This window comes from Lynx canadensis, chromosome A3 (assembly GCF_007474595.2).
Source record: "Lynx canadensis isolate LIC74 chromosome A3, mLynCan4.pri.v2, whole genome shotgun sequence".
NCBI classification, from domain to species: Eukaryota; Metazoa; Chordata; class Mammalia; order Carnivora; family Felidae; genus Lynx; species Lynx canadensis.
This window is the reverse complement of record NC_044305.1, coordinates 54,715,281-54,859,459: the sequence shown is the minus strand read 5'-3', so window position 1 is coordinate 54,859,459 and position 144,179 is coordinate 54,715,281. Positions and strand designations below refer to the sequence as shown.

At 42.3% G+C, this 144,179-nt stretch overlaps 1 protein-coding gene across 1 annotated transcript; it reads left to right on the top strand.

The window, feature by feature from the left end:
• Window positions 1-63,379: 63,379 nt before the first annotated feature.
• MRPS9 (mitochondrial ribosomal protein S9) lies at window positions 63,380-128,925 on the top strand. The gene is made up of 11 exons (XM_030310314.1): window positions 63,380-63,529; window positions 75,322-75,501; window positions 96,436-96,498; window positions 96,584-96,614; window positions 108,691-108,770; window positions 117,691-117,776; window positions 118,835-118,910; window positions 121,381-121,549; window positions 122,566-122,674; window positions 126,471-126,640; window positions 128,656-128,925. The coding sequence occupies exons 1-11, from the start codon at window positions 63,413-63,415 to the stop codon at window positions 128,745-128,747; spliced, it is 1,173 nt and encodes a 390-aa protein (XP_030166174.1). The 5' UTR covers window positions 63,380-63,412; the 3' UTR covers window positions 128,748-128,925.
• Window positions 128,926-144,179: the final 15,254 nt, after the last annotated feature.

The following is a 144,179-nucleotide window of genomic DNA, read 5'->3' as shown; positions in this document are numbered from 1 at the left end:
GCATGAAGCTTTCAAAGAAAATTAAAGCGGAAAAAAAAAAAAAAAGATCTGGTATTGGTTATTAACTCCACCTCAGGGTGACTTCTCTTCAGGGGCAATTAAATAGCAGCGCTGGGCTGTTAAGTTTAGTGGCTTTACTTGTCGATGGCACCTTTTCTTCAAGGACAACTTCAGTTCCGATCTGCTTTGATTGTGCGTGATAAAGCCAGGGCTGCCTCTGCAAAACCAGATTTTATTTGAAGTCGTAGGTGTGACCGCATGTATGTGCGCTGACCTTTCTTCTTTAAGAAACCGGTTTTGCATGACCAGGTAAATGCCCTTTCAAGGGGATTTTCATGGAACACTGGTGACATCCTGTGGTCAGCTCGGTTTAAGACAGCGACTGTCTCCAGGAATAGAGAAGCAAACGTCGTCCCACATAAATCCTACTGTGTTTTGCGAAATCAAACAGAAAAGACAAGAGACATTCGTAGCCTTCGTCATCTTTTGAGCAACCCGATTTCCCAGTGAACGGGGACCGGGCACGTCCCGGTAATCGGTATTTGGGGGAAGGATCGATAATCCACGGAAACACAACACAGCTTCATCCGAACAGAAGACGAGGGCCATGATGTGCGGCAGAGTTCTGCGATCGTACCTGGTTCTGGCCATCTGCTACTATAAGTCCTCCGTACCTTGGCTCAACTTCTAGTCCTTGCAGGGGACAGCCTTCTGCAAAAGAGCACCCAGCGTGGCTTAAAGGGAAAACAGTGGGTATTTTGGCATTTTTACACCAGTGACGATAAATGGAAGCCATTTAGTTGTAAATGTGATATTACACTTGACGGTTTCCCCTGGCAAAGCACCGAGCGGCCCATGCTGGAGAGAGAAGCAGAACGAGGGAACGGGGGAGCAAAGCCAGTCGCCAGAGTAGCCTCCCGAAGGGACTCGTAAAAGCATTTGTCAGTCGTTTTAGAATCATAACTCAGCTCAACACTCATGGACCGGGGGCAACCGGCTTGGTCTAAGCTGTGGCGAGCAGGCAGTGGAGTTTATGTTGTTCTTCTGTTTATTAAAAACGGATGGGAGCACTTGACAGAAAAATCAAACTTCTGGCCATGGCTCATTAATCCCTGTTGTATCTGTCAGGGGTGTGTGTGTGGACTTCCAACAAGCCTCCAGGAGTAAAATCGTGGCTGAGCATGGGTTGCTGTCTCTGATTTTGAATGGAAAAGGAGATGCCAATCACCTCGAAGGGGAGAAAAGCGGAGCTTATTTTGAACCCACCTGCTTTGGTGAACATTAAGTATAAGCGAGTTGGTTAAGGAGAAAAATGATCACGGTGGATAATTTTACTGCCAATATTTGTCACCGAGCTGTCTCCAGGGAAAGCAGAAATGTAGAAGTGAACGTGGGATGAAGGTCTAACATTACGGCTCTTTTATAAAAAGAGCAGGTTGTGGAGAGAGATTGTCGGGGGAACTTTGCAGACTCCTACATGCATATGGTCATGGAAATACAGTCTTCTAAGAACTTACCTCCAGGCATCAGCCTCCCTGCTGGACATGGACATTAGATGGGTCAGTCCAGACTGTTTACAGCAACCCGGAAGAAAAAACCAGCAGCCCTTCTGTTGAGAACAATGATCATTTGTAAGGAAATGTGTGTTTCACAGCCTTCTCTCTGTGCCTGGTGTATCCTTAGCAGAGAAAGGCCACGGGCGCAGGAGAAATGCTGCTTTTCCCGCTGATTTGGGGCTTGGGCTCTGAATCTCCCAAAGCCTGAGATCCCTTGTGTGTGAAAGGCATATAAGGGCAATAATTGGGCATCCACCCCAGAGGCTTTCAAAAAGGAAAAATTAAATGAGATCGTGAGTGTAGGCCTTTTAACGCCAACACCCGGCTCATAGGAAGCACTCGGTGAAAGTTTTCTTGAAATTAACAACGGTGACACCATCATCACCAGCATGGACCCCACTGCGCTTTCCCCACCCCACATTCCCAAGCAACCTGTCAAGAGTAGGGGACAGGAGAGAAGGGTGAGGTCGGAGAAAGGTCCCACTAGGTCAACGCACTCTACCGGCGGGGGCGATTACGAAACTAATCATTTTGAACTCTGCTCTGACTTAGGTGCTGCGAACTGTACAGAGAAGTTTTAAATATAGTTTCTGCATTCAATAAACTTAAATCTAATCCATGTTCGTGGATACAGGAAGTTTTCTGTGCAGGCGATCTTAAGTCAATAGCTTGAAAGCAAAGTAAGATGAAGCCCCTGAAGGGAGCCCAGTGCTAAGCGGGGCAAGAATTCCGGAGGGAGCAGGGGGTCAAACCTAGCACCTGCTACTCATTTGGGTTCACCCCCTAGGAGCTAAGGACAAGCTGGAATCACGCACTCAAGGGTTTCCAGTAGGGCCCAGCACCTCCTTGTGTGTTCCTGGTTCTTTGTAAATTTGGCTTTTGTTTAGAAATGTACACGGTGGGTCCCCCTCTTCGGCTCATATTCTCTGCCAATAGCGAATTGAAACCAAATCGTCTGAGCAAGGAGCAAGTCTGACCTAGAAGTTAGAAGCTCTCATCACCCATTTCACTGTGGTGCTTCCTTCATCTATCGCCCAAATACCAAATAGATCCTTCCAAAAACAGTTACTGAACACCCAGGATGGTGAGTAAAAACTATGGTGCCCCATCTGGCGGGAGACACCCAGAGAGTATGGCTCCTCCACTGGGGAACCTGCATTCCAGGCAGAAAGGAGCCTCCTATACACAGAAGGGTACATCGTGAAACAGCAAATGTCCGTGGACTCACGTGAGCCAGCAAAACAGGACAGAGCAGAGAGGGAGCCTGTCTCGAAGTCGCGAAAACGTTCTGAATCGAGAGGTTTTGTTTTAGCTGGGCCTTGGGAGGGACGATTAGGATTGGACAGTGTAATACAGGCGTCTGTAAGAGGGCGTTCCAAGAAGAGGGACTGGCAGAGCAGAAGCCTGGGGCCAAGACGTGAGGGTGTTTATACAGGAACGACATTAGGAAGCCTGCAGAATGTCTTCTGGAACTCTTCCTTCCTGAGGACAAAGACATTTCAAGCAATGCTTCGCATGGGAAGCTTTATCCTGCGAATCTGGTCGGAACCAGTTTATTCCACCCAAAGAGGTGAATCAAGATTCGGAAACTGAATGCACCCTGTGGTTCTTATTTATTGTTATAACTCAAACCTGTTTGCCCCTCCGTTTCCCTCGTGGCCAGAGCCTGGGCATCGAAGGACCATGGGCAGCTGGGCCATAAAGGAGCATCGCGGCTATGAGCCACATTTTCAATGTTTATTAGCATTTCTTATTTGCCCACAGCCTGATTTCTTTTAGGCTGGACATAATTTGCATGATTGAGTTAATCCAAGTGTGAAATGCACTAGGGGCCCCATTCAATGGGTGGCCGGAAAGGCAGCATTATAAGGACATAAACGCCTGAGCGGGGGCCCTGCCTCCCCAACTCCAGGTGCAAACAGACTACAATAGAACACTCAGACTGATCTGCGGGACGGAGAATGCTCCAGAAGAATGAACTGTGTGCGCTCGGCATCCGAAACGCATTGTTCAGCGCGCTTCTTCTCAAAATATTTTTCGGGTGAGGCGCTGTTATTGGAGCTGGGAAAGCAGACACTCTCCCTGCGGCGTCAGAAGCTCTGTCCTCTTGCGCTCTCGTCAGAGGGATCTTTTCAGGACTATACTTATTTTTTTAACCTTATATTTTTACATGGTTTTACATTTACAGGAAAGTACCGCAGAGAACCTCCACGTACCCTTCACCAACTTCCCCTAATGTTAACACGTTACATGTTAAACTTAGTACAGTTCCTGTCACCCAAACGGTAGACTTCATTCAGACCTCCCAGTGTTTCTGGTAATGTTGCTTGATGCATTTGGAAAAAGATGGGCCACCCCTAACTGATTTGGGTAAATTTTCACCACCAGTGAATGTCATCCGTGATTCCAGTTTGCAAACTGATGGCCCTGCTTCACCTCTGGGTTGATCGGGGTGCAAAGTGTGCTCCCCATAAAGCTGAGCAAACCTGTTTGCTCAGGCAAACACGTGCACCCTACATCCTTCCTGGAACGTCTGAGGAGGACAGGTTTCTGCTCAGCCATTCTTAGAGCGCTGAGAGGGCCAGAAAGGTGGCTCCAAGGAGCAGCTCTTAATTCACTAGCAATCAATCAATTCTGGCTCCGAAGTACCAGAGGGGTCTTCAGACTCCCAGGGAAAATCTCGAAGGGTAGTAACACAATGATATTAAAAGAGGGGGCGTTTGGTGGGGTTCTTACCAAGCAGGGGTTCTTGCCTTTTGCCTTTTTCCTGCACACTCCTTTAACAGTAACATATAATCCCTTATATCCTGGAATTATCCTTCCAAATAATTCCACTGTTGTGTGATTTTTCCGTTAAAGATATTTTAGATCAGTGTTATCTTAGGGTTCATATTTTATAATCTTTACATCTTATTACCTATGAAATAGATCACATTTTGATTTTTTTCAAGAGGTGAATGACGTAGTTTGTTTCACTATAAATAAGAACCGACTGATGAATTCATTTTGTTGATGAATTAATTTTTTAATTTTTTTAACGTTTATTTATTTCTGAGAGACAGAGGCAGACAGAGCATGAGGCGGGGAGGGGCAGAGATGAGGGAGACACAGAATCCGAAGTAAGCTCCAAGTTCTGAGCTGTCAGCACAGAGCCCAACGCAGGGCTCGAACCCACGAACTATGAGATCATGACCTGAGCTGAAGTTGGTCACTTAACCGACTGAACCACCCAGGCGTCCCAAGTTAATTTTTAAATGATGCATTTTCCCATCCTTGGAGACTGAATGTATATTAAAATGCAGGTTGAAATTTAACAACACGTTATTGTGTCAAAAGGACTAAGAATCTAGTCCATGGTCTGATATTTCGAAATCTTGCATATTGCTCTTAAAACATTAACTGGCTTGGGGCACCTGGATGGCTCAGTCGGTTGGGCGTCCAGCTTCGGCTCAGGTCATGATCTTGAGGTTCATGAGTTCGAGCCCCGCATTGGGCTCTGTGCTGACAGCTCGGAGCCTGGATCCTGCTTCAGATTCTGTGTCTCCCTCTCTCTGCTCCTCCTCCGCTCGCACTCCTCTCTCTCTCTCTCTCTCTCTCAAAAATAAATAAAGCTTAAAAAATTTTAAAAAAATAACTGGCTTGTGTTTATGATTTTCACTTTTTTTCCTATCCATGATAAGATAAGGGAGAACATCTCACACTAACATTTGTAAAAACTTTGTAAACCACACATTGATTATATAAATAATTTTACATTTTTAATTCCCAGTAAGTTAAAAGCCCAATTGGATATATTTTATCTTTTTAACATTGAATTTTGAAACTCTAGTGACATAATTGTGTGCAATATAAGACATTCTGTGGGTAATATTAAGAGAATTTGCGGACTCATTGCCATTTTATGCTTCTTATTAGTAACCATTTTGCAATGTCAATGTCTATTAAGTTTCTCTTTCTCATCAAACAGCCAAATACAAGTTTAAACAACATACTGTGCGACTAAGAATAAAAATTAAATCTGCGCAGTGGTCAAAACCATCCTGGAATAGGATGTGTTCAGGTGGGTGACGAAATCAGTTCGTCATTAGCAAGCTCATGAGATCCCAAGTCATCCCCAGGCAGGCTCTCTAGAGACCTATCAGAGGGCTCCAGTGTTACAACAGAAAACCCCTCCGAGCGTTATGTCATCTATTTAATCCACTGAACAACCCGATGTTCTGGGACAACTGCCTGTACAGCTGAGGCCTCACATTGCAGAAGGGCTCATGAATGGGGACCACAGGCTTTGGACACTTGGGGACAGGGAAGAGAGGAATGTGGGAAGAAGGGAAACAAGATGGATGTTTGATCTTTTGCTGCTGATGAGCTCCCTCCAATTTCATCACCGTTGACCCCCTTCTCTCCTGTGGTTTCTGAAGATCCTTATACCCCAAATTCACAAGAATTCCTTACTGAAACTTTTTTTTTAAGTTTATTTATTTTGAGAGAGAGAAGGAAAGAGAAAATCTCAAGCAGATTCCATGTTGTCTGTGCAGAGCCCAATGCAGGCTCAATCCCATGAACAAAGAAATCATGACCTGAGCTGAAATCAAGAGTCAGATGCTTAACTGACTGAGCTACTCAGTTGCCCCTCCTACCAAAACTTTCTGAGAGATCATTCCACATGGGAAGCAACAAGTGGCCAGGTGGGGAGAAAAAGAACAGAGAGAAACTTATGTAGTCAACAAAAAAACGAGTCCCTAGCCTAAAGATAGATATATAGATAAATGAATCTGGTGGCAAAGACTTGAATACATGTGTAACACAAGACATGGAACATTAACGAAATGATCCATTGTTGTAAACAATGCTACTATAATAAATTTTTTTTTCAACGTTTATTTATTTTTGGGACAGAGAGAGACAGAGCAACAGAACGGGGGAGGGGCAAAGAGAGAGGGAGACACAGAATCGGAAACAGGCTCCAGGCTCCGAGCCATCAGCCCAGAGCCTGACGCAGGGCTCGAACTCCCGGACCGCGAGATCGTGACCTGGCTGAAGTCGGACGCTTAACCGACTGCGCCACCCAGGCGCCCCTCAATGCTACTATAATAAGCGAGGTTATAGAGTTTGGTGTTTTGATTTTGTTTGTAGTTTAATTTTATCAAAAGAACATCCCAGACTTCAGTTCTGTTATCCTCCCTCCACAAAATACGAGCCAGTAATTGAATTTCCGGGTCTTACTCTGATCAAATTGTTAAAACCTCCTGGCACATTAGCATGTGATACAACTTTTAGCAAAATATACAACTTTTCTTATGTTATAGGAGTTAACCTACAGCCTCTGGTGAGGGATTATAAATGGGAAAACATCTGGACCATTTGTAAAAGGACATTTTTATATCATCTACTCTCTAATCCTCAATAGATGCATGATTTCAGCAAACTCAGGTCTGGTCGTCAATTCCCATCTGGTATTTGAGTTGAGATCGGGCTATGCGTAGGAAGACAAATCAGGGGCCTGTTTCAGGAGACTGGTGAAATACAAACTTCCCAGCACTACACTGGGCCCTGCTATGTCCTTCTCACCCACCCACTGCTTCAGGATTGGGACTGTAGATTTTAAGAGGGCTCACTCTTGCATATTTACCTCACTACTGTATGCCCAGTGATTAGTTTTTAACTGGAACAGAGGAGAGACTCAGTAAATATTTATTTCATAAGTGAACGTAAGTCTACAAATGAACGGAGGGGTAAAAATGATGAAATCTACATGTCAATCAAGTAAGTCACACAAAGAAAAACACTATTAGAAGGGCTATACCCTGGGGTGCCTGGGTGGCTCAGTCAGTTAAGCATCTGACTGCAGGTCAGGTCATGATCTCACACTCCGTGAGTTCGAGCCCCGCGTTGCGCTCTGTGCTGACAGCTCGGAGCCTGGAGCCTGTTTCGGATTCTGTGTCTCCCTCTCTCTCTGCCCCTCCCCTGCTCATGCTCTGTCTCTCTCTCTGTCTCAAAAATAAATAAAAACATCCAAAAATTTTTTAGAATAAAAGAAGGGCCGTACCCTTTCTAGGCCAGTCAATTCATAAATTCAGATCTGCAAATGCCATTAACAGAGAAACAAACTTGCAGTAAACCTGCCTTGTTGACAGTGGGTAGAAGAATATTTGCAGGAGAATGTTTCTTTTCTTTTTATAAGTCTACTTTTTATTATGAGAATATCTAAATATATACAAAAGTAGAAAAAATAGCCCCCAACGTGCACATCACCCAGGCCCGATGGTTATTTACACAAAGCCAAACATCTGCTTCCCACTCATTCACCACTCCTCAACCTGCACTGGATTATTTGAAAGCAAATTCCAGACATTGTATAATTGTATCCATAAATATTTCAGAATATGACCCTATTATTATTATTATATGCAACTAAATTAACAAAAACTCCTTTATACTATCAAATTCTCAATCACCATTACGGTTTCCCACATGGTCTCATAATTTTTATTAACATTTTGTGTATGTAATGTTATAAAATGTATAGAATTATTGAATCCCTATATTGTACACCTGACACTAATATAACCCTGATAGTTAGTAATTTAAAAAGGAAAACGATAAATAAAACATTTAACTTAAAAAAAAAAACCCTCTGTTTAAGATTGAAACACGATCCAATCTGCATTTAGCTGATGCGTCTCCTAAATTTCTTTTAATACACTGTATCTCTTGAAGAAAACATGTTGGTTGTTTCGTAGAGTTGCCTGCATTTTGGGTTTTTGTTGCATTCCAATGGGATCTTCAATGTAGTCTTCTGTCTCCTGTATCTCCCATTAACCGGTGAGTAGAATTGGAGGCTTGGTGAGACTCAGGTTCATGCTGTGTACTTCCTATTACGTCACATCAGGAGGCGATGATATCTGGCTGTCTCTCTTTTTTTTTTGTGATATTAAGAGCTATTAATAGGTTCAGGCATCGTCAAACTGATCTGTCCACTGGAATGTTTGTCACCAGCTATTGACCTAGTGATTTAGCCACCATTAGCAATCAATTAGCTAGATCCATTCTATTATCTGGGGTTTTAAAATAGTGATATTTTGTTTCTGCCATTTCTTGTGAAAAGACATTTAAAAAAAATTTTTTTTAATGATTACTTATTTTTGAGACAGAGACAGAGCGTGAGCAGGGGAGGGGCAGGGAGATCGAGAGGGAGACACAGAATCCGAAGCAGGCTCCAGGCTCTGAGCTGTCAGCACAGAGCCCAACGCGGGGCTTGAACCCACGGACCGCGAGATCATGACCTGAGCAGAAGTCAGATGCCCAACCCACTGATACATCCAGGCGCCCCAGAAAAGACGTTTTTTAAAAACAAGTTACTATTCTATGAGCATCTATATATATGTAAAGTGAGGACAATAATACCCGCTTTACCTACCTCACAGAGATGCTATCGGGTAGATACATGAAGCATGAGGTAAACAGAAGTCACTATACAAGTGTGTGGTAGGCATCATGGCTGATCCCCCCAAGAGCCATTCCACTTTAGAGGAAGCATAAACAATAGTCATGCTGGTCACTGACTTGGGAAGGGGCTTGTGACTCCACCCTATGGATGAGTCGTGAGGAGAAGCGTCCCAAGAAGCTCTGGGGAAAGGTCCTTTCTTCTCAGATGGAGCCACAGGCAGAGACAGTAGCTCTTTTTCTCCCCTAAACAACATCATATCTGGAACATCACCTGGAATGGGTGCCGTTACTTGCTACCCCCCTGAGGAGAGATGGTGAGCGCCTGGATCCTTGGCGACACTATTAATTTGCTGAGTCAGTCAACCCTGCCAGCCATCTGCAGAATCTCCTGAGGAGACATAGCATATGCATTGTTGATGGCCAGTTTGAGGTGGAGTTTCTGTTGCAACGAAAAATCATCCTAGCTAGTAAAGAAGGTCAGGAATGACCATGGCGGTGATGGTGGTGAATATAGCAGTGTAAGAAAAGCACCGAGCAGACGTGACTATTAGAGGTGTGGAGTAGAATTTAAGCGTGTAAACACTCAATGTTAGTCAACACTGACTGTATATGGATTCTGTATGAAGCCCTGTACAAAATGCTAGTATAATTTTAAGCAGAGAGACTTCCAGAAATGACATACGCATAATTCCTAGGTAAAAGATGTCAGGACTGATTTCCACACCGGGAAATGGTATCAGCGAATGACTTCGTGGTCCTTCTTGGATTGGGTATCCTCTCTAATCTTTAAATCTTGAAGTCTCTTTGAAGGGTAATAACTTTACCCGAAGCATTAACTTCAGCTGCACCTTAGGAAACCGCTAGATGACTTCCCCATATTGTGACTTCCCACCCACAGCTCATAAGACATTGCCAAAGGTACTTTAGAATGTACAATGCCTTTCTCATTTGAAAAAAAATTTCTTATTAGAACACAAAATACCGTATCTTCTAGAAGATGTCTTTAAGTCCCAGAAATACCCTGTCTACACAAAAGCTTGCATCTAACGTATACACGACATCCCCTCATCTTAGATTGCGATGTAAAATTGTGTACTTGGGAGGGTGGAAGAGAATGACACTAAAAGCTCTTCAGGAAATACTTAGACCTCCAAAATACTATTACGGGGCCTCAGTCTTAGAGGCCAGCCTGGATGGAGTGGTGTACCGGAAACTGCCACCTAGCAGAAAACGTTATAATTTGTCTCCGTACTGGGAGGGACCTCATCCACCTGAAGAGAAAGGGTCAAACCAGGATAGAGTTGTGGACGTGAATGTAAAAAAAATGGAGGGAAAAATGTGGGGGTAGGAACCAGGCCTTGGCTCTGTAGATGAAGCACAAAAGCCGACCCCAGCATCCCCGGAACAAATCAAATCAAAGACCGAAGGTAGGACCCATCATCCAAGATGTCTTGAAAAAGAGGAAAGGGTTCATGTTTGGTCCCGGGAGATACGGTGAATGGGGTTAACAGACGGAGGCCCAGAAAAGATGAGGAAGCGGCTCTAAGATTGAAATCGATTTTACCTGACCCCAGTGTGATTATCTTGGACACCCAAGAAAACGGCCTTGCTTTCCAGGATCCGGGCCCAGCATGACCTACAAAAGGCGGTCAGTGTAGGAACGGGTGAGGCCTGGGATGAGTCAAGGCTCCCCGAGCATGAAGTCTATAGATAGAAAGTTCCTGTCTCCCTGTTTAGTAGAGTCAAGCCATTTAGGGGGGTAGACATGAGAGTGCCCATGTCAGACACCAGGAGAGCAAGACAGCAGCCAAAGTTCAGTGACAGAAGGGATGCAGGAAGGGGCTAACGACTCAAATGACCAACTAGAGGGAGCCAAATCCTTACAAGAATAATCTTAAGACAAGGTCCAGGGGAAAGGTAAGATCAAGGTCATTGGGCCCTAGCAAGAAAAGGGCAAGGATCAGTATTACCTCCGTCAGAACAGGTAAATGCAACGGAGGCCTATTTGCCAGAGGACCACCCGTGAAGGCACCGACACTTACAAGTGCCTCTCTCTCAGCCTTAAAGTCCTGGACGTTGACTACAGCAGATAGCTTTTCACCCTGAAATCCTTATGGCGAGAACACGTATGGGATTGGTCTGTGACATTCCTGGCAAATGTGATAAAGCGTTTGGCTAGGTCTGGGCTGGGAAATCTTCCACGTGCCCCTCCAAATTCGCTGCTCCTCCTTCTTCAACCTGCCCCACAGCCAGGGAGGTTCACCTGTATGGACTGTACCCACGGGCCCCATTGGCTTCTGGCTTCTGGTTGGTTCAGCCACGAGAGGATGCTGGTAGGTCAGAGGGAAGGCAGAGCATGGAAGAAAGACATTTATTCCCTCAATAGCTTCCCTAAGTCCCTGTCTTCTGAGAAAGGCCACAACTTCTCCCAGCACACTCCATTCAGCCAACTCACACCCATACTTCCTATGCGCCCCCATCACACACACACACACACACACACACACACACACACACATATGGACGCATGCATACACACACATCTGACGATCATTCCTTCCCCTTGCCCCTGGTCAAGTTCAGGTGTGGTGAAGCTCCTGCTGTTCGTACCCACAGATACTGCACCGGCCCTTATTGCTTTTCCTAAACTTTGCCCGCGCGGTGGTAAAGAATCCTTTTATTAAGCTCCGCTCCATTTCTCGATTCTGGATGTGCCATTACATGGGATTCTTACTGCTCCGTGCCAACCACTGTCAATAAACTTTGGTTTTTTTGTTTCTTTGCTTGCAGGATGAAGTCTTAGAGGAGTTGGTAAGGCAATCTCCTGACTTGTGATGTAAAAGAAAGGGCAAGATGACTCCCCCTGTGGGAGTCCGTGGGTGGCAGTGATTGTAGGCTGAGCAGAGGGGCCACCTGACCCCTGCCTCTGCACCGTGCCACGGTGCTAACAAGAAAAATCAGTCTGGACATGCGTCACCAGGAGGTGTGCGAACACACTGCCGTGGCCAGGCCGGTCCATTCCTGCCTCAAAGCTGTTTCAGTGGGACAGCAACAGCGAGGTCATGGGGAGGGGGGGGCCCAGTTTTGCAGGAAGTGCGGAGAACAGCAACAACTTAAGAGTGAGCAGAACCACGATCTGTTGCTGCTTTTGCATGACCTGTTCGAGCCCTCTTTGGCAAAACTCTTTCTCCCTCTTCCTGGGAGGGTGGGTTCCCGGCCACCAGCAATCACCTGCATGCGGGAAGTCAGCTCAGTGGAAAGGATCTGCAGGCCAGGGAAGGACAACCTCTTCCGGCATCCTTCTGCATCTTTACATTCTAGAATCTGGATCTCTGCTGGAGGTTGGCACATCATTGACTGCCTCACGTTCAACAGGACTCACCAGTGCCTCTGCGCAGACTCCTACAAGACACCTTAGAGCTCTTACGTGAGGTCAATGACTCAGCGGTGAGCATTCATCAACAGATGAATGAGCTTTCTCTCAGTACGTTCTTTCTAACCTACATTAGGCAATCTCTTCAAGTAGCCCAGAGCCACCAGGTGATTGCAGATATTGTTTTAAAGTACACTACGTAGACCATTCTTCCACTCGTTTACTCACTTGACAAATATTTGTGGCTAGCTAGGTACTGGAACGGTACTTATTTATAAGAATTAAGAAAGCCACAGTATGTGCCCCAAAGAGCTCCAACTCTCTTCAAGAAACGGAAAAGTCGACAATTGCCTGGAGCACAGTGTTCTTAGCACCCAGAGAGCCCAGGAACAATGAGCAGTGGGGGGACAGGAAAGAGAGCAACCAATTCTGCCATGGTGGGGCTGGGGATAGGGAGTCAGAAAAGGCTCTCAGAGGTGGTGACATTTTAATTGGGTCTTGAAAGGTACTCGGGATTTTACTAGGCAAAGAAAGGAGACAAGGGCGTTCCGGATCAAGGGAACAGTATGAACAAAGACAAAGATTTGCCTCAGCCAACCTACCCCTGGTCCTTATCTTTTATAACCTCCAAACATTGGAGGCTCTTGGACCTTGGGCCTGGGTCTTGAGTTTTCTTCTCTCCTCTATCACATATTCTCATCAGTAAGCTCATCTGATTTTGTGCATTTATTTATTTTTTTTATAATTTTTTTAACGTTTATTTATTTTTGAGACAGAGACAGCACATGAACGGGGGAGGGGCAGAGAGAGAGGGAGACACAGAATCGGAAGCAGTCTCCAGGCTCTGAGCCATCAGCCCAGAGCCTGACGCGGGGCTCGAATTCACAGACCGCGAGATTGTGACCTGAGCTGAAGTCGGACGCTTAACCGACTGAGCCATCCAGGCGCCCCTGATTTTGTGCATTTAAACCTCTGTGTTGGTATCTCCAGAACTCACTTCTGTGCTCCAGGCTTATTATCTAACCATTGCCTGGACATTTCTTTTTAAAAAAATTTTTTTTTAAGTTTTATTCATTTCTTTTTGAGAGAGAGACAATCACAAGCTGGGGAGGGACAGAGAGAGAGAGGGGAGACTCAGAATCCGAAGCAGGCTCCAGGCTATGAGCTGCCAGCACAGAGCCTGACCTGGGACTTGAACCCATGAACCGTGAGATCATGACCTGAGCTTAAATCGGATGCTCAACTGACCTAACCACCCAGGTCCCCCTGCCTAGACATTTCCATATGGATTTTAAGATGATCCCACCCAAACTGGCTCTCAAGAAAGGGCCACACAGTTCTGAAGTCCTTAAATCCATTCATTTCTCTCCATCCCTATTGTCACACTTGTGACTAAGCCACCTTCGTATCCTGTCTGGACCATTGGAATCGTCTGACAACTGGCCTCTCCAAGTCTATTCATATGGCATCCAGGCTGATGTTATTAAAACATAATTATTTTACTCCCCAGCTTACAATCCTATGATGATTACTTATTGCATTTAAAAATAAACCCCAAGGGCGCCTGGGTGGCTCAGTCGGTTAAGCGTCCGACTCCAGCTCAGGTCATGATCTCACAGTCTGTGAGTTCGAGCCCCGTGTCAGGCTCTGGGCTGACGGCTCGGAGCCTGGAGCCTGCTTCAGATCCTGTGTCTCCCTCTCTCTCTGCCCCTCCCCTGCTCATGCTCTGTCTCTCTCTGTCTCAAAAGTAAGTAAAAACATTTAAAAAAAATAAAAATAAAAATAAAAATAAACCCCACACTCTCTAGCCTGGCTTATGAGGGCAGCAGGATCTGGCCCTGCCCACCTCTGTCAGTTCCTAGAACCCACAGGACTCTTTCTAGCTTCAGGGTCTCCTTCTCCCAGAGCTGTGTATGGCGGATTGCTTCTTGCCCCTCATATGTTAACTGAAATGTTTCCTCTTCAGAAGGATCTCTCTCGACTCTCTTGCCTAAAATACCACCCTCTCCGCTTACTGTCCAGAATATCCCCTTGTTGATTTCCTTTACGGAACTCACCACAACACAAGCAGTGCTTGGATTTTTCACTTAACCCTTATCGTGTGTCTCCCTCACTGGAGCTCAAGCTCTTCAATGCTGGAAACCCTGACTGTCTTGGCCTCTATCTTATTCCTAGAGCCTGGCTCGGTGCCTGGCACAGAGTAGGGCTGCACAACGATACTTGTTTGTGACAAAATGAATGAATGAATAATGGCTCCCTCCTGGCTATCTCCTTGCCCTCATCACTGAACCCTTATCCCCTTCCAGGGTCCTCCTGGAAACTCAATCCTGCACCAGGTTCTGCATTGACTGGTTAAGAAATTCCAGAATGCAGATGTGGGGCGGACATCACAACATTTGGAGAGCAAAACTTCTCCCTGAGTCCCCTTTGCTACTCATTTAGAGAAGACCCATTGCCAATGGGGACATCCTCCTGGGTTAGGTTTGGTTTGACTTTTTTTAATCTAAATCAAAGCTTCTCCCCCAACCCCACTTCTACTCCCTCATTCCTTTCCTGCCCCTTGTCCACAATGGCTCAGAGCCAGGACTGACCTGCTGACTTCAGTGTACTTCTGATATGTTAGATCGAAGTGCTTTTGATGGGAGAGGTTGAAGGAGCTGGTGAATTACCTGCCTACTGAGTAAAGTCACACCAGGTGGTTGGACCGTTCTGACTCTTGCCCTTTCCTTGACCTTGCTCAGTAGGAGAGGAAGGCAAAAATAAAGATAAAGCATGAGCAGTAAGAACACGATGGTGAATATTAAGATAATTATTCATTCCCCTAGCAAGGCTTACGAACAGCCTTCTGTAGCTTCGTTTACACTCCCCAAGTTTTTCAAATTTACTTTTCCTTTTCAAGATGATCATAACGAGTTGAAAAGAAGGAGATACCTGTTTGGGAAATATGTAATTAAATGCAGGACTTAATCTAACCATTAGCTGATATTCTCCTTTCTCAATTTATGTTGATTACAATCCACTTACTGTATGTGTGGGCAAGTAATTTATGGTGGTTCAACCTTTACCGGATATAGATTATATGCTGGGTAATAAGCATAGCGGCCACAAGGGATCCAGAGATGAATTAGACACGTTATCTGCCTTGAAGAAAGTTCGGAGGGCAGGCGAACACGTAAACCACTAATTAAAAGCTTGCGACGAGGGTAGGGTGTGTGCAAAAGAGAGAAGGGGGAAAGTATTTTGGGCACAAGAGAAACAGAAATAACTTGCGGCCACGGGTCAGACTGTGGCAGTCTGTAAATGTGGCCCTGAATCCTGAGACTTCTTTCAGTGAGAGCAGATGTCTGTGTCCCCTGCCCTTAAAAATGGGCTCCGGGACTCCTTGATTGATAGAGACTGTGGTGAAAGTGACACGGCCAGTTCCCAAGCCTTAAGGAACTGGTAGCTTCCATTGCTTGCCTCTGATGTCGCTTGCTGTTCGAAGCTGATACCGTGCCTGGAGGAAGCCCAAAGTAGCCCTCCTAGAGAAAGCACGTGAATTGGGAGGCCTTCAGACTTGAGAGGAGAGGAAGAGCGAGATATGCTGGCCAGTGCCCCCACCTCTCTGTCCCTCACGCTTCCATCTGCAACCACTCCTTACTCTGCTTGTCTTGCTGGAATTTCTCTATACTTGCAGTCGGTAGGTAGCTGGCGCTGGAGTCATCCGAAGGCTTGACAGAAACACGGGGGGTGGCTGGCCTCTCTCCGTCTCCTTGCAAATATCAGGGCCTTCCCACGCAGCTACGCTTGCCTTCCTCATAGGACGGTGGCATCAGGGGAGTTGGAGTTTTTCCACGGCAGCTATCTTCCCCCAGAGTGGGTGTCCCAAAAGGAGAAGATAGAAGCTTCAAGCCTTTCTTATGACCTCGCCTTAAAAGGCTTGCTGGCAACCCAGATTCAGCACCAAAGGGCCCATAAAAGGGCATGGCTACCAGGAGACATGGCCAACGTGGGCGACATCTCGGAAGATCAGATGGTAGCCTAGATATTACCTTACAGGTAATGTGGCATCATGGGAGGCTTTTAAACAGGAGCGGGATTTCATTTGAGCTTTGTTTAAAACACTGATTCTGGGACGAGTGGACGAGATCAGGAGGGATCAGTGGACGAGATCAGAAGCCTGTCTCTCTTCTGGGTGACACCGTGGTTATATGGGGAGGCTTGGAGATCTCTGAAATGCCTAGAGAAGGCTCAGGGCTGGAAACCCCGTGGCCCCCAAAGCAGAAAGTCTCGGCCCATATAAATGGGGCAGTCAGCGCTGCTGAGATGGAGAGGCTTCAGTATGATTACATTCTCTCTACCACATTGCAGTGTAACTTCCTAATGTCCCAGAGGAAGCCAAGAAATGGAGAACAGTTGGAAACAAAGTGGAATGTGAAACCAACTACGCAAAATGTAAACCACAAGTGGGGGAGAGGCAGACACAGAATCGGAAGCAGGCTCCAGGCTCTGCGCTGTCAGCACAGAGCCTGACGTGGGGCTCGAACTCACAAACGATGAGATCATGACCTGAGCTGAAATCAAGAGTCAGCCGCTTAACCGACTGAGCCACCCAGGTGTCCCTATATGGGTTTTTTATAAGCTCCTCTTTAGCGTCCTGTTGCCAGAGTGTTTATAAATGAAGAAGGAAAGGACCTTACAGCTGACCACAGTTCCCTGAATTCCAGATGCAACTCTGGCCACAAGAAGTATAGTAATGGCTTCTAAAAGCTAATCTGGGGCTTTGAGCTGCAGTCACTCAAACCCAGAGCTAAAAATTCTTTTCTATCATCAGAGAATTTAAGAATCCTCAGCAGTGCCCAGCTGGAAAAAAAAAAAAAAAATCAGCAAATGCCACCTCTGTGGCTCCCATCTCTATTATTCCTACAGGGCTCGTATTGCACGGACTTTTTCAACCTGTTCGATATAAAGCAAGGTTTGGGGGGAACAGAGTTTCTCAGCCAGCAGCAACCACACCAGGCTGCAGTGTCTCTATCTTCACAGATCCGCACAGGTCACATCTCAGCGACACCAAGTCCTGGTCCGTGTCGTCTCGGGCATCAGAAGGAGACTGAAATCTCAAAGCCCCACGCGAGGTAGTCATCTTTGTGACTTTACGGCACCATACGTATGCATCCCTCGGTGTCCAGCCGGGAGAGGGAAACCACATCAGAGGTCATTTCACATTCACAGAGATAATCGAACATAAAGAACCGTTGGCTAGATAGCGAGAGTTGCAAGGGCAAAGGGGAAACAGTAAGATACGACAGGGGTAGCAGATGCAGGAAGCAGCCCCCTCCCCCAGCTAGAAGCCGGAAGAAGAGGCTGGGCAGAGCTGGGCCCTGATGGTCTGAGAAGGTGCGGGCACCGCCCACTGCAGGGGACAAAGCTGGTCCTGGGAGCCTCCGCACAGCCACTGACTGGGTTCAACGCCACCATTTGAATGAACACTGCTTGTGTGAGCGGAGAGGTGAGCCTGGCAAGGCTACAGGAGCGGGAGGCAACTGCAAAAGGACCAGTAACTCCCTCCACCTCCAAAGCGCACCTCCCCCGACTAGCACCCCCAACTGGCAGAGTGTGATTTGCTGATTCCCAGCCCCGGTATCGTAAATATTATGCAAGTGGGTTCTAGAGAATGGATCAAGAAACAATAGCTTAATAACTGGCACATTTGGTGAGACTTCGAAAATACAGTTGACCCCAGAATGCCATCCCTTACCCCCCCCCACCCCCCACCCCCAAAAATCACAACACTAACAGACACTCATTTGGGAAAATGTTTTGAATTTAATCACTTGCTTTTTATATTAAGCCATTGCCTTGGTACGGGAAGAGGGGGGGAAAAAGTGTTACATTATTATTGGAAACCCTGCATTGAAGTAATGCAAATCTGTCTTCAAGTTCATTTAACAAAGTGACATTTAAATTACTAAGAAGAATGGAATAAACTCTATGTTATTTGCACTCTCCCAATACACTGGGATGAAATTGTCCTGGGATCAGCAACTGATTAAGCTGATTATATACCTCATACATGTAGGATGTGGTTTTCAACCGGCCACAATCAAAATACAATTTACTTCTGTTAGTATAATAATGTAGATACTATAAAAGCCATCTTTTGGTAAGTGTTTTTCATTTACATTTCTCCTACTATTAGCAGGGTATTTTCACAGCCTCACTCTGACTTCTCCCTGCCTTCAATTCCAAATTCTTAGAGTGGAATCTTTTTGACCTCCCTGGGTCAATACCGAAAGGGAAACTCGAGGCGCGGTGGGAGCGGAAGGGGGCCGAGCCTTGGGAACCACACACACGCCTATGCCAGCCTGGAAGGTGGGGCTAGAATGTGGGTGGTTCCTGGAAAGGTGTTGAGGGAGACGGTGTAGGCCAGCAGAGTGGCTCAAAAGTGCCAAGTTGAAATGGATCTACCCATCACAGTCATTCTCCGGGTGCTTCTGTTCTAAAAGAACATGGGGACAATGATCTCCATGAACACGGGCTCATCAAAAAGGAAGACAGCTGTATTGACTCACTCACCACTCGGATGACTGGACTCCTGTCTGCAGTCTCTCCTCTGATCAGCACGTCGGTGGTGGGACGTGCCTCCTCAGATCATACGAGATCTGCAGGGCGTTATCAAGGTGTGGGCGGCTCTTCTCATTTGCTTCTAGTCGGTTATGCAGGAACACGTGCACCCCTAAGCCATCTGTCTGCGTCCACTGCCACAACCCAGTCCAGGTGTAATTACTTTTGCCTATTACTACATCATCGGCCTGTTCTTGTCCCCTTCCAATTATTCTCCATTAAAGCAGTCAGAGCGAGCTTTGGATCACCCCCTTCTCTTATTTAAAAGCTTTCAGAAGGGGCGGGCGCCTGGGTGGCTCAGTCCGTTAAGCGACCGACTCTTGATTTCCACTCAGGTCATGATCTCCACTCAGGTCCCGATCTCACGGTTCATAAGCTCGAGCCCCTCGTCGGGCTCAGAGCCTGGAGCCTGCTTCTGATTCAGTGTTTCCTTCTCTCTCTGTCTCTCCCCCACTCATGCTCTGTCTGTCTCTCTCTCTCAAAAATAAACATTTAAAAAATTTTAAACACATAAAAATAAAAGCTTTCAGAAGTTTCGGGGCACCTTGGTGACTCAGTTCAGCGACCAACTCTTGATTTCGGCTCAGGTCATGATCTCATGGTCGGTGAGTGTGAACACCAGTGTGGAGCCTGCTTGAGATCCTTTGTCTCCCTCTCCCTCTGCCCCTCCCCTGCTCTCTCTCTCTCTCTCTCTCTCTCTCCCAAAATAAAGTTAAAAAAAAAAAAAAAAAGCTTTCAGAAGTTTCCATTTCACTTTGGCTGAAATAAAAAATTTTTAGCAGAACTTCCAAAGCCCTGCATGGTCTTATCCCCGTTCAACCTGATGACCTCATTCAGTGCTATTCTCCTTGCTTAGTCTGTTCTAGCTTTGTGCCTGTTGCCCCGCCCCCTTCCCAGCTTTCTAGAATGTTCTTTGTTCCGTGTCTTGTGCATATGACTTTTATGCATTCTTCATCCTTGAGCTCAGATGTCACTTACTCAGAAAAGCCTCCCTTGTTTCTTTCACCTTTTACCCAATTTAGAGAAGATCCCCCTCATCTTAATTATAACTCACCATCCAAATGAATTTATCTAGTTAGTATCCTGCTTCCCACCAGAAGGTAAGTCCCAGGAAGGTAAAGACCTTGTCTTTTTTTTTTTTTTAATTGATTATTGTATTCCAGGTACCTAACCCAGGGCCCCACAGGCAAGGGTGTTCAATAAATACCTAATTCACTAAGTGAATTATTGGTACACTACCATACAGCCTGACTTAGCTGTCCTCGAAAGTTTTGTCATCCACTGACATAGAAAAGGCCAAATTTATCCCTTTGGGCCCATCATGTTGGTATCTTCTCAAACCACTTTCCCACTCAGGCATTCCTGACGTCTTGCCTCTCCTCACTGGCTGCCGTCTGCTAACATCCGAAGTCATACTAATTTATTCTCTGCCTCAGATAAGGTTTGCGAGGAACCGAAGCTGACCCAAAGCGCCAGATGGGCCTTTCCACGTTCCTAAGTTGATGGAGGTGATTGCCAAGTTAACAACTTACTCTCCTGGCCTCAACCCCTTACCAGCGCTGGGAACCTCCCCACTGACAGTTTGTCCTTTTCCCCAAGGCCCCTCTAACACTGTTTCTGTAAGTAAAGGGGAAATCGGTGGTGGTGGTAGTTGTTTTTAGTGTTTATTTTTGAGAGAGAGAGAGAAAGCACAAGCGAGGGAGGGGCAGAGAGAGAGAGAGAATGCAAAGAAAGCTCTAGGGTCCGAGCTGTCAGCACAGAGCCCAACGTGGGGCTCCAACTCACAGACCGCGAGATCATGACCTGAGCCAAAGTCGGACGCTCAATCAAATGAGCCACCAGGCACCCCTGTTTTTTGTTTTTTTTAAAAAAAAGACCTTTTCCTTTTTCAATCTCCAGAGCAACCTCCTAAAATCATGAAAAAATGTTACTTCCCATTACACGCGTGGTCTGTGGGTGGTGTCTAAACTCAGACCACTAGGTTATGGTCAGAGGACAGGAATTTTGTCTCTGAACTGAGAAAAGCCTAGCCATTTGAAGGCGGGGTCTGGGCTCACTCAGATGCCAGGCACAATGCTGATAAAGCAAACAGACCTGGCCGCTGTCACATGCCATGTGTTCTAGTGGGTGATGGAACCAGAAGAGAAACCTGCCCTTCCCCGGGGACCTGACGAAAATAGAAATACTCGTTTTCAGCAAGGAATTGACCTCATTGTTAATATTCCCTAAAACATGCCAAAATATTTAAAAATTAAGGGCCCTATGCTTTATGTCATGAATATTTTACTTCTTATTTTCAAATATTCTGGCTCATACAGAGGCGGTGAAGAATATTTTACACTAGATAGGGAGATTTGCATTTTCAGACATACACGTAAAGGAAAAATACCGAAAACACCCAAGAGGCCCTTTATTACCTTAACAACCATAGCAACATCCCTGATTCTGTAGGTGGGTAGCAGTACGAATATACTTCCAGAAGGAAGAGCTGGAGGTCATTGAGCTTAAGGTTTTATAAGTTAGTAGCCGAGGCAGAATTATAATCTCAGTATTAACTAACACTAAACTAGTAATAATCACTTCGGCGAGAATCAGATGTGTTTTCCTCCGCTGACCACCATCACGTTGCACCGTCTCAAACGGAATGCAGTCTTGTGCTAGCAGTGGTATGAGTACGTCCCTCCGTGAGACATCTTCCAGCATGACTGCTGTGGTCCCGGATCCTAAGAACAGCAAAGACAGCGACGGAATTGGTCATACCTAAAAACAGAGAAAGGATGTGCCATAATTAAACCTCTATAAAATAGGAACGTTTGGTGAAGCAGCATAAAAAAAAAAAAAAAAAGGCAGGGAGTTTTCACTCCTACCAATTGTAAGCAGTTTGACTTTTTTTTTTTTTAAGTTCAAATACTTAAAACAGAGACCTATGATCCGAATGGATAATCATAGTCGGAACGTCCATAAAAGCGCCTTTTTTTCCAAGGCTTCTTTGCTCTCTTAATGCTATGCTGAGCTCTATGTGGGAAAGATGAGCGGAGAAAAAAACAGTGGTCTTTCCTGGGTCATTGGGGACAGACTGAACCCCCAGCTTTTCATCTTTAAACAAACACATCGGCACTTATACACTGAACCTGCATTCCCCAATTCTGTGGCATTCTGGGAGAAAAAAGGGAGCCTTTGGGAACGGAGCCCGGAAGAGGCCGGAGCGGTACGCGGAGGCTGGTTAATTTCACTTTCTGCAACTTAAAAGCATGTTTTAAAGATTTTTTTTTATATCAGGAGGATTCTTGATCTAAAGAGGTACTTCAGGAAGTAATCAACTGTTTTACTGCCAGATTGAGATAATAGCTACTTCTCAGCCTATATAAACTTAAATAATATCCTTATCTTGGCCCATGCACTGGAGAATGAAGCACTTCAGAACAGACTGATGGGGAAGGCTTTTGACAGCTAAAACCCCACAAGGCACACTGAGCAGGGGAGAATATTCACTGATCAAGCGGATGAGATAAGAGGCAAATTTTATCGACATCAGTTTATTCCTTATCACTCAGTATATGAGACAGAGAAGAGGAGAGTAAGTAAAAGGAAATGAGAGAGAAAAAGAATGAATGGGGATGTAAAAAAAAAAAAAAAAAATCAGGGGCTCCTGGGTGGTTCAGTTGGTTAAGCGTCCAACTTGGGCTCGGGTCATGATCTTGCGGTCAATGACTTGGAGCCCTGCCTCCGGCTCTGTGTTGACAGGCACAGCCTGGGGCCTGCTTCGGATTCCGTGTCTCCTCCTCTCTCTGCCCCTCCCACGCTCATGCTCTCTCTCTTTCTCTCAATAATAAATAAACGTGAAAAAAAAAAAAATCAGCCTACTTGTGTCAAATATAAAGCATGTCTTCATCACTCAGAAACTTCCAGTTAGTTTAGTGAGTTTACTCAGTTTTTAAAAAATCATTTAAAAATGCTTTTGTCTGTGTGCTTCCTTTCCTGATGATTTAATTCCCTACCCATTTCTAAAATACGTAAAAATCTGGAGACCTGGAAGCTGGGTCTTACGATATGTACTCATTCATTTATTTTTTTTTTAATTTTTTTTTTCAACGTTTATTTATTTTTTTTGGGACAGAGAGAGACAGAGCATGAACGGGGGAGGGGCAGAGAGAGAGGGAGACACAGAATCGGAAACAGGCTCCAGGCTCCGAGCCATCAGCCCAGAGCCCGACGCGGGGCTCGAACTCATGGACCGGGAGATCGTGACCTGGCTGAAGTCGGACGCTTAACCGACTGCGCCACCCAGGCGCCCCGGTACTCATTCATTTAAAGCTGGGCCTTTAGCGGGGAGCCAGACTGCCTCAGTGAACCGGTAGAGGTTAGATCTGGACGGCAGTGTGGACAGGGTGGCACATTACGGAGATGTTCCCTGCAGAAGTGCATGCACGCTGTTAGTCCCAAAGACTACTCTTCCATTCGCGTGCTGAACACATAAGACAGGTTGAGTACACTTTACACAAAACTGTAAACTTCTTTCTTAGATTTTAAAGTATTTTTACCTGCCTTAACATGCATTTATAAAAATGGCAACCTTCTTATAAAAGAGCAGTAATTTTTCTTCTTCCTGGTTTGCAGCCCGAAAACTTAAGAGTGATGGGAGTTCCTTGAAATTTCAGAGCCCGTTATTGACAAAGGCCGAAGGGGATAAGACCAACACAAACAAAAATTCCTTTCCACCAGAACACCTTGCCTTCAACACTAATAGCATCATTGAAATTCCATTCTGAACTCAACTTAACATAAAATTAAGAATTCTATGCTCAGGGAGAGCTTTGAAAAATTAAGACACATCTTCCTAACCTTAAAAACTTCCTTTAAGGAATTGTGTAAAAAAAAAAAAAAAATGTTTCCACTCATTTTTCATTCACTAAGTAATAAAAGTAGAAGGAAGACAAATTGATATAATCAAGCCATAAACTCAAAAATAAGACTTAGTTTGACTTTCAGTTTCTACCGACATATTGCACGTGGCTCTTTAATTACCCTTCAACACCTAGGTGAGCAAGGGTTTAGGGCAAATCACTACTTTTCTTTCTGATGAAATAATGTTTACATTTTGAGCAGTAGCATGATATGCCCGTGATATTTACAGCAACAGCAACGATCCTTCTAAAAATTTTAGCATTGGAAACATTTTCAAGAGCAACTATGTGCTTATCTGTCATTCGCACCAGGAGGGGCTAACACTTCAAAGGAAACATAGGCTTTCATTCACTAATCCGTTCATTCATGTATTAGTTGAGTGTCTACTACGGGTTTCAGGCACTAAGGCTATAGCAGTGGGGAAAATATCATGTACATTCACGGTCTAGTGCCCTACATCCTAGATGAGGAGACAGGCAAGAAACAAAGCAAACAAGGATATAATAAGGAGATGATGATGAGTGTTTTGGAGAAACATGAAGAGGAGAAGGAGAATAAGGGCTGCAATTTAAACAAGGTGGTCAAGGGTGTGTCACTGGAAAGGGGACATTTGCAAATATTCTTGGGGGGTGTCATATGAGTAACTGTGGTGAGGGGTGAATGTCTGGGGTGTGCAGCACCCAGGACGTGGGAGGAGCAAGGGCAAGGTCCTACATGGGAGCATACTTGGCATATTTGAGAAAAAGCAAAAAAGAGCCAGTGATACTGGAGAAGCTGAGCAAGGGGACCCAGTAGGAGCTGAGGTTAGAGAGCAAAGGGAGGGTTGGTAAGCGGGCAGATCCTGTGGCGCTTTTGTAGACATTGCAAAGACCTTCCTTCTACCCCGAGTGAGATGGGAGCCACTGGAAGATTTTGAGTAGAGGAATGACAGGACCCGACTGACATTTCTAGACAGCAGAAGTGGAAGCAGGGAGGTGACTCAGGAAGTTATTGAAACGATCCAGATGAGGTAAGACAGTCGCTTGAGCCAGGCTGGGAGCATGGAGGTGATGAGTCATGAGTCTATTCTAGGTATTCTACACATATTTTCAAAGTTTATTTATCAATTTGGGGTGGGAGTGGGTTGCTGGGCAGAGAGAGAGAGAATCCCAAGTAGGCTCTGCTCTGCCACGGCTAGATCCCATGAACCATGAGATCATGACCTGAGCCAAGGTTAAGAGTGGGTCACTTCACCGACTGAGCCACCCAGGGGGCCCCTATTCTAGGTACATTTTTAAGGTAGACTCCACAGGATTTCCACTTGGGTTGGATATGGGCTACGACAAGAAGTCAAGAGCGCCTGAAGGTTTCTGGTCTGAATGCCGGAAAGGCAGGAAAGGGTGGCAGTGCAGCGGGACTGGGGGAAGGGCTGAGGTCATCGGTTCACTCTGGGGAATGGTAAGTAAGAGATGAATACTGGACACCCGAATGGAGGGGTCAGGCAGGCAGTGGGATTTACCAGGCTATCATTCAAGGGCGTTCAGAACTGAGGATTCCAATTTGAAACGCGAAGCCCTAAAACTGCATGAGATTTTCAAGGGAGGTGAGCGCAGTCTGAAAGGCATGGAGGTCCCAGGACTACGCTCCGAGCACGCCACCCTAAAGAAGCAGAGAGATGAAGAAGAATGGGCAAAAGTAGGAGGAAGATCGGGAACTTGTGGCAAGCCAGGAGCCCAACGAAGGACGTGTTTCAGGGATGGACCAATCAGCCGTGACAGACGGCTATGTGTAACCACTGAGAATCAGTGCTGCATTTAGCCAAGCGGAAATCCTCATTGGCCTTGTCAGCAGACTGGGTTTAAGACAGGATAGGAGGAGAGCATTTGGCAAATTGCCCAGTGAAAGAGAGCAGGAAAATGGCACCATGGCTCAAAGGGAAGTGGAACCAAGGCAGGGGATTGTACAAAATAATATGTGACACTGACTTCAGTAAGATACTCTGACATGGGTGGAGCCAAGGAATTGATGTCCTAATAACATTTTTAATTTCTTTTCATGTTTTTGATGTTTTTATTTTATTTTAATATTTTTATTATATTTTTATATTTATATTTATATTATATTTTATTTATTTATTTTATTTATCTCAAAAATAGAGACAGAGAGAGACAGAGCATGAGCAGGGGAGGGGCAGAGAGAGAGGGAGACACAGAATCCGAAGCAGGCTCCAGGCTCCGAGGCATCAGCACAGAGCCCGACGCGGGGCTCACACTCACGGAGCCGGAGATCATGACCTGAGCTGAAGTCGGACGCTTAACCGACGGAGCCACGCAGGGGCCCCTAACATTTTTTAAATACGGACTTTAGGGGCTCCTGGGTGGCTCAGATGGTTAAGCCTGTGACTCTTGGTTTCAGCTCGGGTCATGACGCCATGGCTCATGGGTTTGAGCCTCGAACTGGGCTCTGCCCTGACGATACAGAGCCCACTTGGGATTCTGTCTCTCTGCCCCGCCCCCACCCCCACATGCATGGGTGCTCTCTGTCAGTCTCAACACATGCATGGGTGCTCTCTGTCAGTCTCAACACATGCTTGGGGGCTCTCTGTCAGTCTCAAAATAAATCAATATGCTTAAAAACATAATAAATAAATACAGACTTTATTCTTCAGTGCAGTTTTAGGTTCACAACAAAATTAGGCAGAAAGTACAGAGTTTCCACATACTTCCACCCCCACATAATGCATGGCCTCTCCACTATTAACACCCCACACCCTATGGCCCATTTGTTACAATCAAGGCACCTACCCCGATGCATTATCACCCCAAATCCCTAGTTGACATCAGGGTTCGCTCTTGGTGTTGTACATCCGACGGGTTTTTCACCAGTGTACTAATATTTTACATAATTTAGAATAAATTTGTGTGACAATGACTTTTTTACCATGGTAAGAACACTTAACGTGAGATGTAGCTTCTTAAATATTTTTTTAAAAATTTAATGTCTATTTATTTTGAGAGAGAGAGAGAGAGAGAGCATGAGCAGGGGAGGGGCAGAGAGAGAGAGAGAGGGAGAGAGAGAATCCCAAGCAGGCTGTGTGCAAGCAGCCCCACACCGGGCTCCATCTAATGAGTAAGATGATGATCTGAGCTGAAATCAACAGTTGGACCCTTAACCCAAGGAGCCGCCCTGGCGCCCCCACCCTCTTAAATTTTTTTTAAATTTTTGTTAACGTTTTATTTATTTTTGAGACAGAGAGAGACAGAGCATGAACAGGGGAGGAGCAGAGAGAGAGGGAGACACAGAATCTGAAACAGGCTCCAGGCTCTGAGCTGTCAGCACAGAGCCCGACGCGGGGCTCGAACTCATGGACCTGAGCCGAAGTCGGATGCTTAACCGACCAAGCCACCTAGGCGCCCCATAAATTTTTAAGTGCACAGTACAGTATGTGCAATATTGTAGGGCAGAGAGCTAGAACTTATTCATCTTGCATAACTCAAACTTTTCACCATTATGCGACAACTCCCCATTCCCTCTTCCCCCCAGCCATGACAACCACCATTCCACTCTGTTTCTAGGAGTTTGACTATTACCAAAATATAAAAGATGGCAAATATTGGCAAGGATTTGGAGAGACTGGAACCTTCGTATACAGTTGGCGGGAATGTACAAGGGTGCAGCCTCCGTGGAAAACGGTACGAAGGTTTTCTAAAAAAATTGAAGGGGCACCTGGGTGGCTCAGGTGGTGTAGCATCCGACTCTTGATCTCAGCTCAGGTCATGATCTCATCGTTCCTGGGATCAAGCCCCACGTTGGGTTTTGCACTGGCCCTGTGGGGGCTGCTTGGGATTCTGTCTCTCCCTCTCTCTCTCTCTATGCCCCTCCTCTGCTCATGCTCTCTCTTTCTCTCTCTCAAACTAAATAAATAAACTGTAGAAATAAATTAAAAATAGAACTTCCAGGCTCAGTCAGTTGAGCATCCGACTTCGGCTCATGTCATGAACTCACGGTCCGTGAGTTCGAGCCCCACATCGGGCTCACTGCTGTCAGTCTGTCAGCGCAGAGCCCACTTCTGATCCTCTGTCCCTCTCTCTCTGTCCCCCTCTCTCTGCCCCTCCCCTGCTTGTGCTCTCCCCCCCAAAAAAAAGATTTTAAAAAATAGAACTTTCATATGATCCAGCAATCCCACTTCCGGGTATATATATTCCCCCAAATTGAAATCAAGATCCCTAAGTGGTGATCCATTGCAGCACAAAGGCCAAGATGTGGAAAAAGCCTAATGTCCACCGATTGAATGAATGGATAAAGAAAAGCTGGTATATACATACAATGGAATACCTATTAGCCTTAAAAAGAAGGAAATCTTGCCCTACGTCACCGTCACCGTGTAGATGAACCCTAAGGACGCGATGCTGAGTGAAATAAGCCAGTTCCAAAAAGACAAATACTGTATAATTCCACCGACAAGAGGTTTCTGAAGTAATAATATTCAAAGCCTTGTTTTTCAGTAATTAAAAACATTTTTAAATAAGTTAAGGTGGCACTCAAAATAACAACATTTTAAAAAGTGGTCGTATTTTATCTTCCACTGTTCTGTGGGCTAATCGGGATACATATTATCCACGAGAGTTTATAATTTCAAAAACAAAAGTACACAGGTCCTGCCTCCAAGGGCAGTGCTTCCCCTCCCCCCGCCCCCACACCATCCCGTGAGTACGCAACACTGTTAACCGTGCTCTGTCCCCACAGAATGCACTTAGGTGTCAAACTGCTGTAAAGTGCTGCTGGCTAAGTAGCTATCAGGAATACTAACAAGCCTAACAGAATGTGGGAACCAGTTCAACCAGCAAACAAAATGCTTTATGTAGTAGATGAACATTTCAAAGGACACAACGAAAAGAAGAACACACAAACACAGACACGCTCTGCGCGAAGTACAATTGTAACAATATCTACTATGTGGAACACGCCTTCTCTCTGCTAAGGTTTCAGCATTCCTTGTTGCTCCCACCCCCCACCCCCATTGTTGGGGCTATTGTCCCAAGGTAGAGGTACTGGGGGGGGGGGGGTTGTAACTGAAAAGCTAGAAAGTGGTTGTAACTGAAAAGCTAGAAAGTGGCCGTGGTGGATTCTGAACTGAATCGTTGGTACCACGTTGTTTTCACTGGCACCGGGACACCTTGCCGGAAAAAGAAACAAACAAACAAACAAACAAAAAACACAGGAGTCAGCAACGTTCTCTCCACGACTCACAAAAATCTTCCTGGGAAAAATAGGAATTGCACATTTAAGAATAAAATGCTGGGGCGCCTGGGTGGCTCAGTCGGGTGAGTGTCCGACTTGGGCTCAGGTCATGATCTCGTGGTTCACGAGTTCGAGCCCCGCACTGGGCTCTGTGCTGCCAGCTCGGAGCTTGGAGCCTGCTTCGGATTGTGTGTCTCCCTCTCTCTCTCTCTGCCCCTCCCCTGCTCACGCTCTGTCTCTCTCTCTCTCTCTCAAAAATAAACATTAAAAGGAAAAGAATAAACTGCTACCCTAAAGGAAAATGGACAAGGGTAATTCAGCAGTCTGTAGTGTTGAATGCATTCTGTTCTTGCTGGAGAATATAAAACGGCTTAAAGGAGGTCCCAGAGATAGTGGTTGACCAGAGAAGTTCAAATACTTTATGAACTCAGCTGATAAGATTATAGGTATCCGAACAGTTTCATCCTACAATTACCACAACGTGTGACTGTAGCCAAAGGAGTGAAGTGTGCCTTTGCCATATTTTTTTTAACACTTTGCATGATTCTGTCATCCACCCAGAGAAACAAGCATCGATAATATTCAGCAGCGTGCCAAAAATCTAGACAGATTGGGTCAAGTTTCCATCATCATATTGCACCACATTATATTGCCATTTCAGCAATAATGTCAGTAATTAGATATTGGCTAAGTGCCTAAATCCTGGTTCACAGCTACGATTTAAATACATATCATACTAAATAGTGTCATTGTGCAAAGCCAAGAGGTATTCCGTGGTTGGTATTTTCCCCCTTCCTGAGACACAAAGAAGCTTATTCTGTTCTCCAGAATGCAGGTGTAACATTGGAAAATGCCTTGAAAATTCCACATGTGCATTTGCCTGGGAAAATAACTGATTTTTTTAAGTTATAAAAATATACTGGCTTTTCCACCTCAGTGGGCGGATGGAAATGGATAGAAATGTATCATTCCCAGCTGATATGTTTATGTTATTGAAACCTTGAAAACAGTTCAAAATAAACAGCCCTAAATAGTTAGGCTAATAGGCCGAAAGGTTTCTCATACTTACTATTTTGCATTGAACCTTCGCTTGTACACAGGAAAATGAGATTAAGGTCATTTCAGTATATTTGGCACGTGTCTTTTCAAAAAGTTACTTGCTGTGGATGCCAGGTCAGGAAAAAAGCAAGTATCTTCTTAAACTCAAGCCCAATACATTTGTGGCAACCGCAGAATTTCCAAAAAAACACGGGTGGAAGATGGGGACCGTGCTCTGTACACCTTCTCTACCCACACGGAGCGTCAGACAAATGGGAAGTAGGATATACATCGGCGTACCATATCACTAGTTGACCCTGAATTTCATTGCAGAATGGCTTTGTTCCCAGCGGGCGCTATTTACAGAAAGCCTATTTCAGTCCTCCTGAGCCCAAATTAACCAGTCTTCGAATGTGATACTTACAAAAGGAAACGAAGGGCCTATTTGTCTGACAGTGTGGACCGAAAAGAGAAGAGATACGTGGCATGAACCTGCTATCTTTCTGTTCTAACTCCCCTGGTCCCAAGCCGCACTGTCTTCATGGTCTGGGCACTCTTGCTCAGGATGGTTGTAAGTGGTCAAAGAAGTGATGTTAATGACCTGTCCTGGACATTGGCTTGGCTACTGCTGGCCCCCTATTTTCTGGTCCTTGGCTGATTCTCTTGGGCGCGTTGAGAAGGAGGCATATAGGTTAAAGCATTATGGTAGATCGCTAAATGCAGCCGTAATTTGTAACTCCACTCATCCAGACCTACCGTCTCTTTCTCCAGAGACTTTTTGTGTCTGGAGACCTTGGAGACCTTCTCTGAAGAGCAGAAAGCAGTGGAAGTGAGGTTGGCTGTGCTCCGAGCCCAGGCGTCCAGAAGCCTTGCTGCTGCTGCTTCTGGGAATCCTTTCGGCACAATGTGGACAAGCCCGGCCTGGCCTGCTGGACAAAGAAACACCACACGGAGCTGGCATCACGGCTGTTCCCAGTCGAGGCCCGAGACAGGTGAGGAAGGCTTGCCAAGAAAAGTCAGGCTGGGAACAGACCACAGAGGCAGCCAAGTGAGCTCAGCCCAAGTCGGCTGAGTTTGGGGTTCCTTATTACACAGCTATAGGTGACTGTTACAAGCCCTATAGGCCATAACAGCCCTCTTAACAGTGATTCCCTTTGCTCAGTCCTTTCCCCTGAAGGGAGGTTAGATTGTTTCTAACAGATCTTTATCTGCCAAAGGTGATTATATCAACAACTGCCTTATGTGACTTCAAAAGACAAGCTTCATTGTGAAAATCAAAAGGTTTCTCTGGATAAGGTAGGTGGGCTGGCCAACAAAGAAATTAACTCTAGTCTATCGTACAAATCAAGCCAAAAGGAAAGCATTGCCCTAGGTTGAAAGAACTATAAATCGAAGGTCCCCAATGACACGAATATCCAAAGAATCGACAGAAATGCCACCAACATAAAGATTAACTTTGACAACTCTACCAGGCTCAGGGGGCACAATACCATCTTAGGAAAGTGCCAGTAAGACATTTCTCCTCACTTACCACTCTCCTGCTCTCTGGCGCTCTCTGCTCTGATGGGCAAATGGGGAGCCAAGCCCAGGGAAGAGAGAAAGGGCCATGCTCCGTTTCCTTGGCCTTCCTACAGAAGACACCAGCTGGGCGGGGACGCGGTTTTCACCCAAGTCAAGTTTAAAGCCTTGATTATTGTAGATAGGGTGGTACATCAGAGGGATCTAATCCTCAGCTTGAAGCTACAAGCTTCCCTGTAGAAGGCCATAATTCGAGTAGGTGATAACCAGGTACGACTGTGGTCTTGCATTCAGAAAGAGAAAACTGGCGTGCTAACCACTTTGACTTAACTTTTGCTTTTGGCGTCCTAAAAAAATGTAATTTAAAATGAATCATGGGGAGCCTGGGGCCCTCAGTCGGTTAAGCGTCCGACTTCGGCTCAGGTCACCATCTCGTGGTTTGTGAGGTGGAGCCTTGCATCGGGCTCTGTGCTGACAGCTCAGAGCTTGGAGCCTGCTTCAGATTCTGTGTCTCCCTCTCTCTCTTTGCCCCTCTCCTGCTCATGCTCTCTCTCTCTCTCTCTCTCTCTCTCAAAAATAAACAAACATTAAAAAAAGAAGAAGAAGAATCAGAAAATCACCTGGCTCATAGATGGCAAATTATTTCTGAGCTTAGTAGTCTGTAAAATGTTCCTAGGGGCTATATATCACATCATATCACATCATATCACATATATCACATCATATCACATACATGTCAGAGAACCAGGCAGTAAGAGGAAGAGGACATTGTGGATGCCCAGTATGTTCTACTAGCAGTAATAGTCATGAGCTGGTGTTCGTGACATAACTGACAAGACAGAACAGGCATCACTAAGCACCAGATTCAGTTCTTTACGAAAGATACAAATGGATCACAAACCTGAAATTAAATATAACACTTCGAGGGAAAAAAACAACACAAGTTTTTACGCTGGACAACAAAAGTATGATCTACAAAAGGAAAATTTTGTAGATTAGAGCTCGACAAAATTAAATACATTTGTTCTATGGGGCACCTGAGTGGCTCAGTCCATTAAGCCTCCGACTTCGGCTCAGGTCATGATCTCGCAGTTTGTGAGTTCAAGCCCTGCGTCGGGCTCTGTGCTGACAGCTCAGAGCCTGGAGTCTGCTTCAGATTCTGTGTCTCCCTCTCTCTGCCCCCCCCCCCCGCTCATGCTCTGTCTTTCTCTGTCTCTCAATAATAAATAAACGTCAAAAAAATTTTTTTAAACATTTGTTCTGTGAAAAACCCCATTAAGAGTATAAAAAGATGAACACCAAGCAGGAGAAAATATTTGAAAACCACATACCCAACAAAGAACTTCTATCTGGAATATGTAGGGAAGTCTCAAAACTCATTGTTAAAAAAAATTCCTGGGGCGCCCGAGTGGTTCAGTCAGTTGAGCGTCTGACTTTGGCTCAGGTCATGATCTCTTGGCTCGTGAGTTCAAGCCCTGCATCGGGCTCACTGTTGTCAGCGCAGAGCCTGCTTTGGATCTTCTGTCCCCCTCTCTCTCTGCCCCTTCCCCACTTGTGCACTCTCTCTCTCTCAAAAATAAATAAATCTTTTAAAAAAATTCTTGTTAGCAAATAGACAAAAACATGAACATTTTCCTGAAGAGGATACAGAGATGGCAAAGAAACAGGTGGAAAACTGTTCAATTTCATTAGTCATCAGGGGAATGCAAATTGAAATCACCACGAAATACCATTGCACACCTATTAGAATGGCTAAAATAATTAAAAAAAAAAACAGAGCTAACATGAAACACTGGTGAGGATGTAGAGAAACTGGGTCACTCATACATTGCTGGTGGTCATGAAAAATGGTACGACTGCTCTGGAAAACAGTTTGGCAGTTTTTAATAAAACGAAATCGGTAACTATCATACAACCAGCATCGATCCCAGAGAGAGAAAAATGTATGTCTGCGCAAAAACCCATACAAAAATACTCTTTTTTTTAAATTTTTTTAACCTTTATTTATTTTTGAGAGACAGAGACAGAGCGCAAGTGGGGGAGGGGCAAAGAGAGAGACAGAATCGGAAGCGGACTCCAGGCTCTGATGCGAGGCTCGAACCCACAAGCCGTGAGATCATGACCTGAGCTGAAGTCGAACACTTATCTGACTGAGCCACCCCGGCGCCCCTATTAGTTGTTTTATTCATAATAGCTGAAAACTGGAAACAAACCAGAGGACCTTCAACAAACAAATGGTAAACAACCTGTGGTACATCCACGCCATGGGGTGCTACTCAGCAGTGACAAGGAACAAACTTTTGACCCATACATCCTCCTGCATAAACCTCCAGGGAATCATGCTGAGTAAAAAGAAAAACAAAACTCAAGATGTTTGTGTCATTACATTTATATTAACATTCTTAAAATAATGTAATCACAGAGACAGACCAGATTGGAAGTTGCCAGAGGTTAGGGGCTTGGTAGCTGTGAGAAGAGGCTATAAAGAGATAGCATGAGGGGTGCCTGGGTGGCTCAGTCGGTTAAGCGTCCACCTCTTGACTTTGGCTCAGGTCATGATCTCGAGATTCTTGAGTTCCAGTTCTGCATCTTGGCTCTGCGCTGACAGCATGGAGCTTGCTTGGGATTCTCTCTCTTCCTGCTCCTCCCTGACTTACTTGTGCTTTCTCTTAAAGTAAATAAGCTTAAAAGAGAGAGAGAGAGAGCGCGCATGAGAGAGCCTTTATAATTATGGAACTCTTGGGTATCTTGACCATGGTGGTGAGTACATGAATCTACATGGGAGATAAATCTGGACACACTCTCTCTCTCTCTTTCTCTCTCTCTGTCAGTCTCTGTCTCTGTCTCTCTTCCTCCCCACGATCCCCCCCCAACAAAGCGCCGTAGAACTTTACAGCAGAACTTTACCAGAGAACTGGTAAAAGCTGATAAGCTCTGTGGATTGTCGATTTCCCCGTGTCACATTGCTCTGTAATTATGCAAGATGTTACCATTGAGGGGAACTGGTTGAGGGGTACATGAAACCTGCAAGAATGTTTTTAATTTTGCAACTGCGACTTCAGCCTGCAACTCTTTATAACTATTCTGAATCTTGTAATTTTTAATCTGTAATTATATCTTATTTGGGGGCTACTCTTTATAAGGATTTCAAAATAGAAATGTTAAACGAAACTAACAAAGAAGGATGCGGCTCGGACAATACGGCACACGCGTTAACAGCAAAGATGAGTCTCATGACCCGGTACAGGTTCCCAGACACCGGTCATTCATTCAGGATGGGTCATCTGAGATGGGGCTGAGTGGGTGTGGCTCCCGGCCACGTTCAGCTGGTTAGGCGCGTGCCTCTCATTCTCCATTTCATCAATACCGGTCACTCATTACTCAACAGCGCGGCCGGGGTGCTAGCCCAGGCACGTAGACCTAGGCTGAAATCTATTTGCCTTGCATCTCATCTAAGCCTCCTCCTAACGGATTCCTATGTGAGTGTTGGAAAGGGTGTGCAATCCACACCTCTGGCGTCCCTAGGGGAAGCTAGAGGAAAGGCCACCCGACCAGCTGCTCCCCAGCCTTCAGCCATCGCAATACCACACAGTGACATTTACAGATAGCCGCCACACACTCGGAGCAGGGCTGTGCCGTGAATTCAATCTGAACTCTGAAGTACAAATGAGAATGAGATTCTAGCAAAATAAAAATGACCAATGCCTGGAGCCTGGGGAAATCTACACACCCTGCTAACTGGTGGAAATCAAGTCTTAGATGGATTCTGCCTCATTCTAGTTTAGTGTGTGTGTGTGTGTGTGTGTGTGTGTGTGTGTGTGTGTGTGTGTCTATATATACTTCTTTATGGCTCATCAGGGGATATAGAGCATCATTGTCAAAGTATAGAAGAAAAACCCATTTCTGGAAATGTCTATAGAAATCAGAAGAAAGTTTAACGTTTATGCATCTGATTAGACTGAGAAAAGACAATCATGTTCTCAATGACATAAGAAAAAGAAAGTCCTAATAAAATGCTATTAAGAAGTCTCAGAGAGATAAATAATTGTTTAAGGAACTTACATAGCCACTAGCTCATTTATGACTTCAAGTTTTTTAATAATTTTTAAAGTTTATTTTGAGAGAGACAGAGAGAGAATGATCAGGGGAAGGACAGAGAGACAGAGAGACAGAGAGAATTTCAAGCAGCTTCTATAGGGTCAGCATAGAGCCCCACATGGGGCTGAAATTCACGAAACTGTGAGATCATGACCTGAGCTGAAATTGAGTTCGACGTTTAACTGACTGAGCCACCCAGGCGCCCCGATGACCTCAAGTTTTTAAATGGTGGGGTAAAGAGGATTGCCCTTTCCCCTTCTCAAAAATCATGCTGGAGTACTAAGAGAATAAGTACCTATAAGAGTATTAAAAGAAGAAACAGAAGCAAAATCCATTTCTACTGAAATGAGGAGACATCTGTAACCGTGCACCTGTGAGGAAGGGTTGGCAAGAGTGGAGAAGGTCAAACAGAAGTGTGAAGCTGCCCAGTAGAGGTGTCCGCAGGTAGACTCTGGTGACCCAAGCCCATCATGAATCTGCTCTCAGCCTGCTTCTCAGCCACACTTCCCTTAGCTGGTAGTCTGCAAACCACATTTCTCCTGCTGGAGTCTGCGAGTAGGGGGTGCTAGAGAAGGACCAGAAGGAAGAAGGAATGGTGACGGCTGGTGCCACAGTTAATTCCAGTTTCCAGTTGTTGGTTTCTTCTACAGTCCCAGAGCATCATCTTATCCCCTCTGAAATAGCTGACAACTGCTTCTCCACGGAGGTCTGTGTCTCCCACCCACCAAGCCTCTAGGTTATAATGACCTTAGGCTCTCCTCCGATTTCCTCCAGAGCTAAGAGTGGTGGGGGCCTCCTGCAGTTCCTATCGTTCTGTTAAGTTAGCGTCCCTTTCCCCATTTTCCATCTGCCCAGGATCTGTTTAATCCAGCTCTTATATGAAACTCACTGCTAAAATAACTTGTGGCGTTCTGTTTTCCTGACTGGACCCTGACAGATATAAAATCACTATCCTCAGAAGTAAGTGACCCACTGAGAGGGGAAAAATTAATCATTCTTGAGTTGATCTAATGTCCCTGGCCTTGGTTTGATGGGGGATCTTCCAGAAGCAGAGAGGGTGATGCTGCATAAACCATCACATAGAGCACCATTGCAGAAAGAGGTGTCTTGGTAAAGCGGGAGGGGAGGACAGTGTGCTGAGCCTCACGAACTGACTGCAGGGCTTATATTTCTTGTCTAGGGAGAAGTCACAGCCGAGAGAACAGTCATACAGGGTTCTGTCACAGGAATCCTTGCCAGCCTGGGGCGTGATCCTGCCTGACGTCTGACCTGCACCTCCCATAGACAACTCGTCCAGGAAGAACTCATCTCATTCGAAGATGAGCAACAATCCAAAATGAATTTGCCGTAAATTATATGCAGACACATACCATGTTCTACGTGAGAAAGCAATAGCATAAGAATAAATAACCAAAATTCTAAGAAAGATATTAAGTATATACAGTCAAGCAGTACATTTTATAATGATATAAAATAGATAGGATTTATATTTGGATTGATAAGATGCTTCAGCATTAAAATATTTAAATGTTATATTAATAAATCAAAAATAAAAGCCACGGGTGTCTGGGTGGCTCAGTTGGTTAAGCGTCTGACTGTATTTGGGCTCAGGTCAGGATCCCAGAGTCGTGGGATTGAGCCCTGAATCTGGCTCCGCATTGAGTGTGGAGCCTGCTTAAGATTCTATCTCCCTCTGCCCCTCTTCCCTGCTCGTGCCCTCTCTCTCTGTAAATAAAATAAAAATAAATAAATAAATGAATAAATGAATAAATAAATAAATAAATAAATAAATAAATAAATAAATAAATGCCAAATAACTGGTGGTGATTTTTTATAGGTACAAAATATGAACAAAATTCTATACCTGTTACCAAAATGTTTAATAAAAGTAAAGAATTTTTCTCAAATATTTTGAACAGTATTCATCAGAAATCAATAGTAAACAATTCTGAAAATTTACAGGTATTCTGACTGTCAGGAACAAGACAAGTATGTTTACTATCTGTATTATTCACTGCTACGGTACTTTGGACAGTCTATTTAATGGAATAAATCTAGAAAACAAAATGAGAGGAAAAAGTGAGGTGGCAATATTTACATACAATATGGTTGTATACATAGAGAAAAACCACCTGAAACAAATATAGTGTTACACATCAATTGTATCTCAATAAAAAAATAAAGATTTACAAATTAATATCTTTGTTTCTAACTAGCCATAACTAGTTAGAAATGAATTGAAAATAAAATTCCATTTGCAAAAATGACAACTCAAAATTCAACAAGAAAAAAAGTATATATACATATATATATATATGTATATATACATGTAAAAAAAAAAAACTATGCAGCATTAATGACAAACGTGAAATAAAGCCCCAACTGAATGGGAAAACATACCATTCTCCTAGACAGGAAGATTCAAATAACATAAAAATGTCAGTCCTCCCAAAGTCATATATAAACATTGTGCTTTTTCAGTCAGAATATCAAAGGGATTTTGAAGGAACGTAATAAATTGATTCTAAATTTCATCTGGAACAATAATTCCATCAGAATTGCCAAGAAATATTTGAAAAACAGAATAATGAGTAGAGGCATGTCTTATCAGATATGAAAATGTCCTTGAAAACTATTATAATTAAAGTGCCATATTATTATACCAGGAATAGACAAATAGCTTGTTATAACAGAATATAATCCAGAAATATGTATCTATTTAATACATGAAAAATGTGACATTTTAAATCAGTAGGTAAAGAATGAATTATTCAGTATTTGGATAATGGAACAACTGAATATCCATTTTGAGTAAATCAAACTTAACTTCCTGCATTATGAGATATATATATGTATATGTACATGTATATGTATGTATATGCATATATACAATTATTTATCAGTGATGGTTTACAAAACCAGTAGAGAAAAATTTTAAGAAAGTTTAAAAAAATCTTTATTGGAGAATGACCTTCTACATAAAGTGCAGAAACCAGACAAAATTGGACATAATTCCTAGATTTTCCTACTAAAATCTAAATTTGCTCTATGTTGAAAAAAATACCATAGACAAAGTAAAAAGATGAAATGGATTAAGAGAGAATGTTTGCAACTCAGAAAACACAGAGGGGCCAGCAGGGAGCTTCAGTCTGCTTTCAACTTGAGAGTTTTGGTGACCTGGTGAGCCTCATCATCAATTTTCAACAGCTTGGGAGAACAGGGGTAGAAGAAAAGGCCCAAAATGCGAGTAAGTAGGACCCTGTTCGCCACCCCATAAACCTGGAACATCAAAGGACTACACTCTCACAGTAAAGTTAAACTAGAAAAGACACTTCCCCTACTCCATTGGTCTAGAAAGACATGACCAATCTCAAACCGGTTGTTGAGTAGCAAAACTATAACCCGGCAATGAAATACCCTGAATTCAATTTAACTAGGGGTTTCAAAAAACCTCAAGGCAAGAATTTAACCTAGAATGCTCTGGGAGTGTTCCCAAACATTTGGCAAGAGCAAACATAAATCCTTTCTTCAGAAATGCACCTTTATCCAAGGTCCCAAGTATTTCCCTCCCTCTCCAAAAGAAAGAAAGAAAGAAAGAAAGAAAGAAAGAAAGAAAGAAAGAAAGAAAGAAAAGAAAGAGGAAAGGAAAGGGAAGGAAGGGAAGGAAGGGAAGGGAAGGGAAGGGAAGGGAAGGGAAGGGAAAGGAAAGGAAGGGAAGGGAAGGGAAAGGAAGGGAAGGGAAGGAAAATCCAAAGAAAATGAATGTTTTCAATCAAAACAAAACAAACCACAAAAACGCAAGCACGATGAGTGAGCATAGCACCAACAATAGCTGAAAAATCTGACCTACAAATACTTTAGATGAGTTATTCTCAAAACATAGTCCCTAAACTAAGCAACATCAGCATCACCAGGGAAGTTGTTGGAACTACACATTCCTAGGCTCTGCCCTGACCTGCTAATCACAGGTCCTAGGTGTGACGCCCAGACATGTGTGTTTTAACAAGTTCTCAGGTAATTCTGATGCACACTCAAGTTTGGGAACCTTTGCTTAAATATTAAATTTAAAAACCCAACGTATGGTGCAAATATATTTGATGTGTTTCTCAAGAGAGGCTTGGAAACATGACAAAAGAGCAAACAATTTTGAATAAAGCCGAGCAGGGCTTTCAGAAATGAAAAATACAGTAACTGGAATTTAAAATTCAATTGATCCATTTAGCAGTAGACCCGATGGACATAGCCAAGGAAAGAATGAGTTACCTGAAAGACAGAACCAAAGAATAGCATGGAACGAAGCACGGAGACATAAAGGAGACGAGGATGAAAGGCAGATTTAAAGACTTCGTGATGCACTGAGTGAATATGCATGTATTGCATATTTCATGATGTAAAGGAAACATTTTAAATTTTTTTTAACGTTTATTTATTTTTTGGGGGGACAGAGAGAGACAGAGCATGAACGGGGGAGGGGCAGAGAGAGAGGAGACACAGAATCAGAAACAGGCTCCAGGCTCTGAGCCATCAGCCCAGAGCCTGACTCGGGGCTCGAACTCACGGACCGCGAGATTGTGACCTGGCTGAAGTCGGACGCTTAACCGACTGCGCCACCCAGGTGCCCCGTAAAGGAAACATTTTTAAATGCTTGAATGACACCTATAATTAATACAACCCAATTAATGTATACGCATTGAGCGCTGCACCCCACAGAGAAGTCCAAAATCATAAAGGAGAAATGTGGCCTTCAGGCCATGGTCACCCAACAAAGGATAGAAGCCACAGCAAAGGGTGAAGGTAAAAAGGTGGGTATGGTGAGCCTACAGCAGCATTCCTAGAAAGGAACACAGGGCCAGAGAGACCAGAAGCTTCTCTCCACACCAGAGGAGCAGAGGGTCTGAATAGGCTGTTAACAATATTGGATTCGGCCGTGGTCCCTAGGGTGGGAGTAATCTTATATTTGCGTTGCTTTTAAGATATGAATATGACAACTTTCAAGTTTCAATCAGGCTTCAAGAGAAAAGGCAGACTAAGTTAAGGGTCTTTGCACTTTCCTACAAGAGAATTCAGGACATTTATTTCCTAGCAAATTGAGTGTGAACTAAAAGTTGCTCATGGCAAGCAATCAGGACCAACGGTACTTGCAAACTGCATTATATGTGGGTTTTATATGCTTTAGACAGTATATGGTTGACACTAACATCTAAATATAGTGGAAAAATAAAAACTCTTGCAAAACTAAACAAAATGCTCTCTCCTGCACATGATGAAGAATATCCAACATAAGGCATACCTGGCTGGCTCTGTTGGAAGAGCGTGTGACTCTTGATCTCAGGGTCGTGAGTTCAAGCCCCATGTTGGGTACTGAGATTACTAAAAAAGAATAAAATAAAACTTTTTACAATAAAGAATATCTAAGTTAAAACAATAGCCAACACCATACTTTCACAAATCACCCAAGAGATTATCATTAAGTAAAGAAGAGGTCAAAAATGGCTGCTATCTACAAATTACTCCCATTGAAAGTAAAACCAAGAAGATTCATTGAATAACTCTATCAAATTAATTTATGGGCTATGAGAATTTAAAATAAGTATGGTAGAATTGATACATAAACTTTCTCCTTGTCTTTGAGATTCTTCAATTTTATGGTACTGTACTCAGAGGAAGGATTCATTTTATTACCCAGCCTGTGAACTTTTCCAACCTGAGGTCTTTCATTATTTCTTTCCTTCTAGAACATGGAATATTAAATTCTATTTAATAACAGGCAATTATTTTTAACAAGAAACCAAGTGGAAATAATAATTCAGAACTGTAATTGCTGAAACAACTGAATGGAAGGGGTGAATGTCAGCATGGATTCCACCGGAAGCAGATTTTATGAGCTGAAGACCAGGTCGAGAAATCCTCTCATCAGCAAGTAGTAAAGGATCATTGTGCTGGTAACAGGAGCACCAAAAGAACAGGGGAAAACAGAGCGGAGGAAGCATTTGACAAAGAAATGATAGGGGTGCCTGGGTGGCTCAGTAGATTAAGTGTACGACTCTTGATTTCAGCTCAGGTCATGATCTCACAAGTTCATGAGTTCAAGTCCTGAGTTGGGCTCTGCACAAACATTGCAGAGCCTGCTTGGGATTCTTTCCCTCTCCCTCTTTCTGCCCCCTCTCCTGCTTGCACTCCAAATACACACACACACACACACACACACACACACACACACACACACATATATATAAATTATAATTAGTGGAAATTCTCAGAACTTTACAGAGAAAAACCAAATCACATACAAAGGACCAAAATAAATCAGGCTTTCAACAATACCACTGGCATCAAGAAGGCGGTGTGGTAAGACATTGAAGACCCCCAAAGAGATTGGCTACATGGGATTGCATCCTCGCCTCTGAGAGGCAGGAAGGGGAGAGAGGAAAGATGTGTAAAGACAAGTTAATGGGGGAGAGTGAGCTGGTCTGAGGCTGGACAGGATGCCACCACATGCAATCACAAGAAATGTCCCAGTTGGTGAAATAGCCAAAGAGTATTTTTAAGGACAACAATTTTGAAGAACTATATGAGCCATGGCTCAGAGATTTATAGTAGAATATTTTCTTCTGATGAATGCTTTCTATGAGTGTGTGTGTGTGTGTGTGTGTGTGTGTGTGTGTGCACGCACATGAAACATTCACAGAAGGGGTTGAATGTACCATCTGGATTGATGTGTAATAAATAAGACAGCTTCTCTGAAATGAGGAGCTTGGAGACAAAGGTGATCAAAAGGGTGTAAGCTCCTAGGAATTTTTAGAAATCTTCAAAGGCAAGGAGGGTAGGACATGCGCAAAGGTTTGAGTCAAGCCCACCTGGACAGCCAGGGTCTGGGGGACTTCATTCCAGCTGACATCTGGGCGACAGAGCACTTCTACTTCCAGAACAAAACTGTGCTCTCCATGGTGGTTCCTTCACCTGGGTTCTTTTTTTTTTTTTAATGTTTATTTGAGAGAGAGAGAGAGTGTGTGTGAGCATGTGCACACTAGCGGCAGAGAGGCAGAGAGAGAGAGAGCAAGCAAGAGAGAGAATCCCAAGCAGGCTCAGTGCTATCAGTGTGGAGCCCACTGCAGGGCTCGAACCCAGAAACCTGTGAAATCATGACCTGAGATGACATCAAGAGGCAGAAACTTAACCAACTGAGCCACCCAGAAGCCCCAGCCTTGGGATCTTTCTGTATGAATTTCCTGATAAATGTCCTCGCTATCTCTGGGCTCATACAACTTCCTCAGTTTGCTCCCTCGTACTCCACCTGTCTTCCTCATTAGCTTGCTTTTCCTTCCTTCCTTTTGTGGAAACGGCATTTTCCAAGGGTTCCCAAGCACCCCCCTTCTGCTTTCCCGAGCTCGCTGATCCAGGAGGTGAGCCCGGAAGCCGTGGCTGGCAGAGTTCCATCTCAGGTACACGTGAATCACCTTGAACTCAAGGGGCCCGAATGGCTGCAGATTCACCATGCGTTTGGAAAGAAGGGGGACTTTGTTGTAATATTCACTTCATTTCAAACTTTTCCAACTTCTTCTGTAAAGTTTCGTAACTATTTTCGATTTCGCAGGCCATATGGCCTCCGTAGCAACCATGTAGTTCTGCCATTTTGCACGAAAGCAGCCATAGATGATATGTAAACAAATAGTTGTGGCTGTGTTCCAGTAACATTTTATTGACAAAAACAGGCAGTGGAAAGGAGTTGGCCCACATGCCTTCTTTTGATGTAAGCAAGCACTTGCCAAGATGAACACCCCCCCTCCTCCAGGATGTTAAGTATAGCAAAGGCCTGGGGAATATTGGCCCGATCTCCCTGTCGGTGTCCAATCCCTCCCCCAAGGTTTTTGCAGATTTCAAGATTTCTCAAGGTGAATTTTAGCTCTAGACTTTGGCTTTTGTGTGAGTTGCCTCTGTCGTGTACCTGATCTGCCCTGATTTATGTATATAAGCCATTCACTGACTTCCTGAACCATCCACACGATATTTTGATGACTGTTATCATTTTACTAGGGCTGCTGTAACAAAGTACCACAGACCGGTAGCTTAAACAACAGACATTTATCTTCTCAAAATTCTGGAGGCTGGAAGTCCAAGATCAAGGGGCCGGCGGGGTTTGATTCTTCTGAGGCCTCTCTCTTTGGCTTGCAACTGGTCGTCATCTGCTCCCTGTGTCTTCACGTGGCCTTCCCTCCGTATGTGTCTGTGTCCTAATCCCCTTCTTACAAAGACACCAGTCATTTTGGACCTGAACCACCCTAATGACCCCATTTTAATTTACTTTCTAAAAGATCCGGTCTTAAATACAGTCCTGTTCTGAGGTAATGGAGGGTTAGAACTTCAACTTCCCCTTCAATATGAATTTAGAGATAACATAAGTTAGCCCATACTCAAGAGAATATAAATTTTATAAGGTCTTATGGTTATAGCAAGGGGTTCTCCATATATATTACGTAGCAAAATTGTTAAATTGCTTATGAACCATTCCTATTGTAAAAGCCTTTTTTAGGAGCGCCTGGGTGGCTCAGTTGGTTAAGTGTCTGACTCTTGGTTTCGGTTCAGGTCATGATCCCATGGGTCATGAGATTGAGCCCCACGTTGGGTTCCATGCTGAAAGTGCAGAGCCTGTTTGGGATTCTCTCTCTCTGCTCCTCCCCTGCTCTCTCTCAAAATAAATAAACTTTAAAAAAGCATTTTAAAAAAGTTTTTATTTAAATTTCAGTTAATTAACATACCATGTAATATTAGTTCCAGGTGTACAATATAGTGATTCAGCAATTCCATACATTACTGTGTCATCATGACAAGTGGATTCCTTAATCCCCATCACCATGCCCCCACCCACCTCCTCTCTGGTAACATCTGTTTGCTCTGTATAGTTAAGAGTCTGTTTCTTGGTTTGCCTCTCTCTCTCTCTTTTCCCCTTTGCTCATTTGTTTTGTTTCTTAAATTCTACATATGAGTGAAATCATATGATATCTGTCTTTCTCTGACTTATTTTGCTTAGCATAATACTCTCTAGCTCCATCCACATCATTACAAATGACAATATTTCATTCTTTCTTATGGTTGAATAATATTCCATTATATATATATGTTATATTATATATATATAATATATATAATATATGTTATATTATTATGTTATTATATATGTTATATTATGTTATATATTATATATATTATATATATGTTATATATATTATGTTATATTATATATGTTATTATATATAATATATATAATATAACATATATATACCCCATCTTCTTTATGCATTCATCAGTCAATAGACACTTGAGCTGTTTCCATAATTTCGCTATTGTAGATAATTCTGCTATAAACATTGGGGTACATATATCCCTTTGAATTAGTGTTTTTGTATTCTTTGGGTAAATACCTAGTAATGCTATCGCTGGAATGTAAGGTAGTTCTATTTTTAACTTTTTGAGGAACCTCCATACTGTTTTCCAGAGTGGCTGTATCAGTTTGCATTCCCACCAACAGCACAAGAGGGTAAAAGCCTTTCTTGACCACTCTGCCACTCTAGGTTTAATTATTTTTTAATTTTTTATTACTTTTTACTTTTTTTTCAACATTCATTGCTTATTTTTGAGAGACAGAGCACAAGCACAGGAGGGACAGAGAGAGAGGGAGACGTAGAGTCTGAAGCAGGCTCTGGGCTCTGAGATATCATCACCGGGCCTGACACTGGGCTCGAACCCATGAACCGTGAGATCATGACCTGAGCCGACATTGGACGCTTAACCACTGAGTCAGGTGCCCCCTGGGGAAGTTCTTTTTAAACTGAAGGTCCTTTCAAGATAGTTGAGTAAGGCTAGTGCTCCTTTTGGCTCTGAAAGTACAGTTGTATCATCCTTGAAGGACTCAAAGTATTTTAATATACATTTTATTTTTCAATCATATCAGAATTACATGTTCAAATAAAATACCTACAATACACAGAAGGGAAAATCTGCCACAGTCATGCCACACTACCCATCCACTGTTAACTTTTTGAGGCTTTTACTACACTTTCTAACACAGTGGTGACTACGAGATGTGTATACGTTATTGTTTCTTGCAAAGAATGTTTTTTTTGTCCATAAAGGTAATTAATTAGCTGGGTTATTTCTACTTTGTCTCTGGAAATTATATCTGCTCAAGTACGAGGAATTTACCAGTGAATTACGTTATTAAGACATGGCCTGCCGTTCTCACACGGATGCTTGTCTGAAAGATAAAGGACAAAAATCAAAGCAGTGTTAGTTACAGACAGCATTCACCAATAACTTATTCAATGGTATTCAATAGTAACTATATTAATATGCTCCTTTTTAAATCAGCTAATGGAAAGTTAAGTGTTAGCAAGGCCTGTTCCCAGATTTAACAAGAGTCATCAGCTTCCTGATAGTCAACTTTTGGGCTGAAGAGGTTTTTCAATGGAAATGTGTGCATTTGATGAATGCTAATTGCATGGTTCCAAATCTTCTTTAGCCAATCCGTTTGCAGCTGTTATCCAAGTTATTTTATAAACGTCTGAAACAGCTGTCAACATTTTGAGGGGGAAGCTCTTCAATCAATGAATTGACAGAAATGCAATACTTAGATTTTTCTGAGCAGAAGGCTCGAGAACATAATATACATCTATTTAGTGATGTAGCCAGCAATGAAAGGCAACGATTGATACTCCCATTGTGTTTTAAAGTGTTGAAGAAAATCTTCATGCTCATGGGCATGGAAAGTACATCTTAAGAGCACACTACTTGGAGGGGGGGAGACCCACAAAGTCAAATGGGATGTTTGAGTGTCCTAAGGATACAAGCAATGCAATCTTATTTCCCGTCAATAAGAATGCTTCTGATGGTATATAGCAACATTGTAAATCATATTTTAATTAAAATTTTAGTACTTGTTGATGTTATTTGTTTATTGTCTCAATAAAACATTTTTAACAGATGACATCTGGACATTTTGCTTGATTTCTTTCTTTTTTTGCTCTATAAAATTCGTTAGTAAATCTAATTGTTGGGAATTGCATCATACTGACAGCTCTGGAAAACGAAGCCGTTTATTCAGGCTCAGAATCTGTGTATTCGGAAAACAGCTCCCTTTATGCTGCTATGGGCCTCAGTTGCGTACCGAAACTAGAAGGCTCAGGTCACTTTTAACCTTCATGGAGCATTTGCTTCTTTGCTAAGGTTGCCACCTTTGGGGGGAAAAATGAGCATCTGTAATTGTGGTGCTTTCCAGAGCGTCACGTGTCTGAAACAAGGCTGAAGACCGCTATGTCTTTCCATCCGCAACTGGTCCATATGATTCCTGTCCTATCATGACCTACTTAAAAATAAGCCAATGTTTTCTTTGCACGAATGGGAGACAAAGCCTGTCTGCTCTGACTTTTCATGGAACCATGTCCCTGTGTGAGCATGTCAATTTTTCATGCCAGTAACCAAAGAACATGATGAGGGTACGTTAAGTTTGCAAAAGTCTGCCTGGTTAAGTCATGCTGGCAGAACACATATACTCATCTCTGCAAACTCGATACTGATGATTGCATAGATGAAAACATTTTGCTATTGGGGCTGTTCCCTAATAGATGAAAACATCAGCAGTCATGGCGTAATATCCCTGGGCAGTTTTTCAAAAACACAAAATCATCTTTTAACTTTCAAATGATTAAACATAGAAAGTCCTCTTTGTTGACCCTGAAATTTCTTCAAGCGTTGTGGAATAAGTTTGTTTGTTTCCAATCAGTGTTTCGGTCTTTATTACCTTCTCTTTCCTCTCTTAACTAACCTACTTCTAGGGTTAGTTACCATGGAGCCACCAGAAGCAGATACCGAGACAAAGATACGTGTGCAAATGATTTATTCAGGAAGTGCCTCCCAGGAGAAACTAATAAGGGACTGGGGAAGCAAGACATGGAAAGGCAAAGTACAAGCCAGGGTATGATCTCAGGCAAAAGTCCCTGGAGAGAAGAACGAGCCTGATCCGGCAGGGGAACTGGATTACAAATTTTGCCTCAGTGTATCCGAACCGGAGGCAAGAGAGCTGGGCTTTCGTTGGCCGCACCAGTCAGCCATTGGCCAGGGGCTTCCCCCGAGGAGGCAAGAATTCCCAGGCATTTCCTGCTTTCTGTACTTGTGCCCAAAGTGACTTCGGCAGACCTTGGGCAGACCTCCAAAGAAAGACACAGGTGTGGACAGTTACAAGCAAAAGCATACCAAAGCCAAAGGAGGGGTGTATAAGAATAAAAGAGATCCAGCTGAATCTGGCTGAGCCCCAGCAGTGTTCAATACACATAGGAACATTAGACAATATGCCTGGAATTGTAAAGTGAGGATAAGAGCTCATTCAGAAATCATGAGCTCTGTCCTGGTAGAGTACAAAAATGTGCAGTCATTTTGAGTAGCATGCTCATGGCCATGAGACAAAGAAAGCACAGAGCAGAGATTCCCATGCTCGTTAGAATCACCTGGGAGCTTTCAGAACTCCCAAAGCCCAGGACATACCCCAGACCATTCAATCACCATCTCTGGGCCTGGTGCCAGACATCAGCGTTTTTTTCAGCGTTAAGAACCTTCGGCATAGAATATGGTCTCGATATTGATGACCCTTGCCAAAGGATGTGTCGCCTTTCCTAAAACGGGTTTTGCTCATAACCTGTAAAACAACAAAACAGAACAAACAAACAACAATCGGGCTCCTTAATGTGATAGATAACATGTTAGTGGGAAAATGTCTTGCCTTTGGCAAAAGTATCAGTCGATTTCCCTATTAATATAGGGTTTGGTACTTATTTTAAAATTGTTTAATTGGTTCAGGGACAAGCTATTAAGAGTTTTGCAGAAATCTACGGGGAAACATTGTAATATTTTAAAAATGCAAAACAAAGAGAACTATTTTAACAAATCATGAGACGGCTACCTTTTACCTTATAAAAATAAAGGGAGGACTCTGGGAAGATGGCAGAGTAGGAATCGGTCTCCCCACCTAGACAGTAATTGCACTGGCAGGATCTGTCTCATATAACGATTTGGGAACTCTGGAGTCTATTGAAGGCTTGCTACTTCCAGGGGAAGTAAATTTTCTGGATGGTAAATTGCACTTAATTTCAGTCAATTTCATTGTAGCAACTACCCATCTCCCATCCTCTGGCCCCACAAAGACAGCTGTGCACATGTCTCAGGAGCAGCTTGCATACAGCTTGAGGGAGCTAGGGTGGATAATAAGGACTCTGCCTCCAAATACCAGGGATCTTTGCTCTGATCACTGATTGCTGGAGCCCAGCGCAGACACAGAAGCATTGTTGCCTTCCTCACTCCGCTGTTAGAAGCCTTTCCTCTTTAGGCTGAAATGACTGTCAGAGGATTTAAAGGGCCAGTGTCTTTCAAAATTTTCTTTTGTTTTCTGTTCCCTCTCATTTCCCTCTTTTGGCAGCCAGATAGTTAAGGTCTAGGCTATTCAAAAGTAACCACACATATGGGGAAATTTAGAAAATCATCAGGCATGCCCAGGGAAAGTTGCAGCCTCAGCGAGGAATTGAGAAGTCCTTTAGTTTATACCTCAGGCTGATCCCCAGCACAGATACAGTCTACAGCAATCAAAAAATAAAAACAAAACCAAAAGTTGGCAAACCCTGGGGAAAAGGGAGAATCTGATTCCAGGGTTACCGCATTATTAGGTAAAAATGCCCAGTTGTCAATAAAAAAAACACAAGACATTCAATGAAACAGAAAAGGGTGGCTCATTCAAAGCAGGGGAAAAAAACAACAGCGACTGTCTCTGAGAAGAACACACGATGGACCTACTAGGCAAAGACTCTAAAACATCTGTTTTAAAGATGCTCAAAGAACTAAAGCAGACAGGGAGAAAAATCAAGAAAATGCTGTATAAACAAAATGAAAATAACAAGAAAGAGATTTAAAAACCTAAAAAAAAAAAAAAAAAAGAAAGAATCAGAAATTCTGGACCTGAAAAATACAGTGACTACAGTGAAAAGTTCACTAGAGGGATCAGAGGGATTCTGAGGCAGATTTGAGCAGGCAGGAGAAAGAATCAGCAAACCCGCATATGGAAAAATTGAAAATATCAAATCTGAGGGAAGAAAAAAGATTGAAGCAAAGTGAACAGAGTCTAAGGGACAGGTGGGACACCGTAAGCCAATCAGCATACACATTGTGGAAATCTCAAAAGAGAAAAGAGAGGGGCGCTTGGGTGGCTCAGTCAGTTAAGCGTCCAACTTTGGCTCAGGTCATGATCTCACGGTCCGTGAGTTCGAGCCCCACATCGGGCTTTGTGCTGACAGCTCGGAGCCTGGAGCCTGTTTCGGATTCTGTGTCTCCCTCTCTCTCTGCCCCTCCCCTGTTCATGCTCTGTCTCTCTCTGTCTCAAAAATAAATAAACGTTAAAAAATAATTTAAAAAAGAGAGAAGAGAGAGAAAGGGGAAGAAAGATTAAGGAAATAATGGCCCCCAACTCCCCAAATTTGATAAAGGACGTGAATATAAACGAGAAGTTCAATGAACTCCAAACAGAATAAACTCCAAGGGACCCACACCAAGACCCATTGCAATCAAGCTGTTGACAGCCAAAGATGAAGAGAGAATCTTGACAGCAGCAAGAGACAAGTGGTTCTCAACAAATAAAAATCCTCAATAGAATAATCAGCAGACTTGTCATCAGAAACTTTGGAACCAGAGGCAGTGGCTGATATATTCATGTGCTGAAAGAGAAAAACATCAATCAAGAGTCCAAGATTCAGCATAACTGTCCTTGAGAAGTGAGGGAGGATAGTAAGACATTTCCAGATAAACGAAAGGCGAGGGAGTCTGTTACCACTAGACCTGCCCTGTAAGAAATGCTAGAAGGAATCCTGAAGGTTGAAATAACTGGACATGAGACAACTCAAAGCCATATGAAGAAATAAGGACCTCAGTAAAGATAAATACATGGGCGGTTATAAAAGCTAGTATTAATGTAATTTTGATTGGTAACTCCAGTTTTTGTTTTCTACATGATTTAAGAGACAAATACATTTAAAAAAAATCATTGGTCTAAAAGCTAGAGTTACTTTAACTTTGGTTTGTGACCCTACATTTTGTTTTGTGCGTAAGTGAAGAAACTAATGCATACAAAAATGCAATTATTAGTTTACATTTTGGACACACATATGTAAAAACATAATTTGACATCAATAACTGAAAATAGTGGGGATAGACCTGTATAGGAGAAGTTTTCGGTGTTACTGAAGTTAAGATGGTATAAATTCAAATTAGAGTGTTTTGACTTTAGGATGTTAAATGTAATCATGGTGATCACAAAGAAAATATCTATGGAACGCACACAAAAGGAAATTAGTACATTTCACTGTGAAAACATCAGCTAAACACAAAATAATACGGTAATGTGGGAAATGAGAGACAAAAAGTAATAAAGCAGGCAGAAAACAAATAGTAAAATGACAGAAGTCTCTCCTCAATAATTTTTTTAATTAATTTATTTATTTTGAGAGAGAAGGTGTGAGCGCACAAGTGAGGAAGGGGCAGAGAGAGAGGGAGATGTGGGGCTCGATCCCACGAACTGTGAGATCATGACCTGAGCCAAAATCAAGAGTCAGACACTCAACTGACTGAGCCCCCTAGGCACCACATCAGTAATTACTTTAAATTTTTTTTTTCAACGTTTATTTATTTTTGGGACAGAGAGAGACAGAGCAACAGAACGGGGGAGGGGCAGAGAGAGAGGGAGACACAGAATCGGAAACAGGCTCCAGGCTCTGAGCCATCAGCCCAGAGCCTGATGCGGGGCTCGAACTCACGGACCGCGAGATCGTGACCTGGCTGAAGTCGGACGCTTAACCAACTGCGCCACCCAGGCGCCCCAGTAATTACTTTAAATGTAAATGGATTAAACTCTCCAGTCAAAAGACAGATTGGCAGAATAGCTTTTAAAACATGATCCCAATATATGCTGTCTACAAGAGACTCACTTTAGCTCAAAGACACGAACAGGTTCAAAGTGAAAGAATGGAAAGAGATATTCCATGTAAATAGTAACCACATAGCACATTATTCACAATAGCAAAAATGTAGAAGCAACCCGTGTCCACTGGCAGGTGAAGTGACAAGCAAAATGTGGTATATTCCTAAAATGGAATTTATTCCACCATAAAAATAAAGGAAATTTCAGGATGCCTGGCTCAGTCAGTTAAGCGTCCGACTTCAACTCAGGTCATGATCTTGAAGGTCATGAGTTCGAGCCCCACATCGGGTACTCTGCTGTCAGCACAAAGCCCGCTTCACATCCTCTTCTCCCTCTCTCTGCCCCTCATCTCCCTCCTCCCCAAAATAAATAAACATTTACAAAAAAAAAAAAAAAAAGGAAATTCTGACACATGCGACAACATGGATAAATCTGGAGAACATTATGCTATGCGAGATAAGCCAGTCACCAGAAGGCATATACTGTCAGATTCCACTTATATAAGGTTATTTAAGTAGTCAAATGCATAAGGACAGAAAACAGAATGGTGGTTGTCAGGGGTTGGGAGAGGGGGTGAATTGAGAGTTCATGGTTTCAGGCTTGCAAGATGAAAAGAGTTCTGGGGACGGACAGCGGTGATGGTTGCACAACAGCAGTACTTAATGCCATTAGACGGTACCCCACAAATGGTTAAGATGATAAATATTATGTTATGTGTGTTTTACCACAACAAGAAAAAAGACACATTAATATCAAGCTAAGAGAGAGAGGGTTTATGTGGAAAGGATTGTAAGTTAAAGAAGGTAAATGGCAAGGAAAAGACAGAAGGGATATCTCACCCAGTTGTATTTCTAAATCCTTATTTATTCATTCTTCCTCTGATTTTGGAGAATCAGCTTGAATCCCCGGCTAACGGGGTATTTCATGAAACCTGGATACCAGTATTTAGCGCAAATTAGTGTTTTCAGTGATGAAATTATGTCAAAAATCATTAAAGGATTTTTTCACATTAGTCAGGGTATTTTGATTCCCTCTCTCTCTCTCTCTCTCTGAATAAATTAAGAACATCTAAGAAATTTAAACGGTAATTTCATTTTTCACAACCAATCTACCTAGTTAATGTTTTATTTTTCCTTTGAGGTATTTTATTTTCATAGTGTTAATAGGTGTTTTTTTTTTCTATCTAAAGATAAAATAACACTTTCCCATTGTTAATATGTGCTTTTAACATTTAAAATATGCAAGCCAGTGTATCCGAACTTGACCATTTCTGGTATGCTTAAAATCTAATTAGACTGTTGTGTGAATCAAACGAGGTAAAATATATAAAAAATGCTTTGGAAAATGTAGATTATTGAATAAAGTTAAGGTCTACATTTTGTTTTAGACACGGTAATAAATCTAATTATGGAGAAAAACAAATCTCACAAAGTGGAAATTTGTAACATAAAACATGGAGTTGTGTATCATGTGCAATACATTCATTTTAATTAATTCCTAAAGGTGCTGAGCTTTGGGTACCTCAATTAAATAATCATTACAATAATTCACTTATAGAGATATGTGCATGCTGGGTCTGCACACAACACGAAATGGAGATGTCTGAACAGAAAAACACCAGTGAAATTTTTTGGGAAATGAAACAATCAGGGTTTCTAAACTCAGGAATTAAAAATAAGTTAAAAAAAAAAAACCTATTACGTATATGAAACAAAGGAGAGAGGCATTTGCCAAGAAACTGGCAGTTCTTCTTGTTACATCCTTCACCTCAAATCACAGAAACAAAGCCACATCAAGGAGACGCTGTTTGGAAAACTGACCTGATGGTCATTGTTTTCTGACTAATCATGTTGCATTTGCCTTGCTTCAAGGTCTAAGATGCCACTTTCCAAACATAGAAGGAAGGCATTTTCTGAAGCGTAAAAATCATCAATGATACTTTTCTGTATAATAAAAGTAAAAATGGACCCATCGGGCCACCGCACTGTTACTGTAACGGCCAATCTTACACGGAGCCAAGTAAGCATCAAAATAAATTTAGTTGCCAGAATAAAGAAAAGGTGCACCCAAACATGCTCCCAAATTCTCAGTTTGTACTACATCCTTAATTTAGGAAAAGGAAAGCAAGTGACAAAGCTATCAAAAATATCTATATGACATAAAACAAAAATTGGAGAATAACCAGTATATGAACCTTGAGCATTGAAGGATGGTGGAGATAGGAGAAAAAGACAATTTATGTTTCATGTGATCATCCATTTAGCCAACAAGCATTTACTGATTGCCTAGCATTGTGCCAGGCACAGTCCAGCTTTGGGATACAATATGAACAAAACAGACATGGACCTTGCCCTCAAGGGATTTATTTATAAAAGGACCTCAGATTCATCTCATGTAAGCATCCACTATGAAAGCAGGAAAGCTAAAGACTCCCTTGCAGCTTGAGTTCCAGGTATGGATTAGTTTCTACCAATCAGAGGGATCCATGTGAAACTTAAGTCAGTAGCTGGTTTGAGTGGAAAAGACGAGCAGAGCAAGAGGCATATCCAGTTGGCTGATGCACGTAATAGCAGTCGTCCTTGGAGAGATGTTCCTCGAAGTACGGCTACAGCTTGATCCACTCTCCCTTTCAATGATTTTTAAATACCTGGTAATAAATCCCTTTCTACTGAAACCAGTTAGAGTGGATCCAATTGCCTGAAAGTGAACACAAACTGACACAGTGTTATTAACACGATGCTTGGACCCATTGTCTGGCAAGAATTCCTCCCTGCTGCTGGGAAGCTATGAATCTACACTACTGATTATGGACACACAAAAGACAGAAGACGAAAACCGAAATCTCGTTTCTTTTCTCACATTCTCTCTTTTCAACAATAGGCCAAATGTGTATCAAAAAAAAAATCTGGAAGTAACGCTGCCTCATGCCATCAATCTTACCTTTGACATAACTGCATGAGTTGTTGAATTCTTCAGTTGAACTCTTGATTCTAACGACGTAAAGAAACACATTGCACTGACTGGATAAGAAGTTATAAGGAATATGAATATTTGGCAAGTTTGTGCCTTGAGTTCAGAGATCTACAACTAAAAAGTGCCGGACATCTAAATAAGATGACAGGAAACCATGGGTTTACCACGCAAGCCTAAGTATTTGTAAGTTTCAAATTGGGTCATTAAGAATGTAACTCTAACAGTTTGATTCAAAAACTGATATGCTTATTTCAGGAATCTGTATTTCCCAGGATAAAATGTTCCTTTGAGTCTAAAGCCAGAATAACACCATGCAGGTGTTTACAATCTAATCACAGCAAACTATTCATAAAGAGATGAGATAGTTTAATCAGACACCAGGCTGTGATATGCTTCTTGAAATTGGACACAATTTCAGGTTTCAGATATGATACTTGATTTTGGAAAATGGGCCAGCAATGTGTCTTCAGTGGAAATCGGAAAGGTGGCATGCAAATGCTTAAGAGTCATTTAAGGATATTGAAGAATAATTTTTAATCGCCTGATTTGATAAATTGAGATGGAAAATTCTACTTTGTAGGTATTATAAAATGGGGTAGGTTAATTGCTTTCGGAGAGGGTTTGGAAGTGGTTCTGCATAATGGTAAAGAAATGAGTTAGATGGTTTTCTTATTTTGATTTGCAGCTCTATAAAACATTTAGGAAATAAAACCATCTTGATCCATTTGGCAGGAAGTAATGTTTTCCTTCTCAAAGTCCCAAATTACTTTGCAATTCTTTCATGACTGTATCACAATCTTTCTAGAATGATCATATTTGTGTAAATATCTTTTTCTCTATATGTGTTGATAAGCCCTTGAAAGGCAGGTATCATATTAATACCCAGATGGTTCCTATCAAAGAGAATTTCAAAGTATGTATCAATAAATATCGGGTGATAAAGCTAAAATAGTTTTTTGTGCAGATTAAATTCTGACTGCAATTCCTAAAGTACCAAATTTCCACTTTTCAGCTGGGCAGTCGTGTCAGAAGACATACTGGGCAGATTTATCTATGTCTCCAAAATATGAAATATCCAGTTTCCTGGTTGGCCTATCTGGAAGAATCCTGTGGGCCCTAGAGCCCTTGCTATCTCTGAGGAGGCAAAATCTGAATAGTTCTGGGGTTCATGTTTACGTCAGGAAACACTTAACGAGTGCATATGGGTAGCACTCAGGGTGGGCATTGTCGGAAGCAGGGTAGAGTATGAACATGCATGGGGACAGCCTGAGTGGGGTCCCAAGAGTGGAGGGGACATGGTGAATGGAGGGTATGTGGTCAACTTAAAGCATCCATATTTAAACTTCACACACACACACGCCTGTGCAGACCAAGGAAGACGTACGTGAAGGGCGACCAGTTTTCGACCTCTGAAGAGCAATCTAAACCGGTGTATTCCACAGGAGATGGGATGCGTGGGAAGTATGAAAGCAGCAGACAGAATTAAGTGGGGTAGGATGCTAAGGCAAGAGGACAAGTGAACAGGGTCCCTAAAGAGAATGGTTAACAGCAAGCAGATACAATGTATAAAGGGGAGAGTGAGGGTTCTAGGGGCGCCTGGGTGGCTCAGTCGGTTGAGTGTCCGACTTTGGCTCAGGTCACGATCTCGCGGTATGTGAGTTCGAACCCCACGTCCGGCTCTGTGCTGACTGCTCAGAGCCTGGAGCCTGTTTCCGATTCTGTGTCTCCCTCTCTCTCTGCCCCTCCCCCGTTCATGCTTTGTCTCTCTCTGTCTCAAAAATAAATAAACGTTAAAAAGAAAATTAAAAAAAATAAAATAAAATAAAGGGGAGAGTGAGGGTTCTAAAGACACCCTTGTTGACGAACTCACGGTTCTTCCAGGACCGGGCATAATATGGAAGAGTGGTTGCGTGTGTGTCCTTGGGCGCCATGGTGCCTGGTTCCATGCCCTGCTAGTTGTGGGACACTAGGCAAGTTATTGAACACACCCCCGCCCCAGCTTCCTTATGTCTAATATGAGGAAAATAATAGTGCCTCCCTCATAAGGATGCTATGATGCAATGAGGCAGAAAGCCAGAACAGCCCCCAGCTAATGCCATATAATGTTGTATAATGCTCCCTAAATTAACATTTTGTGCGTGTTCATTTGCATATGATGTACAACTTCTATAACTCTCTTTTACGTTTCTTAGACTCGCATCTCATGGTCCATCTCAATCCATCCGCTTTCTCTGATAGGTGAGAAATATGTTGCTCTTCTCTTTGCTTCCTCAACAGCGTCAGAATGAAAATTACACCTCAGAACACTTCTACTTCTTCTTCTCCTTCTTTTTTCTTTTTTCAGGTCCAGATGACAATCTTCTTCTATAACTTATTTACATCGTTAGGCTGGATCAACGTCTTAGTAGCAATGCACTTTTTAAGGCTCCTCCCTGCTGGGTAAAGTGGCCCTTCCTGTTTGTCCTAAAATGGTCTCTTTCTGCCTCAAGTTTATTTTGCTCTAGTTTTCTGGAATTTGATTAAGTTTGTATTTGTTTTAACCGGGCCTGCACCGATTTTATTGATTTTGATTATTCTCAAAACGTCGTTATTTGATTATATTCTTATTTGATTATATTCTTAACGTTCATCATTATTATTATTATTATTATTTTTGCTCTGACATCCTAGTATCTCAACTATATTCAGTCAAACAACTCCTTTTTTCTAGACCTTCTTTACCTCCACTTGGCCTTCATCACAAGAAAGTCCTGTTTGGAGCCCGAATGCATCCTTAGCTCATGGATGAAAGAAATACACATAATGTCATAGAACATTTTCCACACGCTATTATTTCTAATAGGGAAAAACACTTACAATTCCACCACCCAATTGGAATAACTACTTCCACTGTCTACATGCACTTAAAAAAATGACTTAATCTATGCAAAATAATTACGAATATGGTCAAGAAGACCCTGGCCCTAAGCACACTGCCCCTGCACCTGTGTATGTTGGAAATCATTTTCAAGGCACAGCAAAAGGTCTGCCATACACCTTTATGTTCCCTGTAAATTTGTTTTGTTTTTGATAATGAAGCCTGGAGAAATGATTCTCGAAGCATCATAACAGCATTGACTGACAGCTCCCTAAGTGCTGTGTCTTTTATAGCAACCATAATTGACAGCTCATAGGTAAAGAGCATATGTAGACGGATTGAGCCCACATTGAACACAGTGGGGGAAAACACCAAAGAAGAAATTTGTTCTATTTTTTTATTAATTAAAATTCAATTAACATGGTAAAATATATGCATCCTGGGAGAATAGATTCACTTGTAGGCTGAGACAGATTCAGTTTTTAAGCTGCTATAGAAGCTTCTTATATAGCAATTATGTACTAAAATTACCTCTCATAAATGTTTTTACACTTCAGTGAAATTTGCATTTCCTTACCCCACGTACACTGCTTATTTAGCTGGGCGTGGTCTAGGTCATTAAAACTTTTTAAGTTGTAGATCTAAACGTCGATGAAGTTGTGTGGGCACCTGCCTGAGGAGGGTAAATTAAAAATCTGGCCCCATTAAAAAGAATCCTGCAATGCCACTTCTGGGTATGCACCCAAAAGAATCAGAAGCAGGGATTCAAACAGATACTCGTGCCCTCACACTCATAGCACCATTATTCACAATAGCCAGAACGTGGAAGCAGCTCATGTGTCCCTTAATGAATGACGGACAAACAAAATGTGCTATATACACACAATGGAATATTATTTGTCCTTAAAATGGGATGAAACCCTGAAACATGGTACCGCATGGGTGACACGTGAAAACATAATGCTAAGTTAATGAAGCCAGGCCCAAAGGGACAAACATTGTGTGATTCGACTTACAAGAGGTACTTAAAATAGTCAAGTTCATAAAGACAGAAAATAGAATGGCATTACCAGGGGTCGGGAAGAGGGTGGCTGGGAGGTGTTTCATGGGGCTCGAGTTTCTGTGTGGGAAGATTGACGGTTTGGAGATGAATGGCAGTTGTGGTTGGACAACACTGTGAATATCCTTAATGCCACTGAATTGTATACTTTAAAAAGTGTTAAAATGGTAAATTTTAAGGTATGTATTTTTTAACCATGCACGCACACAAAAGACATGTAGGAATCTGTATGGTCAGTCCAGATGGTCAAGTTGAAGGAGTATTGACACAGATGAAAGGTAATGGAGTCTGACCTAAATAAGAATCATGAATTATTTGGATGGTTTTGTGCTGGGTCCCCCTCTCAGATGTAATAGGTCTGGACTGGTACCCAACAATCTGCATTTCTAACAAATTCCCTGGGGTATTTGTTTTCTAATGCTGCATAACAAATTATCCCAAATTTTAGTGGCTTACGAGAACATATTTTTTTTATCTCAAAATTTCTGTGGTCCAGGAGTCTAGTGGTTCTGGCTCAGGATCTGTCATGAGGTGACAGTCAGACTGTTGATGGAGGCTGAAGTCATGTGAAGACTTGGCGGGCAGGACCCAGTTTCAGGATGAGTCACTCCCTGTTAGCAAGAGGTGTAATTCCCTACTAGGTTGGTCTCTCCATATGTCTGTCTCACCACAGGGCATCTGAGTTTCCCAGAGTGGATGCTTCAAGAGGGTGAGAGCAAGCAGGAAGCCAGCTTTTGTGACTAGTATCCAAATTCTATTTTTCAGAGATAGGTCATTAAATGCAGCTCATATTCAAAAGGAGGGGCTTGACCTTTCAAAAGGAGGAGTACTGAAAAACCAATTTTAAAAGCCAATACCCTGGATGTATTCCTGGGGCTGCTATAAGAAAGTACTGTAAACTGGGTGACTTAAACACCAGAAATTTGTTGTCTCACAATTCTGGAGGCTGAGAGTCCAAGATCAAGATGTCAGTAGGGCTGGTTTCTTCTGAGGCTTACGGGGGAAATTTTGTTTCAGAGCTCTGTCCTTGCTTCTGGTAACCTCACGCTTTCCATGGCTTACAGATGACCATCTTCTCCCTGTGTCTTTACGTTGTTTTCCCTCTATACATGTCTATCTCTAAATCAAAATTTCCTTTTTTTACAAGTACTACTGTCATATTGGATGGAGACCCACTGTAATGACCTATATATAACCCTACTTCCAAAAAAGTTCACGTTATGAAGTCCTGGGTGTTAGGACCTCAACATCTTTTGAATTGGATACAATTTAACACACAATACAATCAGGTAATACTGAGGGTTCTGCTCTGGGGACAATACTTTCGAGAATCACTGGTCTAATCCACTCCTTGGTTACTCCAATGAGAAATGTAGGTTTTTCGGATCTCTGTTATTTGTGGACCCATGAAACCTTTGTGTTTTTTATAGGTTCTAGGTTCTTCATATTGACTCACAAAGCTCTGAAGTTCCAGGAATCCTTTAAAGGTGTGTGTGTGTGTGTGTGTGTGTGTGTGTGTGTGTGAATTTTCTGGAAACCTCATCATTCATCATTTAAGCTATCTACACTGGGAAGGAGAATAGAGAGGGTAGGAGATGAAGAGGAGATAATGAAGGAGAAAGGAGTAAGGAAATGAGATATGAGAAATACAGGAAAAAGAAATATTGTACCAATTTAGACTCCTACCATAGCCTGCTACATCATCCAGTGTAAGGCGGGGTGGGAGGTGAGATAAAATCAACTCTTACTGTTATATGTATCTGTATTTTTAGAAATTCAAGAAGAAAATGAACACCTGTGTATCTGCCAGTCATCTAAAGACAAAGAACAGTGGCAGGGGCACCGATGCCTCTGTGTGCACAGCTCACAGCACCCTCTCCCTCCTTCCTGGGTTATTTACTAGTCCCAAGTTTGTGTTTATCATTTTCTTGGTTTTCATTATGGTTTTACTACATACAGATAGACCCTTAAACAATATCTTGCCTAGTTTTACCTGTTTTTGAACTTTACATAAATGGAATCAGTCTAGGTGAGCATACATGACTTTCTATTTTTTTCCTCCACCTGGTGAAACCCATCCATATGGCGTGGCTGTGGTTCATTCACTGTCATTGATGTCCACCCATCTTCTGATCCATAGATAGGTTAGTTTTGCTGTCACACACAAAAAAATGTTATGAACATTCTTATGTTAGTGTATCAATATGTGTGCACTCCTTGGTGAGTTAGACACAGAGACGATACCAGGGGGAGTTGCCTCACAAGGCCATCTTTATTTGCAGCAAATAAGGAGATCGGGGGAATAATTTCCAAAGCTGTGACTCCTGCAACAAGGGTAAGCAGGGTCTTTTTATTGGGGTTTGGATGAATCTTCAGAGGGGCAGGTCTCATCACTGAATGTAATGGGCAGGCATCAAGTTACACATCCCCACTCAGAAAACATGCCTATACATATATTACATGTCATCTAATGAGGCTTATGTCCCTCCCTGGGTGGGGATTTTAACATTATCATGAAGCTCAGGTAACTGTCAGTCACTTTATGATTCCTGATTCATCTCCCCAGGCATCTGTCCTGGGGGGGGGGTCATATTCAAAGGTTTCTTGTCTTGTTCCAGCAATTTGTTAGTTGCTAAAAGATAAAATCTGTAGTTAGGCAGAAGCTTCTAGGAGTTTCCTGAGTGCAGGGGTCTCGCTGATGACACTTTTACATGTCTCTTGATACACTGTGTAAGAATTTCTGCAGGGTATATGCCTAGGAATGTAACTGATGGAGTGCAGGGTGCACTCCCCTTAGCATCACTGATTGGTTGGTAGATTTCAGGAGGGTTGTACTAGAACACTCCCACCAGGAGCACCTAACTTATTGCTAGCTCACAGCTCAGCAGCACTTATTATTAGTTCAATATTTTGACTTGCCTGATGTCTACCCTACAAGCTGACTTTAGAACCAAACCCTCACATTAGATGTGAAACCACCATATTGGACTTTTTGGGGACTTTATGATCCTCATGCCTAGAATGCCTGATGCCTCTGACATAATAGGCGCTCAGTAAATGAGAGAAAAATCAAATGAATCTTATGCTTTAGCTGTTTGGTAAAACCACACTTTTTCTTTCATTTTAAGTGTTTATCAGCACATTCCTGATTCCAATCATTCTTTCTGACTCCAAACTATGTACCTAATGTCAACCGTTAGTGGTATATTTTTTCCAAACTCAAAGGTTATGCAGGAAATTTAAGGCAGCAGTCCAAGTGTTGCCCCTAGAGGTAGGAAATGTACTACATTCACCTTACTGTAATCTAGTCAAAGACTGTAACATGAATTTAGACCAAAAAAAAAAAAAAAATAGAAGAGAAAACCTCCATAATTCCTAACCTTAATTACATAACCTACTTCGTTCTTATATGTTCCAACATGTCATTTTGTAAAAAAAAAAAAATAGTAAAAATTCTGCATTCACATACTTATTTGATTGTTTTATACTTAATTAAATTTCCACAGTTAAAACCATTTTTTGTGACAATGTGTAGGAATTGCTATTTAAAGGCATCTATTTTAATGAGCTATAAAGTTTTGGTTCCCAAACGCTAGTTTGCGGACCTCTGCCAATTTCTGATGGAAGTTATTAGCCTAAAAGGTACTAACAGAAAAACAACAGAGTGAGCTTTTCAATACAATGAAATGCATTTCATTTAAAGGAACACCCCCCCATTTCCCCCCTGAGATTATGTCATTTCTACTTTTTTAATGACAAAATGTGTTTTAAGAAATTATGGTGTATTTATTTGTTTGACTACTCTGTCTGAACTCAGATTTTGTGTGTGTATGTTTGTGTTTTAATTTTACTAATCCTTGAAGTCTAAATGTTTGGAAGTCCTTTCAGAGTAGTTTAGTGCATTATTTAAAATGCATTTTGTAGGAAGCACCCTGGGAGTTACTCTCAAGAACACACAAGTCTCATAAAGCAAGGTATACTCATTTCTATTCCATGACTGTGGATTTAATTGATTGGTTGCAAGTAAGGCTTAGGACTAACACTATGGGGAGTGGTGTGCAAAGATGGGTAAGACTGTTTCATCCTTACCTGTTAATGGTTTAGTCTGCACGTTATACAATTAGAAGTGTGTGCCCTGGAACGTAGAGTGGTTTGGCAGCTGCTCAGGAGGGTGGAGACCCTGGACCCTGAAAAACGTGGAAAGGTATACAGGAGAGGAAAACCCTACTAGTAAGATAGATAGGAGCCAAGGTCTGAAATCCATTCTTGTGTGAGCAAGGAGAGCAGGATCCGGGTTGGAGCGTGGTGAAGACAGACTGCAGAGGGAGATGCGGGCGGGTTGCGCAGGTTCTCCCGTTCCGGAAGAGCCTGCTAGAGGTGCAGCACTGGGCCAGGGAAGGAAGGGTGGGTTAAAGAACCACATGGAAGTCGTACCCAGACTTAGACAACGACAGAATTCAACAGCTGCAGCAGGTGAAAGAGACCAAGAGGCCTCTTTCGGAAAGAGGCCAATACTCTTTCAGCTTGGGGCTACTAAGAACTAGGGGATACTACGAACTGGCTACTCCAGGGGGTGGAGCCGGACACGCCCCTCGGGGGGGGGGGTTCACACACCCAATCAGCGACGAGCCGCCCCGCCCCATGGGGCACGCCCCCTGCTCCTTCCCTACACCCTCGGGATCCCCCGTCTCCCACAGGCGCCTGCGCAGTCGTCAGGCCCCGCCCCTTCACCCTCCAGCCCTGGTCTCCAGCAGCCAAGATGGCGGCTCCCTGTGTGTTCTGGGGCGCAGCGGTTTCCTACCGGCTCTTCCTCGGAAGTAGGGTTAGCCTTGCCCTCAGACAGGGCGTCTGGAAAGCCGCGGCTGCTGAGCTGCAGGTAGGTACCGGAGAGAAGTGGAGAAGTGGAAATACTGGTCCGTTGTAGCGCGAGGATGTGGAGCCGGCGCCGCTACCTTCCCCTGGCGTCTCGCGTGCCTGCCGACGGGGACCCTAGGGTCTTGGGTATTTAGTAGAGTTGTGCGGTTGAGAGAGGAATGGGTATTGGCTTGCAGCGGCCACTTGGGGTTGTGTCTGGTTTTCGCGGGGTGTGCAGTGAGGAAGTTACCTGCAGACGGAACTAGAGCGACCCCCTTTCTTGAGTTGGCTGCCAGGCAAAGGGGAGTCTGTGCCTAGGTGTGGAGTAGGGTCCGGTCCCTCCCGCCTTCCCCGCGGTCCAGTGGGAAGGAGGGCCGCGCCAGAGGCGGTGAATGAGAACTGGACTCCTGCAGTGAGTGGTCTGGAAGACTTCACAGTGGATAGGATTGATAGCGACTTTAAAAGTGCCTTGCATCTGTGCAGTTTCTGTTTTCTTAATTTTCCCGACACCTTGTCTCTGGAGAGGTGGAGCCCAGAACTTGAACGTTTCCGCTCATCCTGGGGGCAGTGAAAAGCCAAGATTCTAGCTTCACAGCTGGTTGAGTGATGATGCCATTTACTGACATGGGATCCCAACAGGAGGGACAAGATTTGAGAGGGTAGAAAACGAGTTCAGTTTTGGATAGAATTGTATTTATTATACAATTATAATTGGGATGTCCAAGTGGAGATTTCCACTAGGCTCAAAGATTGGCAAGTTTGTAGGTCAAGAAGAGTACTGATTTACAATCCTCTGTTACCTTATAGATGGTAATTGAGGCCTTAAGAGTGAATTCAAACACCTACTAAAGGTGTACTGAATTGGAATGAGTAGAGGTACAGGGCCCCGAAGGACAACAGTCAAGGAAGAAGAGCCTCCCAGAGACTGAGAATGAGCTGCCAGAGAAGTAGGGGGAAAACCAGACAGTGTGGTGTCATGGAAAACAGGTGAATGTTTGAAGTAGGGAAAGTGATAAAGAAGTACCAAGTATTGTGAAGAAGTCAATTATTATGATATAGAAACTATTGAAAGGGGTGCCTGGGTGGCTCAGTTGGTTGAGCCTCGCACTTCAGCTCAAGTCATGATCTTCCAGTTCCTGAGTTCGAGCCCCACGTTGGGCTTGCTTCTGTCAGCGCAGAGCCTGCCTTGGATCCTCTGTCCTCCTCTCTCTGCCCCTGCCCTGCTTGAGCTCTCTCTCTCTCAAAAATAAACAAACGTGAAAAAAAAAAAAACTTGAAAAAAAGAATAGTCTATTTTAACGTAAATCAACCAGTCCACCTATTCATTTGTCCATCATTTGTTTTTTAATACTTTCTCGGTGAAAAATATGTTGGAAGTTTTTATTTTTTTCCTGCATCTTATTTGAATATATTTTTCCTGTGTATGCATAGTCATCTATAAAAGGGACTGTTGCATATATAATGTTTTTTTGCTGACACTTAATATGTGTCTGGGGGAGAATGCTAACTTTCTCTCCCTCAAACTCTGGAATATGCGTATCCTCCTGTGTCTTTCTCTATGTTCTTTTTATTGCGTGCAAACATCTATGCACGTGCATGCTTTCCAAAAAAAGTAGATTCCATTCTACATTTTGCTTCTCCAACTTACATATATAGTAGAAATTCCTTCAGGTCACCTGTTATGTATCTAACTGCTATATAATATTTTATTATGAATGTGTCAGAGTTAATATTTGATGGCCATTTATTTTGTTCCCATTTTCTTCCCACGAATAAAGAGTTCAGTAAACATCGTGGCATAATTCTTGGTACTGTTGCTTTTAATTGTGTAGTAGAGAGTTCCAGTTGTGAGATTCTTGTTACAAAGTATGTGTAATACATCTTAAATTTTAATAGGTATTTCCACATAGCTTTCCAGGAAGGCTGTAGCAATCCACGCTCTATCTTTCATGTATGAGAGTGCCCCCTTTTCTACTGGCATCAGGTATGTTTTCCATTAAGATGAGTGAAAAATTTAATTTTCGTCTCCCTGACCACTCTTCAAGGTTTTTTCCCCCCATATGGCAAATGTTTACTGAGCACTTTACTTGAGCCAGGCACTGTGAAGTAAACAAATCATTATCGAATAATTACCCAGACAGTGTTGACCCATAGCACTCTCCAGGGATGATCCTGAGACCGCCAAATCCCCAAATTCGTGAATAGTATCACAGCTCATGTTTTACCACGTGAAGTAGGACTCACACATAACTGAAAGACTTAACTGACCCCAGTCAGACCCTTACTGTTACCATATATATGGTTAAAGACATTTATGAAGCTTTTTTCTGGCACAGAACTTGTCTGTCTTAAATATTAATGTTTCTGGGGCGCCTGGGTGGCGCAGTCGGTTAAGCGTCCGACTTCAGCCAGGTCACGATCTCGCGGTCCGTGAGTTCGAGCCCCGCGTCGGGCTCTGGGCTGATAGCTCAGAGCCTGGAGCCTGTTTCCGATTCTGTGTCTCCCTCTCTCTCTGCCCCTCCCCCGTTCATGCTCTGTCTCTCTCTGTCCCAAAAATAAATAAACGTTGAAAAAAAAAAATTTTAAATATTAATGTTTCTTCACTTCTGTCTCCAACATTAATAGTTGTATTTCTCTTAGGGGCCATGTTTCATAAAACAATAGAATAATAATAAATACATCTCGTACAGGGTATTTTTGCAGTTTTTTTATATCTAAAAGTGTGATGAGGTGGTGATATAAATAGCTATTACTGTGGGTCACAGTCAGAAAAGTTTGAGGAGCACTGATGCCACAAGGAAAAAGAAACAAGTTTTGTTAAACTAGGATTCCTGTGGGCTCAATTGGGACCCTCACCAGCAGACTTCCTCTTGCATACCACTCTTGTGGTATACGCATTTCATATTAATTTCTCTACAACTACAAATTTGGGGTGGAAGAAGGAGTCTTACGTGTGAATGGCAAAACTTCAGATTATGAACCCCCAAATATCAGGGACTTACATACAGTGTACTGAGATTTGCAGAGGTAAATACAGAAGAGCCCAGATGTGCAGTGCCTAATGCAAATGAGTTGTAACACGTAGAGTGGTGCGGTGGGCAATTTCTCAAAGGAGATGATAGAGTCTTCAGGAGCAGTGAGGAATTACATGATAAAAGAGAGGTATTCTGTTCTAGGAAGATGAAATAGGTTACAGAAGGGGCCAGATGTGTACAGAGTGTGTGGACTCTTGCCAACAACAAATAATTGGTTCTAGCAGTTACAATTGGTGTAGTTACAAGAATGGTGAGAGACGGGAAAGTTTGGCAGGGCCCAGGTTATGGTCGGTTTTGCTGTACTAAGGTACTTGAATTTTTCTTTTTTTTTTTTTTTTTTTTTTTTTTATCTTTCGCTAATGAGAGTAGCACCGGCATTATTATAAGCAGGTGACAGTCATGGTGTCCTGCAAAGGTTACCCGTGAATTCTTAAACCCTCTGTCAGTATAAGACAAGAATACTGATTTAGTTTCCCGAAGTATTATTTGTGACTTTCATAATAAGTAAACCAGTAGGCCAATTTCTATTTTTTATTTTACTTATGATTTATTTTTGAGAGAGAGCAAGAGCAAGCACGAGCTGGCGAGGGGCAGAGGGAGAGAGCGAGCCCAAGCAGGCTCCGTGGCCGGCGCGGAGCCCCAGCGCAGGGCTCGATCTCGCTACTGTGAGATCACTATCTGAGCCAAAATCAAGAGTCGGATGCTTAACCGATTGAGCCACCCAGTTTCTATTTTGAAAGCTAGTATTGCCAAATGTCAAGGAGATGCCCTCTTTATTTTCTACTAAACGCTTAGTGCTTACACTTTCTGTTTTTATTGAGCCAATATACTTCCCTTGTGGGATTGGACTATCTGCCGAAGAATGACAGGCACAATCAGTGGCAGTTTGGGAGCTTGGCCCTTGTAGATTTTAGTTTTATTGGAAAAACGTTGTTGTCCTTGTCTTAAGTATCTGTTCTTATCCTGTATTTATCACAGCATCCAGTTGGTTTACGGTAGGGTCTTAATAAACTTTATTGATAAATTGCTTAAAAACTCTTCGACAAACAGATTTAAAAATCGACTTGCATTTGTATCAAATGCTGTATGCAGTTCTGTAAATTAGTTATGTTTTTCCCCAGGTAACTTTGAATTTTTTAAAAATCCCATTTTGTTAGCAATGGAGATAAAAACCCCTTGGTGGGATAAGTTGTTTCTTTTGAGATCTCACCCTGTCCTTTAAAGGATAGAGTTAGTGTGTTCCTCATTACTCCATTATGAAAAATACTGAGACATTAAAAGTAGCATTTTCCTCATGTAGTAGTTCCTTACTTAAAGAGAGGCTGATAATAGATGCTACCATCATTCCCACCTATTTTGTCCTTATAAAGCAAATAAGTAAGTTTCCTTGTACTGTGCTTCATTGTTGTAATTAGGATGATGAATCCATTATTTATTGCCGTGTAACAAGTTACCCCCAAACGTAGCAGCTTAAAACAACAGACATTTGTTACGTCGTCGTTTCTGGGGGTCAGGATTCCACACACAGCTTAACTGGGTTTTGTGCTCACAGTCTCCCATAACGCAGCAGTCCAGGTGTTGGCTGTGGCTTTAGTCCTCTCCAGGCTGAAGGGTGGAAATCTACCTTCCAGCTCACTCTTTGTAGGTGTTAGCAGGATTTATATCTTGGCAGGCTGTTGGGCCGGCTGTTGGTTGGAGGCCACCCTCAGTTCTTGCCACGTGGGCCTCTGTAGGGCAGCTCACCACATCTGGCTTCCATCAGTTGATCAACAGAGGGGGGAAAAGAGGGAAGACCATCTTTTTGTAACCTAATCTTAGAGGTGACGTTCTATTACTTTAGTATTGTTCTATCCGTCAGAAGCAAGTTACTCAAGCGCGCATTCGAGGGGATTGAACAGGATGAATATCAACCAGTAGACTCACTGGAAGCCATCTTGGAAGCTGCCTACAACTGTGAAAGACCCACATTTACTTCTTTTTTATTATCTCAATGTCTCGTGTGTTTAGGTCTTTCCCTCACAGTTGGTTTTTTTAGACCTCTTGAGAAAAATAGCATAACCTTTGTATTCCTACTCTGATGCTTCCTGCAATGCCCACAGACACCTCCTAGATGCTCATGGATCATTTCTTGAATTAAACGTGAGGAGCTCTAGGGGCACCTGGGTGGCTCAGTTGGTTAAGCATCTGACTTCAGCTCAGGTCATGATCTCATGGTTTGTGGGTTCGAGCCCAGCGTGGGGCTCTGTGCTGACAGCTCGGAGCCTGGAGCCTGCTTCGGATTCTGTGTCTCCCTCGCTCTCTGCCCCTCCCCCCACTCATGTTCTGTCTCTCTCTCTCTCTCTCTCTCTCTCTCAAAAGTAAACATTTTTTCAAAATTTAAACATGTGAGGAGTTCTTACATGTAGGGATATGTGCATGTGTACATGTGTGTATGCACATTTGTATATGTGTGAACACCTGCCACATTCTTTTTTGCCAGATAGATAGTAGCTTAAATAAGAAAACTGCATTTTTACCTTGTTTCATGTTTGCTTTTCTCAGTATGGCAACGTTCTCATTTTAACACCACTCAATTCTGCTTGACGGTTATTTCTGTTAAAATTCAGTGTATAGCCTGGCCCATAGTAGTTCCTTAAATTTCTTCAATGAACGTGTAAAATAGTTTACTTTTTAGAATTTTACTATAAAAATTAAAGCACATTCAAGCATTTGCAAAAATAAAATACTGTAAGGAACCCATGTATATGTCAATCAGCTTCAACAATTATTAATGTTTTACCAATCCTATTTATCTTCCTACCTTTTTTTTTCTGTAGGTTTTTGTGTAAATCTCAGGCTTTTTGTTATATTACTTATATATATACTTGATTTTTTTTTTAATTTTTTTTTTCAACGTTTATTTATTTTTGGGACAGAGAGAGACAGAGCATGAATGGGCGAGGGGCAGAGAGAGAGGGAGACACAGAATCGGAAACAGGCTCCAGGCTCCGAGCCATCAGCCCAGAGCCCGACGCGGGGCTCGAACTCACGGACCGGGAGATCGTGACCTGGCTGAAGTCGGATGCTTAACCGACTGCGCCAGCCAGGCGCCCCTACTTGATTTTTTTTTAACAGGTAGATTTTTTTTTTTTAAAGAGCATAGCTTCCTTGGGGCACCTGGGTGGCTCAGTCGGTTAAGTGCCCGACTTCGATTCAGGTCATGATCTCGTGGTTCATGGGTTCGAGCCCTGCATCGGGCTCTGTGTTGACAGCTCAGAGCCTGGAGCCTGCTTTGGATTCTGTCTCCCTCTCTTTCTGCCCCTCCCCTGCTTGCGTTCTCTCTCTGTCTCTCTCAAAAATAAACATTAAAAAAGTTTCTTAAATAAATAAAAGAACATAGCTTCCATGCCACTACGCACATATCTAACAGAAAGAACAATAATTTTTTAATATCAGCTATTACCTATTCCGTGTTCAAATTTCCTTGGTTGTTCCAACAATAATCTTTTATAGTTGGTCTGTTTAAATCATGATTCCAACAAATTGCATATGTTTTATTTGGTGAATATGTTAAGGCTCTAAATCTATAAGTTTGTGGAGTGAATATAAATGGTGAATTTTGCTCGAGTAGTGTAGGACATTTCCTTGTTTGTCTAACCTGGTGTCCATTTCCCCTTCATCAGGGCACTCCTATTTTCTCAGGAGTAATGAGTTCTTCCCCACTAGATACAGCCTGGAAGAACTATCATCTGGGGCATCTGACCCAAGGTAGCCCCATTAGATAGTCCCTCCCTTGAGATCTTGAGCAGAGAGAGAAGGACCGTTGGAATAGCATTTTATCTTAATGGCCAAGACTTCATTGAGTGTGCTGTGGATCATTGGAGTTCCTGCTTTTTAGCTGCCTGCTTCAACTATAGTCCTGCTAGTCTATAGCAGGACTATATTTTCTTTTGCTTGCATCCAGAGACCTCTACTTGATGAAAATAAAAACTCATTCAGAAAGGTTACTATCATTTCTCTCTTGGTGTCCTTATATTGTTTCTTTCTTTCCACCTTTTCTCTAATCTGACTTCAGTCTTTATCTTTTATTCCTCGAAGTATTTCTTTTTTTGCCTTTTCTGTTCAGATTAGCGGTGCATTCTTCTTTGTTCCATTTTTTTCCAATTGAACGAAAAGGAAACTCCTCAATACTCTCGTAGTATCATTAGAGTAGTGTGTGGCACTGGCATTTGGCCAAATTTGGGACATCACTGCTCTGTCAGGATGTGTCTGCTTCTTTGGCAAACCTGCTTGATTGAAATTATAGTTGTCTGACCCACTGATTATCTTAAAAAAGAAACAAATCTGTCAACTTGTATCTATACCATTCCGTAAAAACAGAGTGTGAGGAAAATTCTCTGCCACAGCTTTTCAGTCGGAAATAGAACCTATAGAATATTTGGTTGGGGATTTGTACTTACCAGTAGCAAAGCACATTCTCTCCAGGAATTCTGACTGCTCATAGCTAAAGATCTAGTCGATTCAGATTCAGCCTCATCTGACTTAGTGGATTGAACTAATGAATAATGGTCTCTTTTGAATGTAAATACTTTTGTGTGAGTCATTGCTAGAATAACTTAGAACATTTATAAATATATTCAGTACTCTGGTACTGATGCTGTAATGGCTTTGTAACTTTAATAAATATGAATTTCCAGAATGTCATATTCTTAGGCAGTACACTTGTCTTTGAAAAGATCCTAAAGAGATTTTTATGAAAAATAACAAAGTAGGGACTTTTTTAAAAAGTTCTTTCTAAATCAACAACAATAAAATTTTTTTGACAGTCTTTTAAGACTCATGTTAAAACTAAGAAAGCTGCCAGCTGTCACAAACTCGAAGAATATAGACAGACACAAGATCAAGTGAAGATCAAGTGAAAAAATGAGTCTTCCAGCCAATAATCAACTCTTTTGCTGGAGGTGATACTAAAATGTTGTCAGAACAAAATAAGAAAAGGAACCGAATCGGAGAGAGAGATGAAGAAAACAAAGAATATTTACTCAGCAACATGGAAGAATTTTTTTGCTATAACTCCTTCACACTGTCAAGGACACTTTAAAAATGTTGGGTGAGGGAGAGCTGTATGAAACAGGGGATAAGACAAGAATATACAATTAAATAGTTAAGGAAAGATTTTTGAAGATAGATCAGTGATTTAAGAAGCTAAAAATTCAGAGTGGCTGCACAGTTGACACTGTAACACACACACACACACACACACACACACACACACACACGTCTCCAAGGAATAAAGGTTTAAAAATCATACAGAATGCGGAGCAAAAAGTAAGAAAGAAGTGAAGCTGATACGGTTGGAGGACGGAAAAACATAATTTTTATGGTCGAAAAAGAAAAGATAAATAGGTGAGAATTGAATGAGTGTTACTTTCTGAAGTTGATAGAAGAAATACATTTAAACATTTTATTCAGAGACATAGGTAATCACTACTGAAATAACGGCAGCCTCTATAATATCCAAATTGCCATATCAAAAAACAGATATAAAAATCTACAGACCATCTAGTAAAAGAAAGAAAACAGGAATGAAAGCATAACAAACAATAAAGATAAAATCAGATGAAAAATGAGACAGAATATCTATGAAATCCATTTAAATGTATTAAAAACTCAGATTGGGTCAAAAAAAAACTAAAATTATTCAAAATTTAAATGAAAAGTACTGGCAGTGACATTCCTGGGAAATACAAATTGAACTTTGAAAAGGTTGCAATATTATGATCCGGTAGAATTAAATTAAAAATATAAGTATTGCCTGGGAATGGAACACTTTATAATGCTGAAGGGTATAGTCTGCCCTAAGATGGAACTCTCCTGAGCTAAGTAGTGCATTGAATATTCCACTGAAACATACAAAGGAAATCTATAGGAAACAAAAAGGTAATTGACAAAGAAAATATTGTAGCTGTCGTATAGATGTAGATTCATAACTGTTTCTTTGGTAGTATTTTCCTGGCACACATCCAGTATAAAGGGGTACTTAAATTTCTTTTTCTAATTTTCTTCCTTTAATTGTCCTTCCTCCTTTATAACTGCTGTATTGTTGCTCTTTGAATGTGAGGTATTCAGTCCATCAAACCTGTCACTCCTTACTCTGCAGACCCATCTCGTGTCCCGTTTTATAAAAATAATGGCCGTAAGGCATAAGTAATCTTACCTTTCTGCCTGCCTTCTCTCACATACTGTGTTGTTTCTTTGCATAGTAGAATAGATGTTTCTTATTCTAACACTAATGCCTGCATTTCCCCTACATTGGTGGTGTCACATCATGTCCCATGCTGATTATTAACAGACGGCATCTCTAGCTCAGATCTTTCCTGTGCACACACCCACAGAGCCATCTGCCTCGCGGACACCTATCTCTGGAGATGCCCATCAAGCATCTCAAACCTGTCATGCCCCAAATTGAACTCATCACTTTCCTCCCTAATCTTACTCTTCCTGTAGAACTCATTACTTCAGTGAATGAGTCTCCTAGTGAATCCGGGAGACTTCCATTTCTCATACGGGCTGTGGTTGGTGATTGGTGGGAAGTATAGTGGGTTCACCTGTATTACACATGGGTTGTTTTAGCTATGGACGGAAACATTTTGTCATATGACTTCCAAAACCCGCAGCATAATCATCCTTTTGGCAGTGGAATATTTGGGAGAATCTCCTCTCCTGAGTGACTGCTACCTTCTCCTCCAAATCCGTGCCTTTGCCATGATTCTTGGGATAGACAGGCATTTTCTCTTCACTTTGAATATAGGAAGCAACATCTTCCTTCCAGTGTTCAAAGAAGACATGGAATCAGAAAAAAACAAAAAACAAAACAAAACAAAAAAAACAGAAGCAAAACCCTGGAAAAAGTAAAAATAATAAGATGGTAAACTCCTGAGACAGGGATTTGGTCCTGGTGGCACTTGGCTGTGGGGAGAGGTGGCACGGTGTACAAAGGGGCAGGCTAACTGTACTTCAGAAGTTTGGGTCATGGGGCGCCTGGGTGGCGCAGTCGGTTAAGCGTCCGACTTCAGCCAGGTCACGATCTCGCGGTCTGTGGGTTCGAGCCCCGCGTCGGGCTCTGGGCTGATGGTTCAGAGCCTGGAGCCTGTGTCCGATTCTGTGTCTCCCTCTCTCTCTGCCCCTCCCCCGTTCATGCTCTGTCTCTCTCTGTCCCAAAAATAAATAAACGTGGAAAAAAAAATTAAAAAAAAAAAAAAAAGTTTGGGTCATGTTTTTATTTGTTGGTAGTGATACTTTCTTTATAAAGCATCTCAGGATTCCTGACTAATAATACAAAGAGAGAAACTCCTTTGTGCTCCCCTAAGGAAAAATAAACTCTAAAATTTCATGGAATTTTAAATTGCCCTATCTTACTCATTAAAGAGTGACAAGAAACCGTTTTATCACTGTTTTGATTTGTTAGTTTAAGAACATAATTTTTACTCTTAATAGGGTACGGTGATATTTGTCCTGTAGTTTTTCTTCTACTTTTTATTATAACTATAGTGACAAGTGATTATAGTTATTTGAATCTCTGCTTCTCAGAGGGCTGGGGAATGGATGAGAGAGGGATGGTGGTGGTGTGGTGGTATTGTGCAAGACAGATTTTTATGTTGATGAAAAGGGAAGTGAATGAGTTACTAAGAATTGTAGTTCTTAAGATCTGAATTGCTTAAGAGTGTTTGAAAACTGTTGAGGCTGGGATGAAGGTTGAAAACCACAGGTTAAGGTTTTGAGAAAAGCCAGGACCAGAAGTATCTGTGCTAGTTACGTCCAGCTGCTGAATGTACCTGAGCGGTCATTTGAAAACAGTTTTCTGGTTCTTTAGCACCCATATTGGAAGTGAACTATTAATGCCTTAGGGGAGGCGGGGGGGATTCCTAGTGCCACAGCATGAAATGATTCACAGCAGCAAGTGTGATACCATTACCGATACTTTAAAAGGAGGGGAAAGCCCTTATTTCTACAGTTCGCATGTGGAACCAAATTCATGATAAATCTTGGTGTTTAGTGAAGCAGTCTCTTCACTGAATCAGCCTGAAATAAGGACCGCAGAAGAGTCTCCAGTTAAGCTAAACTGTTTTAAGGCATTGAAAGATGGGCTATATTTGTACCCTTGAACCAGGTGACTAGTCTAAGTGTGCTAATTCCCAAGTGCATGTCCCTTCCCTCCCATGTCTTCTGTTTGCTAGTTTCTGCCTGCATGTGCATTTGCCTTTTTTTTTTTTTTTTTTTTAAAGTAGGCTTCACACCCAGCACAGAGCCCAATGCAGGGATTACACTCAGGACCCTGAGATTGTGACCTGAGCTGAGGTCAGGAGTCGGACACTTAACTGACTGAGCCACTCAGGTGCCTCTACATTTGCCTCTTTTTAAGGGAGTGGCATTTTACTCTTCATTCCCTGTGTGTCAGATATCACAACTAGTTGTCTTTGACCAATCAGTATCAAATGTGGATGTTTGTCATAGATAAGGAGGTGGCATATCACTTATAGGTATTTTGGGTTTTAATGTGTTGAAATGCTAGTAGTTTAAACTGCTATGTAAGCAGAAGCTTTTAAAAAGCAAGCTTTTGAGTGGGGGACAATTTCTAGTAGCTTTCTTAACAAGCCTTTTACCTGTTTCCAGACTCTTGCCAACTGAGTACTGTAATAAAGACAACTGTTTGAACATCCTGTTTTATGTAGAGACAGTGGCCTACAAGATCATTATTTGTTTTAAAATCTTTTTTCTTTTTGTTTCTATTTTCTGCTAGATACTAAGGCTAAGACACACCACAGGTGTAACAGCAAAGAAAAATGTTGCAGCCTTAAAACGTGAAACTTACACAGTGGATTTTATTAAAAAGCAGATTGAAGAGTTCAACATAGGAAAGAGACATTTAGCCAACATGATGGGAGAAGATCCAGAAACTTTTACGCAAGAGGATATTGATGTAAGTACAGTTACTCTGTTGGGAAACTAATTACTGTAGTTTTAACTGTTGAAATTACTTTTCTCCAGCTTGAGTTCTTTAGCTCTGTGTAAATTTTTTTTTTTTTTTTAAATTTTTTTTTTTTCAACGTTTATTTATTTTTGGGACAGAGAGAGACAGAGCATGAACGGGGGAGGGGCAGAGAGAGAGGGAGACACAGAATCGGAAACAGGCTCCAGGCTCTGAGCAGTCAGCACAGAGCCCGACGCGGGGCTCGAACTCACGGACCGCGAGATCGTGACCTGGCTGAAGTCGGACGCTTAACCGACTGCGCCACCCAGGCGCCCCTAGCTCTGTGTAAATTTTAATCAAACTGTCAGAATAAGGACAAATACCACTATGCGTTGCATGTTGGAACCAGCCTTTCGAAGAGAGAGATGCTACTCTGTATTTCAAGCATTATAAAGCAGAGTGAGTTTTAGATTTTAACGAGAAATGGATAACTTTATTGTTTCAAGGTCCTAGGAGCCACTATGAATGCTTATACACAATTTGGAAACATTTATCCAGTTGTGTAGTCTTAAACTCCACTTTCTTGCAAAATGATGATGCAAATATAGTCAAGTATACAGGAAATTCCATAAGTAAACCTGAGTCAAGTGTTTTTTATTATCTTAACTGTACATAAATTTTCAAAGTCAGGGCATGTTCTAAATGATTTGAGAGTTGAGAGTTAGAACTCTATTATTGTTCCACTCTTGAGTTGTTCTAACTCTCATAAAAGTAGTAATGATACATTTTTGCTAGACATGTCCCAACATAGTTAACAAAGATACTTAAAATTTAACAACTTTGTAACTTGTTCTAAGTTTTTTTTATTCTACTTTGCATTCCATTATAGTTGACATATAGTGTTATATTAGTTTCAGGGGTACAATATAGTGATTCAACACCATACAACACCCGGTGCTCGTCACAAGTGCACTCCTTCATCACTTATTTAACTCCATCCTCCTACCAACCTCCTGTCTGGTAACCATCAGTTTGTTCCTTATAGTTAAGAGTTTGGTTTTTGGTTTGCCTTTCTCTTTGTTTCCTTTGCTCATTTTGTTTTGTTTCTTAAATTCCATATAAATGAAATCATATAGTATTTGTCTTTCTCTGACTGACTTATTTCACGTAGCATTATACTCTCTAGCTCCATCCATGCCATTGCAAATGGCAAGATTTCATACTTTTTAATGGCTGAATAATATTCTTCTGTGTGTATGTGTGTATCGTATCTTCTTTATCCATTCATCTATCCATGGGCACTTGCGCTGCTTCCATGATTTGGCTGTTCTAGATAATGCTGCTATAAACATAGGGATGTGTGTATCCCTTTGAATTAGCGTTTTAGTATTTTCTGGGTAAATACTCAGTTGTGTCATTGCTGGATCATAGGGTAGTTCTATTATAGATAGATAGATAGATAGATAGATAGATAGATAGATAGATATAAATAATTTATCGTGAAGTTAGCTAACATACAGTGTATACAGTATGCTTTTGGTTTCAGGGGCAGATTCCCTTCATTCATCACTTACATACGACACCCAGCGCTCATCCCAACAAGTGCCCTCCTCATTGACCATCACCCATTTCCCCCTCTCCCGCCATTAACCCTCAGTTTGTTCACTGTATTTAAGAGTCTCCTATGGTTTGCCTCCCTCTCTGTTTGAAACTATTTTTCCCCTTCCCTTCCCCCATGGTCTTTTGTTAAGTTTCTCAAGTTCCACATATGAGTGAAAACATGTATCTCCCTTTCTCTGACTTCTTTCACGTAGCGTAATACCCTCCAGTTCCATCCACGTTGTTGCAAATAGCAGGATTTCATTCCTTCTCATTGCCGAGTAATATTCCATTGTGTATATAAACCACATCTTCTTTATCCATTCATCAGTCGATGGACATTTGGGCTCTTTCCATAATTTGGCTGTTGTTGAAAGCACTGCTATAAACATTGGGGTACATGTGCCCCTATGAATCAGCACTCCTGTATCCTTTGGATAAATTCCTAGTAGTGCTATTGCTGGGTCGTAGGGTGGTTCTGTTTTTAACTTTTTGAGAAACCTCCATACTGTTTTCCAGAGTGGCTGCACCAGTTTGCATTCCCACCAACAGTACAAGTAGGCTTCTTTTTCTCCACATCCTCTCCCAACACCTGCTGTTTCTTGTGTTGTTGGTTTTAGTAATTCTGACAGGCACGAGGTGATAGATATCTCATTGTAGTTTTGATTTGCATTTCCCTGTTCTCATGTCTGTTGGCCTTCTGGATGTCTTCTTTGGAGGAATGTCTGTTCATGTCTTCTGCCCATTTTTAATCGGATTATTTGCTTTTTGAATGTTGAATTATAGAAGTTCTTTATTATTTTGGATACTAATGAATTGCAAATATCTCCTCCCATTCCATAGGTTGCCTTTCACTTTGTTATTTCCTTCACTGTGCATAAGCTTTTATTTTGATATAGCCCCAGTGGTTTATTTTTGCTTTCATTTCCCTTGCCCCAGGAGACATATCTAGAAAAATGTTTCTGTGGCCAATGTCTGAGAAATTACTGCCTGTGCTTGGATCTCTTCTTGGATTTTTATGGTTTCAATTCTCACATTTAGGTCTCTAGTCCATTTTGGGTGTTTTGTTTTATTTGTTTTGTTATTGTTTTATTTTAAGAGAGAGGGGGCCCAAGTGAGCGAGGGGCAGAAAGTGGGAGAGACAGAGCGAGGGAGAGAGAATCTCATGAGGGAGAGACAGAGAGAGATTAGGAGAGAGGGAGAAGGGCTCACCCAAAGCAGGCTTGTGTTCACCAGAGCAGGACTCATGCTCACCCAAAGTGGGGCTCGAACTCACAAATTGTGAGATCATGACCTGAGCCAAAGTCAAGATGCTTAACCGACTGAGCCACCCAGGCGCCCTTTTAATGCATTTGAATTTATTTTTGTATATGGTGAAAGAAAGTGATCCTTTTGTATGTAGCTGTCCAGTTTTCCCAACGCCATTTGTTGAAGGGACTTTTTCCTATTGGATATTCTTTCCTGCTTTGTTGAAGATTAATTGACCATATAATTGTGAGTTTGTTTCTGGGTTTTCTATTCCATTCATCTGTGTGTCTGTTTTTGTGCCAGTACCATATGATCTTGATCACTACCACTTTGTAATATAATCTGAAGTCTAGAATTGTGAAACCTCCAACTTTGCTTTGCTTTTTTAAACTTGGCTTTGACTATTCAGGGTCTTTTGTGGTTCCTTATACATTTTAGGACTTTTTTGTTCTGTGAAAAATTCTGTTGGTATTTTGATAGGGTTTGCATTAAACGTGTAGGTTGTTTTGGGTAGTATAGACATTTTAACAATACTCGTTCTCCCAATCCATGAGCATGGAATGTCTTTCCATTTCTTTGTGTCGTCTTCAATTTCTTTCATTAGTGTTTTATAATTTTCAGAATATAAGTCTTTCACCTCTTTGGTTAGGTTTATTCCTAGGTATCTTATTGTTTTTGGTGCAGTTGTAAATGGGACTGTATTAATTTCTCTTTCTGCTTCTTCATTATTAGTGTGTAGAAATGCAGCAGATTCCTGCACATTGATTTTGTATCCTGTGACCTTACTGAATTCATTTATTCTAGTTTTTTGGTGGAGTCTTTAGGGTTTTCTATATGTAGTATCATGTCATCTACAAATAGTGAAAGTTTTACTTTGGATGCCTTTTTTTTTTCCTTCCTGTTGTCTAATTGCTGTGGCAACGACTTCTGGTACTATGTTGAATAAAAGTGGTGAGAGTGGACATCCTTGTCTTGTTCCTAACCTTAGGGGGAAAGCTCTCAGTTTTTCCCCGTTGAGTATGATGTTAGCTGTGGGTTTTTCTTTTATGGCCTTTATTATATTGAGGTATATTTCATTTAAACCTATTTTGTTAAGGGCTTTCATCTTGAATGGATGTTAAAATTTGTCAAATACTTCTTATGCATCTGCTGAGATGATCCTTTCTGTTATTGATGTGATGTATCACATTGATTGATTTGCAAATATTGAACCACCTTTGCATCCTGGGAATAAATCCCACTTGATTGTAGTGAATGATTTTTTTTTTTTTTTTAAGGTATTGTTGGATTCTGTTTGCCAGTATTTTCTTGAGGATTTTTGCATCGGTGTTTATCAGAGATATTTGCCTATAGTTCTCCTTTTTTGTGGTGTCTTTGTCTGGTTTTGGTATCAGAGTGATACTCTCTTTATAAAATGAATTTGGAAATTTTCCTTCTGTTTTTTGGAATAGTTTGAGTAGAACAGGTCTTAACTCTTCTTTAAATATTTAGTAGAATTTGTCTCTGGAGCCCTCTGGCCCTGGACTTTTTGTTTGTTAGGAGTTTTTTGATTACAGATTCAATCTTCTTGCTGGTAATCAGTCTGCTCAGATTTTCTATTTCCTGTTTCTTCAGTTTTGGTAAGTTATATGTTTCTAGGAATTTTTCCATTTCTTCTAGATTGTCCAATTTGTTGGCATATAGTTTTTCATAATACTCTCTTACAATTGTTTGTATTTCTGTGGCGTTGGTTGTTATTTCTCCTCTTTCATGGGTAATTTTGTTTATCTGAGTTTTTTGTTTTTTGTTTTTTGTTTTTTGTTTGTATGTTTGTTTTTGATGAGTCTGGGTAGAGTTTTATCAATTTTGTTGATTTTTTTCAACAAATCAACTCCTGGTTTCATTGATCTGTTGTTTTTTAGTTTGTGTATCATTTATTTCTGCTCTAATCTTTGTCATTTCCTTACTTCTGCTCGTTTGAGGTTGTATTTGTTCTTCATTTCCTAGTTCCTTTAGGTGTAAGAGTAGATTATTTGTGATTTTTCTTGCTTTTGAAGTAGGCCTGTGTTGCTATAAACTTTCCTCTCAGAACAGCTTTTGCTGCATCCCCCAAAGGTTTCAGGCTGTTATGTTTCATTTTCATTTATTTCCATGTACTGTTTGATTTCTTCTTTGATTTCTTGGTTGACTCATTCAGTGTTTAGTAGCATGTTATTTAACCTCCATTTATTTGTGCTCTTATCAGTTTTTTCTTGTGGTTTGTCTCTAAATTTATAGTATTTTGGTCAGAAAAGATGTATGGTATGACTTTGATCCTTTTGAATTTGCTGAAGCTTGTTATGTGGCCTAATATGTGATCTGTTCTGGAGAATGTTCCACATTCACTTGAAAAGAATGTTTATTCTGTTTGAGGATGGAATGTTCTGAATACATCTGTTAAATCCATCCATTCCAGTGTATATCATTCAAAGCCGCTGTTTTCCTTGTTGATTTTCTGTTTGGATGATCTATCCATCGCTATGAGTGGGGGTGTTAAAATCTGCTGCTATTACTGTGTTATTATCAATTAGCTCTTTTATGTTTGTTATTAATCATTTTATGTATTTGGATGCTCTCATGTTGGGTACATATATATATTTACAGTTGTTATATTGTCTTGTTGGATTGTCCCCTTTATTATTATATGATGTCTTTCTTTGTCTCTTTTCATAGACTTTGTTTTAAAGTCTATTTTTGTGGAGTGCCTGGGTGGCTCAGTCAGTTAAATGTCTGATTCTTGATTTTGGCTCAGGTCATGATCTCACGGTTCATGAGTTCAACCTCTGCCATTAGGCTCTGTGCTGAGTGTGCAGACAGAGCCTGCTTTGGATTCTCTCTCTCTCTCTCTCTCTCTCTCTGTCTCTCTCCCCACCCCCCCACCCCTCTCCCGCTTGCTTACACTCTCTCATAAATAAGTAAATAACCTTAAAAAAATGGTCGGTTTTTGTCCAATGTAAGTATTGCTAATCCAGCTCTTTTTTTTTTGACATCCATTTACATGAAGTTTCTTCCCCCTCACTTTCAGTCTGCAGGTGTCCTTAGGTCTGAAATGAGTCTCTTGTAGGCATCGTATAGATGGGTCTTGTTTTATCCACTCTGTCACTGTATGTCTTTTGATTGGAGCGCTTAGTCCATTTACATTCAAAGTAATTATTGATAGATATGTATTTATTGCCATTTTGTTACTTGTTTTGTGGTGGTTCATGTAGTTTTCTGCACGCAGTATGCTCTCACTTGCAAATAGGAACAGCTTAACTTCTTTCCTTCTAGTCTGGATCCATTTTATTTCTTTTTCTTCTCTAATTGCCACGTCTAGACATTCCAGTAATGTTGAACAGAAATGGCAAGGGTAGACATCCTCATCTTGTTTCTGATCTTAGGGGAAAAGCATTCGGTCTTTCACCAATAAATACATTAGCAATGGGCTTTTTGCAGATACTCTTATCAGGCATAGGCAATTCCATACCCAATTTCTTGGGTATTTTTATTGTAAAGAGGTACTGGATATTGTCAAATGCTTTTTATTTTTATTTTTATTTTTTGCTTTTATTGAGACGATCATGCCTTTTATTGGTATGGCATGTCACTGTAGTTAATTTTTTTATGTTTTTATCATTATTAAGTTAGAGTAGTAACAGCTACTTTCATGTTGTAAAACTGAAGAGATAAGCATAAGCAAAAAAAAAAAAATTATGACATAGCAAATCGCAAAGTCAGTCATAAAGGAGGGTCTCATTTTACCGACAGATTTGTTCTGGACTTGATGGAAGCAAATGCTGATTTTCTAATTATTATTATTATTTTATTTACATAAATTGATGTGGATGTTAAACTAACCTTGTGTTCCTGGAATAAATCTCACTTTGTGTGGGTCATCTTTTTTATGTGTTTCTGGAGTTAGTTTGCTAGCATTTTGTGGAGGATTTTTGTATCTGATTGATACTGATCTGTGGTTTTCTTGTAATGTCTTCGTCTCATTTTGAATTCAGGGTAATATTTGGCTTCATTGAAAGAGTTGTGGGTGTTTTCTTCTGTTTTCACAAGAGTTTGTGAACAGTTGGTATTCTTTAAATGTTTGGTTGAATTCATTTGGGCCTGGGATTTCTTTGTGGTTGGTTTTCTTTTTACTGCTGTTTGCATTTAAAACTGGTTCTCCTCAGGGCACCTGGGTGGCTCAGTCGGTTGAGCTTCCGACTTCAGCTCAGGTCATGATCTCACCACTCGTGAGTTCGAGCCCCGCATCGGGCTCTGTGCTGACAGCTCAGAGCCTGGAGCCAGCTTTGGACTCTGTGTGTGTGTGTGTCTCTCTCTCTGCCCCTCCTCCGCTCATGCTCGCACGCGCTCGCTCTCTCTCTCTCTCTCAAAAATAAACAAAGATTCCAAAAAAAAAAAATTAAAAAAAAAACAAAACAATAAAACTGGTTCTCCTCTCTCTTCTTGGGACCTGTGTGCCCCTGAGTAACTGTTGTCAGCAAGAGGATCCCACTACCCAACTGAGTTTACCACTATGGCATTTTTGAGGATCTTTACTACCTTTCTGGGCATATGGGGCATATTTAGCTTATAGAAAGAAATAAATTCCTTCAGTGGCTTTGTAATTCTGTCTGAGAAGATAACCATTTTCACACTGTTAGTATTAAAAATTAACTGTGTGGTTTGGAGTGGTTATTTCATTGCTTAGATACTTAATCAGAATATTAGTTTGGGATGTTAAAAATACTTTCAAGAGGATTTAACTTCTAGGTAGCAGACACAGTCTATAATTTAATTCATTTACCTGCTTGAAAGTCTAGGCTCACTGTGTAATTTTCACATTGGTAAATTAGGTGCCATTATATTCAGATTAAACGATTTGTTATTTTATATATTTTAGAAATTGGTTTTTCCGTACTACTTATCCAATTGCTAAAATAATGATAGCTGAAACTATCTGTAAAATGTACTTAAGCAAAAATATTTAAGATTGAAAACAACTTTCATATATGAAGATATCTTTAAAATTTGTTAAGGTGTTTGCCACAGACACACATGGGTGTCTCCATCTAGCGTATTCTTTTTGTATTATTAGAGGAATCTAAAAGGATCCTATCATTCAGTCAGGTTGAAACAATATGTTTTGTTCTGGTTCTTACAATATAGAATTGCTTTCCGGAGAAGAGGTATTTAAAATCAGTATGTGAATGTGAGAGGTGACAGCTTCTCTGTTCTTTTAAAACTGCATGTGTGCATGCAGATGGTGAAGGTAACTTGTTATTTTGTGTCCTTTTGCTAATAGAATATAGTAAAAATCTCACTTAGATTTAGCCAATAGAGTGATAAAATCATGAATTAACATGAAAGCCATCCAACTGCGTCTTTAAAATTTTCTAAAATGAAGCGGAATTTCTTGTGTTGTAAGGAATACATATATCTACGGAACATATAGGACTTTGTTGTTAAATTTAAGTTTTTTTTTTTGTTTGTTTTTTTTTTAAAGAGATTCATTGTAGTTGAAGTGATGCTTTTGAAAGATGCAGAACCTGGAATCAGGAGATTCCTTGCAGTGTCACTAACCACTATAATGTTTGGCAAGTCACAGCACTCTGTCACTTGATTTTCTCATCTCTAAAATAATACCTGTTTGCCTACCTCAGAATATAAGTAGAGTATGAGATTAATGCAGCGTGTTATTGTTCTCATTACTGTTAAATGTCATAAGTAAAATCTACTATAATTTGAATCATTCACTAGTTCTCTAATTACCTTTGTCACACACATCTCCCATCCCACCTAAGACTGGATGTCGAGGAGAATAATAGGAAGTGCCGTTGAGTATATTGATTTATCACTGAGTGAGTGGAACCAGAGATTGCGTTGTAGCCACAGGTTGGATTTGGTCTCACCTAGCACACTGCCTAAATGCCTGTGTGGAAGTGAATGGTGACCCCAGTGACATAATTCTGCCGTGTTGGACTTCCCTGCAAGTGATTGATCTGCCTCACTAAGTCTCACATTTAAATCAATTAGCTCTGGGCATTTTATTAAATTTAGTGGACTGTTTTGGCATCTAAGTAGATGTAAAAGCAAAAAAGGACAGAGACAACCAGCTCAATTCTTTAACCAAAGAATTAAAATTATATATACCTATTGCAGTTCCTGTTTGTGTGTGTGTTTTCAAACCTATTATTTGTGTTTGAGCTTTGGCGGTATATATAACCGGAAAGAGTATATAGCTGATGAGTCTTATGTAGCGTTTCCATACTGACACAATGCTTAATTATTTCTAAAGACAAAACCAAATAAATTTCGGATACCCAAAATCAGGAAAATGCTTTAAACTTCCAGATAATCTTTTGGAAGAACACTGTGATTGCTTTTACATATTTAGAAGTTGTAATGCTTTTTTGTAATGTGTTTAAGAATTTAAAACCAGGTACAGTAATTTTTCTCTTATTTTATATGATGAGGAAATTAGATAATCTGCAAAAGTGAAGTTTCCAGATAAGGGAAACTATTTTTAATTATTATCTGTAATGAAAAATACCACCACTTATCAAAAACCTCCTATGTATGTGCAAGATGCTGTCTGGGAGCCTGGTATACATGACCACATTCAATCTTTATAAAAACCTTATGGGGTCAGTATTTACTGTTGAGGAGTCCGGGGCTGGCCAGGTCTTTCTGTATGCAAAGCCTGTTTTTCCACACTTTCAAAGATTAATTTTTTGGGTAACATTTTCTAAAATAAATGATGGTCTCCCCAGCTTTATTTAGCAGAGTATAGGGAGTGTAATTTAACCTTACCACGCCTCAGGATTTTCCTTTTAGCATGGTTGTTGAGCTGTGATAACCCTGACTGTGGCTCGTCGTTCCTGTTTGTCCCTGTACTGAGTGGCCTGGCTATGCTTTATTGCTGATCCCTGCCATCTCCTTTCCTGTCAAGATGTCTGTGAGTCTGCCTCTGGCTGCTGTCCCCTCCAGCCTTCTGGCATAACTAAACTTGTTAGGCCTGAGAATTAAAACTAACAGCCACTGAACTTGGCATGAGGACCTGCGTGTCCTTCCTACTAAGTAAAATCGTGAATTTATTGTCGGCTAATTCAGCTCTTTGTAGGCATTTTTCTGTGGATTTCTAGGTTTAGAACTTGATTGCAGAAGGCTGAACTTGAATAGAAATCTGGCCCTACTGAGTGCAGCATATAGAATATGTGAAATTATACCTTGCTAATCTTACATGCTATGTATGTATAGCATGTATAAAGGCTTTTAAAAAGAGTACAGGGGACCCCGGGTGCCTCATTCGCTTGAGTGTCTACTCACTTGAGTGTCCACCTGATTTAGCTCAGGTCACGATCTCACGGTTTGTGAGTTCGAGTCCTACATTGGGCTCTGCACTGACAGTGCAGAGCCTGCTTGGAATTCTCTCTCTCTGCCCCTCCCCTACTTGCATGTTCTCTCTCTCTCTCTCAAAATAAACTTAAAAAATACTTTAAAAAAAAGATTACAGGGGCGCCTGGGTGGCGCAGTCGGTTAAGCGTCCGACTTCAGCCAGGTCACGATCTTGCGGTCCGTGAGTTCGAGCCCCGCGTCGGGCTCTGGGCTGATGGCTCAGAGCCTGGAGCCTGTTTCCGATTCTGTGTCTCCCTCTCTCTCTGCCCCTCGCCCGTTCATGCTCTGTCTCTCTCTGTCCCAAAAATAAATAAACATTGAAAAAAAAAATTAAAAAAAAAAAAAAGATTACAGTTGTGGATTTGCAAAATAAAAAGAGGTATATATGTTATAAAATTTTCTGAATAAAAATAATTCTTGTCACTTTTAATATTTACTTAAAAGTTACATTATTTAGAAGTTTATTATTAAAGCTACAGCACTGTGTATTGGCTAGCATTTTTTTGTATGTGTGCAAAATTACTTTGCTGTATTTAATGCTCAATCTTGGTATTGTATTGATGTGAAAAAAATTTTTAGTTTGTGAAATAACAAATTAACTAGAAAGAAATTAGTCATGGGCAAAGTAGATTTTCTGCATTTCAAGATAGTTTAATTTTTGCCTACTATTTTAAGTTCTTTTGAAAAGAAAGAAACCACTCGTTGCACTTCCCCACTGAACCACTATGATGCTACTTTACCTCCAGCAGATCTGAGAGGGTCGGTCCCCTCTCACAGTCAGTAGTGTATATGGTCACTTGCTGGAAATACTTAAATGCTATGCTGAATGTTTTGAAAATCTGTCTTAATCCTGTGGTTCTCAACTCCTGTTCCTTAAACCTTTCACAGATTACTGCCAAATGTTGATCACCATGTAAAAAATATTTTGGTCTATAAACCGTACGGTTACCATGAGGAGGATTGAACTGTCAGATTGAATAGTGAGCCGAGTGGGTTCTGTATTCAATGTGAAACAGTTCCAACTTGGCCAAGAGAAGACTATGTGTACGGAGACTGTAAAGAAATAAGCCCCCAGCGTGTAATGGAGGCAGGGCTGCATCCGTTTTCCTTAGTGACCCAAGGCAAAAGGCTGGTCCAGTGACATTGTAACACATTGTTATGCTAGAGTAGACAGTGGGTTACGGTTATTTCAAAATCATGCTATCAGCACCCAAAGAAGTTGAGGACCACTGCTATTTGCATTTCCCTTTTTGAATTAAGTAGTATCACTTACCAGTTTTAAGTTGGAGACATTTCGGTTGTGTTAAACGTTATGGATACAGAATTGCACTTGCATTTACTAATGTCTTTATTTGGGAATTAAAAGTTAAGTTCTACATTACTATAGCATTTCAGGAAAAAAGCCAGCAAATTGATATATAACACTGCTGAAGTCTACCAATTACTTTTTAATTGGTATTATAGACCTCATTCTGAAACCAGAATGTTTTATTCTCCTAAGTGTGAATATGCTGTATGAAGTTTCTCTAATTGATTTGCTGTGCCCATTCCATTTGATGTATCATTTTTCACAATATTTCATAATTTGTGCTCACTTCTAATGAACAGAGTCGTTAGGACAGGCATGTCTAAGTACAACTGACAGCTAACATTAGGTGCCAGATGCAGTTTATAAAGCTATGTAGAACTGTAGAGAACAGTTTAAATAAATTAGCACCTGTACATTAGTCTCACTTGCTGGTAATTTATAAGCGAATCAGTAGAGATGACATTTAGGTAAGTCATTGATCAAGTTAACAGCTGCAAACCCACTGCCCAGCTGGGATACCTAATTAATAGAGATTGCATTCCTGACCCGGTGCTCCTCCTGGGTTGAGCCTGCAGTCCTTTTATACTTTGATTTAAGCCTAAGAATGTAGTTAAATACTTCGCCTTCATTTTAGAGAACGCTTGAATTACCCAGTGTTCTAGTTAGACACCTAGAAATGTAAGACACATATTTACGAGATGAGAATTACCTTACTCCGTGACTTATGTGGATGAATTTTTTTTTAATTTACATTCTTTATTTTTGTCAGTATTTTTTTGTTTTAGATTCAGGTAAACCATGCTGTCATCCAATAAATATTTTTAAATCTTTATTTTATTTCGAGGGGGAGGGTGGAAAGGCGGGGGGAGAGAGAGAGAGTGAGAGAGAATCCTAAGCAGGCTCTGCACTGTCAGCACAGAGCCCGATCTCACAAACCGTGAGGTCATGAGCTGAGCCGAAATCAAGAGTTGACTTAATCGATGGAGCCACTTAGGTGCCTCTAAATTTTTAAAGGTTTCTGTACTTATCATTAAATGTATGCTCCACTTTTTTTATTTCCAAAAGAAGCAGGATTTTTGTGGTTTGTTTTTTTGTTTTTGTGACAACCCAACTATTGAACCTGCATCATGTATATAACGGTTTTTTTTTCAAATTTGATGTAACACCTAATATTTAAAATACCTAAGAACTTTGCCAAGTTGAATTCCAGAACTTAATATAGGAAATGTTAATCTAGAACTTATTATAAGAAAATACTTTTTTTCCCCCTATCCCTATGGCTCAGAGTTTCTTCTGAGTGAACTTAAGTCTGAAAGATTAAGTCATCAGCAACCTTAAATCAGAGTCAGGCAATGATTTGGCATCTACTTCAGGTGTATAATCGTAGACATTGATGATGTTTGCACACGAGTGTCAACTACAAGCTACACCCAGAATCTGGTTCCTACTAAGAAAAGGTTCTCTTGAAACCCAAATGCTAGCCTAAGACAAGTACCGATGTTGAGCTAGTAATACTGTTTTCAAGTTTCTTGAAGAAAATTGGTCCCCTACTGATATACAGTTGGCCTTTCCACAGCACAGGGTTCAGGGGTGCCAACCCCCTGTAGAGTCGAAAATCCTCAGAGAACTTCTGGCTCCCCTAAATGTCACTTAGCTACTTATTAATGGCCTCCTGTTGACCAGAAGCTCTATCGATAACCTTGTATCGATACAGTTGATTAGCACATACCTTGTATGTTGTGCGTATTATACACTATGCAGTTACAATAAAGCAAACTAGAAAAAAGAGAGTGTTAAGAAAATCACAAGGAAAATACATTTACAAGTACTGCACTGTGTTTATCAGAACAAAACTCAGCGCATACCAGGGACTCACAGGAATTGAAACCTGTGTCGTTCACTGGTCAAATGCATATATTTCTGTTTTTTGTTTCTGTGGAAGAATTGGCTGTTTCTTAGTTTATGTAATAGTTTTTTATGTAGATTGCTTAGAAGTGAAACAATGCTTTTTTCAGATGATTAGGAAACCTCCGTTAATTCTACTGTAGTTGATACATGTGGTCCAAGTGGGCTAAACCACAGTTCAGATGTGAACTGCCAGTTCTTCTCTAATTTTAAGATACTTGAGGTCCTAGGCCATGTCCTGCTGGTGCTTTTTCTCTAGTGCCCAGTAAGCGCCACACATGTGCCAGGAACCCTGGAACATTACAGGGGACGAGTTTACATTAGCAGAGAGTCAAATATTTCTCTCACCGCCTTCCTTCACTGATTTTCTGGTTGACTTAACCTCACCTATCTTAATATTTCAATTCTCCGTTTTTTTATCATGCTAATGTAGATACTTCTGAATAACATCAGGAAAACTTTTTAAAAAAGTATTTTAACACTTTCTTTGCCTTTGTTTCTCATTTTCGTTTCTGGTACTTCTAAAACTTTCCCAACCAAATCTTTACCTTAATTTAAAATTAAAAGAAATTTTTTTAATGTTTATTCATTTTTGAAAGATAGAGAGACAGAGGACAAGCAGGGATGGGGTGTGGAGAGAGGGAGACATAGAATCTGAAGCAGGCTCCAGGCTCTGAGCTGTCAGCACAGAGCCTGACGCAGGGCTCGAACTCCCGAACCGCGAGATCATGACCTGAGCCAAAGTCAGGTGCTCAACTGACTGAGCCATGCTGGCACCCCACCTTAATTCAAAATTTTGTGTGAAAAAGCCCTTCTGCCCCTAACCATTCTTGCTGCTGCTTCTTTGTTATACTTATTTGAAATACGGTCCTGAGCCTTATGTTGAATTAGGAATAGTATTGTTAGGTATTGTGTATTTTGGGAAGCCCCGAGGACTCAAGGCGTGAGCCCGTGGAAGACTTTATCTTCTATGAGATGTTTTTCAGGTGCGGGGCAGAGGCTGTCGTTTTAAGGAGTGAGGGTGAAGCTGTATGCCATCTGCAGGGAGAGCTTGGGGAAGTCTCTCGAGTGTGTGGCTTCGGAGAGAAACTGATTGAGGAAGCCAAAGGGGCAAATTAGTGGCAGTATGGAGAGAGGTGGAGAGGTAGATGCCGTATTTGGAAGGGCTTGCACAAATCCCTTTCTGCTAAAGTGTCAGGTCCCCGTGCCCTAACAGACCCCCGTAGGGGTTTGGGATGTGCCTGCCTGGCCTTGATTACACACAAGTCATCCTGGTCAAGGAAGGTGAAATCTTATCCCTGGGTAAGGAGACAGTCTGAAAGGCAGGAAGCAGGAAAGCTGTCGTGTTCCCTGGTGGGTCTCGTCGCAGGGGCCGGTACCCTTACAGCTGATGGCAGAGCTTCTGTAACGAGATGGCAGTGACTTGGGTGACACCGTGCTCGGAGGTTGGTGCTGGCACCGCAGACTGCAGCGCACACGCACGGTCTCATACTTTGCAAACGTGCACAGTGTCCAGGAGCTGTGTCACTACCAGCAGCGGTAGAGAAAGCTGATGGGTGCCTGCCTCCCCTCACCATTTCTGCCTTTAAGGTGGCGGTGGGGACCTGGACTGAATGCGCTGCAGACACTGGGAGAGGGTTCCCTGGAGGGCATGTTGCAGACGAGGCTCTGTCCTCATGGGCTCTGGAGGATGACCTTGTTCCGTCAGGTGGGCGTTCCGAGGCCACAAGAAAGAAGGGGATGCTTGTCATTTTGGTTGATTTTTTCTTCCTTTTGCTTTGTTCCTAGGAGGAAAGAGGTGCAAAACAAGCAGGAGTTTTCAGTGTTGGTCACAACTCAGTATTTACATCTTTTTCTTTCCAGTAGCAAGTTAAGATTAACTGGAAAGGAACAAACGGGGGTGGCAGGAGCCGCCAACTGTAATAAGGGCCCCTGAATTAATAAACATTACAAGAGGACTAATTGGGTATCTGTGGAGTCTTGTGATATTACTTTCATTTTCACCCCACGTGAGTGTTCGTGTGTGTATGTATATGCCTAGGTTTTCCTGCCACTTACTGTATATAAATGTTTCTGCCTCCTGTCCCCAGCATTCAAATTCAGGCAGAAATGGGGTATAGAATCCAAGTTCTGAGACACAGTTAAGTTAAAGTCATTCTGGTTAGTAGCAGAGGGCCTCAGTGGTATCAAGAGAAATGTCAGGAAATTTGACTTTCTACAGCTTTCCCTGATGCTGAGTTCTCCATCCAAGCCCCCAAGGAATCAAATCACAGATCCAGAGTATTAAAATGCCCTCACCTCACAGAAGAGAAAACTAGGAATGGCTATCAAGTTCATTAAAGTGAACTAACGTTAAAGTTTAGTTCCTCAGTCACACTTGCCACGTGTCAAGTGCATCATGGCCGCGTGGGCTACTGGCTGTCGTATCAGCCAGCACAGATTATAGAATATTTCCATAATCGGAGAGACTTCCTTTGGACTGTGTTGACCAGAAGATTGCTCCGTCATTTCCCACCAAGTGAGAATTTGTATTTTTTGCCTTGTCTTATTTGAAAGAAAGAGAACACTTTGGAAGTATAAGTAATATCATTCTGTGATTTCATTTTATATTGTCTTTCATTAAAACAATTCAAAATACCTGAAATACTGGTTTTGAAAACAGTTCAAAAATACACTGAAAGAATCAATAGAGATTTAGAAGTGTAGACAATAGTTGCTTATATCTGACTGAAACAGCAGTTGCTTATATCTGACAATAGTTGCTTCTATCTGAACTGAAAAAAATTTCAGTTCAATTGTAAAAGAATAAGATTCATCACTTGTATGTGTGTATGTATATGTGTATACACACACACACACACACACACACACACACACACACATCTATGTATTTATGTAGGTATATTAAACATGGGGGTAGAAGCCAGAACTGAAAAAGCGAAATATTCTAGGCTAATAGCAATAGCAGTAAACATGAATTTGTATACTTTTTCCTGTGAAAATTTCAGTCATACAGAAAAGGAGACTTCATTGTACAATGCATACCCGATGACCGTCACCTAGTTTAAATAACTTGACATCTTGCCATATTTACTTCACCTTCATATTTTGTGGCTGAACTACTTTCTCTTAAAGTCAATTACAAACATTAGGGTACTTTAGCCCTTCATGCATGAGTGCATATCTCCAAAAAATTGGGATGTTTTCCTGTACAACCGCAATACCATTATCACGTTTAACAAAATTAATTTGAATATAGTCTGTAGCAGGGTGTGAGAACATTTATATATTAATCTGTATTTCAGTTTCCCCAATTGTCTATAAAATGTTCTATTTTCTAGTTGATTCACTTGAGGACTCTGCAGTCAATTTGGTTCTTGATTTATCCCTTGAGTACAGTATTACCCTTCTGTCTGTGGTTTTGTTTTCTGTGGTTCCAGTGATCTGTGGTGAGTCCCAGTCCAGAAGCACATGATCCTCTCTCTGCCATATCAGAAGGTCATTAGTAGCCTAATACTACGTTACAGTGTCTACATCACTCACCTCACTTCATCCCATCGTGTAGGTATTTTATCATCTCAGACGATATTATCACCTAATAATATGGTGAGGAATTATGAATTAGTAAATATGTGTTAATTTGCTTTTAGCTGAGATTTTTTTTTTAAGACAGTGCTACTTTTCCTCATCCTTTCAGGAAACTGCAGAGTATATCTAGCAGATTCTTTATTGGCTTGCTTTTATTTTTTCAAAACTGAGATTGCCTGTAAGATGTAGACGCCCCTTGCAGTCAACACTTTATTTTCAAGTTCTGCCAATTAACTTCCTCATGACTTATCTGAGTCTTAGTTTTCATGAGAAATCCAGCTGTGGGATGGAATTCTTTACATTTTCATTCTCTTCTTGGACTCCTAAGTTAATGGTAAGTTTTATATTTGAAAATGATGCCAGTAACAGCTTGAACCGAATTTGAAAGTTGGTTGGATTTCCCCCCTGTAATTATGGAGCGCTCACCCCCAGCTGAAGAGCTGTCCTTTAGTCCTCCCCGCTAATACTCTCCCCCAGGCCTGGAGTCAGTAGCCCCTTGGCCAAGATGTCTGACCAGCCTTGTGTCCGACTGTGGGAACCAGGCCTGAAGTCTAGGTGGCCCACAGGTGCTGTAGGCTCTTGGTGGCCCTGCTGAGACCGGTTAGATTTGGAAAGATCTGGCTGACTTATTTTTTAATTTTTAACATTTTCCTCAGTTTTTTATTTTGACATTTTTCGAATTTCCAGGAAATTTGAATATTCAACGAATACAAACATGCACATGCATATATACGTATACTTTTCACATAGATTTGCCAGTTAACGTTTTGCCACATTCCCTTTCTCTCTGTACATTAAAGCTTTTTTTGAATAAGCCGTTGAAAATGCAGATATAACACTTAACCCCTAAATGGTTCAGCATGTACCGCTAAATACATACAACCTTTATACCATTTTTTCCACAATACCACTATTGTACCTAAATGCAATTATAATAATTCTATAATGTCATGCATTATATAGTCTACACTTAAATTTTCTCAATTTTCTCCCAAATGCCTTTATAGCCAGCTAGTTTTGTAGAACTCAAGACCATTTGTCTTCTACAGTTATCCCACATTCTGGCTTTCTACTTCCTTGTGATTAGATTTAGAGTATATACAGATAGTTCTCCCATGATATTGTGTACTTCTTGTTCCCTCACACCGGGAGGTACATCGTGAGTTTGTCCCACTACTGATTGTACATCTTATCCCTTGGTTAAAAGTAGTAAGTAACCGCTAGACCTCTTTATTGTAAAAGGAACTTCTTCCCCGCCTTGTAACTGGCAGGTAATCTCTAGGGTGATACTTTGGATTCATTTGAATATTCCATTCCCCAGTAACCTTTCAGCCAATGATTTTAGCATCCACTGGTGATCCTTGGCTAAAATTGGTGATTACCTTGAAAGTTATAAAACAATGATTTTCTACTTCCGCCATTCCTTCTATTTTTATTTAACTGGTATTCTTTCATACAGAGGCTTTCCTTTTCTCCTCGCCCCCTACTTCAGAACTCTGGAAAAAAGAGAAAGCCAGTGAGTCTGTGTGTGTGTGTGTGTGTTCACAAGCACACTCTTCAACATGTACATATTGAGCATGTTACAAGGCATAGTCATTGTTCTTTTTGATGTTTGCGTTGTCCCAGGTATGGCCAGTGGGAGCTCCTTGAAGCTGGCTTCTCTGTCTTTTTGAGCACTTCCTTGTTTTCTGGCACAGGAAAGTGTTTCAGGCTTATTTTATACTTTTCCTGCCTAAGGCCTAACCATTTCTCTGCCATACGCTGTTCCTCGTACTAAGAAATTGTATTTAGAAACTAAGATCTGGATGCTAGGGGCCACCCATTGTTCCTAGAGTTTCATTGCTTCTATGTGCTTTCAGGGGACACAACTAAAAACTAGTGTCTTTTAAATATTAGAGGAATAATGTAGGAAATCATATTTTTTAAAGATCATGAGTGTGTATTGATTTGTCTCATTCAGACTGACATTTCTTTTATATTTGTATCTCCTCTACAGTAAAATTTTGGTCACTGTAAAATTAATATATGTATTTACTTTATGCTATGTAATATACACATAATATTTCAGAATTTTAGTATTAATATTCCTGACGCTAAGCCTTCCAAATAAAGTTGGGGATTTCTTTGCAATTGTTTTTGTCATTAGAAGTTAGGTTTATTTGTTTATGTCTGCATTAAGTTTTAGAGTTTGTTTTGAAAATTTTAGTCTTTAATGTATATGACATATTCACACTTCAGAGGACTCGTCCCCATGCCCCTCACCTGCTGCTGCCCACCTCTTAATAGATGATGGTTTTTTTTAGTTTCTACTTTACCTTTACGTGTGGAAAGAAGCCAATGTATATCCCCCCCCCCCCATTCCTATGTGTATTATCTTATTTCTTTTTCTTATACCAGGTCACACTCTAAGTACATTTCTTTTGCATCTTGCTTTTACCTTTTTTTTTTTTATGGCTCGAGTGCTTGATGGCAAGGGTGTGCCATCATTTATGCAACCAACCTTGGCGGGGGGTGGGGGGGGCGGTGTTTCTCATATTTTATTGTTATAAATCCATGAATAAGCTGTATGTTGGTTTTGCCTGTGAGGGTGTAGCTTGTAAAGGAATTCACCATGTTTTTTCTTCTAGTACTTGTTTGATTTGATTCTCTGTGTTTAGCCGTCTGACTCATTTGAAGTTTATTCTTGTGTATGCTGTCGGGTTTGCATCCACTTTTATCATTTTCCAAATGGCAGTCAGTTCTCTCAACATCACTTATTAAAAAGTCCACCTTTTCTCCTTCAGAGAAGGAAGGCAGAGGAGTCTCTGGTTTTAGAAAGAAAAAAAGTTCACAAAATGAGCCCTCTGATGTTTGATCTAAGAGTGTCTTCAGTGTCGATTTTATTGCCAAGAGGCCGAATGGGAGAATGAACCTCGACCCAGAGTCACAGACGGGCTCCCTAATATAATGGAATTTACAAGCCCCAAATTACAGGCCCCTACTTTCGGGGGCAGAATCTGGTCTAGCACATTTCCTGTGAGGGTGGGCAGAGAGGCCCATCATGAGAACAGCCTCTCTAAAAGAGCAGCACTGTGTTTCCATGAGCTGCCAGTTCATTTAGAGTTCAGATACAGAGCTAATAAGATCCAAGGCCACAGACTTCTCATCCGACACCCTTCAACAGAAATGACAATGCACGTGGTTTGCTTTTCATTGTGAGGAGCGGTGTTGGAGAAGAAGATGCTGGAATGAATGGCTTACGCAGTTGTCAAAGTGGCGGCGTACAGGGAGGCGAGGGGCATTTGGAAACGTGGGGGTGAGGTTTGTCACAGGCACCGGGGATGTTACTGGCATAGGTTGTGGAGAAGGGCTGGCGTGCTGAGTGACCTGCAGTCCAGGGGAAGGGGAGGGCTGCCTGCACCAGAGCTGTCCCACTCAAAATGCCAGTAGCATCCCCATTGAGAAACAGACATTTAGGAGAACTTGGCTGGAAAAAATGTAGCTTAAAAGCCTCTCACAACTTCTAGGAAGAGTTCAAAGAGTGTCAGAAAACGTCGGGGCTGTCACGGTGGATGAGACTTAGAGCCTGCTCTTTTTGGTGTTCAGTCTTTGATATTTGCTCCGCCAGCGGGGAGTTCGAAAGGGTGCTCTTGAGCACAGAGGTTGTAGACGAGTGCCTCTCGTTTGCTTTCAAAAAAGAGAAGTTTGCAGTATCACCTCCGTGTTTCAAAGTTGTTAATAACCAGTTTAATAGTTACAAATTATTTTTATTTGGGGGGATGTGGATGTGGTGATTTTACTATCCCATTGAAAAGATTATGAGATGAGATAATGTGTATGAAACTCTTACTTTGCAATCTGGCATGTAGTAAGCACTCAGTCACTTGTGTTTATATTAACTGTTAATGAACCTTTGTGTGTCTTTTCAGAGAGCTATTGCTTACCTTTTTCCAAGTGGTTTGTTTGAGAAGCAAGCCAGGCCAATAATGAAGGTAGTTATCTTAATATTTTTTAAAAATTTCACTTCGGTTTCTATGTTACAGTAATTTATCTAATGCACTTTAATTTATTTTACAGCATCCTGAACAGATTTTTCCAAAACAGAGAGGTAAGTTGGCTCAAGAATGAATGAACAGCTCTTCCTGTACTGCAATGTTACGTTGCGTATCTGCAGCCGCTCGCACATGGTGGAGATGCGCTCCTGTGTCATGGCCATCGTGAAGTCAGCCAGTGATATTTTATACCTAATGAGAAATGACTGCAATTTACAAACTGTTTTCTTAAAGTAAGTTATATTACAATCAGGTCAGGTTAGAGTTCGTGCCTATACTAATGTCATACTAATCCGTTTGCATTCTAATATATTTTTTTGAGGAAGAGTGTGGAACAGATCTGCTGAAGCCTAATGCAGTTTTTTTTTTTTTTACTTGAAAATTTAAAGTCTTTGTTCATTTTGGAAGCATATTTTCACTGAATATAGATCCTCCCCCCCCCTTTTGATCTTTCCTTACTTTATTGATATAATTCCATTGTCTTTTGTCTTGCATTGTTTCTGATGAGCAGTTAGCCATCATTCTTGCCTGGCCCTCTGTTTTCTCTGGCTTCTTTTAAGCTTTTCTCTTTATTTTTTAAATGTGTAAAATTAAATCTTGAAGAAGACATACAAACCAGGAAATCATGTATTTACTGTTGTCTAATTTACATTAAAAGCCTATTCCCCAGTGTGGACTGGTGGTAGTTGTCAGTTAATTTAAAAAGTACTAAAGCCAGAAATCACTTCTTAAAAACACTTGCTATAAATTTACATTTATTCATCAATCTTTTCCTATAACCCTAGAGGGTATTTTTCTTTGAGTAGGTATCTGTTTCTCCCTGTTTCTCTGGCATAACCCTGCTGTCGTTGACGTATCATCAAAGTGTTTTAGGTTTGGTTTCCTCACGGTGGAGCACAGAACTTAGACTTTCCAAGAAATCTGAGTGCAAAATATTTCTTCACTTCTGCAGACTTTTTCTCTAACCACACTGAAGATGGACAAACTTGGTTTTTTGGTAACCTGCCTTTCAGTTTTTCTAAAGCATTGAACTTCATTTTCATAGATGCGAAAACTGTCTTTTCTGTTTCCACTCATATTTCATCCGTTTATGTAATACTTAGCTCAGGTAACTACAGAAGGAGGTACAATTGTAATAAACGGGTTTGGGAACGAACACAACTGACTCTTAGTAAGCATGTAACTCGGCAGCAAAAATGTGCCCGGTAGAGAAGAGCCCAGTAGCCGCAGATGCTCTATGTGCAGGCAGCATTCATTACTCAGTATCTAATTAGAGCTGATTAAATAGGGATTGGTAGGAGAGCAGATATTTCTATAAAAAAATGTATTTGCGTTGCCTTGATACTTCACCTAAGTCTTAACCTGTGTGCAGAGCCAGGCCTTCTTTCATTCTGCTGCTTCCCTTCTCTCTTCGAAATGAGAACTTGTATTTTGAATCCCGTTACAAGTATTAGGGGTCTTTTTATAAATACATTCTGTCTTTTTATATTTTCTCATTTCTTTGACATGGTTGATTGTAAACTATAACACCAATTCAATTAATAGCTCTTGGAGACATCATACATGAAGGCTGTGTTACAAGTACAGGTCAGATTTAAAGATGCAGCTCACTTTAGAAATAAAACTGCATATACAAGGCATACACACCCAAACCTAGTGGTGTTTCTGCAAATGTGTAACTGATTTTTTTTTTTCTTATTTTTAGTGGCTTGTCTATTTTTCAACCTCACAGGCTCCTCACTTACGTGTCTTATTCTCTTTGTTCTGTGTATCTCTACTCTTTGCATCTCTTATGCATCCGCCCCTCTGAGGCTGTTTCTTTCAAATCTCACCAGCTTCTCAGTATTAAAAGTTTGTTATTACATCACTTGGAATGCAACACTGAAACTTCTAGAGATCCCTGCAGAATGCCAGTTATTTTGGAACTGTGTCAGTAGCAGTAGGATTTTATTACACTGCAGTTAACTGTATTTAAACAGGACTCCTTGAGAATTAGCAAATTTCCTTTTGCCACCTACCTACCAGTTTTGCTGTACTTTGTAAACATAGGCAAACTGATTTTTTTATGTTTAAAAATACCAGGGAAATTTAGATTTGACTAGACTATGATGTTTGGAAAGTGCCACCTCTTTATTAAAAGATGAAAGCTTCCAGATTGAGTTAACATAAAAATCCTGCTCTGCTGTTACAGGCAAGTGATAAAAATATCGGAAAAAACAAAGATATATACCAGATTGGTGACAGGCTCAAGGAATAGCACCTAATACTAGATGAAATGGAATTCAAGGAGGTCGGGGAATGGTTCGATGAGACAAGAATGTTAATTTATATTGATAGGATCTAATATCCATTAAGTGGTTTTGACGACCATGAACCTTTTTGTACCAAGCATTTAGCATTGAAATGTTCATAGCAAAACCTGTTAACTAAGGCTCTAAAGAATTTGAATAACACAGCATGATTTTATAGCTACACATACAAGTACAAAGAATACATTTTTCTGTATGGATGCTAATGGAATATTAATAGAATTATATAGGTCATAGAGAAAAATCTAACAAATTCCAAGAATTTATATAGATTAGATTTTCTGACTTAAAATCAACAGAACCGTAAAACTGTTGGATTAAGGAAGAAATCCAAATTGAGATTACAGATTATTTAGAAATGTAGAACAATGAGTACGGTTCATAGCAAACCCAACGGGATATGGGCAGGTGTTATACAGAGGCAAACATGTATTTGGCAGACATTAAGAAAGACTAGAAGTAAATGAACTAAGTATTCAGTTCAAGAATGTAGGAAAAGAACTCTATTGAATGAAGAAATTTGGAAGAAGAGGTAGGATAAATAAAACCAACTGGTTCTTTGAAAATTGATCAACTTCTGGCAAGTCTGGTCAAGGAGAAAGGAAAACATAAAAGGACAGTATTAAAATTTTTAAATAATATTCAGAGGGTATTATTAAAGTGTAAGATTGTTTTTGGGTAGCTTTATTCTAATTTGAAGAGTATCCTAAGTAATAAAAATGACCAGTATTTATGGAAACATAGAGCAGGTCAGGCCCAGCTCTTAGTGCTTTGTAGGTATGTCCTCCTAATCCTCACAACAGTCTTGTTAAGTAGATACCGTCGTGTGCCTCATCTTACAGACGAAGGAATTGAAACGCCAGGGACACACAGCTAGGAAGCGCCTGAGGCAGGATGTGCACAGGCCCCAGCAGTCGTTGCTCCAAAACACTGCCGCACCCCACTGACTCTCACACAGGTAGTTTAAAGAAAAATATGATTCCCCAAATTGTCCTGATCAGGAGAATACTGGTTAGACTCAAAGCTAGAGAAGTCACAGGTGGTCAGAGAGGAGCAAAGCCCAGAGCTTCTGTCCGTGAGGTCTGTCATACCTTGGCTAAAGCTTGAGCTTTTTAACATGTTGCAGAGCAGAAAAAAAAGAACGAAAGCTTGCAGAGTCACTTTAAAGGCTCACACAATTATTAGATCTAGACATGAATCACATAAATACCTGTAGTCTGTTCTCACTAAATAAAATGATAGCAAACCAAATAAAGCATTATATGAAAAATGTGCCAGAACCTTTTTATCCCCAGGAATATAAGGATGGCTTAATATTAGGAATTTATTAATGTGTTATTTGAGTCAGGGGAAAAAACATTTTCATAGATGAAAAAAAGGTAATTTGACAAAATTCAGCGTTTTGGGTTTTTTTTAATGTTTATTTTGAGACAGAGAAGGAATGTGTGCATGCATGAGCTGGGGAGGGGGAGAGAGAGAGAGAGAGAGAGAGAAAGAGAAAGAATCCCAAGTAGGCTCCTTGCTGTCAGCACAGAGCCTGACCCGAGGCTTGATCTCACACACTGTGAGGTCGTGACCTGAACTGAAACCAAGAGTGGGATGCTTAACCGACTGAGCCACCCAGGCACCCCCAGCATTTATTTTTTGATGAAACTCTTAAACTGGAACTAAACAGAAACTTTCTCAGTTTGAGAAACAGAAACACATTAAATTAAAAAAAGTTATCATTGGATTCCTTTACCTTAAGTTCAGAAATAAGTATGTCTCCACTTGCCCCTGGTACTCGGTATTGTTTTGAAAGGCTTAAGCAGTAGGATTAAAAAAGGCACCGAAATTAGGAATAAGTCAATTATTTATAGAGGTTAGGACTGCCCACTTAGAAAATACAAAACCACAAACTTAAAAACTACATTAGATTTACAGTAGAATATCATTATTTAAATATCTGAATATTGGAAACATTCAAATTATCAATTATTCTAATTTTTGAAAATGATACTCCGTTACAAAAACATGCTGCAGTATCGGTGAAGGATGAAATGCTAAGCATGCAGAGATGATATGAGCATCCTGCCAGTTGATGACGAGGTGGTCAAAACCACACAAACCAGTATGGAATGGAGCGTAAGGATGATCTAATAAGTAACATGATGGTCTCATTGGTAACAAATAAATTGCGATTTTTTTTTCTCTGCCTGTATGTATTTTGGTGGACAGGAGCTGTTTTCAAAACACCGAATTGCAACATTACAAATAAATGCATGTCTGTGTGTACACATACAAAAATATGTGTCTGTGTGTATTCTATTTTTTTAAATATTTTTCTTCTGTATACTTCTTACTAATCTTTGTTCTAATCTTCCATCTATAATTAAATTATTAAAGGCTGCCCATAACTCCTTTTGCTAAAGTTTCCTTTGTCATCTCTTGATTGAAAGGAGTTCGTTTTCTAGTCGATTCTTCAAAGAGGGCTCATAGATACAAAAATTTTAGACCTCTTATGTGTTTAAATTGTTTTCCTATAGCCTTGATACTTAAGGACAGCGAGGCTGGAGGGAAAAATCTTTGGTTCACGCTTTCTTTTCTTGAGTTTCTTGAAAGTGCTGCTCTGTTGTTGCTTTGCTTTGGCTGTTGTTCTTGAGAAGTCTCATATCAGTCTAGTTATCTTTCCTTAGGAGTCATTTAACCTCTTCCCCTGGTGGTCCTAGAGATTCCTTATCTTTGTTTAGTAACTTTATGAAAGTATGTCATTGAATTGACTGGTAAAGGTTAGCTTACTGTGCTGCTGATGAGCTCTTTCAGTATGTAGATTCAGGTCCTTTACATCCAGAAAGTTTTATAGATGTTAGTTCTGTTCCATTTTTTCTTTTTGTCCTTTGGGTCTCCAATTATATAAATGTTATTCCTTCTTTGGTTGCTTCCCACATCAGTCGTGGTCTGTCTGTCTGACTCCTCTTCTTCCTTTGTCTCATTTTCATTTTCTTGATTGTTTTTCTACTTTTTCCCCCAATGTCCTTTATTATATTTTAATCTAATTCTTCTTTGAGTAACGTATAAGTCAGTCTACATTTCTGATGATTTAAAATTTTTTTTTAAATTTTTATTTATTTTTTTGAGAGAGACAGAGACAGGATGTGAGTGGGCTGGGGCAGAGAGAGAGAGAGGGAGACACAGAATCCGAAGCAGGCTCCAGGCTCCGAGCTGTCAGCACAGAGCCTGACACGGGGCTTGAACTCACAAGCTGTGAGATCATGACCCGGGCCGAAGTCAGACGCTCAACCAACTGAGCCACCCAGGTGCCCCTACATTTCTGATGATTTTAGCTTTTTCTTCTGTTTCTTCTCTGATTAAGTTGTTTCATTTCTTTTAGTTTTTTGTCCATTATGATCCCATGTTTCGAAGATTTGATTCAGGGTATGTTCCAGTAAACCCAAATGCTTGTTTGAGGATACTTAATTCAGTTTAGAGTGTTGCATTTCACCCTTTCCTTCTGTTTTGCCTTTGGTTTGGGTAACATTTTATTCTGTATACCTCTTACTCATCTTTGTTCTAATCTTACATCTATAATTAAATTATTAAAAGCTGCCCATAACTCCTTTTGCTACAGTTTCCTTTGTCATCTCTTGGTTGAATGGAGTTCATTTTCTAGTAGATTCTTCAAAGAGGGCTCATAGACACAAAATTTCTTGAGCTGAACATTTGGATTATTCTCATTTTCTGTTTTAACTTTGTAGCAGTCTTTAAAAAATAGATGGAAATAGGTGTCCGCATTTCTGTGGACAGAAGTGTCCTATTTCTTAATCCACTCAATGGAATTAAAAAAAAATTGTATCCATAAGATGACAGAATTGGGTCAAGACTTAAAAAGTTCATTATGAATTAAGAGATTTAGATTCTAGAATAGAATTAAAGTGGCTAGTTGAAGGATAAACATACAACTCTCAAATAATGGGTAAGATTATACCAGTAAGTCACAAGAAAAGCAAAGGAGAGAGATCAATAAACTATTTTAAAATTCAGAACTTCTGGGGCGCCTGGGTGGCGCAGTCGGTTAAGCATCTGACTTCAGCCAGGTCACGATCTCGCGGTCCGGGAGTTCGAGCCCCGCGTCAGGCTCTGGGCTGATGGCTCAGAGCCTGGAGCCTGTTTCCGATTCTGTGTCTCCCTCTCTCTCTCTGCCCCTCCCCCGTTCATGCTCTGTCTCTCTCTGTCCCAAAAATAAATAAACGTTGAAAAAAAAAATTTAAAAAAATAAATAAATAAATAAAATTCAGAACTTCTGAATTGGAAAAACGACACTATAAATTTAAAAAGCAACTAGAGTGCCTAGGTGGCTCAGTTAAGTGTCAGACTCTTGATTTGGGCTCAGGTCATGACCTCATGGTTTATTAGATCGAGCCCCACATCAGGTTCTGCCCTAACAGCATGGAGCCTGCTTTGGATTCTCTCTCTTCCTCTCTTTTTGCTCCTCCCCACCCCCTCAAAATAAATAAGCTTAAAAAAAAAAAAGGGGGCGCCTGGGTGGCGCAGTCGGTTAAGCGTCCGACTTCAGCCAGGTCACGATCTCGCGGTCCGTGAGTTCGAGCCCCGCGTCGGGCTCTGGGCTGATGGCTCAGAGCCTGGAGCCTGTTTCCGATTCTGTGTCTCCCTCTCTCTCTGCCCCTCGCCCGTTCATGCTCTGTCTCTCTCTGTCCCAAAAATAAATAAACGTTGAAAAAAAAAAATTTAAAAAAAAAGAAAAAAAAAGAAAAAAAAAGCAACAAACTAGAGAAAATTTGAAACAAGACAGAGGTCTGTTATCTAGAATAAGTACTCTTAAAGTTAAAAACAGCTTAAAAGAAAAATAGGCGATTCATTAATGAAAATACAAGCAACCAGTAAACATAGGAAACTATCAGATCAGAAACCATGCTCTATAAAACAATGAGAAGAAACCATTATCCCTTATCAGATTGGAAGCTGTAAGTATTACATGTCGGCAAAAAACTAGAAACAATCTAAATGTTCACCAATTTAGGATAGCTAACTAAACTGTCAGAGAATCCTACTGTGGAGTAATATGCTGATGATCGAGAGAGGTAGTTCTAGTTGTGTTAGTACAGATAAGACACACTGTTGGGTGAGAAAAGCAAGTGAAAATGCTGTAGTATTGTCTTAGTCCATTCAGGCTACCACATACCAGGTGGCTTACAAATCACAGAAATTTATTTCTCCCAGTCCTAGAAGCTGGGAAATCCAAAATCTCACTCTAGTGAAGGCCTGCTTCCTGGTTCATAGACCACTGTCTTTCCCTATGTCCTCACATGGTGAAAGGACCAGGGATCTCTGGGGTTCTTTCTGTGAGGGCACTCCTCATTCTATTTATGAGGGCTTTGCCCTTATGACCTGATTACCTCCCCAAAGCCCCACACTGAAATACCAGCACATTGATGATTAGGTTCCAACATGAATTTGGGGGGGCAGGGGAAGGCAAAGAGTACAGCTTAATATCACTCATGTTTTTAAAAAAACCATGCAGACAGTTCTATTTCAGTAGGTGTGTGTGTATATATATGTATGTACACACACACACACACACACACACACACACACACATACATATACTGAGAGAGTCCAGAGCTGTAAACTTTAACCTTGCCTCTGGCAAGAGAATTCTAATATTTAATCTGTATGAGAGGAGTGAGTAAAAGAAATGTTCAGAGGGAAATTTATAGCATCGAATGCATATGTTAGAAAAGAAGATCTAAAATCACTTATCTAAGTTTCCATCTTAGGAAACTAGACAAAGAGCAAATTAAATCCAAAGTAAGTAAAGGAAAAAGAATGATAAAAATTACAGCAGGAGTCATTGAAGTTGAACACAGGAAATCAGTGGAGAAAATCAACAAAAGCTGGTTCTTTGATCATAGATTGTATACATTCGTTTTATGTTATCGGTAAAATCGATGAGCCTCTAATCAGGCTAACTAAAAGAAAGGAGCGAGGATACAGATTACAAATACCACAACTGAAAGAGAGGATACCACTACAGATACCAGGACATTCAAAGGATAGTCAAGGAATACTATGAACAGCTCCATACCTACAAACTGGATAACCTATGTGAAACGGACCGATTCCTTGAAAAATACAATCTGCCAAAACTTACTCCGGAAGTAGACACTTTGAATAGGCCTATGTCAGTTAAGAAAATTGAATCAGTAATTAATATTCTAGAAGACCTTGGGTTTGGCCATGGCTTTTATATACAACACCAAAGGATAAGCTGGATTCCATTAAAATTAAAATTGCTGTGAGAAAGACACTGTCAAGAGAATGAAAAGCCACAAAGAGGTTGTAGAAAATATTTGGAAAAGACCTATCTGATAAAGGACAGTTACCTAAAATACACAGAGAACTCTTCAACTCAACAGTAATTTCTTACTGTTGATGACCCAATTTAAATATGAGCCTAAGTTCTTAGTAGATACCACAGAAGATCCATGCGTGGCACATAAGCATATAAAAAGATGCTTCGCATCAGCGAAATGCAAATTAAAGCAACCCTAAGATACCACTACACACCTTTTAGAATGGCCAAAACCCGAACACTGACATTATCAAATTATGCCAAGGATGTTGAGCAGCAGGAGCTCTCGTTCTTCGCTGGTGGAAATGCAAAAATGGGACAGCCACCCTGAAAGATATAGTTTGGCAGGTTCTTACAAAATTAAGCATCCTCTTCCCCTGTGATCCCAGCAGTTGTATTCTTCGGTATTTATCCAGAGGGCTTGAAAACTTAAGACCACACAAAAACCTGCATACAGATGTTTAAAGCAGCTTCATCTGTAATTGCCCAAACTCGGAAGTAACCGAGATGTCCTTTGGTATGTGTATGGATAATTAAACTGTGGTAGGTACAGACAACGGAATATTATTCAGCACTTTTGAAAAGAAAGGTGCTGTCAAGCCTTGAGGAGACTTAAATGCAAATTACTGAGTGAAAGAAGCCAGACTGAAAAGGCTACCTACTGTATGATTCTAAGTATAGGACATTCTGGAAAAGGCTGAACTATGGAGACCGTGAAAAGGTCAGTGGCTCCCGGGGATTGAGGGGAGTATGTGGAGCACAGAGGATTTTTAGGGCATTGAAACTACTCTACGATATTATACTGGTGGATCCAGACCCCACTGAGTATACAACACCAAGAATGAACCTAGTGTAAACTATGGCCAGACAGAGTACGTTCACTTGTAACAAGGATACCACACTAGTGGGCGGGGGGGGGGGGATGTTTATAATGAAGGTGGCTATGCATAGGTGGGGGCAAAGATAGTATATGGGAAATCTCTACCTTCCTTTCACTGTTGCTGTGAAATATTCTAAACCAAAAAGTCTACTAAGAAAATAGTGAAAGGAGAGTATATTGTGTAAAGTTAATTTTATAGAAAACATAGTTAAATGAGGGAGGGGGCAGTGTCCAGAACAACAGAAACTTAAACACAGACACAAGTTAACAAAAACATGCAAGAGATTTATGTTGAAAATTATGCAGCTTCAAGATCATAAGTGAAAATCTGAATAGCTGGGAAGAAAGACTTCATGTTCCTGTAAGGAAAGATTGCAAGGTTGCTTCTTTTCAAAGTATTAATTAGAGTAATGTTCATCAGAGTCCTGGTAGGACTTTTGGGGGAAACTGAGAAACTTTATTCGAAAGAGTAAATGTGCAGGAAGCAGCGAGAAGTGTTTAAAAAGAAATAAGAATAATGAAGGAAACTTACCCTACCAGCTATCAAAATGCAGCAAAAGCTTCTTTGAATCATGTGGGGTAGTGGTGCAGTATTCCGACAGACAGACCAGTGGACCAGATTAGAGGACTCACCGTCAGCATGCTTGTTGATGTGAATTCTAAGACAGTTTTTCAATTTTAAGATCTTTGACAACGGGACTCGTTTTACAATTAACGTAAACTATGATGATCAGCTTTTTTTCCTTCTCTCTTTATAGAACATACAGGATAGGGCATCTTAAAATCTGGGACATCTTTAGATTGAATGAAATATCATGAAATCAAATATATATACATGCACGCACATACATACTCACGCACTCACACTCATGAAATGAGACCCAATTCAGAAACCCCTCCAAGTTTTACAGTAGAGTTGTATCTGCAGCCATGAGTTTTATCTTTCTAGGGCACATTCTGACTTGAATGCTTTAACGATACAGTGAAAACGGATTGCAGAGTAAAGTTCTAAATCTTGGAAGATATGCAGGATTTCATGAAGTCTATGAAAATGATGTGGGAGAAGTATTTAATTCATCCATAGCCATTGGCAAATAAGAATTTGGTTTTCTTTTTCAAGCTGAAATCTCTATCAAGACTTTCCTTCATAATTTATTAGAAATTTTGGACTTCATTTTACATATGTTCACTTAAAGTGGCCTATGTATAATGTCAACTATCCTCAGAAGACAAAAATATCCTACTTATCGTACAGGTGGTATTTCAACAAAGCATAGTATCAGAAGAGTAATGGGATAATGACTCTTTGCTGGACAAAGTAATAACTTGGATTTCTGCCTCACGAACACAAATTTCATAGAGGTGAAATTTCTGCACATGAAAAAAATAAAAATTCCAGAAGAAAATATAGGAAAATAGTTTTTAGGAAGCCAGTCTTGAAGCATGCTCGCTCAATAGGAGTGATGTTGTCCCTGAGGTGGCATAAAAGGGTGCATAGGAGGTGAGAAAAGTCTGAGCTGTTACAATGTTTATGGCCCTCCAGAGGGCCACCATGTACATCAACAAATATGCGGTGTATTTGTGGTATTGAAATTTCATGGAGACAGAGGCATTTAGAGCGGGAAATGTCTAACAAGACTTCTTAGTAGAGGTGATAGTGAAAAACAGTCAAGAAATGGTGCCATGGAGGAAGTGACTGTGTCACACGTGCTATGTTTCACACATGCTATATATACACATGCTATAGACACACACACATATATATACATTTTTAAACTTACTGGTTATGAAAGACCTGTAAACCAAATTAAAAGGTGGGTGACAGATTGGGAGAAAAGAGTTTTCAACTTATGTAGTGGACAAAGGAGTGTACCTTTAACATGTTGGTTTTCCCACAAATGGTTAACCAAGAAACAACTCAGTAGAAATAAGGGCAAAGGATGTGGAGTTAGGTTTGGTTTATGTAGTGCAGTGACTCCATTCCTCAGTTTATTTGGTGTTTATTAGATGTGAATGACCATCTGTATTTCAAAAGGAATTACACATAACACCTTCAGGGGCCCCTTCTGTTTTAGACGTTTAAACTCTCAGAGGTATGTCACCACAGAGTTGGAACAAATAATGTGGCATGGAAAAATCCATTTAGTGTTTTCCTTTGTTATAGTGTGCTTTTTCCTAATGTCCTGAATGTACGATGTCATTGACTTTATCCGTTTTCCTTTTAAGGAATATGGGGGCGTACTGTATTTACAGCCAAACTTAAATGTTTCTGTTCTAACAAGAAGATTTGGGCTATTTTATATGTGTTTATTTAAAACAAGTTCTAGAAATTCTCATGGTGAAATATATAGGAATATGTTACCAGATATAAACGTTTTATGTTAATGAATATGGAATTTTAAATATCCTGAATATTTACAAGTTAAACATGCTGAACTACGTATTAAAATACTATATATTAATGCTGTTTTGTTATTTTAAAAGTTAATCGGAATTATAGACCTGTCTTACCTTCAGTTAAATACAGCTCTTTGGGCTCTCTCTGTGTATATTTTTATTTTTGTTTATTTTTTTTCCATCTGGCTTTTCATTAGCAATCCAGTGGGGAGAAGATGGCCGTCCATTTCATTTTCTCTTCTATACTGGCAAACAGTCGTATTATTCACTAATGCACGTAAGTATATTACATTTATGATTAATAATATGAACCGTAAGGTAAGTGACTAATTATATCAGAGATTAGTCAGCTTCAGAACTTACCTTGTATGTTTCATATTGAACTAAAACTAAGACGTCTAGAGGTAAGGCAGTGTGTTGAAAAGCTTTATATTTTATTAATTCATTTTTGCTAATGGTAAACATCACAGAATTTATATCAGGGCGGTTTGACCTTCAAAGGCTGTTACTTCCAAATTAAGATCATTTTAGGGGATAGGGGCTCAGCTCAGTAATAAGGCCCGCGTGTGTGTCGAAGGTAAAGGGCGAAGCAGGGAAGGGGACAAGTATATGCTGCTGTCAGGGGCTGTAAGGCCTTTACCGTGGGAGAGAGTCCAATTGTTGTCTGTGCTTTTTGTTTATTCATACATAATTTTTGCTTTTCAGAAGCGAAGGCAGTGTAGGAGTCTAGAATTTGTGACTCCACAAGACCTAAGAAATGATTTTATTACACTTTGACTTGCAACCGCATTTGAGTGTACTGGGACCCACTTTTATTTTGTTTCAGAGCTAGAGGTGTCTGATGGCAGATTTGGGAAGTCCCTAGGGTACCATGAATGAAAGGCCTGGATGCTAATATCCAGTTTTCAACAGCAGAACCCGTTCACCGTAAGAACACGATGTCAAGTTTTATTTTCTTCATTATGTGATTTTTAAAAGTTGCGAAAACATTCACCGGGCTTCCCCCGTCCCCCGTCAGATTTCAGGTTGCTTGACTCCCAGGCACACATTCACTCTGCTGTTTCAGAACGCCCCGGTGTTTATTTGTGCGCCACAAACCCACAGGACAAAAATCCCCCCTTGTCAGGTACATTTATTTCTTGGGGAAAAAGAAAAAAAAAGAAAACCTTCTTTTCGCTCTTTGTTGACCTTGGGCAAATGAGCTTCTTGCCCTGGCAGAAATGAAATGAATGATAAATGTAGAGGGTGTCTTTGCTGAGTAATGGAGCCGTGGCTGGCGCTCCGCCGAGCTCCTCCGCGCCGCCCGAGGCTGCCCGAGGACCCCTGCTGTTCATTTAAATAGGTATGTCAAATCTGCCTCCCAACGCCGCTGGTTTGATCTGTGGTAATATTTGTGAAGGTTCCATATGGACTTGAGCCCCCTGCAGTGCTAAGAAATAATGTACAACGCTTCATGGTGCAGACGCAAATTTTCTCTGAAAAGGGATGCGGTGCCGCGTTTTAGCTGTCGGAGGGGATGATGGAGCTGACGCGCTCGGCCTGTCAACTTGTTACACGGATGGGTTGCACGCAGCGAAGCTGTGGAAAATCTGTGCCTTTTAACTTTTCTACTTAATCACGGTTGTAGCATTGCCTTTAGACTGTATGCTACATTAATTCTCTTCCTGCCTTCTGCCTTTCATCCCAAGTTTCACGGAAAAAAGTAAAGCATGCAGGTCTTGTAGAGGAGCCTTATCAAACAGCTGTCATCTGACAAGCCATTTGCATTTGTTTGGGCTGAAACTGAGCGACCCAAGGGCAAGATATTTTGTTGCATTCCATCATAATGAAGAAATTACACATTGCCAAAGAGGCCCAACTTTTACTTTGGCTGCCGTGTGTGTGTTTTGGAAAGGAACCGCTCCAGAAACCGGTCGGTTTCTCCGTAGATGAAACACTACCATAGTCTGACTCAAAGGTCGAATTACATTAATAAACGTGTTTTTTTGCTTGGTTTTTTGTTGTTGTTGTTGTTTTTCTTTTTGAGTAATACAGTTTGTGTCGCAGAGAGCAGAGTTCCTTGGGCTTTTCTGTGTCAGTTAAATTCAGTAGTTTCGGTCCGGTTTATTTCGTCGGGGGTTTTGACTCCCCTCGCAGCGTGGGGCTTCGCTTACACCCGCGAATCACAGATCTTCGGGCTTAACTTGAGCGTTTAGTTCAGATAATTAGTAAAACCGTGTATCTCCCAAACTTTCTCGAATGGAATTTTAAGGTGAACTTCTGTAGGGAAGAAAGGATAAATGCTTTCCTAAACACATGCCAGTCACTTCAGCGTCATGTGTGGCCAGTTTTATTATGAATTCACAACTGCAGTCCTACCAGCCTCGTTTTCCAGATCATGCCAGATACCCTTTGTTGCTTCGAAACAGTACGTGACTGAATGAATACTCACTGACTGGCCACTTTACAGAAGTGGTTCTGTGGGGGAAGGCCGCACTGGGTATAAAGTAAAAGGTTCCAACTTGAAGCCGCTTCGTGTGTTTGCCGGCTCCTTTGTTCTGCCTTCTCTTGGAGGGGGGTGGATGGTGTTCCATTCTGTGGGAGAGCGAGCCCCGTGCTGCTGTCCCACGCAGCAAGGACTTGGCCCCCAGAGACCGAGGCAGGCACTAAACACTTGGAAGTGTATCGTCGTTGTTACCGTGTCCCTTTGGTGTAATTTCTTACCACATGACCAGGTAAAAAGACCCTGAGCCAGTCTCGGTTTTCATCCTTGGCCAACTGTAATTGTGTGACGCATGGCAATCAAAACAAAGCAGAAACAGAACTCAAAAAAACCCCCCACAGATCTAGATCCTGTATGCAGTTCTGCCAGGAGACCTTTCTGACATCAGTTAACCTTTTTATCGTCTGTAATAATGCCGGTTCCTCTTTTGAGTATTTGGTCGCCGTTTGTATGTGTATGGAGCTTATCTATTACCTTACAGCGGCTAATACGAGAGAGTCCTGGTGTGGCTTACGGTGAGGGAGAACATATAATGCTTTAGTGAACACTGTCTCCCACTGGCCTATCATTAGTCCATCCGGGCTTTGTGGAGAAGCGGGAGGATTTTGAGGGAAGATGAGGACGAGAAGAAAGCAATTTATTGTTCCCAGAAGTGAAGCATGATAGGAAAGCGTAAAGTGGAGGAAATGTGCCGATCCCTGGCAGTCTCAGACTTCATAGATGTGTTTTACGTTCTAAAGGATGTTACCCCTTCGTTGGAACTCCCTTTTTCCTACGGAGACCATGTATGTCCTCAGGCTCCTGGGAAAGTCAATTAAAAAAAAAAAAACACTTCTTTTACCGAGTAGTGAATAAGGTGTACCTATGTAATGTAAAAAGTATAGAACAGTACAAACAGGTCGTGTCTTAAGCAGTAAAAAGTGGTTTAAGGAAGAAGAAATAAGACACTCAGGGAGTTTCTCCAAGGATGGTTGAGTACTGAAAAGGGAGCTCCACGCTTGCTTGGCACTGGCTCATCTGTCTTTTTTCACCCAAAATGGATGGCTTTCCATTTCCTTAATAGCCATGTGACGAGTAGCACTTGTATACTTTTCAGACATGATTTAGAGTTTCAGTTTAGGGTTTCAGCCGCGGCAGGAGGAAGCAAAGGGAGAATGAGAGAACTTTCCTGAAACAGCCAAGCCCAAGTGTAAAGGAAAGGGAAGAGTTTTTAAAGAGAATACACGTGTTTGTGCAGAAAAGAAAATGCTGTACCGTGGACCGACTGAGCTGGGAGTAGCCGAGGGCTAGATGAGGAGGACCCCGTGTACATAGTTAAGGGACGGGCCGGAAGGGCGGTCTGCCTTTGGGTCGGCCAGCCTGCCGGGGCTACGTACCCCTTGTCCACAGCAGCCGGAGCCTGGCCAGGCCGACCGTGCTGGTGGCAAAGAAGGCTGGACCCATGAGCAAGACAACTGCACCTGCAGCCTGGACAGTCATGGTCGAGTTTGGGCAGGGCCTTTAATTGTAGGGAAATGTGAATTCCGGGTCACTCGTTAATGCAGACACACGCTTTTGAAAAACTTTAAGTTCGCTCACTAAAAGTGAGTTGAAAACTATTTAAATTTCATTACAGGAGGTGATTATTTGACTCTGAAGTGGGAACCCTCTGTAAAAGATGATTCGTTAAGTCCAGGCGTGTCTTCTGCAGTCTTTCCCAAAGTGGTTGTTGAGAAACACAAGATGTCAACTATTTGTCATGAGAAAGGTTCTCAAACTGAGTGAGTCTGGCAGTGCTGCGTATTGCACCCTGGGGAGCTCTAACAAGGAGCTACGCGACAGCACGATAAAGTCCTTCGGTAAAGAAACCTGTTGCAGTGACCCACTGCTGCTCAAACAATGGGTCACGGAACCCTTCCTACCCACAACACCTGTTAACGCCCCATGAGACCAGTACTTGGGAAAGGTGGCACTGATGTTGCAAACAGGTGTCAGATACATTAGGCATTTGCTTGAACTTTGACAGGAGCCCCCTCACCCCAATTTTTAAGATACGATTGTGCATCTCTAAAAACGGCTCTGGGAATTGAGCATCTTATAGAAACCTCACGTTCAGGACTAGTTTGCAGTAAACAATGGATGATTTTCAAAGTATTTCTATAAATTGAAGGAATTACATGGCCACCTAGGGAATTTGTACCCAAAAAAGTATGAAACTAAGGAATAAGTAGATCATTATGTATTTAAACTATTCTGCTGAAGTGAAAAAAAAACAAAAGGTTAAAATTCGAAAGAAAACCAAGTAATTCTAATCCTGATAACTTATGCATAAATGGGATTCATTTGCCTTTTGAAGGAAGGCTGACTTATTTAGAAATTCTCTGGTTTATTTTAAATGACTTCAGTAACCTTCTGTGTTCATAAAGCGCGAGAACAGCAGCCCCAGAAGCATGCGGCTTCATTATGTGAAGATTCCAGACTCCCAATAAGCCAAAGTCCTGGGGACTTAGTATGACAAAATTCTCACGTCGTTTACATCTTCTTTGTAACCCTGTGGTGAATATTTAAAATTTTTGATATAGTGTCCTTATCTTTAAAAATGGAGTTAAAATAGTGATCCTTCTCACAGTGAGGTATTATGAAAGAACTCCTTTAAAACTATGCCAAGTGCTGATTTTTAAAAAGCTCCGGATTGGTGCTGACATTATCTCTGCATGCTCTTTTAAGACTCTGTAGCTCTATTGTGTTAACAGAGTGATAGCAAGGGTCTAGGGTAGTAGGTCACCTGGAATATTAGGTAAATAGCAGTAACTGTGACAAATGAATTATATATTATGTTTGTTTCATTTCATTTTGTATATGCCAGTAGCCAGAAAATTGAGAAGATTGCTAGTTAGGGAATTGAATTCTCTGTGGGTTTTTTTTTAAACAACATATTTTAAGTCGGTTACTTTTCTGTTATTTAACTAGTATCTAAGACGGTAATTACTATTAGTTTATTATTGTATGTTTTGGGTATCAAAATACAGTTGACTTCCTATACCACCCCCACAAGAAATTTTTATTTGTTTACCTTGCCTAAAATTGGAATTTCTACATGATTAATACAGCCAAAACAGATTTTAGAAGGATACTAAAAATCATATTGCTTATGGTCGGGGAGGGCTTGGTTTAAGTATCCTTTTTCTGCAACCTGAGCATCTGGTATTTTCAAATTAGGCACCTTCTAAATTTGACTCATACATTATGGAAATCTGATGACACGAGGGGTGGATAGGCTTGCTTTGATTTTATGAAATATTAATCATAGCTGTGATTAATGATTCAGCATTTCACATCTGGGTTATTCCTGTCATATTTGAAAATTATACTATTAAATACAGTATATAAACTTAGTGTAGGTGGGGTCACTCTGATTCTCTAGTGTCCTTTAAAAATTAAGTGGAAACTTAACAATATACCAGAAGCTACCAGTGATAATCTGTGATGTTGACAGTTCCTGGCATATTTTATACCCTCAAGGATTTTTAGATACACGTTAGTACACATCTCTTCAGGGAGTTGAAGCTATACAGTCTACTTTCCGGAGAGCTGTTGTCTCTAACTAACCAAGATAGAATCTCAAGAGCGGTTTTATTATATAGAGAAGAGAAAGAATAAATAGAAATGGTACACCGGTAAAACTGTTTCAATTGTTAGACTCTTGAATGCCACACCTCCCCCCCCCCCCGGCCCCCCGCTGTCATTTCTTGACCGTTACTACAGGTCAAGCACTGTGCTAAGTACTTGACGTGTGTTTTCCTGTTTGAAGAAGTATATGGGGTGGTGTAATGAGAATCGTGTAAATCGATGGGTTACAACCATCAAAGTATAAGCATCTGCCCTAAATGAATAGAATGTACTGTGTTTGAAATTTGGCATGTACTTGTCGTGGGTGTTTTTTTCATATTACACACTTTTTTTCTGATTATTTCACTTGGACTATTTAACAAATTATTATGGAGCTAAATATAACCCTGGAAGGTAATAATAGTATAGTGAAAAGAAAATGGGAAGAAGAGTATGGGCCTAAAAATTGGCCCAGAGTCACTGGAAAATGGTGGTGACTTTAGCAGCCTACACACTGACTTGAAATTTGACTATGAGGGGGCGCCTGGGTGGCTCAGTGGGTTGGGCGTCCGACTTCAGCTCAGGTCACGATCTCGCCGTCCGTGAGTTCGAGCCCCGTGTTGGGCTCTGGGCTGATGGCTCAGAGCCTGGAGCCTGCTTCTGATTCTGTGTCTCCCTCTCTCTCTGCCCCTTCCCCGTTCACGCTCTGTCTCTCTCTGTCTCAAAAATAAATAAAAACTTAAAAAAAAAATTTGACTATGAGGCAGGCCTATTATTATTATTATTGCCTTAGTTATTACAGAAAATAACAAAAGAGCCTTACCAGCAGGGGAGGGCATCGTTATTACTGTTGTTGGTGTTCTCTTGGACAATTTTTTTAGCTGTGTTTGAAAGATACAACGTGTCTGACTTACATATTCTCAGAATCTCCAGACTCTGGAGCAGACCAGAGAGACTGGCGCCATCCCTTTCCCAGACGCCGAGGTGCGGCAGCGTGGCTGATGTCCTGCCTGCTGACGGGTTCGTGCCAGGTGCACGGTGAGGTGCTCTCGGCACCGTGTCTGTTCTGCTTCGTACAAGTGGGGCAGGATTCGTTTTGTAGGTTGTTGTTTCTTCCTTTGGTTTACCTGTTCCTTTATTTGACCTGTTCAGAGCACTTGAGAATTACTTTCTAGAAACAGTTGCACAGAAATGATTCTGATATGGTGGCATCCAGCTGGGGTCACAACCCAGTATCTTAGCCTTTTAAAGTGAGTTAAAAGCACCTGCAGCACAGTCAAATGAGGCTTCACCATAATTCTTGCGAGAGAAGTGGTAAACTTTTGTTTTAAGTTGAGTAGCAGGCACACATGCTACACGTGGGTGGTTCAGATTTGCCTTTGCTTTCTTTGGGGTAGACCGCTGTAGTTGTGCCGCTACAGGTGATACATTTGTACTTCGGGTGTAGTTGTAGACATTGTTACACTTAATGTGCACACTAGAGTACGATTAACTGATTTTGTCCCTTCGCTGTATTGTGTTGAACTAGACTCTTGGTACTTCTAGCGTTCACATCCAAACTGCAGTGTATATCACTTGGGCTCATCATTAAAACAGGTCGCTGGGCGCCCCCTCAGACGTTCCTCATCTGAAAGTACGGGCTGGGACCTGAGAGGTTGTATTTCTAACCAGTGCTAGGCTTGTGTGCTGCTGCGTCTTCCCTGGGAATTTACCTTTGAATTACTGACCCAGCGATGGTTTCACTCTGTTTGACATACTCACGTACACTGTTAATGTACACACCGGTACATACACAGACCAGGGCAAAGGGACACGTACCCTTTTACTAGAACAGACTCTGTCAACAACCTTGTGACTGTGTGTGTGTGTGTGTGTGTGTGTGTGTGTGTGTGTAAGAAGTTGCATCTCACAATTTTGGAATTCTCAAGACTGAGATATGAATGGACATATCCATTGGTAATAAGCTGTGTCTTCATTACCTGACATTAGCTAATGATATTGGAAGGGGTCATTCCCAGCAAGAAAATAAAAGTCACGTCACCTCCATCTCATGCTTTGAAAATGTCTACTCATTGGGTATCTGTATGGTAGATGATGGTAAATTATAAATGCGTGGGGGCGCCTGGGTGCTTCAGTTGGGTAAGCGTCCGACTTTGGTTCAGGTCATGATCGCGTGGTTCAGGAGTTCGAGCCCCGTGTCAGGCTCTGTGCTGGTGGCTCGGAGCCTGGAACCTGCCTCAGATTCTGTGTCTCCCTCTCTCTCTGCCCTTCCCCCGCTCATACTCTGTCTCTCAAAAATAAGTAAAACATTTAAAAAATTTTTTTTAAATTATAAATGAGTACACACATAGTGGATGTGAGTCCTCAGTTAAATTTGCTCACTCAAAAAAACCGGGAGACAATTTGTGTGATTCTGCTTTTGTCAACTCATTTCTTGGAAAATGTATTTTCTAGATAATCTTCATTGCCAGATTATTGCTTTTTACAAGTTCTAACAAAATGGCAGTTTTTCCCGTTTGCATTATAATTTAACAAGTGACATAATACTCAGTCTTTGTTAGAAAGTAAATTAATGGAAAGAAATCAAATAATGAAAAATAAACGTAGTAGCAAACTTTTTAAGATACAGACTAACATGGTGAGGACTTAAATATTATGTAAATATTGAATATCAGATAAGTAGTTCAGCTACAAATGCCATAACTTTTATTGGTTAATTCTCTAAGTTTAAAGTGCATATTGCTATATAAATTATGATTTTTTTTAAAGGAAAATTTTTGGTCCTACTCGTGGAACTTAAAGGAAGATAGTTCATAGCTTTGTTTTGTTTTTACCAACTTCACTGGAATTTTTTTATATAGAGTTCTTTACAGAGTAAATTTCTTATAGGGTTATTTAAAAATCAGTTAAAGTATGGCACTGCGTGTGATACAGAATTCTCATTGAAATTACTGTCCTTTAGTTTGAATGAGAAATAGTATAATTAAAAAGCACTTTCAGTATTATTTGCTGTGCAGCTAGATTATGTGAGGTCACTTCTGAAATGAAGGCTGCTCACAGGGAAGGTAGGAAGTAGAAATAATGTACTGTATCTCTTATTTTAGTGTGTATATTTTATTTGCCACAGGAAGCATATGGAAAGCTACTAGATGTAGAAAAACGTCAGAATCAGTTGCAAGCCAAAGGTCTATTTTCAGAAAAAACTAAAACCAAGTAAGTTCTTCTCTTGCATTAAAACATATGAAAAATTTGGGGCTCCTGGGTGGCTCAGTCAGTTAAGCGTCCGACTTCGGCTCAGGTCATGATCTCACAGTTCCTGGGTTCGAGCCCCACATTGGTCTCTGTGCTGACAGCTCAGAGCCTGGAGCCTGCTTCGGATCCTGTGTCTCCCTCTCTCTCTGCCCCTCCCCCGCTCATACTCTCTCCCTCTCTTCAAAATAAATAAACATTAAAAAAAAAAACATGAAAAATTTGAATGAAAAACATGACACTTGTCATTGGTGTTTTTAGGCATATTTAAAGGCTAGGAATTTGTTTGCTATTTCAGCGTTAATCATTCAAGTTAGGAGTCAGAATAATAGGTGAGTTTTTTGTTTGGGGGGAAGTTGATATTAAAGTTAAATCTGCATTCCAGATTTATGTATTAAATGACACTTAATTTCTATATTTGAAGATGATGTCCTTAGAATTTTTGTTTATATAGCTGCCTATTCACTGAAATACCAAAAACAAAGATTTGGACTTCCATGTGGCAGTGGAATCAGATTAGATCTACAGTGAAAGACTGTGATGGATTAGATCTGTCAACCTGGTTATTTTGGCCTATTCACTTAACTTTTTCTTAGGCAGAAGACAAGTGTTTGAGCATCCCTTGTTTAAGTCGTAAATCCTTCCCCTAGCTCTTTGGACTTAATACTACTTTAGTCCATTGACAGGCTAACTTTGTGTCCATAACTTCTCTTTTGAAGTGAATTATGAAAAGTAAGCACCATTTAAATTTTTAAGTACCCTGGTACCTTTTAGTATCACATGAGTTCCACAGTGGCATGTTTAAATCCTCAAACAAAACATTTGCTAGACTGCGTATCTTTTCTAAAGTAGAATAAGGGCATGAGCTAACACTTCTCAAAAATAGTTTACTTGGGTTTTAAGGCTTTAGAATACAAAAATTTGTTTTCTAATCAAGAATCGCTACTACATGTGTGATCTTTTGTGATACAACTCTAATTGCATGGTTAATTTAAAAGAGAATATATGTGATATTTTAACAGAGACCTGATTGGCAGCAGATGGCTGATTAAGGAGGAACTAGAAGAAATGTTAGTGGAAAAACTGTCAGATCAAGATGTGAGTAATTAATCTTTTAAATTTAAGGGGACCTGTGCCATAAGAATGCAGACAATTGCTGTATTTAGGATCGTCATAGTAATATTTCTCAGACGCAGGTGTTCCTAAGACAGTTTTCCTTTCTAGAACATATTTACAGCTGATTTCTGCCACAGGGCCTTACTGTGGTCAGGAAAGTGACATGCCTGGTGTCTAGATCCTCGTGTGTAAGTGCCTTGGTGTGCTCGGCCAGTTGTTCTAGGGGACTGTGGCAGATGTCAGTTTTCACTTTCTCCGGGAGAGCAGATAGCTGATTGTATAAGCTAATGGTAAGTAGAAGGAATCCTCAGAGGTTAAGTCAGAAAAGAACGGAGCATGCGGTTGGTTACTTTCATGCAGTTTGCTGCTCCCCGGCTGACCCGCGTGCAGGATCTGTAAGGACAGTAGTTTTCATCTTGGAATCTGTAACACCACCTGCATCAGTCATTTGAAATGCTGGCTAGAAAACGCGGTTTCCCAAGATTCAGACCTACCTCAGAATTTCTAGGGGTGTCCTCCTGGAATTCCTATTTTTAACAGCTCCCTGGGGAGTATTCTACCCTATAAAGTTTGTGCTCCCGCATTAGGTTTTAATTGGAGTCTTTTGCTAAATGTTCTAATACATGCCAATGTTATCAGAGGAAATTTGATGTTTTACATATGTGGGTGTTCCAAATTTAGATTATTCTAGAAGATTTGAATGTAAATTTCACAGATTGTTCCAAGAAGGGTTTTTTGCTTCCATGGCACTGGCTAACATTGTTAGTACCTTGCCACCCGTGTTGATTTTAAGTCATGTACTTAAATTGCTCTTTTTCTCATTTAACATATTGAAGAAATTAATGATTTGGAAACGTTGCAATTTGCTTAACAAGGTGTCAGGCATTTGGTGAGCGGTGGATCTGGAGTTAATTTCTAATATCCTAACTGCCAAGTCGGTATTGCTGCATGGATCTAACTGAAAAATCTCTCTTTGCTTCTTCATTGAACGTGTCATTTCATTGTGTCCCCTGTTTTCTGGCTGCTTTGATCTTTATACTACAAGTTTGGGGTTGTTAGTTTTTTGTTTGTTTTCTCCCATTTTGAAGACATCCCAAGGACTTCATTACAGGTATGCAACAGGAAAGACAAAACAAATAGATACATTTTATATACATGTGTATATATATATATATACACATGTATATAATACGTGTATATCACATGCATAGATAGTATATGTAGTGCATACGATAGTCTTCTATACTTTTAGGGTCCTGGATAGCAACAGAAATCCTGAAACAGATGGCTGGTATCCAGATGAGGGAGGCAGGGACTTCTTAAACCTTCACCCTGGTCCCGGAGAAAGGCCATGCTGTACTTGTAGGTACTCCTTTGTACGTTCACAGTCAGTGTGTGGTGGGATTGAGAGAAGCGCTGAGAGCCAAGGACGCAGGCCTGTAAATGGAGGGCGAGAACGGAGCTTTGTCAGGCCGGGTACCACAGGTGGCAAAGTGTGTCACCCTTACTCAGAAAACTCCCTTCTCTTGTGCGGTAACAGCACAGGAAGCAGTCATTGGAGCCATCTGTTTAATCTTACTGGTGAGATTGCTCCACATTTCAAATTATTAATGGTGGATGTTCACAATGAAGTCAGAGGTGACAGAGGAGTGTGATTTTTAGGGCTGACAAAAACATACATAAGGTTATCAAAAATTGAGTCTCACACTGCACATTAACTAAGGATCTCCAGTGTTAGTTGTCTCCTTCTGCGTAAACACTTTAGAGTGATTACTGTGGCTTCTAATTTTAAGGGGTTAATACCAAGTTGTTTACTTTCTAATCACATGTTCAAGAACTATTAAAAAAAACGCACAGAGTAGCAGGGATAATTTATTTCAAGAGGTTGCCCTTTAAGTCAAGTATCTCTTGAATTTTTAAATAGCTTGATTGTTCGGTTTTAAAGGAAATCATAAACATTAAAGTAACACAGCTTGAACAGCTAAAGATATATTTGCCAAATATATTATGAAATATAATTTAAGAGGTACATTTTCTCAAAATCAAACTCTTCCCATTTTACGATACATAACTTACTGGAAATTATTTTGGAACCTCCTCTTGATCCAGTTAATAAAAGAGTAGAAATTACACTTGAAGATCATCTAAATATGTTTTTAAACGAATTTAAGTCTCCATTTCATGTAATTAGAATACAGAGAAATGGACTTTTCTTTGCATGGTAAGTGTCTTTTGTTTCTTAAGAGAAAAGCCTGGGCACGGCGGGTACGCAGGGAAAGCGTTGCATCTGCACGCTGTTTAAAAGCAGCATGTGAAGGTGCACGGGTGTCATCCTGTCAAAATTCATCAAGAAAGGCAACATCGGAAAGATCAAGTATACAAAAATAGAAAAAACTTAGCAAATGCAATTACACTTGCATCTTCTAATGAATTTTTATTTTATTGTCTGCAGTATGCACAGTTCATTCGGCTGCTAGAAAGGTTATTGACGGTGGAGTGCAGTGCCGAAGAAGAAGAGTTTGTGCAGAGGTTTCGTAGGAGTGTAACTGTTCAATCAAGAAAACAGCTGATTGAACCCTTGCAGTATGACGGGCAAGGAATGGCCTTCAGCACAAGCGAAGGTAATGACACTCTGGGGAGAGAAAATAAATTTCGTGAAAACGGAGTTATTTTTATTTGCTCTTGCTCCCTGGTATTCATTTGGTTCATTTGGGGTTTTTTTCCTTTGTGTTTTTTTTGTTTTGTTTTGTTTTGTTTTGTTTTGTTTTGTTTTGTTTTGTTTTGTTTTGTTTTTCACTGATGCCACATTGGATTTTCTGATTTTCAAGGCTCTACTGAAGTTTTGAAAATCTGAACCTTTTAAGGCCCCAAGAAAAAATGTGGATGTTTGCCTACACAATCACGTTAACACTTTATTTTCGCAGATCTATGTTAAATCTTTTTATTTTCACCTTTTCAACTGCCAGAAAGAAAAAATGTTCCTAATAAAGGTTTCCTGTGTAAAATGAAAATGCTCGGGAAATCTGCTTGTCAGATACCGAATCCGTGAAACGTGGTCCTCGCCTCCCTTCTTCCTTGTGGCCAGGCGGACATTCATTTTGCTGCTGCTTTTAAGGACCGACCCTGTTACATGATAGACTTGCAGCTCTTCAAAATTGAAGAAACGAGTGTTTTCAAAGAAATGGGACCTTTCCTGAGAAATCCTTTCATTTCTACCGATGATATTTTTTCATACCCCTAATATATTTGTAAAAGCTGTCGGATTAAATACACTCTGATGGATTGTAAACGACAAACACTGTAAATTGGTCGTTTTTCTCAAGTATCATAAATACATAGGAATTATCTCACTGCTTATTGAAACTGATTGAAAATCATTGTGGTATTCCTAAAATGCAATTGAGGAACAAAACTACCCCTTAATAAGCTTTACTACATGGATTATGGTGTAGTCACCTGTTTTGTTTTTGTTTGACTTACAGTAGTTCTAGAACTTACCTTTGCCCCCTGTATATATTGTCATTCTGGGGTGTGGGGGGGGGGGGTGGATCTAATGTTGTGTTATCGGTCTCAAAGCATTGGCCTAACGGCCAATATCTTAAAAGACTTTCCCTGGTAGAAATTTTATATTTTAAAGGTAAAAGAAAGAGTGCAAAAGCAGAAGCCATCGTTTATGAGCATGGAAGTGGAAGAATAAAAGTAAATGGAATCGATTATCTTCTTTACTTCCCAGTGACACAAGACAGGTTAGTTTCTGCTTTTGCGTTTGCTTTTCGTCTTTATTCTTTATATTAAGGGGGCTTCCGATTTTCCAATTATGTATGTCTGAATGATGGTTTCTCTTTACCAGTGTAATTAATTTATCAAACTAGCTAGAGGGAAGCTACCACTATTCTTTATGTAGCTTTTCAGGTTTTGGAAAAGCATCTCTAGAATTCCTCATCAGTTGAATCTTCCTCCTCTCTTCATCAGCTCCTACTGGAAGTGGAGTATTTGGGATGTAGCTCACATTCTGGAATGCAGACTATGCCAGAATGAAAGAAGAGTAGACTACCACCTTGTGTTTCCCTAGTTGGGGGGGGTGGGGGGGGGTGGGGGGAGTGGATGCACACAAAACAACAAAAACCAACCTTGACCCTTACATGGGAAATATTAGAAAAAGTCTGCTTTGTCACTTTGGATTTTTTCCTACTCAGAGGAAATTGATTATATATTGAGCAGGCAATGAAACCTGACGTTTATGTGTTAAAATAGGAGCTCATCAGGCTTTGCTTTAGTTCCCAGGGCTAAATATGGCAGCTTTATGTTTGGAACTTTGTAGCCCATGGAGAAACAGACATTAATCATAAACAGGTATCAGAATTCAAGTCCTCGAAACATGCTCCTCTTTGATCTCTGTGAGTCACTATCTAAAGGCCTCTTTTGGAGACGGTTATTATTTTTCTAGTAGTTACTGTCCTTATCCACAGGTAACACAAGTTCTGCATGATCAGGCCCTCCTCTTTAATCCTCCTGTTCCCTGAATGTGTAGTGTGCTATTTAAGGTGAAAGGGGGCAGGAGCTCTTACGATCCCCATGCTTATGTAAGGAAAAGAGAACCCTGTTAGTGTAGTGCAAGCTTCTGGACTGCATACTTACTTCAGGAAATGTATGTTTATTTTATTGCCATATGTGTCTGGGTCAAAGAGTAACCAAGTCCGTTCAGCTTGTAGTTCACGGAGTGAACTAATTCCGCCATCCCTCTTGCAGGGAGATGGGTGGAGGAAGCCCTTCTTTCCCTTCAGAAAAGCCAAAGAGAGACCCAGAACTTGAGCATTGGGAACTGCTTGGAGCAAAGGCATTTGACCCTAACTGTCAGTTTGCTTTCAGATAGAGCTCCTGATGATTTAACAAGTCTCAGTTTATGGCTTGGTCTCATAATTAAATGGTAGCCTTACAATCCTTAGAACTTGTTTTTCACTCTGAATTCAGCAGGCATCTGCTAAGGATTGTCCGTGTACGCAGTCCTGTTCTGGGCGTTGTGAAGAGATCAGAGCTGTTGAAGATAACGATTTCTGTCATTAAGAAACTTCTTCTCTGGGAAGCCTAAGGCTAGTCTTGGCGGGAATGGGCCCCCAGACCATCTCGTCTTTAAGCGGTTGCAGGGATTTGGGGCAGCTGTGCTAGCTGTGGGCTGGCCTTTCCTCATGCGGAAGCAGCTCGAGAGCTTGCAGATTCCGCAGCGAGGCGACCACTGACCAGTAGGAAGACAGCTGAACGGAGAATCAGATGATCTTGCTTCTAGTTCTGTTTTCTAGTTGTGTGACCTTTGCCCAGATACTTATAGGTCACTTGGCTAGTCAGCAGGAGAGAGTTGGACTTCATCTCTCAGATGCTCTTCTGAAAGTCCGCTGGACTGCTAGCTGTCTCTCCGGAGCCCTTTCTTCAGGCTGTTTGCACAAACATAGCAGACAGATCATTGGGAGCACTGACTGTGTTGCCTTCCCAGGGTTATCAGAAAACTTGTTCATTCGTTCATGTGTCACTTACACATTTGTTACTATGTGCCTAGCACTGTGGGATACAAGGATTAATAGCCCTTCTGATTTGGAAAGGCCTTTGCTCCATCAGCCAACCATTAAAGCAACTCTGAGTTGATCATCTGTACAAAAGAAACACGTTCCTCACACAACACTAGCCATGTAATAGGGGAGATAAGGTTAGCATTCTAAGTGGTTACAGAAAAAAAAAAAAAGTATGCGTTTGTACAGATGCTAAGTTACAGGCTTTTGAATTGGTGCCATAAGGGGTAGTGTTCAGAGAAGAGAGAAAGGAAATCGTTTTATTTTTATTTTTTTTTTCAAAATAACTTTGATTGTATAACAAAGAACAAAACAAATCTGATTCTTTTTTTTTTTTTTAATTTTTTTTTTTAATGTGTATTTATTTTTGAGATAGAGACAGAGCATGAGCAGGAGAGGGGCAGAGAGTGAGGGAGACATAGACTCTGAAGCAGGCTCCGGGCTCTGAGCGGTCAGCCCAGAGCCCAACGCGGGGCTCGAACTCACAGGCCGTGAGATCATGACCTGAGCCGAAGTCGGATGCTTAACCGACTGCGCCACCCAGGCGCCCCTCTAGGTTTCTTTATGTAAGCATTTGTTAGGGAATCTTAGAATCTTAGGAATTAAGACAGATAAATGTTTACGCTCCCAAACAAGTGGGTGACCAGAGCTTCTCTTACTAATGTCACATACCTGTCACTGACTGCTTACCTGCGTTGGGCAGTGCAGAGACCTTCCGTGTGCTATGGAAACAGCATCCCTACTGAAGCAGTGCTATTGCAAACTCCAGTTAACTATGTTCTTAGAAGGTCTTGTTCAGAGAGAAGGTTCTGCCCATGTATCTGCATGCGATTATTTTGGTCATGCAGTCCAAGGAGTACAATGTGAATGTCCCATCCGCATCAGTCTTTCAGCATCACTGTGGGACAATAAGCTTTATTTGGGGTCCAGAAAGCCACACTGTCAGATAAAGCAAGCAAATGCAATATAAATTGGCTTTGCTAAATATTCAGTAGAGGTATTAAGGCAAAATAGCAGGGGCGCCTGGGCGGCTCGGTCGGTTGAGCGTCCGACTTGGGCTCAGGTCGTGATCTTGCAGTTCGTGAGTTCGAGCCCCCCCATCAGGCTCTGGGCTGACAGCTCGGAGCCTGGAGCCTGCTTCTGATTCGGTGTCTCCCTCTCTCTCGGCCCTTCCCTTGCTCACACTCTGTCTCTCTCTCAAAATAAATAAAGGTTTAAAAAATTTTAAAGAAAAAATAGCAAAATCCAAGTCCGTGACAGAGGCAGTGGTGAACACTGTACCTGGTACATAAATGATGTTCGAATACTTGCTGGGTTGAGCGAGAGAAGCTCCAGGGCCGTGTCATGTGTGTGTTCCGGTCTCTAATCCGGGGGTGCCTGCCCGTGCCCGAGTGGGCACTCCCTGACTGCTGCGGGAAGCAGGCCTGGCTGGGGTTGTGCGGCGTCACCTGGCACCCGGCGGGTAGTGGGACCCCGCCACTTCGAGAACTGGTAATAGGAATGGGTGTTTCGGCGGGGGGAGCGTGGGGGTGAGAGGAGTGGAATGTGGTTCCAAGAATTTTAAAAACCAACCACGCCAGGGTGAACAGCACACACTAGACAGGTATTTATGGTACGCCTTGTTCAGCGAGTCCAGATGGCATTTGACGTTGCTTGCCGACTGAATCCAGAGAGATTCAGCTGACGAGGGGAGGTCCCCCACTTTGAGGCTTCTTTACGAAGTTATCCTCGAGCTTCGCAAGGTTCTCGTGAGAGAAAAAGGGGTCAGCAGTGAGAGAGCGTATATCGCCATATCCAGGAAGAAGGAGTCAACCTCGCATTCCAAGTATCGGAAACACCAGTCGTCCTTCTCTTACTGGGTTTGGCCGTGAAGTATGATCTCTGGCAAGCCTCATACGCTTTGTATACATGTTGAGAATGTGAGCAGTTCCTAAAGCGGGTATCTTTACAGTAAACTTCCTTTCCTTGTGACGCGTTTTAGAGAACAGCTGATGTTCCCTTTCCACTTCCTGGACCGGCTTGGAAAACACGATGTGACCTGCACCGTGTCGGGTGGTGGGCGGTCTTCGCAGGCGGGAGCCATACGCTTGGCGATGGCCAAAGCCTTGTGCAGTTTTGTCACCGAGGAAGAGGTCGAGTGGATGAGACAAGGTACGCGCTGAGGTGGGAGTTGGGGGTGGGGGGGCAGCTGTCTCCGCGCGATCTGTAAGTGGTCACGGAGTCCCGCACCAGTTACCGGAAATCAGAGAGTACTTGGTATCGCAGATTGCTGGCTTCTCTTTTCGTGCTCCAGAATCATAACAGTGTTTTACAGTTTTGATTTCTGTGAGGTGAGTTTGAATTAAAAAAAGAAAAGGAGGTCCTCCCGGCATCCGGGAAAGTTTCCTTTGGCCTTTAAGGCCTAACCTCTTATCCAGTGTAGCAAGCGCTACTCCATTGTGTTTCACAGATGAACCGGTGATGGGTTTCTTTGGTTTTTTTGGTTTTTTGTTTTTATTTTTTTAATGTTTGTTTATTTCTGAGACAGAGTATGAGTGGGGGAGGGGCAGAGAGAGAGGGAGACACAGGATCCGAAGCAGGCTCCAGGCTCTGAGCTGTCAGCACGGAGTCTGATACGGGACTCGAACTCACAAACCGTGAGATCATGACCTGAGCCGAAGTCGGTCGCTCAACCGACTGAACCACCCAGGCGCCCCCCGGTGATTGTTTTATCATAGAAATTTGTAACTGTTTGGTGTAATAACCAAGCCCATACTGTTTCCAACACCATTGGAGATTTTTCTTTTTCCACTGTGATGTGGCTGTGAATTTTTATGTTGTCTCATTCACTGCAACACTCTTGTCACCTCACCATGAATACAAGAGTCTGTGCAGTGTGAGAAAGAATACACAGTCAATATGTCCATTAGGGCCCCACTTTCACACTTAACTACAAATCAGGGCAGTTCTAGCTGAAGGTCACCCTCGAACTGTTCACAAAGGGAAGAAAGCGCTGGCTGCATGGCCTGGGCGAGTCACTTAGCACCTCTGTGCCTGCACTTCCTCTCTGGGCACGCAAGCTGGCCTCTGCACCCCTTGCCCTCCCACAGGAGCCGCTGGGTCCTCACTCCGTGCTGCAGATTAGCACTGCTTAGGGCTTAAGTTAGTTGAGTTTTTAAGTCTCTTAAAAGTCTGTAAACAAATTGATTTTTAAGAAACCCACTGTTTTGTGGGATTCATATCTAGTCATTAAAGTAACTTGTAGGACCTTACTTAACAGTTCTGCTAGTTTGACTTACTGTGTATATTAAAAAGTAATAGTGTTATTATTTATAATTCAAACTAGAATTTAGACAAGTCATGTCTGCATTTTGTCCAAAATACTGTTTTATTCCATGCCTTTTAAAGACAAGTAAATGCAAAAACTTACATAACAAGTGATTGAGGTTTCCCTTTGCTTTACGGCCATTCACATACTCCTAATAAGATACCTGCACCTGTATGCAGTGACAAGAAGTGCTAGTTTTGGAAGAGTGAGAAAGACACTGAAAGACTGGGGTCTGTTTACTTATTTATAAAAGCAATGTAAGAGCTTTCTTATCACTGGTATTCTTGAAATCTGTGGTTCCAGCCACCCCTGGGGCATATTATTTGGGGCATATGTTTGAGAATAACTCATTAATTGCCTAGAAATCTTAATTGCTCCTGATGATTAAGAGAGTGGAAGCTTCCAGAAGTTTCTTTTCTCAGATATGTTTGACAAGTCATACTGTATGTGTTTGTGAACTCATGTTCTTAACCTATAGTGCCCATATACTCCCTCTTACTTCACCATACAGTGCTGCTTTTCTGCCTCTTCCCACTCGAACTTCCACACCTGTAATAATAAGTCGGCGACGTAAGTCCAGTCACAGTGAAGAGTGCCCGCCCACATAAGAGCAGACTTAAGTTGAACAGGCTTAAAAACTACAAGAACCCATGGCCCTCATGGGATAAGTAAGGAGAGCAGACTCAAACAACGTAGCTGGTGTTTGTCTCGAAATGGGGAGAATGTCCTAAAAGAGTGAAAGCAAACTGCTCTCATGAGATTTATTCCAGGCTGGTAAATTATTACAGGTCTGGTTGCTTTCCGGCTAGGCAGCGTGCTATTTCCATGGTTCATAAAGGCCTCTCTCTCTACACTGCAGCTGGACTGCTGACTGCCGATCCACGGGTCAGAGAACGGAAGAAGCCAGGCCAGGAGGGAGCCCGCAGAAAGTTTACCTGGAAGAAGCGCTAAGTGTTCTTTCACAGGAGAGGAGAGGAAACGCTGTGTATATGTGCCCGGCATGCGGCAGACATATGATAAATATTTGCCGGCCAGTGTGAGGGCAACACTATCGGGCGTTTGAGTTGTGAGACGGTTTATTTTTAAATGCTACTTCGTAAAGGTTACCCTGTAAATACAATTTTTAAAACATGTTTAGCTTCATTCTGCTGCTTTATTTTTTAAACTTTTTCAGAAGGTAGTTTTAGAAGCATGATTCATAGAATTTTGGCATATTAGATCTGAAAGGAACATTCAACAAAATCTAGTCAAGTAACCTCATTCTGCAGACGAGAAGGCCCGGCCTCCAAAATGAAGGGACCCACCAGCGCTACACTGCTAACTGAACAAGAGAGGTTGACCAGAACTCGCTTCTCCTGCTGCTGTGGTTTTCCCGTACGGCGGCTGTTATCCCATATTTTTCAAACTGAGAGGTGAGGATGCTTGTTCAGAAGAATGAAGTAAGCTGTGAGCGTCTTTGTCAGGAGCCGGAGAGGGCTGGGCTGCCAGGCGTCAGAGGAGTGGCTTCAGACAACAGGCCAGTCTCCCGCCGGCCCCTGGCAGCCACCATCCTCCTGTTTCTATGGGTTCAACTTCATAAAGATGCTACATAGAAGCGACACCGCGTGCTGTTGGTCTTCGTCCAGCTTCTTGCCCCGAGCGTAACGCTCTCCACGTCGGGTACACGCTTTCAGAGCTACAAGGTGAATTAGTTCTGAGGATCTAACATGGTGATGATGATACTGTACTGTTACAATGGAAGTTTGCTTAGAGAGTAGACCAGAAGCACTCTCACCAAAAAAAGGTGGGGGGGGGGGGGGCGTAACTCTGCAAGGTGATGGTTGGGTTCATTAACTTGATGGTAGGAACCCTTTCACAAGCCGTGTGTATGTGCACTAGCCACCCCCCACCCCCCCCGGGCATTTGTTCCAAGACGCCCAGTGGATGCCTGAAAGCACAGATGGTACCAAACCCTGTACATACCGGGGCTTTATCCTGCACATAAATATCATGATAAAGCCTAGTTGATGAATTAGGCATAGCAAGAGATTAACAGTAATAAAATAGAACAATTACAATGTGCTGTGATAAGAGTTACGTGAATGTGGTCTCTTCAAAATACGTTTCTGCACCGTATCCCCCCTTCTCATGCTGCCATGAGATGATAAAATGCCCACACGAGGTGATGCAGTGAGGTGTGTGCCCTGGGCCTTGGGACATAGTGTTAGGCCACTGCTGACCTTCTGATAAAGTAGCAGGAGGGTCGTGTGCTTCCGGACAGGGGTTGACCTCGGGTATCTGAAACCACAGATAAGGGGGACTACTGGGGCGCCTGGGTGGCTCAGTCGGTTAAGCGGCCGACTTCGGCTCAGGTCGTGATCTTGCGGTCCGTGAGTTCAAGCCCCGCGTCGGGCTCTGTGCTGACAGCTCAGAGCCTGGAGCCTGTTTCAGATTCTGTGTCTCCCTCTCGCTGACCCTCCCCTGTTCATGCTCTGTCTCTCTCTGTCTCAAAAATAAATAAAACGTTAAAAAAAATTTTTTTTTAAATAAAAAAAAAGGGGGGACTACTGGATACCACATCGTCGCACTGTACATCTGAAATATATTACTACAACTTCGTCAGTTCTACCTCAGTAAAGCTGCAGAGAGAGCCAAATGGAATTAGAGTCTGTAATCACTGCTATAGTGTCAACAAGATACTAACCCAGGGGAGGGAGGTGCTCCCCCAGCCCACAGAGGTCTCAGCAGAGGTGTCCGAGGCAGGAGATCCAGAGGCTCTGAAGGAAGGTGGGGAGGCCGGGAATTCAGAGGCGGAAGAGCAGGGGTGGGGGCCCAGGTGTGGAGTCCTTGACTGCAGGTGACCCCTCCCCGCCCCCGGGGCGGCCGCGCAGTAGCCATCTGCAGGTCAGCGGCAGGGAGGGCTGCTTCCCCGCTACAGCCTTGGTGCCTGTGTTGGGTCTGAAGGATCACATTTAGGTTTTTGGCCAACAGCTGGACAGACTCCTTAGTCATAGCTAAATGTTAACTTGAGTTGGTTATAGGATTCCTAAAGTTCTTTGAGAAACTTGGATCTTAACTTTATTGCAATTTTGCAGTAGGCTTCTGGCGGGGGAAAAGGTAATCGGTGTCAGAGGTACCTTAAATCTATTTTAATACGGTTGTTTTAATAAATAACAATACTTAAAGAATTAGACCCTCAGTGTTCAGTTTTCCTTCTGTAGAGAGTTATCTAGTACTGGTTTCTTTGTAAATTTGGCTTAAAAAAATCTAGGATAAGGTCTGAAACGTGTACATACTTCAGATCCTTGAAGGGTACGGTAACATGAAACGTGGGAGGCGTGTCACCGCATCAGACCCAATGCACTATTCATCTCCCACGGAATCGCGGGAAACATGTTCTGTTTTTTTCCTATGCAGCAGTCCTTCTCTTGTGAAGCCCTGGCAGGTTTTGCTCAGCCCCTGCCTGTCCGAGCATGCTTTCTCTCACCTTGACAAGAGAGAAGTGACGTGTGGCCCCGCCGTGCGGTACGGGTCTGCTCAGGGCTTGTAGGTGGCTGTGGGGCCACGAGCGCAGGGCTAGCACCTGCCGCCCTCCTGCCAGATGGGCAGGGCCGAGCACGCATGCGCCGGCCGGAGGCTCTCCTGGCAGGTCCCTCGGTGTAGTGGAGGAGACAAAGTGGAGGAGGTCTTGTGGGAAAGCTGTGCAGTCACAGTGAAGCCAGGAATGGAGCCACTGACCAGGGCCCTGAAGGACAGAAAACCCAGCAGAGACGGGAGTGGGGTAAGACGTGGGAGCGCAGACTCCAGCAGCAGGAGACAGGCAGGAGGCAAGTTTACGGACGTCTGGATGTTCCGGGAACTGAAGGAAACCTGAGGGCTGGGGTACTGCCGGTGAGGTAGGTTGCCACGGAAACCCAGCCAGGTCTGTGGCAGCGGGGAAATGTTGGAGAGATGTCCCTGCTCACCGCCCAGGGGGATTCATAGCCTTTGAGAGAATAGCAACGAGGGCCGAGATTAGAACAAGGATTTCAAACTGTTAGCCACACGACGCCCTTATTTTAGCTATTAGGTAGGATCATAGCACATAGTACAGTTGTCCTTTGAGCTGCACAGGCCAACTTACATGTGTATTTCTTTTCTTATTATTTTTTTTTTTCCAACGTTTATTTATTTTTGGGACAGAGAGAGACAGAGCATGAATGGGGGAGGGGCAGAGAGAGAGGGAGACGCAGAATCGGAAACAGGCTCCAGGCTCTGAGCCATCAGCCCAGAGCCCGACGTGGGGCTCGAACTCACGGACCGCGAGATCGTGACCTGGCTGAAGTCGACGCTTAACCGACTGCGCCACCCAGGCGCCCCGTGGATTTCTTTTCAATAAGCACAGTACTGTGAATATATCTTAGGATTTTTCGTAATAACATTTTCTCTAGCTTGACTATAAGAATATATAATAAATATACATAAGATGTTTTGAACAAGTATTTGTCATCAGGAAGGCTTCCAGTCAACAGTAGGCTATTAGTAGTTAAGTTTTGAGGGAGTCAGAAGTTACACAATTTTCTCCTGCATCGGGGTCAGTGCCCCGAGCCCCCACGTTGTACAAGGGTCATCCTATAACAGAATATGAGTGTTAAGTGCCACCTTCCTGTGAGGCAGCTCTAGGGAACACGCTCTGAAATCTGTCCCTCATGCAGATCACAGTTGCTGCAGGAGCAAGAGGGACTCGAAGTAGGGGACCCTCTGGAGACTGCAGCGACACTGAGGGAGCAAGCAGAGTGACCAGAAAGGAGATGGGTGTGTGGAATGTTCCAGAGATGGCCTGGACAAAGGTGACAGACTACTGTAGGAAGCAGGGGCTGTAGATACCAAGCAGGAGAGTAAGCGGGCATCTGGTAATTCAGAGAACCACAAACCCAGGAAGGGCAGTTGGTGGCAGAGGGGACAGTGACACGACAGGGGCCGGCTTGGGTTTTGCGGAGTTTCCGGTGTTTGGGGACTGCTGAGTGGTGCTGCCCAGCACACACTTGGGAACCGAGAGGCTGTAACTCAGATCTTGCGGACCTTGCGGATCTTGGGTGCGTCAGGCTGGAGACCTATTGGGGAGGCCGTCACATGGTGGGGCATTTGCAGTGCGGCTGGAAGGGACGCACAGCAGAAAGAAGGCAGAGACTCCGCTCTGGGCTTTAAAGCCTGAGGTAGGGAGAAGAGCCAGAAGCAGCACCAGTGACGGTGGAGGAAGGAGGACATCTGGGGGGTGAAGCTGTTGGTGTCTTCCCCGTGCGGGCCAGGCAAGTGCTGGCTCCGGCGGAGACGCGGGTTTGTGTACTCGGCAGATCACCCTGCCCTCCGAGTCTCAATTTCCTCACGTCAAGGGTGGGGGTCACGGTCTGCCCTGGCAGCGCCCGCATCAAGTAAGATAAAGTGGGAAAGCCTGTTCCAACTGCAGCCCAGGCACCGGGCCATCCGAGTGTGGGGATGGGGCAGCCAACCAAGAGGATTAAATCGGCTCCAAGCCCTTGTTTCTTTGCTCAGCTGGAGGCGGGCTCTTTCGCAAACAAGTGGTTAGGGCAGGAGCAGCAGGCACTTGGCTTTCCAGCCTCTGGTTCGTGACCTTCTCAGCCACCTTGGTCGGAAACTTGGGGAGTGTGTCCGAACACCCCACCCACTGCGTGTGTGGACAGCGTTGGGAAGGGCTGATAAGAGCCAGTTTCTTAAAGTAGGCATTTGACAAGATTATGGCCTCGAGATAACAGCAAGAGCTAATGGCTTCTGTAGTTCCTACTCGGTGCCAGATACTGTTCTAAATACTTGGCAAATTTAATCCCTGCAGGAACCCTGTTAGATAGACACAGAAAAATCATCGCCCAGGGAGGTTAAGTAACTTCCCCAAAGTCACACAGTGAGGAAGCAGCCAAGCCAGGTTGAAATCTGGAAAATCGGCTCCAGCATGTGTGCTCTGAACCCACCGAGGCAGGACAGGATGGAGCACGTGAGCCGCCCCCGGCCACCTGTGCTCACATGGCCCACATTGTTTGGTGCAGTCAGAAGATTCGACAGAGGAGGCGGGGCTTCCGGCAGATCCTAATGGACAGGTAAGCATTGATTACTTCGCATTTGTACTATACCCTACGTAGAGCCTGCATCACATCCAAAGAGGGGTGTCATAGCCACGCCATCGAGATGGGATCACTAGGACAACAGTGGTGGGCCAGATGCCTGGGGAGAAGGTTCTAGGCGAGGCGTGGACGACGACAGCAGTCCAGGGACGGAGCCCGAGGAAGGTGAGACCCCCGCCAGTTTGCCCACGATGGCCCAGCCTCCACCCCTCAATGTAATTGGTTATCTCAGTAGAACTGCTAAGCAGTTCTGTCTTTTGCTCCCCACACTTCAGGGCACAGGTGAAACCTTCCAGTCCTTTCCAAGGTCTTGTGGCTCTGTCATTTTTCTTGGGCGTAGGTCCAGTCCATCGCTCTCACAAGATGCCCAAAGGGGTCCCTCCCTGTAATGGTTAAGGACCACTGGCAGAAGGTTTTGTTTTGTTTTGCTTAAGGAAAACAAGCCTGGCCTTTGGGGGCAGGCCCGAATGCGGTGGGTGAGGCAGAGCAGGTGTTGTAGGACACTGGGGAGAGGCGCTGCACCTGGTGGGGGCAGAGGGTTGGGGAGATGGGTCCATGGGTGTCCACTCAATACGCCTTCCACAGGTGATACATTGGATTCTCATTCTGCACTGTTACATGATGAAAGTAACTGCAGGGCCACCCTGAGGTGGTCCGTGGAGGTTTCAGAACAGTCTCTGGAGTTCGTGACTGTGACCTCGAGCAAGCTGACCTCCTTGCCCCTCGATTGCTCATTCGCGAAGTGGGGAGAACAGTGGCACTCGTCCAAGGATCACGAGGAGTCCTGAAACCACAGGAAGTGCTCTATAAACGTTGGCTGTGACTCTCATCAAAAGATCCCTCTTTTGGGGCGCCTGGGTGGCGCAGTCGGTTAAGCGTCCGACTTCAGCCAGGTCACGATCTCGCGGTCCGTGAGTTCGAGCCCCGCGTCAGGCTCTGGGCTGATGGCTCAGAGCCTGGAGCCTGCTTCCGATTCTGTGTCTCCCTCTCTCTCTGCCCCTCCCCCGTTCATGCTCTGTCTCTCTCTGTCCTAAAAATAAATAAACGTTGAAAAAAAAAAAAAATTAAAAAAAAAAAAAAAAAGATCCCTCTTTCGCCTCTGTCATTCGGCTAAACAAAAGTGCATGGTGACCCACGAGCTTAGAAGAAGTGGTGATGTCAGCAGGTGGTTTCCTTGAAAATGAAGGACCACGTCATTCGGTGGGTGTTTTCCTCCTCGTGTGGCACGAAGTTCACGGGCTACCCAGAACAAACTGAAACGCGATGGCACAAATGGTGGAGCGATTTGATGTTGCAGAACAAGCAAGTGTCCAGGCCAGACTGGATCCAGGGACACACAGACATCGGGTGTGTTCAGCCTGGGAAAGCCCCCAGGGCCACAGTAGAGGGCACCCGGCGAGGTACTTGGAGGCGTTTACGAGGAAGGATCAGTAGGTTGTGTTTTGCAAACACTGAAGTCAAGTGCCTTTAATAGGCTGTAACACAGTCCCCAGAATTAACAGGCACTGAACTATAAAAATAAAAATCATCACCTCACAGAAATTATTGCCCCTTTGGTGAACAACTGTGTGGTGAAAAACAACGGAACTTTCTCCTATTCTAAGCCGTTGGCTAAAACAATCAACGCATAACTAAAAACCGGAAATAATTTTTGAACACTGACCTATAAAAGCTACTGAACATCACTACTGTGCACAAAGTCTTAGCAAAGAATTTTTGCTGTCATTTTACAGGAAGTAGAATACAAATCATTACTGCGGTGCAAAGTGTGCAAAGGATTTTCAAAGAAGAATTCAAGTGCTATCATAGTATTACTCGTCCATCAATCATAAACCGTTAGCTTCTTAAACTAAAGCATCAGTATGGGGCACCTGAATGGCTCAGTCGGTTAGGCATCAGACTTCGGCTGAGGTCATGACCTCACAGTTCATGAGTTTGAGCCCCACGTCAGGCTCTGTGCTGATAGCTCAGAGACTGGAGCCTGCTTTGGATTCTGTGTCTCCCCCCTCCCATGCTTACTCTCTGTCTCTCAAAGAAAACAAAACAAAAACTAAATCAATGAAATTAGTATCATATATATATCATGATATAATTATCATATATATATATGATATATATGAAAGGAACCACAGATCAAGTATTTCACTAGGATTAGAAGACACTTCAAGTTTCCTTGTGTAAGTCATAAATGATTATGGAGCAGAGGCCTGTATTAACCATATGTTTCTGATGCGTTCACATCCTGGGGCCAGACCTGCCTGCCAGCGAACCTTTCATATGCAAACCAACCGGTCCAGCCTCCATACCCCCAGCCACCACCTGTTTTGGCTGTCACTCTTGAGGACACCCTCCTCCTGCCCTAATCACCTCAAGGCTATGTGTCCCAGCTGCCCCTGGTGCTGCCCTGCATGGCCCAGTGTGGCACTGCGTGCCCATTCCTCTCGGGAACTGTGACAAAAGACTTTCCCATGGCAGTCACCTCCTGATCTGTTGGCCTCACCATACCCGAATCATAATAAAACCTACATGGTCAACAAGGCTTCAACCATGAAAGGCACTGCTATACTATGACCTCTCTGTTCTACGATTGCGGTAACTTCTCTATGTTAGTGCTTTTTGTTATTCAATTTACCACCCTTTCCTAGGGTGGTAAATTCCTATTTTTTTTTTTAATGTTTATTTATTTTTGAGAGAGAGAGACAGAATGTGTGCACAGGAGGGGCAGAGAGAGAGAGAGAGAGGGAGACACAGAATCTGAAGCAGGCTTTAGGCTCTTAGCTGTCAGCACAGAGCCCAACGCAGGGCTCAAACTCACAGACTTCAAGATCATGGCCTGAGCTGAAGTCTGGAGCTTAACCGACTGAGCCACCCAGGTGCCCCCCTGTTGCTTTTCATTAATTCACCCTTGCTTCAGCTTTAACAAAAGTTAGAAGCACTTTGGGATCTTCTCGGAAAACTGTTCGTGAGAAGTCCAAATTTATTCCTTTTGCATTCTCTCAGCACCTGGTTGCACTCATCCTAAAAAAGATTGAAACCTCTCCAGGCGAGCCAGCCTCATAGTGTAAGGCCTTTACCTCAAGGTCAGGAATGAAAAGATTCCTGCCCAGCTCTTCACAATCGTATGTAACTTTCCTGGAAGCCCTCTGCACTGAGGCCACCACGGCTTCTGGAGGAAACTGTTCCCTCACAGTGTCCCCCAGCATTAAGGTGAATTTCTCTTTTATAATTTTCAAGCATTGCTTCTCTGAAGTGAGGGGAGGAAGTGGCAGAGGGAAGGGAGGTTTTCACAGGGGTGTTCAATGGATAGAGTTAAGGAAACTGAGTATCGGGTCAGTCGGTAGTGGTGTTTGCTTAGGATTAGGTGCAATTAGGACTCTCCTGGCTGTGGGCAGCAAAAGCCCCAAACTTGGACTTTCTACCGCAAAGGGGATTTTCCAGGAAGCTCTCAGGATATCCGGCCTATTTGCAGGAAGAGGTGTGCCGCCATCTTGCAGGAAGGGAGTAGCGCCTCAGGCTTGTAGGACGCCATGCTTCCAGAACTCTCACCGTGCCCTCTGCTTCCTTCCCTTCTTGCACAACTGCTGCTCCCGCAGGCAAGAAACACTCCTGCTGGCTCTCGTATCTCCTGCTTCTCAAGGCGCTTCCAGCGATGCCAAGAAACCACTCATGAGCCCAGGTGGCTCAGGGAGCGGGGCTCGTGTTGGAACTGTGGCAGCTCCCACGGAAGGCCGTGGTTGGAGCAGGAGACGGGACAACAACTAGAAGACAGCAGGTCCTATTCCCAGAAGGCAGTGGTCCCACAGACAAAAGAACCGTGCATCCCAGGGTCACCCCTGGGCCATCTTAAAACAGAAACGGCCACTGAAGGTCTGTAGGAGGCAGTCTGAATGCTCTCTCTGCCACACAGTTGCTGGGAGCCCCTGACCATTAAAGAATATGGCCTCTACCGACCTTTCTGGGCTTATTTCTTCCTTCCAACACCCTCCCAACAGCCATCTGAGGTGCTGAGGCCTGGCCTCACCATCCCCCCTCGATCTCCTCTGCTCTCACAGCACTGGTCCCATGCAACAGTCACAGCGCTCAGCCGGTAGTGCCTGTCCATGTATTTTCTTCCCACCAGACCGTAAACTCAGCAACGGCAGAAAGAACGTTCAGCTCATCTTCGTGCCCCACGGCCTGGCTCACAGAAGGGACAGGAAGAGTTCAAGGACTTCATCACTGATTCCTCATAAAAACGGTCAGGTAGTTTCAAAGGTAGCGATCTGCCTGTCTGCCTTGTGCAGTCTGGACTCTTCTGTGGTCCCACCCACATTCACTGAGAACTCCTTTGGGTCCGGCCCAAAGGCCAGAAGCACCTGGGGCAGGCAATGAGGCTCACTTACTGTCCCCTACAGCTCCTCCTACTTTCCAGGGTTATGAAAAAAATGATCAAGTCAGAGCTGTGTCCCCAGAGTCTCAACTAGAGAAAACAATTAGAAGGCAGGCGATTGCTGCAACTGCGGCAAACAGTTGACTGTGAGGGAGTGAGTCAGAGCAGAGGGCACAACCAGGACAGTCACCAGAGGTGACAGCCATGGGGCCTCCACACTCTGGGCTCACGGGCTCTGAGCCCGGAGGGCCTGGCCCGTATTAGGTGCTTGGGAAACCATGACTCTGCCTTCACCAAGCCTCAGCTTTCTCGTCGGACAAATGGAGTCACTGTCTCTGCTTTCCGGGGTTCTGTGGACACTCAACAAACATGGGCAAAATACCCAGCAGAGTATCTGATGTGGGCACGTTCTTGGTGAATGTGTGTGATGGGGTTCAGGACAGGCCGCCACTTTGGCATATTGATTATTTGGAATTAAAGTTACTTAAAAAGGACACCCTGACCCTCCTTTGTCCCCTGAAAGCAGAAAATGCTCCCCATGTGAAGGCTACCCTCCCTGTACCTGGAGGGTAGAAGGCATCCTTGTCCCCAAAATAGGGCATTCAGGGCCACCAAGGCTGTGCAAACAAACCTCGTTACTTCTTCAATTATTTGCTACCCCCAGCCTCCCAGAGCTCTGCGCGCAGGGTCCCCTAAAAGCAAGACGGTGAGAGCCCTTTCCTTAGGAGAAAACATCTGTGTGCACTAGTTCCTTGGGTACAGCAACTCTGGTAAAGATTTGTCAGGGGTACTTTTGCCCGCTGTTGATTCTGTTCCTCCCACAGATGCTCACTGCTTTCTTTTGTCTGTCTTTTGTGTTGTTTGTCACAGGGAAGAAACCCCCACGGTGGAACACAGACATGGGCCCCATCGGCCGGCTGTTCCAGCGGCCTGACACCGATAAGTTCACCGTTCTCGCCAGACCAGCGTCTCTTTCGACCGACTTTGCTGTGGGTCCCCTATGTAAAAAGTGAATGAGGTCTTCCTCTGTCTTGTTCTGTGTCCTGAGAGCGTGGCTTTGTGACCAGTGAGAGTATTCCTGCTGGCATCCACCATCTAGAAGGTACATGTACCACTGTGCATCTGGTGGCCAGACCAAGAGACTGGGGATCCGAGACACGAGGTCACAGGCAGTGGTCTCTTTGTCCTTCCATGCCGGCTCTCAGGGGAGTTTGTTATTAGGGGTCCCAGCCCATAGGGGGCCTTTGTCACCCCAACTTTCATTATTTTGAAATAATGTTAGAAAAGCCCCATAAGCCCCATTCCTGGGGCACCTGCCCCGTGTCACAGATTAGCGGCTCTGTGATTGCAGGTGTCTCATGTTCCCATGACAGATCAGAGACACCGTTTTCACTACACTGTTCACCTGTGACAACAAAGGTCTGTGCTTTCATAGGGTAACTCCGGGAGACTTAGATTGTGGGGGCTCTGTTTTGGAGATGCCACTTGCATCCATGACTAAGACTTACTGATTTATTCTAAGCCTCGGAAGTTACCTCCAGGTCTTTCCATTAAAAAGGCTTATTGGATTGAGCCACATTTGGAATAAATACACTAATGGAGACCCCACTTGTCAATGGCCAGATGATGGATGTTTTGAATAGGAAAGTTTTCTATATTTAAAAACAAATGTGGGACACCTGGGTGGCTTAGTCAGTTAAGCATCCGACTTTGACTCAGGTCATGATCTCACAGTTCATGGGTTTCAGCCCCGTGTCAGGCTCTGTGCTGACAGCTCAGAGCCTGGAGCCTGCTTCGGATTCTGTGTCTTTCTCTGTTCCTCCCCCACTCATGCTCTCTGTCTCTCTCTGTGGAAAATAAGCATTAAAAAAATTTAAAAATTTAAAAATGAAAAAATAAAAACAAATGTAATGAGCTCTCCTCCTACAGAGCTATCTTTCTGGTATCTCTGGGAAGATCGGATTGAGAACAGGACACCAGGGAATACAATGCCTAACATTAGGGGCTCCCTTAACAAGACAAAAGAACAGAAATTAGACTGGGAACAAAGATTAAAATCCACATCTAACACAAATCCCCTGTCCCCAGCTTCTGGTGCACCGATTTACTCCCCATCTCCCTGTCCCCTACCCTCCAGAAGATCTTTTGGATCTCCAGGCACTGGGTCAAAATCCCCCTTCACGGAAGCCAGCCCCAGCTCCCCAGGAAGTTTCCTTAGCTTCCCAAACTCTTCCACCTTCCCTAGAAAAATCCCTTAAACACCCAGCTACCTGTTTTAACTTCTCTTTCCCTACAAGATTTACTGAGGGCGCTCTGGCCTGACTTCCCGGCCCAGGGTATACAGGTTATCTGTGGAAATGCTGAACGTCAAGAAGGGAATATATATAGCAGAAGCACCTGGGGCAGGTGATGAGGCTTGCTTACTGTCCCTTACAGCTCCTCCTACTTTCCAGGGCTCTGTACGCAGACCCTACCAACCTCAGGCCTTCCTATCAATGTCCTTTATGGATGCATCCTGGTACACCTACCACAAAGAATTCACATCCCCTGGACAGCGGCAAACCTTTGAAATTATAAAGCCTTTTACCTCCACTTTCAGAAGATCCTACCAAATTTAGAGAGGAATTAGGAAGATTAGTGGCCATTCACAACCCTACTCCCGGAGACCTCGATTGCCTGCTTAAGAGTGTTCTTTCCTCCCGTGATCATACCGGGGTTATTAGGCAGGCCAGACAGCCCCCTGGAAAAACCCCCTCGCGGAGGAAACAGATGGCCAGGAATTCTCCAAGGCCCTTCTGCAAATGACCAGGATGTGGCTCAGCTGGAGGCTGATATTCAAGGCTTGATAGGAACAATATTAGAGGCTTTTCTCCCTCAAGTGAATTGGTCTAAGGTTGAATTGTGAGCTCAGAGGGAAGGAGAACATCCAGAGGCCTTGGCTGAATGCTTTATACGAACTCTTCAAACGTGTAACTGCACTGAACCCAGAAACTCCAGAATGTAAAAACCTTTTAATTTCCACTTTAGTAGGAAACGTTCTCCCTGATATAAAGAGGCAAGTTCAAAATAATGTAGTTGGATGGGCCAGCCAGCCTATAAATGTCACAATAGAAGCGGCTACTAAATTCTTTGAAAATAGCTGGCAGGGAAAAAAAAAGTTAAAATCAACTATTCTTTCTCTGCAGTTTGAATCTTTAGAGCGACAGAATCGTAACTTTCAAAGCTACTCAAAGGCCACTGTGACCCTCCCTATCTGCCCCTAGACATTCGCAGATAGTATAACAAATACTATTGGAACACTAATTGTCCTACCCTTAAGAGAAAAGTCAAAGAAACAATCCTCTGGGACCTCGGTGTCCCCAGAAGGTCAGTTTTTCTCCTGTGGGACAATTCACCATCAGCTCAGAGGGTCAGCTGATCCTCAGTCACACCCAAGCCCACTGTTAAATTGAAAATAGAGGACCTGGGGGCGCCTGGGTGGCGCAGTAGGTTGAGCGTCCGACTTCAGCCAGGTCACGATCTCGCGGTCCGTGAGTTCGAGCCCCGCGTCAGGCTCTGGGCTGATGGCTCAGAGCCTGGAGCCTGTTTCCGATTCTGTGTCTCCCTCTCTCTCTGCCCCTCCCCCGTTCATGCTCTGTCTCTCTCTGTCCCCAAAAAAATAAATAAACGTTGAAAAAAAAAATTAAAAAAAAAATAGAGGACCTGGAATTGTATTTTTGTTTTTTAATTTGAGAGAGAGAGGGAGAGCTTGCGCGCGCGAGAGAGGGAGAGAGAGAGAATGTGTATGTAAGCTGGGGAGATGGGTGGAGGAAGAGGGAGAGAGAATCCCAAGCAAGCTCCACACTCAGCACAGAGCCCAACGCAAGGCTCGATCTCACGAACATGGGATCGTGACCTGAGCCCAAATCAAAAGAGTCAGATGCTTAACGGGGGCACCCAGGCGTCTTACGGGACTGGATGTTTAAATTGACCTTGGTGTGATTTGCCCTACCAGCCCCTCCGAGGATTCATCTCTGCCTGTCACCTGATTCTGTTCAAGCTACCAGAGACTCCGGGCACCCATTCCATGGCCCCTGTTTCAATCACCTCAACCAGCATGACTTGCTGGGGTCCAGCTGCTCATTGGCAAACCTTTCTGGTACAGAGTTGTTACGGAAGTTCAACGCCACTGTAAAGCATAACGAGACAGGTGCTCATTTCCCTGCCCTCAGACCACATGGTAACTCATCTTGATTTAGATTCCTCTGGAGAGGAGGGGTCTTGGAAAGACGCCCGGTTTGTCTCTGGGCCACACATGCAGGTGAGGCTGGCTTGTCACTGAGTGCCGAGCCAGGTGCGTTTCTTGGAAAGTAAGCCGTTTTCCATCCAGGAGCACCCTATCCCCAGATACACAGAGAGAGGAGTTGAGCCTGTAGGAGATTCGTTGGGAGGAGATTGCACTGGTCTTTACTGTCTCACCCTGTAACACTCCCAATTTTGCCAGTAAAGAAAGAAGGTACATTTGACTCGGACAGGAACCAAATCTATCGACCTCTGGAACACCAAAGAGCCATAAAGTCCTGCACCCCCTCCTTACCCTGTGTCCCTGATCCGGCCACTGCTCTTACCTCAATTCCCAGGAATGCCATCTGGTTCACAGTGACTGACCTCTGCTTGGCTTTCTCTTTAATCCCACTGTGCCCTGACTCAAGATTTCTTTAGGGAAGCAGTTAACGTGAACTCACATACCTCAAAGATATTATGGGTCTCCCTCAATATTTTCCCAAGTCCTTAAAGCCGACTGGGATTCTGTAGCCTTCACACAAGGCCCCCCTCTTGTTCAGTTTGTTGATGATCTGTTATGCTGTAAAGACACAAGACCAACCGCTCTTACAGACCCCCTCATCGTTCTAAAGGCACCAGCTGAACGAGGCCATCAGGCCTCCCCATCTAAACTTCAGTGGGTCCAAGCAAATGTTACCTACTTAGGACGTGAGGTGTCCTCGGGGTGTTCAAAAGCTCACCCTAAAATGCCTTGAGTCAATGTTGTCTCTCTCCCCAAAACCAAAACAGTTACATAAATTTCTAGGGGCAACCAGCTACTGCTACCAATAGATTCTTAGTTTTGCAGCCCTTGCTGAATCTCTGTATGTCCTCCTCCCAGAGAACACCCCAGAGCTAGTTTGCTGACCAGCCTTTGAAGCCATTAACCTCCTCTGAAGCCTTAAAATAAACATCGTCCACACCCCCAGCTCTCCACTTACCTAATTCGGACGAACCTTTTTATCTGTACTGCCATGAAAATAACAGGGTCCCAGGACAGCCTCTGCCTCTCAGACTCATCCTGTGGCCTACTGCTCATGTCTGCCAGGCCCTGTGGCATCAGGCATGGCTCCCCCGCTTGCCCAGTATAGCCACCATTGCCTCCTTGATTGACAAAGCCTTTCATTAGGCTCGCCCATTCGCCCACATTCCCCGTGAGGGGTCTGCCCTCTGACAAGTTCGTAAGACCCAGCATCTCTCCACACAGCGACAGACCACCTACGACCAAGTCCTTGTGACTGACTTTCTACCATCTAAGTTGTTGTGATGCTCTCAATCCAGCGACCTGCTCACTGTACCCCCTGCACCCCCTACCATGATGGTTGCCTTGCAACTATAGAAATGGTCTCAAAGCCACCGGGGGACCTCCTAGACCCGCTGCCCTCCCCCCCCAGAGGCAGCCCAGATTTACCTCTAGTTTGTTATGGCTTCCAGAAATGAAATTCCCAGGGAAATGTAAAAAATGGCTATGCCATAGTGTCCCCACGTGAAACACTGGCACCATACTCCTTCCTTACCTGCTATAAAATCAGCCCAAGCAGTTGAACTGCTAGCTCTCACCACAGTTTGTACGTCGGTGGAAGGGAAAACTGCCAGTTTTCACACGGACTCCAGATA

Excerpts from the sequence above, each read along its gene's own strand:
- MRPS9 (XM_030310314.1), top strand. The coding sequence starts at position 63,413 with ATGGCGGCTCCCTGTGTGTTCTGGGGCGCAGCGGTTTCCTACCGGCTC. Across the intron at positions 117,777-118,834 it reads TCAGAAAAAACTAAAACCAA|AGACCTGATTGGCAGCAGAT; the intron begins GTAAGTTCTTCT and ends ATATTTTAACAG. Across the intron at positions 118,911-121,380 it reads AAAAACTGTCAGATCAAGAT|TATGCACAGTTCATTCGGCT; the intron begins GTGAGTAATTAA and ends TATTGTCTGCAG.